This window comes from Momordica charantia (genome assembly GCF_013281855.1).
Source record: "Momordica charantia cultivar OHB3-1 chromosome 8 unlocalized genomic scaffold, Mcharantia_2.0 BLBB01000008.1, whole genome shotgun sequence".
Taxonomy (NCBI): Eukaryota; Viridiplantae; Streptophyta; class Magnoliopsida; order Cucurbitales; family Cucurbitaceae; genus Momordica; species Momordica charantia.
Genome location: NW_028275166.1, coordinates 27630191 through 27740761, shown reverse-complemented (window position 1 = coordinate 27740761; position 110571 = coordinate 27630191). Strand labels below are relative to the sequence as shown.

Genomic DNA, 110571 nt, shown 5'->3' with positions numbered 1-110571 from the left:
ATTACTTTTTTACATGTGGAAGAAGAAAAGTTCCATTTAAAAAACAATAAAAAAAAAGTTACTTTACCCTTTTTACCGATATATTTATTACTTTTTCACACGTGGAAGAAGAAAAGTTCCATTTAAAAAACAATAAAAAAAAAGTTACTTTACCCTTTTTACCCTTGGTGAGAAATTGGCTAAACTAAGAAAGAAGAAAAAAAAAAGAAATAGCATTGAAATATATTTTTATTGACCGATTAGAATTTTTCCGAATTAATTCTTTACAAGGACCAAATATTAAAAGAGGTATGGTATATTAATTTGAAAATAACAGTTCTAATTTTATGAGTTTTTCCTTGGTTAGTATACCAACCTTTTAACATATCAATTTTTTATATAACAAATAAGCAATTTTAGATCTTGTTTGATTATAAAATTGACCAAATCAGCAAACCTCGGCTTGAGTGGAATATGACCTGGAGGATGAGCTGAAAGTGTGTCGAACAGGTGACTTGCAAAATAAAAGATACTCCGACGTTCAAGTCAGTAGATGACCGAGCTATATTCAAGAGAAAATATAGTATTTGCGTACCTAGGAATGAAGTTGGAGGTTCCTATTTATCGGCAGAGTCTTTGAAAAAGTGTCCGACAGAGTCCTAACGACCCTTTAAGGTAACCAAGAAATGTGACGTTGTTACCGATTCAGAGTCTCATGTCATCTTATTTCCAATTGTTTCAAAACATAAATGAAATGATTCTTTTTTTACCCCATACCCATGTACATATATAAGGGGTTATTGCTGGGCAGAGTTACGTTCCTTGTAGTTTGGATCCAATACCTCAAGAATATTCCTTGAAGTCCTAAGCCACCCAAACTATCTCTCGGAGATAACAAGAAACAAGAAACTTGTTTTGGTTGTTTTCAAAATTTCTATAATTGTGAGAATGTTTCTAAATAATAATAAACAATAAACAAAGTTAGTTGCAAAATGCTTAAATTTCTATAAAAAATTCAAGATGTTTAAATGTACTCCACCTCTTGTTTGAATTTAAAAATAAAAAATCGAAAAAGGTTCTATAAAAAATTTACTTTTATTAAATATCAAATTTTGCTCTCTAAACTTTAATAATGGTGACTATAGTCATTAGAATTTAAGAGTTTTCAATTATGTCTCGCCATGTTGAATTGGGACTCTACGATGATGTCATTAATATTGTTAGATAATAATATGACAGACATATTGATTGAACAAAATGTTAATTGATTTAACATAACGATAAATGAAACAGAAAGTAAATAGGGAGATGAAATAGGGTAACATTGTCTATAAAATAAATTTGGTACCATGTTTCAAAAAAAATAATAAACGAAGTCATTATAATCAATAAACATTGTCAATCCTAATTAAGACATATATCCTAGATCTATGGTTGAAATTTTGAATCTGAACCCGCACATGTTGTTGAACTAAAAAACAATGAATATTAAAAAATTTGATATATTTATTTAAAAGTATCAAATCTTATAAGGTCGTCAATTGTTAGTATATCATTGTTTTAATAGATCAATTTTATATAATGACGAATAATTTAAGACTAAATAAATGATCACGAGCTAAGTTATATTAGATGAATAAATTTTTAAATTTTATGGGTGAGTGATATGGTTATTTGAATTAAAAACTTTTAACATACTTCAATTTAATTAATGTAATGTATTTTAACATTACGTCATAATTTTGCTGGTTAACTTTGATATTTTGTGTAAACAAATTATCATTATTGGACCAGAGTTGCTTCATCTCAAATATGCTTCATTTTGAAATTCGTATAAATAGAAAAGGAGAGTGTGCCTAAAATTTTAAATTTCGATATCGATATAAATGTTGAGATTTTTAAGACGGAAGTATTGATAAAATGTCAATCTCATATAATATTTCTGAAAAATATTATAAAAAAAAATTTGGTAACAAATATTTAATTAACAAATAAACATTCCACAATTTCTAATGAGATAAAAATGATTAATTAATATTACGGTAATATTATGTTGATATTTTTTTTTATTTTGTCGATTTTTTATATATTATGAAAATATCGATTCACTCCTTTGATTTTTTTTAATACTAACATATTAGATGGAAATTACAACTCACAGCGTATTTAAAAATATACCACTTTGCTTTGGCCCTCTTATTATTTGATATCGACAACCTATTGACAAAAAATTAATACTCTGGCTGTACCTCCATATGCAGAAGCAGCCTTACTTGAGCATAAATCCAGTTTTGAAGAATGAAAGTTGCATCCGATTCTGGGTTTCAGTTTTCATTCATCCCAAACTTTCCCGCTCGAATCTGTTCACTGAAATCCAAGGTTTGATGTTCTTCCTCCTATGTTTTGTTTCGATGAACGTCAAATTTGTCGCATCATTTGAAATTTTTTTCACTTCAATGAGCTGCCCTGTTTGGCGTTTCTGAGAATCTGGAGGGAAAATCGAGAATGTTTACTCTAAATAGCATGATTTTGTCTTTCCTCTGTTTTCTGTTTTCAAAATTCTAGGCACTTGAGGAATCTAGTCGGTTTAGTGGTTTTCATTGAAACTTAGTTCTCTATGATCCTCGTGGGAAATATGGAAGTCCCATAAATCTTCGTACGTTCGATTTTGTTCTTCGGGGCAATGTACTTCCAATTTGAATCTTCCGAATCCGATTGTGGTTGTCGCTCAGATCCCACGAATGCATGTTAAACCAAGTATATGCATGTTATGACGATAAATTTAGTAAGAATTTAGCCACCATTGTTGGGAACTTCGCAACAAGCTATAAATTGTGTAGGTTGCCATTATTACATTAGGCCCTTCACATCAAAGATCTATACATTTTGTCCAAAGATCATCATCTACTGTTTTTGGCTCCGATGGTGCATGTTACGCAAATATATGTCGTGGAGGTGCCACTTCACTATGAAAATTTCGATTAGTTTTCTTGAAATGTTTAGTGTCAGCTTGCCTCCTACCTGAAGTTGTCAAGACATGACGGACAACGTGCTTATTAAACTTTTTTTCTATAACAGCGATCAGATAATCCCAAAAGCATCAATCGTGATCCAATGGTTAAATAAAGATGTTTTCGTTTGCCGAAGTTTGCTCCATTCCTCCTTCATTTCTAATGAAATAGTGCTTTGAGTTCTTATTAGTTGGATTTGTCGGTTTTTAGGGTGTTGCAAGAAAACCAAACTTCCAATATTCCTCAAGAATTTTGAGTCAAGATTTTAAGGTGGCGAAGTTGGCAAAATTTGGCAATTCGATCCATTGGGAAATCTGGTCAAGAAATCTCAAAGATGTTATCCATCGAGATAATGGTAGAATATAAAATTTGGGTGGAATCTGAAACCTTCAATATATTAGTCAATTCTGTCGAGATGTTCAACCCTCTAAACAAGAGAGTCCTAATTTCTCTAAGGGTGCCCTTTATGTAAGTGTCTCGTGGTCCTCATTGAAGTTTCCAAGTTGATATTTCACCCAAGCTCGAGGTTATCTTGTCAGTAAAGAAGAGTTCTTTCGACCCTAATGGAATTAAAAATGCCAAAGACCGATCCAAAGTATAAAATGTTGGAGATGAAGTTAGTATGCTTGATTTTTGATTTTTTTCCTTTTCTTTCACTCCCTCTGGGATTAACCCCTTGAATATTTGTATTATCTTTTCGTTTGTATCTTGTTAAAAAAGAAAAAAATGATGATCAGATTCTTTAGTAGGTAGCTTTCTTTATGATTATTTACAATATGCGGTTAGAAAGAAATGAGAGAATGTTCATGTACAAGGACATTGAGGAGTCTTAGAAGGAGCCTTGGTGTGTGATACACTCCAATGCTCCCATTTGGGTGTTATTTATGAATTTTTTTGTAATTATTATTTATTTTCTATTCCATTTTTTATAATGTTGCTTTACTGTTTTTTGGGCTCCTACACGTCTTTTATTTTTTGGTAGAAAATTGGTTTCTTAGGAAAAAAGGGGTCAAAATAGTTCCAGTTTGCTGATGACAATGACGCATTTGAAAATTTCAGCCAGTTGAATGTGTTAGTTTAGTGGATTGTTTATTCCCATCTAGTTTCTATTGCATTCTTCATCTGGAATCCAATAGAAAGAAATAAAAGAAAATCATGGTTTTGAGAAGTATGAAATTATGGATGTACAATGAAGCCAATCTCTAACTTCAAGTTTGCTAGCCCTAATATTAGGATACATATTTCAGATACAATTTACTAAGAAAAATTCCACATCAAAAATCGTGATATGGCTACTTGGCAAAGCATAGTATCTAAAAATTTACGTTGTTACTTGAGCATTTTTGTCGAAGTGTTGACTCTTTGCAAGTGTTGAGGTCTTTCAAGTCCAGACAGCTATGTATTGTAAATGAAGAACCTTCTTAAAAAGAGGTCAAGAGGATGGAAAAAGCATGGTAAGAACATGAGAGATAAAAGAAAATATAAAATTTGTAGATAACCAAAAAGGCTTATCAATATACATTTGTGCAATATTCAAGGTTATAGCAACTATATTGTCAGCAATAGGCGTATAGTGTCATCTATCATCACTCTTTAGCTACTTGTTATTGTTTCCTGACCACTCACTGTTAATCAGATTGAATATTTAGATGTTTAATTGCAATTTTTGCTCATTATTTTGTCTTCAGGTTTCTATAGCAAGGGATGTTGAAAAGTAGTTTGAGCTTGGAGAGGTTTAAAGTACAACACATTACATCCAACGCTAAATGGACATGCACCCTTTAAGTCAGCAACCTTCTGAAAGTAAAGAAAAATCTCTTCACTGCTTGGTGGAAGTCATGCACCTCGTGGTACTCGATTTCCTTTATTTATCATGTTGCAGTATATATAATAATACAAGATGAATCAATAATTTTAAATTAACCTGATATATGCAGCACCATTGGAGGGATGTAAAATTATTGTTTTGAGTTGAATAATAGCACTGCGGCAAGAATAGTTTCATATGCTACTAACTTATTATGTAAGAATTCTAATGAATAGAAACACCAGTTGCTTATGACTAAACAAATTTAATGTGGTCAAAATATTTGGTCCTCTTTCATCTTAAAGAAAACAAGAAATTAGTAAGAAAGTACGTCCGAAATTAAGGAAGTAAGGACTCTTTTCTTCTTAACACAAGTCTTCCATGTTCTCAAGCCTGCCAAAATATACGCTGAGTATGAATGGAAAATTGCAGTAGATGACTTGTCACTACCAGTTGTTTAAAGAACAGTTCTAATGGAGAGGCTCTAGCAATAGGAAAGCTGCTTTCATACCTTGGAAATCCTTTAATCAGAGCTTTTATTAGTTTCGATGAAAGAGGACTAGATGATATATGGGAAGAGTTGACATTGAGAGGTCAAGTCCAAGCTACACATGTTCTAGAAAATATTTGGGTTTAATTTTAGGTGTGGACAAGAGGCATCACTAGTAGACAGTTAACGGCAATCGTTGGTTATCTCTTTCTTAGAATTTAGTGGGTGATTTACAACGGGGAATTGTACAGTCAAATTTTCACTCTCAGAATTTCAAGAAGAAGATTCAATTTCAATGTTACGTAGTTGTTGGGTAATGGAAGAGAGAAATTTATCTTGCCCTTTCACAAGGAAGAGAAGGGAAGGGATTCCTTTCAAGTTTGGACTTGGATTGGCCTGCTAAGATGCTATTTTCTATCATGGTGAATGGTAAATCCATAGAGTCAAGAAAGAAAAAAGATTCAATCGTAGGTCTTGAGTAAGCATGGCAGCTTTATGTGGTTTTCATAACTCATGATTTACGTATGAAAGAGTGAAATTATGACTTATAGCTTAGTCAGCGAGGCATTCTTCCGAATATACGTTACGTCCAAGGGAAATAGATGAGAAAAATACAGGTTACATGTGGACTTCTCTGCACATTTTCGGACGGTTTCTTGTACTTGAACTGAATTTGAGATGAAACTACCACATGCTAATCTGCTAGTGAGCGTCAGTCTGTTGAGCTAATATTGCTTTTATAACTGTCATCTGTTTACAGTTTCTGTTTTGAGTTCCTAAAAGTTTCAATATAAAAAGTCATGCATTGCATGATAGAAATGGGTGACCTTTTGGCTCATCGAGCCAAAGAGATCGAGCTTAAATGATGAATATAAAGTTGTGTACAGTTTTAAAGTACTAATAACCAGGCTTGATTGTTGCATCTACCAGATTTTCTCTATATTCTTGTACCTTGAATCTTTTAGAAATCTTTGATCTGTCTTGTTCTTTGTTACTTCTTCATATTGTTATGAACATTTATGGCTGTATATCATGTTGGTGCCACATTAATAAGGTTTCATCTAAACATCATATGCTATTACTTCAGTGTAAGCTGGAAAAAGTGAAGTGAAACAAGTCCAAAATGGTACAATTGATGATGACTTCTTTTCTCAGAGTCTTTTTTCTCGTTCAGCATTCTTGTTCTTGTTGAGATTATTATGACCATAAGGCCCTTGATTGATAAAAAAACCTGTCTATTGAAAATTCATTTCAGAGATTTTGACGATTACACAGATTAATTTGATTGGTCAAATGATGGGAATGACTACAGTTACAAGATATAGTAAAAGATCTACCAAAGAACAACGACATTACAATTAAACATTAAGGCTAAAACTGAAGAATAAAATCTTGACAGCTGCTATGTTGCAGAAACTTTTGGGTCTTATACAAGCTAGTTTAAAAGAATAAACTTTACTAAACCAATTTCAAATCTACTTAGGTCATGACAACTCTCAAAAACTGTGAAAAGTATTTTGAAATTAAGTGAATCTCTTTTCAAAATGCTTTCTTTTTTATGGCAGTTTTTTTTTTCATGAACCAATATCCACCCCACCCCTTATTTCAATGCCCATCCAACTATCAGCCACCAATGCCACTCATGGATGATGGATTAGTACTTTTTCCATTGAGTTATATGGCACTGACTTATTTTCCCCAGCAACTATCAGCCTCACAGCGGGTGTATATTTTGTTATGTCCTGTTCAGGAGACAATTCTTTTCTGCTATTGATAATTTTATCTGGTGTTGGACAATTGTGGAATATTTTATAAATGTTTAAAAGGTGGTTGAACCAACTTCATAAATCCTAACTGTGCCCAAGGAGATGGCAAAGAAATAAGAATAACTATACATGTTAACTGACCAATGGAACAAATGAAAATCTAAAATTGGCTTCAGAAAAATTTTATGATCACAAATGAAGTAGTTCAAAGGGAAGGCTAAAATACCTTTTATTTTTCTAAAGTTTCGTACAACTTCAGAGGTAGGTAAAGATTTCCTGGCATCTACATAAAGATTAAAGAGGACCATTATTGGCAAAGAATAAATCAAAAACTTTGCCTCTAGCTCAGCCTGGCAGGATTGAAAACTAATACAAAGTTAATCTAAGATTCATGCTTCAGACAGCTTTTTCTGCAGGTAACTTCTTGGAGAAGATCTCTCAAGTCAAGGTTGGTAAGGATTATGGAGTTGGAAGTCTGTGATCATTTGGCGAAGTTCAGATGCTTCCTCCTTAAGCTGAGCATTCTCCTGCAGAGCTCGATCGTGAGACTCTGAAACTTGGTTCAACTTATCTATTAGCTGGTGGTTCTCATTTCGGAGCCAAATGACCTGAGACCACAGCTCATCCAAATGCTTTTGCTTGCGCATTCGCGATCGGCGTGCAGACTCTCTATTGGATATCATCCTCCTCTGTTTCCTCTCATTGATGAGGCTTAGTTGTTGGTCTTCTGCTTCGTCAGAAGTCGAGTTACTGCTGAAGGATGGTAGGTTCATATCTTGCACCTGAGAAGGATATTGAAATTTTGATAATGGATTAGAAAACTGATTAAGATGCATCATGTTTGTGTTGTCCTGGGACATGTTAAATTGAGAAGAATATAGGGATGGGGTGGATGAAAAAAGATAGTGGAGACTTGTAATTTCATCAGGCTGCATGGCCAATGTTTTTTGGAAACTTGCAGGCAGGCTCTTGGAAGGAAAAAGGATGCTTCAAGTGGAACTTGGGGAGCTTGTTGATGGAGGGCTTTGTTTTATAGGATTTAAAAAGCTTCAGGTGTCCCCACCACCATCAATTCAGAGGAACAGCAAGTTTCTTAAAAACTTGGACCATGCAGATTATGTCTATGTTCTGCAATGTTCATGTATGCATAGATAAATTCCGAAAGTATTCGTTTACATGGTTATGCCATGGTTCTATGCATGTGTAATATATGCATGTTGTACATAGTCTCTTAATGGATAATCCTTTTATGATCAGATTTTTGCTTACATCAGGTGAAGAAAGTGCAGTTTGTGGGAAATATAATAATTGCGATGGTAGAATGTTTTGCAGGGAGAAAGCACAGGAGAAGATTGGAGTTCAAGAAGTCAATTTTAAAGGAAGAAAAAATGTGTAAGGTGGCTTCTGATTTTTCAGCCAATAGGACATTGTGGGGAAAGATATGAAAGGAGGAATCAGGTTGAGGAAGGTAAGCCTTTCTATATCCACAAGAAAATATTTTTTATCAACTTATTTTAATAGATGACTCAAATGGCACTCTAATAAGAGCCTGATTAAAATATTAAATTACAAAAGTTAGATTTGTTTGCAAGTATGCCTTCTTATTTTAGCATAATTAGGAGGATTCTACAGCCTGGTATGTTATATGTTGGAAATAAAAAAAATAAAAAAAAATCTCTCTCTCTCTTTCTCATGGGGTTGGGGGAGATAAAAGAAGAGTAAGTGCATATGGGAAAGCCATTACAGGAAAGTACAGTAATCAATACTTTATGTTCTTATAAAGGGGCCATTCATTGCCATCTTTTTCACCACTCAAATAGACATAACTTTATTTTATGAATTTTATTGCTTGAACTGGAATATAAATTGAGAAAGCTACTTGCTACTGAAGGGAAAAAAAAAAAAAAAGAAAAGAAAAGAAAAAGAAGCTTAAATAACTGTTGGCTCTGCGTCTCTAGTTATTCCTCATGATATCAGAGAGGCAAATTGTTTCTACCTCTACTTTATTTCCCATTCAAATCTTTCATCTGTTTAGCACAACAGAGACGAGTACTTACATATTAGGTTTCGGCATATGGTAAACTTTTGATTCCTTGTACAGGGAGTTCCATTTGGGTCGGATAAAAAAAAAGGTTCAAATACTATTTTAATCATGGTACTTTTGACTTTAGTTTATTTTGGTCTAACTTTAAAGTGTTCCTTTTGGCCCTTATACTTTCAACTTTTGTTCATTTTAGTTCTTGTACTTTCGGAATGTATGTTCTAGTCTATGTTTTTTTTTTTTAAAGTGACTAATTTGGTTCTATTTACAAAATTTAGCACAAATTTATACACAATGGCAACTCTTTAATACAAATTTATGGCTAAATTTTAAGAAAAATTTAGTAAGTAAACTATCATGCTAAAATTATGATCAAAAGAAATGAGATTAAAAAAATATTGAATAGACTAAAATGATCACTTTTTAAAAGTACGAGGACCAAAATGGATGTTTTAAAAGTACATGACTAAAATGAAAAAAATTTGAAAGTACAAGAGACAAAGTAGACGCTCTAAAAGAACAAGGACCGAACTAGTATTTAAACCTAAAAAGAATAGTTATTGGTTTTCTTTTAACCATATCTTGGGTATGTCTCTTGTGTTGCAACTGCAGGGTATGTTTTGAATTCAGATGCCATGAAGTCTTCTCTTCATAGAGAGAGATTGCAAAAATTTCAATGGTTTAGAGAATGGAAAACACTGGGATGTTTGAAGGAAGCAAAATAGGGCCATTGTGGTCAAAATTTAAGCTTGGTGGTGCATCAAAGTCACATTGTGCTAACCCCATCAGAAGCAAGGAGAAAAATTGGAGCTCTTAACCACTCAACTGAGTGGAGATGTCTTGTTTTAGTGGTAGAATGGATTCCAAGGAGTAGTTTCCTTTTCTTTTCTTTTTTTTTTTCTTTTCTTTTCTTTTTGAAGAGCAAGAAACCAAAACCCTTGCTTGGGAAAATGCCCCCTCCCCACACACTTGAGGAGTGGGCTTTAATAGTCAACAATTTCATCAGACAAATTCAGACCTCCCTTTCTTTTCTTGTCTTCTGTTTGTTCATACCCTCTCTCTCTCTCTCCCTTTTTTTGTTGTTTGGGATAGGAATGTATCCTTTAGCAGAAAAAAAAGGTATATTTGTAGCTGAAGAAACCCAGTAGGCTCTTTTGTTGAATTGTACATACATTGTAGACAGCATTGGCTGAGCTTGTAGCTATTTTCTTGTTCTAGTCCCAATTTTGACTTCCAATTTTTCAGTAATCATTGGATTGAGTTTGAGATAAGTTTTGAGAGAACTGTTTTTAGGTGGAGTACTTTTCTGATAGCGCTTTTTGAAGGCTGTTTTAAGATGCTCTTTAGCGGCGTTGGGGTCGTGAGATTAGCTTAAGATATCGAATCTATGTTTGTTTGTAGGTTTCAACACTAAACTCGCACTCTCTCATAGTTTTCTTTAATCTAGACCTCCTAAACCTGTATTTCAAACACATGTTTCCTAAACTCGGGCGTTCTAAACACTTAAAATACCCGACTTTACATGTTAGATTCATGCCTCAAATACTTGCCAGTGTTTTTAGAATTTTCAATCAAATGCTAAAGAACTGCAAAAGTACTTTTGATAGGTTAGAAGACACTTTTTGCTTTCTCAAAGGTTATATTAAACTTTTTTTTTTTTTTGAGTTAAAAAATCACACATGATGCATGAATAACTAGAAAATAAAAGAGAGCAAAATTCCTTTAAAAAAAGAAAATATATTATTCATAGTTTGTGTTCAAGTTGTATTGTAACTCCATGGTGCCCATAAAAGTATTATTTCTGAAAAGCAAATTTCATCCTTTTTATTTATTTTATTTTATTTTATATAATTATTGTTATTTGCTTTTAAGGTGAGACAATGATGAACTTGATGTTTGCTCACCTAACAGAACATATCTTATCCCATACGCTTGTTGGTTTCCAAAAATACCCTTGGGCAAGAAGTTAAATCCAGAAATAAAGAAGGGGCATTTTGGAAAAGAAGTAGTTGAGACAGTGCCCTAGAATAACGGTCGGAGTCCCCCATGGAAAGGGTACTTGATTTAACCACTGACCCTTTTCGTACCAGACACTCTCCCACAAGGGAGAAGAAAAAAAAAAAAAAAGTACGTTAAATTTACGGAATATAATTTAACTGGTTAAGACATTTTCTAGATAAAAAATTTTTGAGTTTAAATCTTCGCCGACCTATATTGTTGTTACTAAAAAAATTATTGCCTAAAATTTTTAGTTTGGTTTCTTTTGTTTTAATATTTTTCAATTAGTCGTCAAAATGATCATAATTCAGTAGTAATTAACATCGACTCGTTCATTTGAGGTTGTAAGTTCGAACTCTATATACCTCAAATTTGCTGTAGTAAAAAAAATGGTGAAAATTTCAAGGAGAAAAAAGATCATTAAGAGGAGAAAACTTGAGTTTTTTTTTCCTATTTTTTTAAAATTTGAAGTTAGAGGAAAAATTAGAAACTTTTTTTTAATGGATTGACAAATAAAGGTGAAGTATTTTACGGTCTAATCTTATACAAACTTATTGCATATGATGTCTTCATATGACTAACAATTAGGATCAAAATTATTCGTAATTTTTACAAAGTGAATCGTATGAACAGTGCTATCAAGATACGGTACGACATCCAAGTCCTATCTATATAAATATTGCATATTGAGAAACATGAATGGTTATTTTTTATAATAAATAATAAAATATTTGCTCATTAGGATCTTTTGTGACATAAATCCTACGCAATTGTCTCTTTTGGGTTATATTAGAAGTCATGTTTTAAAATGTCTAATGTTATAAATATTTACAAATATAGATTTTGACGTTTTGAAGTTAGACTTTTTTTGTCTCCAAATTACCATCTTATTACATTTATTTTTTTAAAAAAATATAATATTCCATAATAAATTAATGGTCATTTAATGTAAATATATGTTTATTATTTAAATAATTGTATTTTAATAAACAATTTAACAGTAAACAATGCAATTATTCTCATTATTTGGGACGTTAATTAGTGAAATTCTCACAAAAATTCGCCAGATTTGTGTTTCCGCTAAAAGAAATAAAAAAAAAACCAGCTGAAACAAATAATGGAGGAATTTCTATATTTAATTTGGTATCCAAACCTATAATGAAAAATTCAAATGAAAACTTCCTTTATTGGTTAAATATTTCATATATAATAATTCATTAATAAAGGAAAATATATACTTTAATGGCCATTCATTTATTAGGAAATAATAAATTAAAAAACATATTAAATTTAATAAGGAAATTTAATTTTTTTTTAAAAGAATAGGGAAATTTAATTAAGGCTATTTTGGGAAAAAAATCATATTTTAATGTTGAAATCTCCCTGTGTAAATATTAATAAATATTAATAAAGATAGATATTTATGAAATTTGGGATCTCAAAATAGGTTATTTATGTACTTTTAACTCTAAATCTTAACAATCTCCCACTTGCATTAAAACTTGTATGTTTTGTAGGACATTCTATGCCATGTTATCTCACTTGCTCTAGAAAAAGATAAAACATGTCCGGTAATTTTAGACATTTACTTACTATTTAACAATTACGAGATTTTAGGACATAAATCTCAATATAAATAATATGCTATATAAGTATATCGTCCACTAATTTTAATATTTACTGACGGTAAGGATTATATTTTAAAATGTTATAACATAAGAGACTAAATTGAAACTTTTAAATAAAATGGACTAAACTAAACAAGATACGACTATATATATATACCTTACCATTTAATTACAATTTTAAGATGGATATTTTTCCCTAGAGGTTTTTTCTTCTTCTTCTTTTTTTTTTAAATTTTTTAATTAAGGAATTATGTGTTTTACAAGATAATGATTTTATATTTTAAAAAACACGTATAGCTTCCTTACCATTTCTTTGGTATAAGTTTCACATTTTTTGTAAAACAATTTCTTTTTTCTTTTTTAAAGTTTTTAGAAACTAGTTCATAGCTTTAAAAAATGGCTTAGATTTTGAAAATGGACAGACAAAACAAAGCAAGACATGTGAAAATAAAGTTTTCAAACTTGAAAATAAAGTTTTCGAATTGAGGTCTTAAAATTTTGATAAAATATTGACGTTGATGGATATTTCTAAAAATATTATAAAAACTAAGAAATTCATAAAAACTATTTTAAATAAGGAATAAGTATTTTACTAATTTTAAATAAGTTTAAAACAATTAATATTAATATTGTTTCCATATCAATGATATTTTTAAAAATCGTATATAATGGAAATATCAACGTAGCTCATTCCTTACGTCGATGTCTAACCCATAGGTGAATAAAAATGTAAATGAAAATATTTGCATGTTGATAGAAGTTTAATACCTTTTCTGGAAATGTGTTTATTATCTATAAGCTTAATTTTAAAAAACGAAATGGTTAATAAATATGTTTAACTTTAGTTTTTTTTTTCTTTCTCCGCTTTGGAAATTGTATATATGATATGAATTACATGAAATACCATCGATGAGTTTCTTCTTTGGAATGAAACTTTTAAATTTTGTTTATTTTTTTAAATTTTCTAAAAAAAATTAGAAAACTTTACGTGAATCAATAAATAGATTATACAAAATTCAACCAACAAAATATTAAAACAGTTAAAAAAATATCCAAAAACCAACAATGAAAATACTTATTGTCAAAAAAAAAACAATCAAAAAGCCTCACACTTTGATCATCTTTAAAGCCTCAAAGGTCATATATTTTAGCTAGAAAATTTTGACCAATTGAGTAGATGAATTTTCTCATATTTTTTATTTTATAAAAAAACTATATATTTTTATATGGAATGACCAATATTATTTATTAACCGTATGATATACCCTGAATTATTAAAAATTGAATTTAAAAAATTTGAATGAAACGTCCTTATCCAACAATTACCTTTCCCAATTATTCTCTGAAGAAAAAAACTCAATTTCTTGCAAATGCTTTGAATAACTTTTTTAAAAAGTTTGAATGAAAATCCCAAAGGTTTTCGATTTGACTGTTCAGTGTTCACTTTTAAAGATGATCATCAGAATGATTTATTGATAAAGAAATTAATTGAAAAAAAAGAAGAAGAAAGAACTATATTTTCATGCAAGTTTTTTTTTTAAAATGTATTTTTATCAAATGTGTGATTAAATTTTATTAAATAAATAAAACTAATTAAGTTATACTCGAGTTGACTGAGCAAATGTAAGGGTGGGGATTGAACCTACCACCTCCAGAAAATAAACAAATGTTTTAACCACGGCTCACGTTGCGCGAAAAAAAAAAATCAACCAAACAAAAACTCTAATATGCAATATGAAAGTGAAAGCATCTATTGTGTCGTGTACATCTAACAAAAGCTAGCCTTTATATATTTGATATGATGAATTAAAAAAGCTAATATATACACAAATAATGTATATTAAAATGAGCACAGGGCACCACAAAAAAAAAAAAACAAAACAAAAATTAAATAAAAACAAAACAAAACAAAAGGAGAAAGAAAAAAGGGAGTTGATCTCACCATTCCACCACAATAATTTGACTATATAAAATCATATAAAACTAATTGTTACAATAATTAATAACATTGTGTAAAGAAACTATATATTTAGAATTTCATCTCTATTTACAATTCTACCACCTATCCTAGACCAAAAAGGTTAAACTATTAGACTACATATTTTATATTGTATGTATATTCTTAATAATTCTTCGTGTTAGGCAACAATATAGAGTGAACGAGATAGGACACGTATCTTAAAAAAAAAAAAGACAAGACAAGTATGTCCTCTTGTTTCGTCTAAGATTAAAATATTTTACCTCTAATTTGTCTCTCCTCATATTCAAATTTATGACTGTACCTGACGTACAGGTTAGAAAAGTTAATTTAATTCATGAAATCTGTTGGAAGTCATTTTCACCGTACACGTGGCATACGTCAATTGGATGATGATAGGACATCCATAACCTTGAAGTTTCATTACCTCGGTTTCGTCTATACGATCGAGCCGACCAAGTTTCCTTGAAGACCTATTCCCATATATATAACACCGAATCGCTTAGGTTCTACCTCGGCTCAGCTCCAAACTTCGACAGACTCCACGACAATGCGTCGTGATTCACGACAACCTTAAAAGACCGTTGAGGCACTGTCGGGAAAATTGTCGAGAAAGTCGCCTATCAATAGACCAATTCACTCCATTTTTAAGGTACGCGAATACTAAATTCTTTATCGAGTTTAGTTCGGCCAACTACTAACTTAGGCATCAAAGTGTCTTCTGTTTTGCAGGTCACCCTTCCGGCTCATCCTTCAAATAGTCCTCAGTCCAAACCGAGCTACTCAGACTTGATCATTTTCTTGATTAAACAAAATCCAACGCGCAGACTATTAATATCAATTGGAAGAGATCATGACAAACATTGCAAGGGCTCTAATATTGGTTATAGTTGGAGAGTGCTTTCAGATAAGTATTTTTAGTACAAGTACATACTTTAATAGTTGACACTTTAAATAAAGTGTTTAATAACGAATTACTCTAACGTTTCGTATTGTATTTTTAAGAAGTACTTCTTGTTCAAGCATTTGTGCCAAAAATACACTACAAACACTTTCTTATTAAACACTTAAGTACTTCGCACCTAAATCCGATGATTTCGAGGGGAAAGTACTTTTAACCCAAACACTTCTTTATTAACACAACTAAGCTTGATAAGTTAGGAATTGGATCAAACAACTTAATCTTTAATAAAAATACTTAACAAGACAAAAGTTGATAGATTGAAAGAAAAATTAATAATTAAAAACTAAAGAAGAGATCTCAGTATTTGGGCAAATTATTTGGCATTTGGCAATAAGATTTGGTGCAAAGGATCCACAAAGAAACAAGTTTGATATGTTTACAATAATATATTAATAATAATATAATGTAATGGGTGGGAGTGTGTGGGTTTTGTGGCTGAAATGTGCTTACATACTTTGCAGAGATATTGTATTTTGTTCCACTAACTCCTCCTTGATGGCAAAACTTTTGATTAATCGGTTCAGCATATTTTATTTCATGAGGTCGAAGATTTAATTCTCATCATCCACATTTATTATATTAAAAAAGAGTGATTTTTTTGGTTTAATTTACATTGTGCAAATTAATTTTATATTTGGACAAATTTCATCATGCACCATAAGTTTAATATTTATTTGAAATGTCGCATTTTTTTTTTCAAATATAGAATAAGTTTGACTTTTATAGTAATGTTTTTAAATTGACGTTTACTTTGATGGGAATCATACGATTTTTGTAAAATTTTTAACCTGTGTGTTATTTCTGGAAATGCATGTTTGTTATTTTATAGGTTAAATTACAAAAATTTAGTCATTGAATATTTTAGAATTGTGTCCTAAAATGTTCTTGAATTAATTAGTGTCTAATATGTTCATAAATTTTCAATTATGTATATAATAGGTATCTGAATTTTCAATTTTTGTGTCTAATAAATCTATCACCTACATTTTTAAAAATCCATGTACCTAATAAAGGTACAAGATTATATTTTATATCAAATAAGACCAAAACTATTTATTTTGTGTCTGATAATTTTATGAATTAAGAAAAATGTTGAATAAATAAAAAAGGTTAGACACAGAATTAAAATTCAAAACTTTCCTATGAGATTAAAAATTAAGTAACATTTTAAGAATCTATTAAATAACTTTTAAATTGTAAGACCTATTAGTTGAGAGCCTAAAATTGTGATTTAAGCTATTTTATAAATGTGTCGTTTAATTGCCCATCTTGCTTCTTCTTTTTCCTTTTTCACCTCTTATTTAATTGTTTTGTTTTTTTATTATTTTAATTTTCGTCATCTATGTTGTCGTTTCTGTTCCCATTATCCCCTTCTTTTTTTTTTTAATCTCAAGATTATCCACATTCTTTTGTTTTTTCTTTCCTTTTTTAATTGTGTTGATTTTTAATAGATTTAATTAAGTTTTGTCTGAACTTCTATATTGAGTTTCTTCATCTGGAAATACTAAGAAACTATAGACCAGGACAAAAGTTTAGTCTTCGTTGAATTACATTTTTAATACGAGCTATAAATGATAAATTTTAGTCTTCCCACCTTCATAATTATATGTTTAATAAATTTTTGAATTTTAAATTTTTTGTCTAATAAATCCGTTAACTTTTAATTTTATATCTAATATATTTTCGATATAACTTTCCAGTTTAACTCTAATACATCTTTTACTTGTTACATACATTTTTTTTTAATTAGAGAATTCAACGACTCTAATTAGACACAAGTACTATACTTGTAATTTAACATTTAATATAACAATATTATTTAACCTTAGTTTTAATATAGTTTATGTATTTCAAACTGTTTTAATAATTTCTCTATTATTTTATTAAAACTGACTAGATATATTACTCTGATTACCAAAGAAGAATAATAGGATATTCCAAAAAAAATATCATCAATTACACTCTAAAAATGATTAAAAGCGCATACACAAATTCATATTTTCGAGTAATTATATGATGTGCATCAAAGTCCCACGTCATTCAAATAAAAGGTCATAAATAAGTATTCTTTAGTTACATCCACAAATATAAATTTGTGTATATGTATCCTTGCAACACAAAAAACATCGATATAATAAATTTTAATTACATATGATATGGATCATTTTTGGATATTCCTCAATGTCCCGACTATTCATAGAACATGAGAAACAGATGAATAATCATCCGCTTCTGGAAGAAATCGAAGAATTTCTCGAGAATCCTACAAGATTCATTCGTTCTGTTCTTTTCTCTCTAACAGATGATCAGAACTTCATCTGGATTCGAATCCTCTTGAGAGTTCCACTAGAAATCAGAAATTGTTGAAGAAAGAAGAACATGTCACAAATTTTTTTTTTTTAAGACTAATTTGTTAAAAGTATATGGTCTGACCCTAAAAATAAAAACAACTATCAAAATGGTCTGACCCTTTTGGAAATTTCCTTGTAATAAAAATCCAGCAAAATTGCAAACAAACCCATCTCATCACAATCATGATGTATAATGGCTGGCTGTGATTTATATGCACCCTTTTGGATAGACATTCCTTTTCTACTTGTTCCTTGTCCTACTCTTTTAATTTAAACCCCTCCTTTTTGCAATATTTACTTCTGTTTTTGCCCTAATTTGCCCCTCTTGGTTCTTCTCTTCAGAGAAAACACACAAAAATGGGAGAATCAAGTGCCTAAATTTCCCCTTTGGCTCTTTTTAGTTTTAAGTTTGAGCTTCGGTTAATTTTGTTTTGTCGTATGGAGTCGAAACGGAGATGTTACGAAGAAAAAATTAAAATCATATTTCATGTTTTGAAATTGCCTTTAAAAATTTAACTTTTGAATGAAAAAAAAAAAAAAAAAAAAGTTAGGGTTATTGAAAAATTGCATATTTGAAATCACTATTATCTTGGTCGACTTACAAAGTAAGAGAGGCTGTGTTTTCCAAAGAAAAAATAAATGGAGAAAAAATTATAATTAAAAAAAAAAGCCCCCTTCTAGAACAAAAATTCTTAAAAAACATCTCTTCACTTGTAAATTGTTCAAACAAATTAAAATTCGTGTTCTTGAAAAGATCAGGCTATCTGTCCAATTAAAATAAATTAAAAGAAAATAATCACTTTTTAGACAAATTATTATCAAAACTATTATTCATAGCACTCTTTAAAAAAATAATAAACAAATAAACTTAGAGAAAAAGGACATAACGCTAGAATCTTGAGAGCTTCAAGAAATATTAATCTTTACTAGTGTTTACCAATATTTTACAATTTGTTTTCGAATAAAATTAATACTCGTGCATAATATAATAAATTTAATTTGACTACTTGAACTATATTTAGGTCAATAGATAAAAACAATACATCTAAAAAATGACCAAGTTTGGAATCCAAATAGATCAGAACAGTCGGGACGATCTCTCACTCTTCCGAGGAATCTGCCAGACAATGTTAACACTCCGACGAGCAAGTCCGTCACAATCTGATCTAAGCCTTAAGTATAAAAAAATTCGCGCACATTGTATAAGGGGCAGGGCATCCCTATTTATAGAGTAACAGGACTTCCGACAGTGACATAACGATCATCCAACCGTCCGTGAAACGTGGTATTAGAAATAGGTTGGCTCATACATTAGTTAGGTGGGCTATGTAAGATGCACAATAGCTCGACTCGGAGACGCGACATCAAGCTGAAGGAAATTGTTGAAACAGGTAAAACGGCCTCCAATGGTATGCGTCCACATAAATTAAACAAATAAATATTATAAAATAAATGGGGAAGGTAAGAATGCTTAAGTGGTGTTTGGTTGGAATAATTTATTTATTTATTTATTAATTAGAGAAAGCCAAAAACAGCTAAGGCATGGAGAGCAATAAGAAATTATATATAAATATGTATTTATTTTATTTTATTTTTATTTTTTTGAAAAGCTTCCATGTTCATTTTCAAACCTTAAATAATTGGTGTAATAATTCTAAGCCCCACTCTACTAAATACAATATATTCTTAATAATAACAAAATAAAATAAAGACCCATTTGGATTAGATCTTTGTAGGTGAGCCAAAGTTGGTTTGAAGAGCCAAATATATATTTATATTTGTGTGGTCTCTAAAGACTTCAATTGATTGCTTTATTTGATTATTGGCTTTTGTGGACTCTATAAGGGCCATATAAATTATATACTTATATTATATGCAATTAATTTAAGCCTCCATCCAATGAGTTGATTGAAAATGACAACTTTGTTTTATGTAATTTTTTCCTTTCTCTCTTTTTTTTTAAGAAACTTGGTGGAGGGTTCGTTCTTGGTAATGATGGAACATCGCTTCATAGTTAAAAACAAATATCACTAAAGTGGATCATAATCTCGACCTAAGTAATAAACTGGACTCTTATTATATGATGATTATTATTATTGATGATATCACTAAAGTCAATTACAATATGATTAGTGAATGTCAATCACTTTTAAAAATAGAGATTTTATTCGTTTGAGTTTGGTCATTTCCATCATAATTTTTTAATCTCCAATGTGACGTATTGGAGTAAAATTAGTTAGTTACATATGTTCGTCTAACTTTGATGAAATTTAATAATTTAACTTTAGATATTACAATATCGTTTAAGGATTGATTTAAGGACTGCTATTTTGTCTTTTGTAAATAAAAAAATGAATAAATATATGAATTCTCAATTTATTTTATAGTAAATATATAGTTTTAGGAAATTAAAGAAATAGTTTTTTAATTAATTTGACTAGCTAGTTTTTCCTTTTTAAATTTTGTTTCTGGAAAGGTCATTAGAGATCAAAAGAAAATTCTAAAATATACTAAATCAAGACAAAAGAAAAGGTTAGACTTTTTGTTTGACAATGTTGTTTTTCTTTTTTCTTTTTTCTTTTTTCTTTTTTCTTTTTCTTTTTAATTGTATTTTACCAATAATTTCTTTACTTTATTTCTTACTTTTGAGAATACTTTTGAAACCTTGCCAAATTTTAAAAACAATAATTTCAAACATAAATGAATATAATTTAATTCGGAATATTATCCATCTTTTTCAAATTTAGTCAAGATTTCAAAAGCATCTATCTTTTTAATATGGCACAAATAAAAACAAGGAAATTGTTGGCAACCATGTTCATTTTCTAAAGCTGAATTAGTTATCTACCAAAAATAATTTGATCTATAGATCAACTACATGTCATTATTAAAAAAATAAAAAGAATAAAACTAAATTGAAATATATTATATTAATCTAGAAATTAAAAATGTAGTTCAATATGTAATTTTTTATGGGGTGGATGCAAAATATACAAATCTACATAAATACATGCAAGAGTTTATACATACATATAAGCATACATACATACACATATGATCAATAAAAGTTATACCAAATAAATAAATAATATATCTATTCTCATTTTAGGATGAATTATGGTATGTGGCTGCCACAATATAATTACTCTTTAATAACCTGGTTCAAACATTTATAAGTTTCCTATTAAATCATTTATTTTTTCTCTATCATATACATTAACAATATATTTTTCTTTTTTTTAGTATAATATGTGGGAGTAGGGATTCGAAATTTCAACCTCATGATTAGACACATGTGTCTTAACCCGCTGAACTATATTCCGTGGGTTATACATTAAGGATATAAAACTATGAACGGTACTTTTTAGAGCTTCTTCCATAATAATTTCTCCTACCAACGAAACAGTGGACAATTTTCCCCCCTTAATTTTTCTTAAATTAATATATATATATAATATTAGTTAATTAATTAAACTTTTAAGTAATTCTATAGTTATCTCCAAATGCCCTTATTACATGTTCTAATGAAATTTTCTTTCAATTTGTAGTTAGGCTCTCTCCTACAATATAATTATTTGCTAGTTTTATCCATAAAAATACTAATTTTTTAATATTATTTCATTAACAACAAAAAGTGTAAATTTTTGGGCAAAATATTTGTTTTATTTTCCTTTGCAAAAAAAAAAAAGTTTTAAATTATTTGATTTCCTAAAAAAATTTATTTAGTTGTAAAATTTTTAAGGCTAAACATATTTTATCTAACGAGTAATGATTTGAGGGGGTTTGGTATATTTCTAATCTTGACGGAATTGGAATAATAATCCTGATGGGTGAGAATATATGGCATCAAATCCACAAATATTTTTTTGGGATTAATTTTGGATTTTAATCCATTTGGTAAAAATGTAAAATCACCCAACTAGCTATGCATATTTATTTATTTTATTATTATTATTTTTTAGGGAACTAGCTATGCAACTTATGAACTTGTCGCAACTAAATCATGTCAATATAACACTAATAGTAAAAGTTTGAAAATTCACAAATTCCCTAAACAAAATAATTTTTATATTCAAACTCTCTCGTTATAGGAATTGTTAAAATTAAACGTTGAAAATTTTGCAATTTTAAATTGTTCCAATAAAAACCAATTCACCAACGGAGTTATAACAATTGGAGAGTTTAATTGTAACAATTTTTATGGTTTAAGATATTATTAATTCAATTAAAGTTCAAAAGTGTGATCATAAAAATTCTCGGATAATTAAGTTTCTTTGAATACTAATTTTAAGAAATGGTCCAAAAATGATTTATGACACTAATATTTAATGAGAATTATAAATTTTTGTTAGGTCTGAAGGTTCGTTTGAGCTTGTTGGATTCTAATACTATATCAATACTTATGAGGTTCAATTTAAAAATCAATTGACTATGAGTGGCGGAGTAGCCAATGTATATTATAAAAGTTTCTTATTTTTTTAATATGGGATCCTTGTTAGGCATCATTCTCAAAGTATATGGACTAAACTTGTAATTTAACCTTTTTTTTTAAGTTAAATAATACGTGAGGGTGTGAATTCGAACCTTCGACCTTTTTGGTGTATGATAGAGTTATGCTCATGTTAGCATTTTAATAATTTCTGGTTTGCTGAGAATTGTGACAAGGGACGACAAATTTATATCAATAGTTATGGTCCGAATTAATGTAAGAGATGACACCCTTTGTTTGAGCTAATGTTAAAACTATATTTAAAAAAAAAAAAAAAAAGTTATCTGTAGGAGAAAAATCTTTTCAAGAAGTGGACCTTTTTTGCAGAGGAATATAAGGAAGCTAAGACTGAGGAGCTTCATACAATTGATTGAATTCTAGCCTTCATTTTAGCTTCTTCCTATTTTAGATACTTTTTTCAAGTCTTCTTATAGACCCTACCAATTTGTGCTTTTTTTATTCTCAACCATTAGACTCTTTTTTTTTTAATAATAAAACAAGGGACGTTTAGTTATGCTGACTTTGGCCTGAACTATTAGAACTTAATTGACATGCATTTCATGGGATTAATTTAATATAACTCGTATGTAGATAACAAATCAAACAGTGATTATATTTGAGTTACTTAATGACAATATCAAGTGGTTTTAGTTTGATCCTAAGAGATTATCAAACCAATACCTTTACATCGCTCTATAGATTCATATACAAGTGCACTTTGTCAAACAGCCCATTATTATTAAAATAATGTGAATGAAATGTAGGGCGAAATGGGAAACATACCCACTCAATCCTTCCAACTTTTTTGTGTTTACATGCCATATATTGAAATTCAATTTTGTGAGTAATTGAGGACTATCATTCATCAATCCAACAACAAAAAGTTGTACAAAAATAAAATATAATTTAGTCATTATTTAATTACAAATTTAACCCCTAAATTATTAATCCTTAAATTTCAAAAAATTACAATTAGATCTTTGTTAGTAAATATTGGTACATCCCTATTAAAAGATAAAACTTATTTGACACTTTGATTGATGAAATTTAATAAATAGACAAAATAAAGTAGCAAAAACGAAACAATATGTTGTTTTCTAAAAATCATATGTGTCATTTTATTTTATCCAATTGGTCACTTCCTTCTATCATCAATCATGACAAGCAAAATTTTTTTTTTTTTGTAGATATTTACCTCGCCATTTAATTTGCAATGAAAAAATCTATAATAATCATAATGCAAAGTTCAAAAATGCAATTAAAAATTTCTAAAATTTAGGAATCTAAGTAGAAACTAAATTTATATTTTGATCATCATGAGTTTGTGTCATTAACATTTTCATGTCACAGTTAATGGATCCAACTGCAGTAGAAAGTCAAAAAGCTGTCATTGTAATGAACATAAGGTTGGTTTCCAAAGAAAAGTGGTGTAAAAGGAAATACAAATGGGTGGGATCAAAACTAGAATATCTATCAAACCTACAACAAATCTTTTCTCCCCTTTTTAGTCATCAACCCATAGAAGTAAACATATAGTTAGCCTAAGAGCACATTTCCTCATCCTCGTTTCGTTTTCGTCTTTGTATCAGCTGTGAACGAAAGAGAAAATTCTCGACTTGTTCATCTGAGGACGCTGCAAAGTTGTATATGGCCACCAGATTTTGGAGAATCTCCATGCTAATGATCTCTGTGGAGCTTCAGGATTCAGATTGTAATCACCCTATTCTTAGCCAATGAGGCTGTTTATGTGTTGTGTAAATTTTCTAGTCTTGAAGTTTAGACAAGTAAACTGCAGCAATTATGATTAGGGTAGACAGTAATATGAATACATGCTTCGAGCTCAAAACAGCTATATCGATTCTTCTCATGGTCTCTAAATCAGGGTCAGTAGCAGCAGGATTAGTCGTAGTCCCACCAACAGAGCCATCATCCTGAGTTTTTTCAGCCTGAAACCAAAAAAAGATGATCTCTTTCAATATAAAATAAATTTCCCAGTGCTTCGCCATTATTAAATTTCAGGTAACGCAGTAGAATGGTCAAAGCAAAAGCGAGAGGACGTGGAGAACATCAAGAAGTAAGCCTTGCCCTCGGATTTAACACAACCCTCGAGCTTTGATAGTTGTGTCTATTTAATTAGTCTTTAAATTAAATTAACTATATCCTTGAACAAGATAGTCTTTTAACACGGATAACTAAAAGATGACATGATATGCCTATCAAACAAAAGTTCGCTAGATGATAGAAAGATGTGGACAAAAGTAAAATGACATGTACAACCTATCCTCCTTCAAGGTATGAAATTCCTTTAATAGATTATGTCATTCTACTTTGTCGCTTGTCCACTCCCTTGTTTCATTCTTCTACCATATGTGCCAAATCAACTCCCTTATTTCATTCTTCTACTATATGTGCCAAATCAACCAATAATTGAGGAAAAGACATGTCACGTCATCATTTAGCTAAAAATACAAACAATAACTATGCGATCACAATTCAAAGTTAAGAAAAGTAACTGAAACCCTTTTAAAATTTAAGGACTAAATAGCATGATCATGAAATTTTAACAACTAATTAGAATCCTTACAAAATGTTGCACAAAAACACTAAGATCAAGATACAAATTGGGTGTGCATAAGCATAGGTGATATTTGATAGAAACCAGATAACCAAATTAATATTAAAATATAAAAAGATAGAATCGACGTATTTGGAAATTGGACGACCTTCGACCCTCTTACTCTTATGTATTCTTACTCAAAGCTTAAACCACTAAACAAGCTTGTCTCCATCTCCTCCCACCTCCTCTATTTTTAACCAATTCCTCGACTAATAACTAAGATACCATTGTACTCCAATAATATTCCCTAATACCCTAATAAAATTCCTGTCAGTAGGCTAGCATTTGCTTTATCCATGTCTATATTTTAAGCTAAATTTATTAAGAAGGAACCCGTGTGAACATTTATAATAAACAATAAATTTGCAGTGTGAATAAAATGGAACGATTCGTGCAACCGGTCGGCTCGTACAGGCTGGCTGGTTCTCTCTTCAAATATTCTTTTCTAGCTCATTAGTTCTTTGTTCTCTTTATTTATTTCCCTGTATTCGCATAGGAATGTTAGGGAGTAATTAGGGTTAATATAATAATAAAGACATGTTAGTAATTAGATGGGGAAGTTGTTGGAGGGAGTTGTTATAAATAGAGTGAGGAAGGAAGGATGAAAGTAAACAATTGTTGAGTGTGGTTTAAGCTTGAGTAATCAAAAGGAGGATCCAAGTACATGACTTGGGAATTATTGTAATCCTTCTATCATTTTTATCTTCAAATCTATTTTAGCCATTCAAATTTTATCATATTCATCACATTGGTATTTTACGTTGTACGCAGTTGGTTTTCCTCGTAAAATCACTCACTAGTTTGTATTCACTAGGATGTATCCTAGACCTATGAGTATATACATATGAGGAAGTTTCTCCTTTCTTCAATGATCGTCCATTTGTCACAAGAGAAAGGATGATTACATCACCATTATCGCTTCTTGACCCTCAAAAAGCGATCCAGAATTCAAAACCTAGAAGGACAAGAAGAATATGGTAATATCCTGGCTCAGAAATTTGACTAGTGAAATAGAAGGAAATTTTCTTCTCTACATTATAACTAAAGAAACCTTGGAGGCTGAAGAAAAGACTGTTGTATAGATCGATCATTTGAAATTGAAGGCTCACTTGCACAATTTATGTCAAGATCATAAGCTCGTAATGGTTGAATACTCTCCATGATCCACGTCAAGGTGTCTGGATTCAATACCTCAATCAATTAGTTGATACTGGAAACAATTAGATTTTCATGAAATCACTAAATGGGGAGGCACGATGATGCTGTCACTTATAAGACCTCTAAGAAAACGAGAATATCCAAGTTCATGCTTCGCCTAAACAAAAATCTAGACAAGGTAAGTAGTATTTTTGCTATTAAACTTTTACCTTCGCAATGTTTTTGTTAAAACTTTTACTGGAAAGAAAGTTGAAAAAGCTTATGTGGGGCAATCCACTCATCGTTCAGCTTCGACTTCAAGGTCATTTACAAAAGAAAACCAACCAAGTAAAGGATGGTTGTGGTGCGACTATTCATGGCAAACCAAATAATTGGAAACCTCACAATCCAATAGATTGTTGAAAAAAATAGGGGTATGTGTGTGACGGAGTGGGGAGGTAACTTCACATCCATGGATGAAAAATTCAGTTCATAAAACCAAACCATTCACTATGGACCAATTAGATATTTCGAAGAAATTGGAACAAAATATGGAATCAGGTAAAAAGTTCAGAGAGTGAGAAAAAGAAAGGACGATACTCTCCCTCGCTCTGTAAAATCAGCTGCTTTTTGGAGCCTCGAAGAAAAAATTCAAGTAGTCAGTAGGTTGAAGAAATGGAAGAACTTCACCTCCTCAAAATGTGGTGGAGTTACCTTGATAAACACTGTCCTCTCTAGCCTCCCTCTCTGCTACTATATTTTTTATTGCCCAAGAAAATTTATCAAGAGATGGGAGAGGATCATCAGGAATTTCTTATGGAGAGGTACTAAAAGACACCAATGGTTTTAATCCTTGTAAATTGGGGCGTGACTTCATTACCCGTCTGCAACAGTAGTCTAGGTGTTGGGAATCTATAGACAAAAAACATGGCTTTACTGTGGTCTAGTTTGCCATGCCTTCATTAAAGGAAGACAAATCAGTAGTGCAAACCTGGTCACTAATGAGGTGGAAAATGAATGGAGAATTTAAAAAAGAAGAAATGTCCGGTCATCAAATTACATTTGGAAAGCACAGATTATATGGTCAATTGCCGTCGATGACATAAGAGAGTTCAATGATTTTTTTTTCCTTATAAACTTATATTGCTGGGCCTTCTTGGTTGTAACTTGTCAGCTCCTGATGGTATATTATTTGTTTTTGAAAAATATATAAATGCATTATTGCTTGGTGGAAAAACTTTGAAATCTATTATGAAAAACATAAACGAACGGGAAGATCTCCATATCCAATAATTCATAAAAATTAGTAATAAATCATAGTGTTACCTCAGGGCCTGCAGCAGACAACTGGGTATCATCTACCTGAATTTCTCTTGCACAGGTAGTAGTAGTAGTAGCAGCAGCAGTAGAATCTTGCTCGGGTGCAATTTCTTTTGTTCTAACTGTGTTGCAGTGATCTGTAACTACAGAATCCTGATTTGCTTGCTTTAACTTTGCTGCCAATATTTTGTTTTCCATTGCCAAAGAAGAAATCTGCGAAAATGTTATGGTAATTATTAGAACATCAGACAGAATTGTCTTGAAGTTCGAAAGAAACCAGTTTATGCTAAGATGTAAAGTTGACACGCTGCTGTTTTGGTGTTGCAACCACATATATTTTCCCTTTAACCGAAACCGCGTGCACACACATATTTGTATTGAAAACATATTGAGTATCATTAGAAAACAATGTAAAGAAAACCACGAAGAGATAAAATTTAGCTAAGTCAAAAACTTCATCCAAGCTTCTAGATTTATCATTGAATAATCTGTGATTTATTTCTAGCCAGTCCCCCATAAAAATGCTTTACTGCATTTACCCATAACAATAGCTTTCTTCTTACACCTGAGGCCACAAGATAGTTGGACTATATTTTCCTTTACTGACTCACGCAATCAATACTTATAAGAACTATATTTTTTTTATCAGAAAACATGAGATGAAATGAAAGAATACATAAGGGCATAAAATAAACTAGCCCAACAAAAATAACCGCCCAAACCCAAGACTAACCATACGAGAAAGAGGTCCAATCCAAAAAGACAAAAGGGTAGTTCAAGAAGAAAAAAAAAACACCTTAATAACAGAAGCCCGAGGCGCATTGAATCTAACCAGAGACCACACCCCCTCAACTAAAAAAATTATCCCACTCCTCTCTAGCCAAATACCCAAAATAACAGCAAAAAAAAGCACACCACCATAAGGGGAATGGAAAAACACCTCCATCATCGACAAACACTCTGTTCCAAACCCAACTAACACCAACGGACTCCAGAAAACGAGTCGAAATTGAAGGGGAAATTCAAAAACAGGCGACTCTGATCTTATCTTACTAATCTTTGAACAATTAAAAAACACAGCAATGGTACTTGACCACCTAAGGAAACTAAATATGAAAGGTAAAGCATATCTGAAAGCTTTCTTTTATATGATTTTCTCTTCCTCGAAATAGTTTTTCAGGAATTTTTTCATCCAGTTCAAATAGACCTCAAGTTGGCATTTGCTGACACCTTCCATCACCTGTTAGTTCTACTTTTCTCACAAGAGTGCACTCGACAACAAAATAACATTTATTCAATTGTAACTTTTATTATGGGACTACATGCCCTAAAAAAAATTAATAAAAAAATAATATAGTTCTGCTCATAAAAACAGAAATAATCTATGAAGCATATTCTCAAGTCACTAGCATCAAGATGAAATCAAAGTCCAGGCATATATTTTATCAGGTTCCTCTAGCCTCTAGGATTGGAAAATACCTGCTTATGAAGACGATCTCTCTCAATAGCCACTTGCATAACCAAGTTTGTTATAACTTTAGTGCGCACGTCAATATTCTTTGCTGAAGCCTTCTTTCTAGACTCGGCCTGTTGCAAAGATGTCTCCAAGAAATCCAGTCTACCACGCACAAGCCTCAATTCCTCATTAACTTCTGCATAAGATTCAGTTAATAAGATGCAATTCTCCTCTGCACGGTCAGCTCTACTGTCTGCTTTCACAACCTTCAACTTCAGATCCCTGATCAAATTTTCCATGTCATTGATTGCAGCATAGAGCATGGTTTGCTTCTCTTGACTAGCTTCAGCAGAAGCCACAGCCCGCTGAAGTTTCATATCTGATTCCCTCAACCGTCTTTTAAGAGCTTCAATTTCCTCAGATTCCTTGAGTTGTTTCTCAAGTGAACTCACCTTCTCCTTCAAAGTGACAGTCTCAAGATTGGAAACCATCAACTTTTCTTCAGCTTCCTTCAATTTGGATTTTAATTCATCAGTTTGCAAATTTAGAGTCTTTTTCAGTTCCGCAATGTTGTTCTTACAATTAAGTAATTCGCTTTCTTTAGCTTTCAACTGTTTCATAGAACCATCAAATTTTAATCTCAACTCAGCCTCTCTCTGCGCTGAACCATTTATACTGAACTGAAGAAGCTGGAGCCGACCAAGTAATCCTTTCGAAACACCAGTGAGAACCTCTGATGCATTTTCTGCCTCAAAACACCTCCCACAAACATCTTCTACTTCTTCCTCCAAAGAATAAACATCTTGTTGTGAAGAATGCAGCCTCAGTTTCAGTTCATCATCAATTTGAATTGTTTCAGTCAGTCTCTTTTCAAGATCCATCTCTCTCGCCAAAGATTTCTCCAGCATCCTCAGAATGTGTATCTGATGTTCAACTGTTCGCATGTCTATTATGGGATTCCTGTCCAGCAATTGATTATTCTCTTGCAAGTCTGTACCCCTATCACCATTTCCTGTCAAAATCCATGTGTTGTGAGGTACAATCATTATTATGTTTTATTTTTTTTATGAGAAACAAATATTTCAGTCGTGTAATGAAATATTCAAACAGAAGATCATCATTAAATCCATGGTAAGCAAAGAATCCACCCATTAAATTCAATCAGATTAGACTGGATAATCATTAAATGGATGGGGGGGGGGGGGGGGGGGGGATGGGATTGGACATAAACTGCCTTAGATTTAGACAGGCAAAGCTGGCTCTCCATTGCAAAGTTGATTCATGGAACATCATAAAAAACTGTAGGACTAAATATATGTTTTTGGTCCTTAATGTCTTGAATGTTTATTCAATTTGGTCTCTAATCTTTCAAAAGTTTCAATTCATTGAAATTTTGTTTTCATTAAATCTTTGTTGCCAGAAAACATTAAAATTAATTGAAAAAAAATAATGATTTAATGTCATTTTTACTGATTGAGTTAAAAGTACTCTACATTTTAACTAGCTGTAATTTGACGAAATAGAAACAGCACTAGCCCATTAAATTAAAAGCTTACTCATTTCATATGATTTAGTACGTGGAAACTTACTTGACCCGCAGCCCGTTCATTGTCATAGAAAATCGATCTATTAAAATGTTTGTATACTACCGTCCACCGAACTTATAAAAATTACTATTTTTAAGTTCATTTATCGTCATTCTTTTAGTACTTAGTATTGTAAAGATTTAATGAATGAAAAATTCAAATCTTTTAAAAAATAAAGGGGCCAAATTTTAAAAAATTAAAAATTAAAAAAAGAAAAGAAAGGAAAGAAAGAAAAAACACCTAAAACATATATTTAGCCAACTTTTTTATAAGCACGGTGATAGTAATGGTTATGGTGATGTAATCAATCAGGTTGTGAACTTACTATTATAACAGCACAAGCTCTTCTGCAACTTTGCTGACTGCGTTCTAATTTCAGAGATCTGATCATGTGATTGCCTTAAATACTCTTCAGAATCTTTCAGCTTTTCTTCTAAATACATGGAAGTTTCTTCGGAGTGTTTGAAGAAAGGTATCAGCTCGTGAGCATGAAAAAGATCATTTTGTATCCTAGCCAAGAAACTGTCCACCCCATCCACCTCTGAATCTAAGAATCCAGCCAGGAGGTCAATTTCCAGAGCTTTTTCGACAGAACCGGCAAACATATGATCATTCTCTGAAGCAGAAGCTTCAAGCTCACTCTCCCGTGTAGCAATATGCATCATGAAAACACTCAAGTTAACCAACTTTTCCGAGACCCGTGCCAAATCCAATTCCAACCTGGTTATTACTTCACTGCCATTTGCCACATCACTACTAAAGGATGCCCGTGTGATACTGTCACTAACGTTATCACAAATGACAGATGTGCTTGCTTCAGATACAGCATCAGAATCCATTCAAGAGTCCTGTTGTTCTGTTGACTTTTACAACCTGGATGCAAGCAGTATTTAAAAAGAAGATTAGGTAGCGAGAAAAATGTGTTTGTGTCTGCATGTATCTGCTGGTGGGGCTGGAAAACAACTTTAACAAAAGATTCAAATGTAAAAATACGCTACTCTCTAGTCTCTGCATTATTGAACCAAATGAAAAGAAAAACTGAGATTCCAGTTTCAAAGCAGTGCATCTAAGGACAATGGAGGACTGAAAGATTTGTGTGGGAGCGTTTTTGGCATGGCCAAAAGCATTCTTTTAAAAGAAAGAAAAAAAAAATCTTACAAGGGATAGATAAATTTGATTAAATAAAAAATTACATAGAAGCTAAGAAGCACGGATACATACACAAGACACAGATATGACATACATTTTTTGAAAATTTAGGTCACCAACACAACAAGAACACTTTTTTTTTAGTGTTCGGGCCAACTTGCGCACACCTTGACTAATCTAAAGAGACAACCGTCTAACCCTACTACATTTGGTTGCCAAAGAAATACATAGAAAATTAATTCCTAGGTAGGTGGCCATCATTAGGTTTGAACTCATTCTCTCTAAATCTTTTTTTGATTTACCTTTGCCCCTTTGGACCAATGAACCAACTCATGATGGTTTTTGAATAAAGATACAACTTCTCATTGAAATAATGAAAAGATAATACAAGTGTTCAAGGATACAAACTCCCGAAAGAGTGAAAAAAGAAAAATAAAAAATGTAAATAACAGAATTACACAGAATTAATAAAAGCTCCCCAATTAGCATAAATCATAGAAGGAGAGTGATGTGAAAAAGAGTCGACAGAACCAACTCATGATGGTTAAGAACACATTTATTAAAAACAACAATTTTTTAAGTATATATCATTTTGATACAAGAAGGAAACTCAATGTCAATAAGCCTATTCATTTTTATGCTAAAAAAATGAGTTTGAAGAATTTTGCTCTCAAAATTTATTACTTTGTCCTATATTACTACTTATATTCATGTCTTATGCTTATCAACATTTGATTTGTGCTTAACAAGCACCGAGTCCATATTCACTTTGTACATCTAGTATGTGACACATTTATTGGATTAACAAATGTATGATACATATCTGATAAGTGTCAGAGTGTCCAACCCGAACACGTTACCCAAACTGAGGTGTCTGTGCTTCTTAGCAAAAAAGTAGCTAACAACTTACAAGGGAAAGACTAACAAAGCAAACTAAAAATTTAAATTAAAAAAAAAGAGAGAGAGAGAGAGAAAACTAGACAGCGACCCAACTAAATGGTCAAAGGAACTGAACAGCTCAACAAAATTCATGGGCACAATAAAGACCTTGCAATATAAACTAAAAAGCTATGGCCAAAAGCACTTTCCTTCCTATTTTTATGTTTGGAAGTAATATAAATTGCTTTGGGAAAAGTTAAGAGCAACCCAAAGTACTTTGTAAGAAAGCTCTTTTAATATACTTTTAATTGAAGTGCTTGATCAAAAAGTACTCAATCACTTGAAAGAATGTGGAACCAAACACCAAAATAATTCATTATCGAACACTATTTAGTGAAGTGCTTATAATTAAAGTATGTTTGCTAAATGTACTAATTCTAAAAGCATTCAGGCACTTAACCGATAGCATAGTCATTTTCGACTTTTGTTTTCTCTTTTTCTTTCACTCCTTGTATCCTGAACAATTTTCTTTTTCATATATCAGTAAAAGTTGTTTCTTCTTCAAAATAAAAACTTAATAGGTCAGAATAGTAATAAAGAAACCATCATTGACTCACCCATTTTGGTGCAGCAACATGCCAATAAGAGTACCTCATCAGTTGAACAAGAAAAAATAAGTGATTACTGAAACATAAAAAGCACTCCTAGTTCTTTTTTTTTTGTTGGATAGGAAACAAATTTCATCGATGGCATGAAATACAAAAAAAAAAAAAAAAAGAAAAGCCTATCCAAATGAAGTTACAAAAAACTTCTCCAATTGCATATAAAATAATTAAGACTGTCAAAGATTTTTCCTATATCGCAGCAAGATAATGTAAAAACATCCTTCCATCATAATATGGCATCTCCTGCTTGAGGTCAAATTCATTCCAAAAGTATCCTAAAATATATTCCAAACCATCATGGCAAAATGATGTCTCCAATCAATGTAACCCAACTCCACTCATTCATACATAAAACTATTTTTTTAAAATAATAAAAAAAAAGGGTAAAAACAGATATTAAATGAATAAAATGAAATATACAAGAGAAGAGAAGCTCTCAAACAACTGAGTTACAAAAAGACCTTCTTATTTTTCAGAAGACCGTTTAAGTTGTACCCTTTGAAAGCAAAGAAAAAAAATTTATACCAACCAAGCTCCATAACAAAAACATTATCGAAGGGTGTTGAAGCTCCCAAAGTCCTATAAAACTATGGAAAAAAACATTCGTACAGAAAAGTTATGAAGACCTGAACCATATATTAGGACCTTTGTACAAATCCAATGGTGCTGATGCTCCCATTAGCAACTGACCAAGAGAAAATTCTGATTCTAAAAAGAGAATCATCTCCTATGAAGCTGCCATTTCGCTTCTTCAGTTTGGAACTCTTTTTTTTAGAAGTTTGGTTTTTGCCTGGCTTGGCCCAGAGATTGTAGTTTGTTGTTGGAGGAGATTCTCGTCTTTTGCCCTTTGGTGATATGGTTTTCTTTGGCACGGTGTCTTTTGTGCTACTTCATAGCATCTTTGGATCAGCTTTTTAACAAAGAAAGGTTATAGAACAACGAAAATAATAACGAGAAGGGGGCAATTTTGTTAGATTGGAGCTCTTACAAGAGTCTTTGGATCGAAAGTGACTCTAACATTTTCGGAGGGGTTGACAGGTTTTTGGGAAGGTTTAGTCCCTCGCTAAGTTTCTTCGGAGGGGTTGAAAGGTTTTTGGGAAGGTTAAGTCCCTTGCTAAGTTTCATGTCCCTCTTTGGGCTTCGATGCTCAAGGATTTTTGTAATTAGTCTTATTTTGTTAGATTGGAGCTCCTACAAGCCCTCTCAAGATTATAACAAAACAGCTCCTTGAAGAAAGAATAGAAGAAAGGGATGCAACTTTTAACAAAGAAAGGTTAAGAGAGACAACGAAAATAATAACATAAAGGGGCAATTACTAATACAATGATCCTCGCAAAATTGAATGCAAGACCTCCCAATGGAAATTTTTATGAAACTGGAAAATCAAGGTGTGTGAGCATAATTGCTTTCAGTGGCGTCCAAGAAATGCCCTTAGTCACCATGATAGTACCACCGAGAGAGTGACATGACATCCATACTTAGCTCTACAGTCTTACGCCATAAATTATTAGGCTTTTGAAGTAAATGCACTAACCTCTTAGCCAAGAGACCAGAATTTTAAGGTGTTAGATACCAAATCTCCAACCCTCCTTCCCATAAATCATAGAAATAACTTCTCTATTCACCAAATGGAAACCACCCCTCCTCAACCCTTTTCCACAAAATTGCATTATGATTTCCCAAAACCTTTACTGATAGAGGAAGGAATCTTAAACAAAGAAAATAAAATGAATAGGATTCCATATAGCACATATAACAAACCAAAAAAAGATACAAAAATAAAGTTTCATTTCATGGCCAAAGATCTGAGCCCTTTCCCTTTTCCACCACATCATTCTAACAAAAACAAAAACAAAAACAACAACCCTGAACAATTCCTCCTCTTAGTTCAAAGATTGGGGTTGGATGCAAAGAGTAGAAAAACCTCTTCAGATTAACAAAATAGTTCTCCCTCCCAAAAGAAAAGAAAATAATGTCATCGAAAAAATTAGGTGTGAGTGAGGTGAACTTTGTCACTCCCTAACTAAAATCTTACATTAAGATTCTATCCACCCCTATAGACACTAGCCCAGTAAGAATGTCCACAACCACCAGTAAGAATGAAGACGAGGCATCATTTCCCAAATACCTTTTGAAGCAAAAAATTTGCCCATAAGACTTACCATTAACCAAAATGCAAAAATTCACCAACTGCAAACAATTCCCAACCCATGACATTTAAACCCCAAAGGCCAAAGCCCTTTTTCTACAAGACCTTAATAAATCCAATCAACAAGATTGTAAGCCATCTCAAAATTAATTTTAAAGACACTCCTTTATTACAAGCGCTCTAATATTCCATGGCCACCTCAAAAGGGGGTTTATCCACAGTTCTTTCCAACTTACTTGAAGATGGAAGACAATAATCCATTCTACCTAATCTTGTTCTTCTCAATGATTGTGTGCGTGTATGTGTTTGTGCACTTAAAGAATAAAATAAGTCTTCCCAAAACTACCTTAGAAACAAACAGTTTGAACACAATTCTAATTCCAACTCTTATTTTTCCTCTGTTAGTAAGGAAGTCTAATTTTTAACTATAGATAACGACCCACGACATTAATCTGCAAAGAATCACCAAAATCCCCAAGAGAACCCATTAAATGTTCATATATAATCTTTCAATGTACACAGACTGAACCCCAACCAGTATCAACCAAATTCAGATTTCTCATCTAATTTCTCGTCAAAACCCATCTACCACCGTCAAATCTCTAACGACCCAGATCATAATTTCTCGCAAAAGTTCCCTCTAATAAAGCCAATACCGTCGGGAAACATCACCCCATGAGCATTAAGAAAGCACAGGAAACATCAAAAGCATAACATATCATTTCAGTCACTTTCAAAAAAAAAAATATCAGAAGCATTAAAGATCAGATGCAAGAAACTGGAAATGAATGGGAAAAACAAAATAAAACGCAAATTAACAGACCAGTACCTCTGTGAAACCCGAGTTTTTTCAATGGTAAGAACTAAGAAGAAGAAAAAGAAAACAAAAAAAATTTGGGAAATGTTTGCAAAATGGAGAAGCCAGACTGGATTAACAGAAGGTAAAAAAAAGGAGATAACAAATTAGATTTACGAACTTTTAAATGGTGAAAATTAATTGATCATTTTTTTGGGGGACAGGTCATGTCCACGTGGCTTTGTGGGAATGACATTCTTCAGAGAGCCTATCATACGGTGACACGTGTAGTTTGTTCGGGCTCAGTTGCGGGGCTTGTAAATGAAATTATAAAATTAAAATAAATAATCAACCATAAAAAAAGTTGTCATGAATTACCAATTTTAACTATTGACGAGCATTTATATGTAATGATTGGTTGTGCTTGTGCAGTCATGTTTGGAAAAAAAAAAATTAAAAAAAAAACGATTGGTTGTGACGTGTGTAATTCTAAATTATAAATAACCACGTGAGTTCTTACGCTTTTAATTTTGGTAGTCACTATTCTAAAATATTATGTTGCAAATAAAGGAGATATTGAAATTTAGAGTGAGAATTTTTCTTTTTTTAGAAGATAGATCGAGAAACTATTGAATGCTCAGGTAATAGTTTCATAGAAAAACTCTTATATATATTTCGAAGTGTCGTTAGACAACATAAATATTTTCAAATTTGTATCTAGTTAATTGCGTTGAATGATTTTTTGTCAAGGTAGATTCTTCGTATTATAGTTTAAATTTCAAAATATATATGGTTCGGACATGGGGATGTGACACTAAATTTATTAAATCGTAAAACAGTTGATTATGAATCTTTTTAATACAGGGAAGAGAAAAGCTAAAAATTGTAAAGTAATTATTAAAACAAATGAGTGGGACTATGAAATAAGTAATTATAATTAAATTCATGAGGCTTGTCATTTGATTTCATTCTCACTAAACACCTCAAAACAAATTAAAATTATTCTTTGATTCCATTCCCTTGAATTAACGAGCCTAGTCAAAATACATGTGACTCCCAGAGTTTGAGCCTCTTTTATGATGGGAAAATTTATGATACTATAGGAGCTCCTTTCATTCACTGCATAACACGTCGACATTGTATTAGAAATAATGTGGGATCAATCAATATTAAAAAAAAATTATAAAAGCAAAATCATAACGTGAACAAATAAAGTATGATACTCTCATAAAATTCAAAATTTTCCTTACTCAATGGTATGGTTTTTCATTTCTCTTATTCGGGGGAGGAGAGAGGGGGGAGGAGAGAGGGAGAGGAGTGGAGAGATTTTTTTTTTTTTTTAATAAAATACGCTTTTGGACTCCCAAATTTAAAGATAGATTTCTATTTGATTCTTAAATTTAAAAAACTATAGTTTGGTTTTGCTCACCGCATTACTCTCATTTAATATTCACCAAAACATATTCAATGGATCTTTTGAGTTCATAACTCTTCATCATCTTATGTGTATAACATATATATGCAAATATCAATTCCTCATTTCTCTTCTTCTCATATATCTAATAATGTAAAGAAATTGTCTGACGAGGCTACCCGTAAAATAAGCATTCCTACACTATCATCACAGGAAAAATACCTTTGAAGATTTTACGAGGGTTGGGTTGGACAACGAGAAAAAAAGACATTTTTGTAGTTGATGCAAAGCCGATTACGAATGAAAGAAGAAAGATGAACAATGTGCGTACCTGGAAAAGATTGCAAAGGAAGAGCGTGAACGGACAAACTGCTTAGACGAAGAGTTGAAAGAACTGTAGGACAGAGTTATAGCATTGGAAGATCTTTTGTGCTCATTAGGAGTTTATGGCTGTAAGTGTGCTGAGTTTCCACTACTTTTATGTATATTTTTCTACTGCAGTTTAGTTTTTCCCCTTTAAAAATATTTCTTATAAATTTTGTTAAAGTTGTAATGTGGGTGGGGTGCTTCACCGAGATTCATTCTTGGGTATTTTACTGCGTCGGCTCTCTTACGGGTGAGAATCAAATCGATAGATCCTCCTTTTGTCCTAGGTTATAGAGAAACCCATAATCCTTTTTACTAGTTAGGATCCAACCAATTTTGTTGTCTCACAACTTAAGGTGTACCCACACCTTAATACAAAAACTCAAATGGTATGTAAATAAGCAATACAAGAAAATACTTCACTAAGGTGGATTTACAAATTTCGCACTAAAGCAATAGCTAAAAAGCTACACTATAATGTATCTCTAAAAAAGAATATGAACAACTTTTTGTGTGGAGAGTATGAAAATTTGAGAACAAAATAATTGTAGAGAGAAATGTAGCTTTTGCTTGGATAATTAGTGTGGAGAATGATGAATTTGGTGGCTTTAAATAGAGTTTTGAAGATGAATCTTGATCATTAGATTTAGAGCAACAAATAATGTGTGGTGTAGATTAAGGTGAATGATAAAGTAAAAGAATAAAGAAGATTAATGGAGAGTGGAGAAATTAGTGGAGATTGAGAGTGATCGAGGAAATTAAGAGATTTGTGGGAATTTGATTTGTGGAGATTGAAAGCACCACATTTGTTCGGCCTAGAGCCGGGCTCGACCCACGGCTCAGCCTGTGAATCTCCTACCTGTGATCAACGATTCCCCTCAGGCCCTGCAACTCTGAATTAGAGTTTAGCTACGAAAGGTTCTGGAATCATCTTCACGGCTATAAATAACAGTGAGGTCCAACCCTGAAGGGGCAAGTAAACATCTCTAGTTAGTTCACTGCTTTCTCAACTTTCCCTTACTAACTTAGGCATCGGAGCCCGTGTGACTAAGGTCACACCGGTTTAAATCGATTTGGTTTTGTAGGTATCAACCCTCGAATTATCGAGTTAGGTGTGTGCGAGGAAGAGAACGGGAGGACCGAAATCTACACATCATCAACCTTATTTTCTTCATTTTAAATGCCACATGATAGAATAAATAATATATATGACATATCAGCATTCAAAAATAATAATAATATATCCGAGCAACAATCGTGGTTTGTTAGTAGTGTTTAAACATTCTTCTCAAACAATAAATATGACAATATAATTTTGAATATTTTATTTTAAAATTATTTTTCATGTAAAAATTTAGAATTTGAGAGGGAAAAAAAACAATAGATAAAATAAATATTTATGTTTGTAACGAGAATCTTACCAAGCCCCTTGTTATTAAACCGACCAAATGTCCCACGTCTTCATTGTCAAAAATGTTATTGTTATAACATGGTATCTCTTCCTTATAAAATAAATAAAAAAATAGAACAAAAACAAAATAATAATAATAATAATAAGCCAAAAACAGAAAAAGATATATATTTCCTTGTCATCTATAATTACGTGAAAAAAAAAATGTGAATAAAACAAAATTTATTAACTAAAATATTGGCATATGGCATTTTCCTTCGAGTCAATCATAGCGATTGTTCCTCACTTTTTTTGTTTTAATAATAATAATAATAGGGATGGTTCTTCATGCAATAATTATATCAACATTTATCAATTTCTTTCTTAAAATAAAGTGATTTTAAAAAGAAAAATTGCATAACCCATCTGTTTAATTATAAAATTGCACCCACATGTGCAAATTTAACAGCAATCTTACTTCTTCTTTAGGTCAGAAGTTCAATCAATCTCACATCGGTTGTACTAAGAAAACTATAAAAGTTCACTATAAATCAATCATATGCCTATGAGCATTGATCAATCGTCAACATAATTACTTAAGCAAAATTTCACCCATAACCAATAGAGATGTTTTTTAGTTCAACAATTACAGAGTGAGATCAAATCATCGATTTTGGAATAATATGTGTCTCATCTACTAAGTTATCATCTTATAATTAAGCCGTTAACCCAAAATTTGTAATTCTCTAAAATTTAAAAACTATAATTCAACATTAATTCAATAACTACAATAATATTAATATAGAAGAAGAGAGTAGAGAGATAATATGATTCCATTATTCAATTTGTATCGGATATTATTGAATACAAATACTTTATTAGGATAACCCACTATTTATAAGAATATAAAATGATAGATTACAAGAGTTGGCATTAATCTAACATGAACATAGTTCAACAGTACTTAGTACCTACTTTTTTCTTTTAGGTTGGAGATTCAAACTCTCATACACCTCTCGTTGTTGTTATGTTCTAATCCTTTTTAGAACAACATGTGGGGATGAGAGATCGAACGCATAACCTCTTAATTGTAGATATATATCATTTATTTTTGAGCTATGTTAATGAATTTAAAATATTTTTCTTTAAGGTAAATATTATAGTTTTTAGATTTTATGCAATTAACGGATTAAATTGAAAATCTTAAAAGTTGGAAAGGGTGGAGCAAAGAAAAATTTGGCCTCTTAGTCATCTTAAATTAAAAGAACCATAAAAAAAAACAAACTGAAATTTTAAGGTTTATTCTTTAATTTATTGCTCCCTAATTGAAAATTTATGTGTAAAAATGGTTTAGAATGTAAAACTTTACCGTCATTAAGAAATTGTCTCGGTCCACTTATAATCGTTCATGGTTTGCTTTCATCGATCAAAGCTTACATGGTACAATAGCGTGAATTAAATTACATTTTTTTTTTAGTATAACAAATACAGTGTTTAAAAAATATATATATATAGAGATGATGAGTTGAACCTCTTAATGATATGTTGAACTTCTAACTTTCAAGAAACAACCTTCATCACTGGAATAAAAACATTGAATCAAATTATTTGGGATCAAGGGACAGCAACATGTCGACGTGTCGGGGTCGACATCGACAAACGGAAGAAAATCTTTGTCCCCCTCGTGTGACAGGTTAATTGTCAACGCAAGTCGACACGTCGATAAAATGTTGACAATTAACATTATGGAACACCTCAAAACATGTAACTTTTTATAAGATTATTTTATCCTTTATATATATCTATATTTCACATTCAATGTTCAATTATGTAACTAAAGACGAAATTGAATTAGAAATTATCAGTAATCAAACAATATTAAACTTTAATTTACTAATCAAAATATTTTTTTATGTATGTGTACATGATTTTGTTTCCATATTTTCATCGGGACAATATTTTCATAGGTATATTACTTATATTTTTAAATATGATGGTTAAAATTGATAATGATAGCATAATTAAACTACTTATTTACTGATTAAAAAGACCGACTTTTTCTAGAAATAGAGTGGCAAAAAAAAAAAAAAAAGAAGAGAGTACATGAACTATATACAAATTTTGAAAAACGACAACTTTTCTCGGATCATTATAGAAATTCGCAAACAGAGTTTTCTCATTTAATTTACCATTCAAGCTTGGATCATATGCATTATCAAGTGGTGTGGTGTGGGGATTTCTTTAGCATAGACGAGACGCTTGTGGTAGCCGATTTCCTCTTCCCAATCATCGCCATTCCTTATCCTTTTCTATATTATTTGGAGGGGAAATTCAACTGAATTTACGATCCCGTCTACCGCCCAAAAATTGCAGTAATCTTCCGACCCATCAAGATTCCCAGCTCTATGCTCTGCCTCTAAGTCAATTCGTATTCCTTCTTTTTCTTTTGCAAAGGAAATCAATTCGTATTTCGTATGCGTACAAAATTGTACCACAATTCTTGATATTGCGTGTGATTTTATCTCTCCCACAGGCCCAGAGACGTGACTTTTTGGTATTTTTCCTCATTTGCGTTCTTCAATCTTCATTTGCTGTTTCTCGGCCTGTCCGGTTTTTCGTTGGGGAATTGGGTTTCTCAGATTGGCTTGTCTGATAAAAGGGGTCTGGATCATCTCCTTTGTTCGATCTTAAGAACCCATATTTTGATTGTACATCTTTGAATTATTAGCTATCAATTCATTTTCTTGTTGCTAGCGAAATTGGAGATTCGTTTGTTCTTCCCCTTCTGTTTCTGAAGCCTATTTTCTTTCTGGGTTTTCTATTTCATTCCTCAGAAGTGTGGTTTCACGGTTATTTGGACCGTTTAGAGAACATATACTTCTTCAATTATTATTAGGAGCTGGGTATTTGGAATCTTGTGGTTTCAGTTAAAGGCAGCCATTGATTGCATACGATCCTCTACAGTTAAGTCTGGAAAATTTCAGGTCGGATTTGAGTTACTATCGGAAGCTTTAACTCTTGACAACGTATTTTAGATTTAAACCGAATTTTGTGTTTGTTTCTTGCAGTTATCTTTGGAATTATCGTGGAAAATCGTTTGAGATTTCTTTAAGCTTCCAGCCCTTTTGCGTTGAGATAATTTTGAGATTCTTGAAAGGATGACCATTGACACTCTTGCACCGAGGGAGGAGAGGAGGTCGATCAGGAAGAAGGCTGCAGTGGATGAGAAATCTCCATTGTTACCAAATAGGCAAGATGAAGGTTCTGGGTTTCATGAATTCAATGGAGCTTCCTTCAGTGGGGCAGTGTTCAATTTATCCACTACAATTATTGGGGCTGGGATCATGGCTTTGCCTGCAATGGTGAAAGAGTTGGGCCTATGTCTAGGAGTCGCCATGATCATCTTCATGGCATTCCTTACTGACGCTTCAATAGAGCTGTTGCTCAGGTTTAGTCGGCCACGGAAGTCGACTTCTTATGGAGGTTTAATGGGAGATGCTTTTGGGAGATATGGAAAAATGGCTTTGCAGATATGTGTTCTTGTCAATAACATTGGTGTTCTTACAGTGTACATGATTATTATAGGTGGGTTTCGATCAATTTATAAACTTGTCATCGAATCTATCTCTAGGATTTTGTTTCAGGTAGTATCTTTTAAAGCTCCAGGCATATACTAAAGCACAACGATCCCAAATGCAAAGATAATGAGAACTTTAAAGTATTAGAGCTTTTGTAAGAAATTGTTTAGAGAAATGAGGGCTTTTGGAGGATATTTCTTAATTTATTTGAAGGATTGAAATGCAAAGGTGTGGGGGAGGCTCCCCTCAAAACACCTAGTGTCCAAGGCGCGCTTTTTAAAACACCGATTTCAGGATACTCATAGTCTGTTATCTTGGCAATGAGTAGCTTTCTTGGCTAGAAATACTTGCATATGGAGTTTGGTGAGATGAATAATCTTGGTGTGATTTCTCCCAGGTGACGTGCTCTCTGGAACGTCTACGGGCGGTGCTCACCATGCCGGTATTCTGGAAGGATGGTTTGGACAATACTGGTGGAATGGTCGGTTCTTCGTACTTCTAGTCACGACGCTCGGTATTTTTGCACCATTGGGATGCTTTAAGCGAATAGGTTAGTGCTTTCATTTTCATTGGGAAGAATTACTGCCTCTGCTACCAATCTTCACCATGTTCAACTTGTGTCAGAGACTCAGAATACATCCAACTTTTTTTTATCTGTAAAAGATATCTGAAACTGGCATTCTAATATATTTGGTTAAAATTATTTTCCCTGCTTTATTAATCCACATATCCAACTACTGAAGATATCTGACAGCCATGTTTTGTATAATTTAGCAAAGGCTGTTCAGCTTTGGGACTTCGAGTGCTTTCAACAAGCAAAAGTGAAACTGCTTTTAAATGGTTAAAAGAACTTTAACCATCATGTGTTGGCCTAGTGATCGATAAGGATCAATGTAAATAGTAAAAGGTTTAGAGGGAATGAGTTCAAACCATGGTGGTCACCTTTCTAGGATTTAATATCTTACGAGTTATCTTGGCAACCAAATATAGTAGGATCAGGTAATTGTCTCATAAGATTAGTCGATATGCACACAAACTAGCCTGGACGGAAAAAAATAATGGTTAAAAGAACTTCCTTAACTCTTATATTTGGCAACAATGTAGAATTACTTTTCTGAAATGCTTAACTCACCATAACCATTCTTTCCTAATGTTCCTTAATCAATGTGTTCTGAATACCACCAATTCATGTTCCAAACTTTTGTTTAACCTTAGATATTTATGGTACTATGGAGTTCTAATTGGCCCTTCTTGGTTGCAGATTCATTGAGCTTTACATCTGCCTTATCAGTTGCACTGGCTGTAGTATTCCTTATCATTACCGTCGGAATTTCAATTTACAAGTTGATAGACGGAACCATTGAGATGCCCAGAATGCTCCCTGAGATTTTCGACGTGACGTCGTTCTTGAAGCTATTTACTGCCGTCCCCGTTGTGGTTACTGCATATGTCTGTCATTACAACGGTAATGCCAGCTGCTCTCTTCTCCTGTGTTAGGTTTTCCATTGTAAGCTTTGGATTTTGCAGAGTAGGAATTTTGTTTGATAATATGGCTAAATAAATCTCCACGAATGAAAATGATATAAAGATTATATAACATAATGCAGGTCATAATCTGTACTAATTGATTTTAACCTGGTTTTTCATTGGTTTACCTATGACTGGTTCCGACTTCTGTAAAAACTTGAGTATCTCATACCCGTTGCGAGAGTTTTATGGTTTTAGAGGCAATGAACAGCATTTTTATTGGTTTCCAAAAAGTGATGTGATTAGTTTTCACTGAGTTTTATGAAAGTAACATCTTTTCCCTCGAGCTTTAACATTGTTTGACGATATCCATTGACTTTGATGGACCCAAATCTTGTTAAACTATAGAAGTTAAGTTTCTGATACATGTAGCAGCCTGCATGTTTGTGGCATTTTATATTTTTTGGCATTTTTTCTGCAGTTCACAACATAAGCAATGAACTCGAGGATCCTTCACAGATAAAGGCGGTTGTACGAACCGCGCTTGGTCTATGCTCTTCTGTTTACGTTATGACCAGCATTTTTGGTTACCTCCTTTTTGGCGAGGGAACCCTCTCAGACGTACTTGCAAACTTTGATACTGACCTCGGCATTCCCTATGGTTCCGTGTTTAATGATGCTGTCCGTGTTAGCTATGCAGCACACCTGATGCTCGTATTCCCAATCGTCTTTTACCCTTTGAGGATTAACTTGGATGGCCTCCTCTTTCCGTCTGCTCGGCCCTTGGTTCAAGACAACTGGAGATTCTCGCTGATCACTTCTGGGCTTATCACTCTCATTTTCTTGGGAGCAAATTTCATTCCCAGCATCTGGGATGCCTTCCAATTCACTGGTGCAACTGCTGCTGTCTGCCTTGGATTCATATTCCCTGCTTCTGTAGCTTTGAGGTTAGTTAGTTACTTCTCTGCCTTACCCGAACTAACCGATTTGTTATCTCGTCGAAGTTACTCGGTCTTAGCTCGGGAGTTTCTTTATTTGTGCTAAGCCTAGATATATAGATTCTCTACTGAACTTAAGATTTTGGTCCATATCGTTGTTTTGAATTTTTGTTGGTATTTATAGGGATTCACACAATATAGCGACGAAGAAGGACAAGGTGTTTGGCGTTTTCATGGTGGTCCTTGCCGTATTCTCCAACATCATTGCCATATACAGCGATGCCTACGCTTTGTTCAAAAAGAACTCACCCCGAAACTGATTCATCGTGCTTGCTCGCTGATCATGACGCTTAGGAACAAGATCGTCACATCTTCAGCCGATAAACATCGGTTGTCGCAAGAACCAGATACATTTCCTTGATGGCAAATTGAAGGTTTGCCAAGGACTTGAGTTAAAAGTAATGAGATGAATGTGCAGTTGTGTTTAGTGTACTTGGCTTCTGTTCTCCAACTCCTTGTGTATTATATCATCCTCCTCTTCTGAACTTTTGGTACCTTTGTTTGGCATATATGTTTTAGTGTGGCTACTATTTTGTTTATTGTTAATGGTCACCTTCAATGTTGCAAATTGTTATTGATTAGTTTGTTTTGATCTTTGGAACTCTCTCAAGAATAAAATAATGTGAGTTTTTGTTCAATGGTCAATCTTATTTATTGATGCTATTTTTGTTTGTTAAGGTGTGAATGGAGGATTCACTGATTTGAAACTTAACACTTGTTTTCTTATTGCTTATAAGGAAGGAATGAAATAGTACTGATTCGATACGTCTCTTTTTACACTATTTTGACATTTTTTTTCTTCTGAAAATAAAACTTTGTTAAAGCAACACTAAGGGGTCACGAGGGTTATATCCATTCTTGACATTGTAGTTATTTTGCTAATTAGAGTTTAAATGCTGTTTTATTTTGGTAAGTTAAATTTAATTTAAAATTTGTTTTTTTCTATGTAGATTACTTTAAGATTTTGTTAGATATTTTAGTTAAATTTAATTTAAATTTTGTTTTTTTTAAATCGATTTTTTATAATATGTTTTTTTTAAGATTTTGTTAGATTTTTTTAATGGTTAAATTTTAATATAACTTTTTTTTGTTTGTATTTTTTTTAATAAAAAGGATAAGAATTTAACTTTAATTTCTTAAAAATTAAAATAGAAAACGTCCAATGTCGTTTAATTTTCGACTATTATTTTTTAATTTTTTTTTTTGCTATTCCACCGACAGAGAAAATAAAAAGACATGATCTACAATAGAAATCCTTCTTTTGTCGAGGTTGTATCCAAATTTTCTCTTGAAAGCAAGAGATCTCCCTCTCAGGCCACCATTTTGATCCAGATTTTCTCAATCGCCTCAGGCAAAAAAAAAAAAAAATCAATCCACATTTGGTTGAAATTTCGTCGACATTTGGTTGACATGTCAACATTTCCTCGATAAGGGAGAAAAATGACTTCCCCCCTCGTCTACTGGTAAAGCACCTCACACATTGACATGTCGACATATCACTCGATATTTAGAATCCTGCTCGATAGCATGCACCAGCAATTCAATAGGAATTTGAATAATTTCCCTTACTTCCCCTACACGGATTCTAATTCAGAGAGATGGGGGCGAAAATGGATTGTATTGGGATCCAACCATCCTTATAAAAGTCAATAGATGAATCATTGCACATCACCTTCTTCGACCTTGTTAACAGTCGCTCGCAGCATCAAACCATACTTTGCAAAAAAACATATGAGGAACAAGAGCTAATTTATATGTGAAGAAGATCCATTATGGGAGCATAAATCTCTTTAATACCTCTAGCCACAAGTAAAGACGGTCGTTAGTGAATATAACGTGAAGGACCTTGTTGAAAAGCTCTAAATCACGAAAAGTTAAGACCCTCAATCTTTTTGGACCCATAGCCCAAGACATTTCCAAGCAAAAGCTTTGGAAGATGAAAGCAACTTGTGACATAAGTCGGACTAGCTTGTGCTATACTCTTAATTATCACATCCTTGCCGCCACAAGAGAAAAAACTTTATTCCCACCTTGGACTATACTCCACAACCTATCTTTAATCGCCTTAAAACCTTTACTCTTGTTTCTGGATTGAGCAGATGAGAGACCCAAATTTGAGACCAATTTTCGTTCCTAATCTATATAGCATATAATGACGGAAAAGCTGACTTGTCAAAATTGATTTTGTGACTAGATGCTTTCTCATAACTGTTCAAAATCAACCTGACAGTATGCAGTTGAATTATATTTGCTTTGCAAAAAAGCAAGACTATCATTGAAAAAAAAGAAAAAAGCCTTGGGCAAGGAGGAGTAAATTTAATACAAAAATCTGAAATTTTGTTTGTCATAAGCTCTTTGTAAACAAGCTGGTAAACCTTTCAAGCAAATTAGAAAGAGATAATGAGACAAAGGATTGGCTCGTCGAATTCCTCCTTTAAGCATAATGTGGCCTTTTGCCTTCCCATTTATTAGCATCGAGAGAGACGATGTCGAAATGTAGTCCGTGATACTGTCCACCCATTTAAAATCAAATTGAAATAAAAAACATGAAATATTTAAATTGAAATATTTTTAACCTAGTCTAAATTAAGAGAACAAATCATATTAAAATATATTTCTATTGAACTAACAAAAATCAATAATAATAAATCGAGAAAACAAAGTCATAGACAAAATTGCCCATTATATTTAGCCTAAAGTAATTAATTTTGATTTTCACCAACGGTTTCCCCTTGGTTTTTCTTGTTCACTGTTATCTATCATTTAGCCGCTCGGGATTTTCAGTATCAGCTCTCCTTGAATCACCATACGAACGAATCGAGTTCCGTGTTCCGGCGAGGCGACGGCGCGTGATCATAATTCCAGGAAGCTTTCGTGGCTTCAGGTTCCATCCTTTGTAAGTGTCGCCGTTTGTGATCTTATTCCATGGCCGGGAAAGAGGAACAATTGCCCAACAGGGACGAGCTCGCCGTCTCGCTCAACGAATTCTTCACCAGCGTATCCCAAATGATCAAATCGGACCTTCTTGTAATCTTCCAACCCTAATTCTCCATGTTTCATCTTGCTTTTTCGCTGAATTTGTCGCTTCGGTCGCTGTGTCTTGAAATTATTTGGTTCAGTTTTTTCATTAATATTATTGAGGTTTGGAAGATTTATCGCCCATGTTTTTCACGTTCGTTTTGATTATAGTTGGATTTGGAGTTTGGAGCAAGTTGGAAGTGCCAAATTTCGCTCCTTCATTATTATCTTCTTCTACTTCCTTTTTCGAATTTCCAAGACCCGTTTAGTACTCATGCAGTATTGTTTCCGAAACCCGAATTGTTTTATTAATTTCTTATCATCTTTTACAATGATGAAAGCTGAGGTTTGCTTTAGTTGATGAATCTAAGCAGATGTGAATCAGCTTTCAATTGCTTGAATAATGGTGAGTTTGTTATTTGCTCATATAGGGATCAAGTAATCAGCTGGCACTTTTGGAGAAAATGAATCTCAGGGTGGCAGAAGAGTATAAAGGTTTTGGGGACGTGGCTTCTGGAATGAGGGTTTTCGTGGAGCAACTGAAGTCGAAGAGTGGTGGCTTTGATGCTTATATTAGCCAGATTGAGAATATAGAACATCAGGTGACTGAATTTGAAGCTGTAATTTCAATGCTTGATAAGCATGTTTCCTCGCTGGAGTCTAAAGTGTTGTCCGTTTATCAAAACACACCTTCATGAATAAATTTCTATTTTCATCTATTTCATGTTCAAAATTCAGAACCGTTCTTTTCAGAATATTTTTGCTTTTATATTGCCCATATTGGCGAGTCTTTTATGATCATTGGCAGTTGATGGCGCAAAAGAGTTGGCATCTTCTTTTTCTGTTCCTGCTACTTTGTATATTTTTGAACGTTTGATGCTAACTATATGTCATAATTTTTTTTTTGTTTGAATAGTTTGATTGGTATGGGGAGATAGACTCTTAGAAACTGTTCTTGGTGTTTGTTTCTGGTTGAACTGAAGTATGTAGGATTTTTATTTCTTTCCTATTTTTGAGGATTAATTATGTAGGATTAGGAAGATTACTCGATAATCGATGTATAGGCGACCTTTACTAGCAGATGCTGTCATGATGCATCATTTAATAGGGAACCATACAAGTTCATCTATTTAGACATAACATGCTGGAAGCGACAGAGAGTGCGAACAAGCTCATGTGATCATTAAACATCGAAACGAGTTAGTCGACATGGGAAGTTAGGGGATTAGGGAAAAGCAATTATGAAGAGAAAAAAGGATCATTTAAATCTTTGTTGGGCAGGCCTATTTTCAAGAACGAAATTCGATTGTGTAATCCAAAACAACCAAATTTTTGGAAGCACAACTAGTATGGTTTCAAACTTTTTAAAAATTAGTTCCGGAAAGGTTGAAAACACAGGAGTCAATTGAATGAAAATGAAATTTCGTCTAGTGATACTATACTGTGCATTTGAGGGAAGAACTTCTTCTGATACCAGGGAGAGTCGAGGCCCGACTGCGCATTCACGATGGAGCAAATCTCAAAGGATAAAGGTACATTTCTTCTCATAGGAATCCAACACTGCCCTGGGAGCTTATACTCAATAATGGGCATGTTTTCTGATCTTAGCTTTCCCCTTTTTCTTCCTTTATATGTGTAGATATTGTAATTCTCAATCATGTTGGGACAGCCGATACCACCATATTTTCATGATGGTATGTGTTTTTTGTTTCACTCAAAAAGGGTCTCGTACCAATGGAAATATTGTCCCTCACTTATATATTAATGATTTTCCCCTTATCTAGCCAATGTAGGATTTTGATCACATTTTTAACGATCCTCCCTTTGAACAAAGTACCACCAAGCCTCCCTTTAAATAGTCATCTATCTATCCAACTCTAACCTAGGCCAACTCTACTTCTCTACAGCACGCTGTTTATCCGATAGAGCTCAAGTATGGATCACACAATGACTACATTTTTCGAGGCTCACCACTTCTTTATTCGGCACCTAAAGATTCTTCCAACTTGACTAAGTTAGGGGCATGACTCTAATACAACTTAGAGACAACAAAATCTTCCATGTTTCTACAATTGTATGATATTGTCCACTTTATGTATAATCTCTCATGACTTTGTTTTTGGTTTCATCGAAAATGTCTCGTACCAATGAAGATGTTGTTCCTCACTCATATAGGCCTATGATCTTCTCCTTGTCTGGCCAACGTGGACTTTGATCGCCCCCCAACAAATCATTGTTTCAATTTTTTAGAATAGAGGAGGTGGATTACAAGTTCTAATTGCTTTCATCTTTTAAATTGAACAGTATGGGTTATCAGGATTTTCATTTGCAAGTTGCTCTTAGTTATTTGCGGTGATTCCTTCATTTTTTGGCCAATTTTTAGTCCGATTGAACCCAGTAAATCAGTCCTTCGTAGACAAACAGATTAAGCATTTGGATTCAATCATCCATCCTCCAAATTGCCAGTTTCCAGTTGATGGTTCTTAAATAGAAGTTGTAATCCAAAATCTGACTATAATGCAGAAATATGTTTTTTTACTGTGTTGGCTCTTTAGATGGTTAGATCCTCACCCCACGTGTTGTAATAAAAAAACAATTAAAAAAAAATAGTAAGGCTTGTGAAGTTTGCAATGAACTGATACTGCCAAATAGAACTTCCATTTGGTTGATTTGGAATATTTTTTGTTCGGACGTTTCTTTAGTTAATGAAAGAAACCAATGGATCTTCACAGAGAACGGAACTTCCATTTGATTGGGTTTTTTATACCATTATTTATATGATTATGTCGTGGTGTAAATGTTCCTCCATCTGCCATCACTATAACTTTAACTCTCTTTTTTTTCGATTGAGAAACTTTTTGTGTTTCCCTTGTATAGGACTCTTTTTTGGGACTTTGATTTCGTAATTTAGCATATTAAACTTTAAAAAAATTTTGAATCGAATATTTTGATTTTGAGTCCAAAGAAAAAAGAGGAAAAGAAATCAACCAATAATTTTGATTTTTTTTTTACCATGAAAATTTTGATTTTCAACTTTCAGAGAAAAAAAAGTATGTATATATATACATATTGAATGTAGGAGGGTGAAACATAAATAATAAATATGAAGTGACTAAGATGAATAAAAAGGCAAAAAGAGAGAGGCTGTAAAAAAAATGCTGTAAATGATGAGTCAATGAATAGGTAATGTTCAACAAAATGTTAAAATAACAAGTTTTTTAAAAAGCAAGCATATCTCATTTTATGCTATCAAATTAAACTTATTTAGTGTACCAAAATCATCATAAAAAGTTCACAGATCAAAATTAAATTGGAATCTATATATATTTTTTCAACCATGTTAAACAAAAGGAAAAATATATACGAGGAAAAATACCCTTTACTTTGATAAAAAAAATTTCGACAGGCACAAATTTTAAAAAACTAAATTATGATATATTAGAGTTTAAGTAGTTAAATTGTTGTCAATATCATAGTTCTAAATATCGATACGAAAAATATCAAACAAAATGTCACTAATATATACATAATATTAATATTAATTATTTTTAACTAATTTAAAAATAGGAAAATATTTATTTGTTAATTTAAATATTTTTTTACGATTTTTTAATTTTTCTAACTTTTACATAAATATTCATCGATATTGATATTTTATCGATATTTTAATGAAATTGAGAACTTAACATTTCTATCAACATTTATAACTTTGGTCAATATTTACAAAATAGAGCTTAGGACTAAAGTTCCGTTTACTTACCCGCAATCGTAATCAATGAATCGTAATGAAAACTTTAATTCTCTTCCATGGTGAATGTAATCAAATGGTGGGATCCACCTCAAACTTTGTAATCTCATTACATGAAAAGGTGTAATCTCATTATACTCCTACAACCTCAGCAATCTCATTCCCATTCTTTATTTCGTGGACCCTACATATATATTATAATTAATGTGCCACTTTTATCATTTCTCGTTCATCTCTGGATTAGATCTATTATGAATTAATATTAGATAAATGATTATAATAAGAAATATTTAGTATCAATAATATAGTATTAAATTATATTATTATTGTAATTTAAAAAAGATTAGCACGATAAAGGGGTATATTAGTAATTCTTCATATATCTGATTTCGATTCCGATTTAAAGAATATATTACGATTCTAGAAAATTTCAACATTATGATTGCGATCGAGTAAACTGGCCTAAATTGTGGGGAAATTGGGATTTTTGACCCCTTTCAATAACCACTTTGGACTTTTGACCCCCTTTTGATTTTTACCTATTTCTGACCCCTCCACCTCAGATTTCTGACCCCTCCCCTTATTTTGCTTTGTAAAATTACCAAGTTACCCTCAATTTAAAAAAAGAAATCAAATCCAGCCTTCCCCTCCTTTCCCTCCCTGTCTCGGTCCTTCCCCTCCCTCATTCACTATCTCGTTGTCCATCCCAGTCTTCATCCCGGTCTCTCCCTCACAACCAGAAAGTTCATCTCCGTCGTTTCTTCTTCGTCTCCCTCACTTTGTCTCTATCAGAGCTTTCCCCCTTCCCTAATTTAGGTAATTTTTCTTTCAAACTCGCGATCTTATTGTGAATGATTTTCTACCTTTTTTTTCTTCGTTCTTTGCGTGGGTGTGAATGATTTCAACCTTCGGCTCTATCTGAAGTAGCCAAGGTTATTATGAAGTTTGATTTATTGTTGCTTCCATTGTTTTGTTTTAATTTTTGACTTTCAGGGTTCCATCTCGGCTTTAAGCCCGGTGGATTTAAGACCGGGATGAAACCCTGAAAGTCCATTCCAGAAGGATGGACTTTCTGGATTCCATCTCGGGCCTCATCCCGGTTCGAAATAGACCGGGATGAAGACCGAGATGGTATCCAGAAAGACCATCCTTCTGGAATCCATCTTGGGACTCATCCCGGTTTGAAATGGACCGGAACGAGGCATAACATATACATACATGGAGAAGAACGAAAAAAAGAAGGATAGCGAATGAGATCGAGAGCATAACATCGAGAGCGAGACATTAAGAGCGAGATATCGAGAGCGAGACAACGAGAGCGAGACATCGAGAGCGAAGCATTGAGAGCGAGACACCGAGATCGAGTCAGTGAGAACGAGTCAAGGAGAGCGATACAGCGAGATCGAGACAACGAGAGCGAGACAATCCCTATCCCGGTCTACCCCAGTTTATCCCCATCTCGGTCCCGGTCCCGGTCGTATCTGGACATGAAGGACCGGGCTTGAGTTTACCTTCTATCTCGATCTCAAACCCGGTTCTAAATTTCATCCCGGTCCAAGATAAATTCTAGACTTCATTTCTGTTTTCCGTAAAATAACGTTTTTTCTAGAAAAATGATAAAATTTCGTATCATTACAAGTTTGAAGAAGTACAATATTCTAAAATGATGAAATGAACATACCTATATTGTGAAAACAATGGATTCGAGATAACGGATTATGTGGGGACCGATCGATTGGATAATGTGGGCCAACAATCACGTGAAGAAAATTTTGAGTATTGGAAAAAAAACGTGACTTGCGTGTGTGTGGTGATTTGGAGTTGAAAAAACAAAGTGAGAATTGTTAAGTTGGTGGTTGGTTGGAAATTTATTATATCATAAATGCATTTATTATGAAATGAGGACAATTTCGTCAATTTACATGATAAAATAAGGGGAAGGGTTTAGAAATCTGAGGTGAAGGATCATAAATAAATAAAAAACAAAAGGGGGTCAAAAATTGAGAGTGGTTATTGAAAGAGGTAAAAAATCTCAATTTCCCCTAAATTGTAATATTCTTTTCTTCAAAATTTTCTATCAAGCGTGGGAATCTTATGTTCAAGTTACATATCATCGACTTGGATATTTCTGTAATTCGCTATTTTCACAGGCATGGCAGCTCCGGCGACGGCGAGTGGCAAGTGAAGCGCCGACCGGCCACCGCCATATATATCATCGAACCACCCGTCCGTTGTCACTTTTAGCTCGCTGAAATGACGACTGCCATGGGACCTCCACCGCCAAGAAACCCTTCCTCCTCTTCTCCAATGGATTCCGATGCCGGAACCCTGGATGGAGATTCAACCTCTTCTTCCACGGCAACAATGGCCTCCATGGGTCCTCCTCCTCCGAAAATTCCCACTCCTCCTGACTCTGAACCCCCAGCCCAGACCACAACTCAAGACGACGGCGACGAATCACTAGTGAATTCGATCAATTTCGATGCTTCAGAGCCCGTTGAGAAGGTTTCAAATGTCTCCGTGTCTGAGAAAGCCGTGGAACTACTGGCTTCTAAGCAATCACAGAGCTTAGCGGTGCCATACACCATTCCTTCTTGGAGTGGAGCTCCCTCCCATCGTTTCTTTTTGGAGGTTCTGAAGGATGGATGCATTATTGATCAATTTGATGTGTAAGTACAAGTTTGAAAGAAATTTTTGGAACTTTACTTAATTTCTCAAGATAAACGAAATTCTGGAACTTAGAGAGTGGCCCAGTCCTATTATAGTTTTGATTGTTGACATATTAGTTACTGAGTTGTGTATATGGTTTTAGGTATGAGAAGGGGGCTTATATGTTTGGACGCGTGGATCTATGCGATTTTGTTCTGGAGCATCCAACCATTTCTCGCTTTCACGCTGGTAACCAACTTTTCCCTTGTCATTTTGAAAGGTTGTTTATCTGATGACTTGAATTAGTGGACATGACCATATGCAGAGTTAGTATAACAGCGATTTCAAGCTTATAAATTTTAAATGCAGAATTTAAGTACAGGGTTTTCTAGCTATTATCATTGACTATTACATGTACAGGATTTAATCCTTGTTTCTATGTTACCATTAAGGTTCCATACATTGTAAATGGATTTCTATGTGTCAATTCAAAGGGCTCTCAACTCTCCATTAGATCTAAATTGCCTAAGTTTAACTAATAATATTAATCAGAAGAAGTTGGTGCTTTGAGCTAAGATTTAAATATCTATTACGTTCATTTACTGAGTGAAGTTGAAAATTGAGCTTGCTGGCTGTTGCTCCTGCCTTTGCCCTTCTTTCTTAAAATGGTCTGCGCTCTCTATGTAGATAGAAGCTCAGTGTTACTATTTCAGTGGTAGAGAGAATAACATTGTGCCTTTCCATATGAGACCTTCGGATCATTTTAAACTACTGTTAGACATTTGACACCTTTAAAGGTCATTTATTTTGCAAAAACTTGAATGCTCACAGGGTGAGCATTAAAATTCCTATGTTTCTTAATAATGTAGGATACTAGGCGTTGTAGGATGTGTGGATCTTTTGAAGAGATCATCATTCCTTCCTCAACCCATGGGCTTTAAGATTTCTTTGGTGGGGCATCTTTTTAGGAGACGATGCAAGGAAACAGGGGTTTTGGAGTGGAAGAAACAAGGAAACAAGGAAGAGTAGAAGCCTCACTAATGATAGTGACATCATTGATGATAAGAATCACTCCCAATGCTGTAGGAACTTCTCATATCGTACATTGTCAAGTGTAGGAAGTTAGAGATAAGAGGTTGGATCATAGTTCGGTTAAGGTAAAATTGCTCAAATCAAAATAAAAAGAGAAAGATTGGACAGACAATGTACGAACAACTCCTTACAACGTTAGGACTTAGCGGTTGAATTTTAGAAACAACATTCAACTCGTCATCCTTGAAGGTCTTATTAACAAGGAACATTGCACTGGAGACTAGACATTTTTGGCCTTTACTTTTCTTCTTTATATATCTTTTTCATCAATTTTCCTTATTTATCATATTAAAATTTAAAATTTTAAAATAATTAGAGACAAACTAATATATTAGTTCAGTAATAAATGATTATATGCAATTAACTTATATTTATATATAAAATACATTTTACATACATTGTATAATATCTCAATTTACATTTCTTGACATATTAAGTTCATGTAGAACTCTTCTAAAATTAAACTTAGATTATATAAAAAACTTATTTCTGTTGAATTAAAATATGAATCAAAATTACACCAAATGAATATATTGTTTACTTTAGATTAAAATTAATACAATTAAATGTAATTGACCATAAAATACTAAATTTATATGAATTAATTTAGTATAAGTATAATATGGTATCTAAATAGTATTATTTTTGTCATAAAAGAAAAAAAAAGGGAATTACCTATTTATGTGCGCAAGTTCTGAAAAACAAAACAAACATATTGCCAAAATATTTCAACGTATACTCATTATATTTTTCTGGAAAAGAAACATAACTATTCAAGCATGCTGGTTATTATATAACTTTATGTTTCTTCAAAAGAATAATTTAAGTGGTCAGAACTCAGAAGATACTATTCTTTTACTACATTGTCTTCCTTTTGTAGTTCTCCAATTTAGAAGTGATGGATATGCATACCTTTATGATCTTGGAAGTACTCATGGAACTTTTATTAATAAGAATCAGGTATGGAACTTTCTTATTTAATTTCAATTCTTATTATTTTTATCAATTTTTGTTCTTTTTCACAGTTACAACTTTCCTATTAGAAAACCCAGAAAAGTTTATGGTTATTGACTGCCGAAGGCTTTTCCTGCCTACTAATGAACATCTCCGTTCTTTTATTTAGGTGAAGAAAAGGATTTTTGTGGACTTGCATGTTGGTGATGTCATTCGATTTGGCCAGTGAGCAACTCTTCATTCTTCATTTTTTGAAATGAAATTTTTGTTTACTTGGATGGTCATTTAATTATTTTCTTCTCTTATGCTATAATTGATATCTTTAAAATATAGTAAATGCTCATAATGATTGTATCTGTCTGTCCCTAAAACAAGGTGTTTTTTCTCTTGGGCGTGGGGGATAAGAAACAGATAAGGACAGGGGTGAGAGGACCACCCCCTCCCAAAAGAAAAGCTATTAAAGAAAGACCTTCCAGTTGCTAATAATTATGGAAAGGCTGTAATTACAAATGAATTATTTTTTTGTTTTTGATGACCACCATATTCTTGCCTGCCTAGATCACCGGTTTGTTAGATAAATTGGCTAAGTTGCAAGTAATGTGAGTGAGATAGCCTATTTATGCTGAGCAAAGGTGTCTATTCTGTCAGATAGAGATTTCTTTTCACCTCCAAATTTGGTCTTTTTTGAAGTGAGCTAGGTGACTTGTCTCACATGTACGAGAGTGACCTGAGGAAGGTCATGTTAGTTTAAGCTGCATGAAAAAATACTTCTGATCATTTAATCTAGTTTAACTTGGTGGTTTTTATTTGTCTTGATATATTAAACGTGGTCTTCATTTTTTTTTTTGGATAAGAAAAAGAGACTTCCATTAAAAGGGTGAAAAAAAAAAAGAATTCCATTAAAAGGAAGAATAAAGACAAGGAGACGAGGAACCCCCTTGCCTAAAAGAAGGTTCAAACAAAACAGCCCAAAACTAAAAACTTTACAAAGACAATAGTTACAAAACATATTATGTAGGACACTTCAAAAAGAGGTTGTAAACCTTACAATCTCACAGGAAGACTTTTCAATTGGAAACGGTTAAAGAAGGTGAGTAATTACAGAATTCCTTAGAGCTTGCATTCCAAGAGAAGTAACAGAAACTAAAGAATCCCCAACCTCCCCCAATCCTTTTGCTACTCACAAAATAAAGACCTTGCTGTCTTGCTTTGTTAGGTTGTAGGCTGCAGTTTTTAAAATTTATTATCTTTTGCTTCAGTTTGCGCTTCTAAAACTCTGATGTTATTGTTTTTATTTTGCAGTTCATCTCGCTTGTACATTTTTCAAGGGCCAAATCATTTGATGCTACCTGTAAGCTTTGCTTAGCATTTTATGTTTAACTCATTGATCACTAAAAGGGTTACTAGAATTTTGCTCTTTTGTTTCCTAATCTACTCGTATTCATTCAGAGACTACTGCTTGCGTGTTTGAGAACTCTTGTAGTTAGACTACTTTAAAATTCATGGATGTAGATATGGAGAGACAGTGATTGGCAAATGATGAATATAAGCTCAGAAGGATCAGCATAGTATAAAACACAAAAATGACATGGTCACAATAACATGCCATAGAAAATTAAGGCATGAATACTATGGAAATAAATATGTCTAAATATACATATTTTTAACATATTTAACATAGTTAGAGTTTCATGCTCAAAGTTTTATTTTATTTTTAATTTAAAGTTATAATGTATGTGATTAGATTACAAAATGGAGAAGAGATAAGGTACCCTCACTATAAAAAGTTGAAGAAGTCAATTATATAGTTTCATTATTCTAATATTGTATTATAGAGATTTATTGAGAAAGTCCTAAACGAATTTAGGAATATCTTTACTCAAAAAGATACCGAGCTGCAAAACATAGTCATAGTGGAATCTTAGAGGAAAAGCATGGTCTTTACAATGACAATTTAATGGCCGAAAGAAATTGAAGATTGGATTTCCTGATATCATTGTGATAAAGAAAACTGCCTTTTGAAATCAGAGTTCAGAGATGCTAAAAACAATGGTTAAAGGATGAGAATGAAAACTCGAGCTTGTTCCACAGATGGTTTGATCGGCAGCAGAAATCATTTATCAATTAGGTTTGGGTGCGATAACGATCGTGTTAACCTAATAATTGACCTGATAAAGAAGGAGGTCCTTAATTTTTTTTTCTTGATAGGAAACAATTTCATTGATGATATGAAATTGTACAAAATATCAACCCTATCCAATGAAGTTACAAAAAATTTCTCCAGTTCAATATAAGAAAACTCAAGCTGAGGTCCTTAATCTATTCAGAACTATCCATTCCAAGGACGGGGTCTTGATTCTTTTATGATGACCTTAACTGGTTGCAGTTTCATAGGAGGTTAAGGCATTTCTGTAGGGATATTTTATGGAATAAGAGGTCTCTAAAGATATCTCCAGCCTCAAGAATAGTAGGTCCCTAAGGCTGGATGGGTTTGCCTCCAAATTCTTTAAAAAGTCGTGGACGTCATCAAATTTGAAATTACGTTACGTTGATGTTCCACAAGTTTTTTCTTGATAACTGTCAATGCCAACTTAAATAAAACCTCTGTCCCTTTAGTACATAAAAAAGTTGATGTAAGGTAGGTTAATGATTTTTGGCTGATTAGTTTAACAATAGGCCTTATAAAATTCTTGCCAAGGACTTCTCTTATTTCTCCTATTTTTTAATATTGGAGAGAGTTATTTGATTTTATCTTTCTCGTTAAAATGCCATATTCTTCTATTATTTTATTTGTGTGAGTAATGTCTGAAACTAGAAGTATTAATAATTTAATACTCTAGTTTAAGGGTGTATTTGGGAGTGATTTTGGCCATGCCAAAATCAATTTTGCTCATTGTCAAAATCACCTCCCTTCCATGGATCATGTTTGACAATTTAAAAAATTGATTTTAAGAAAGCTTAAAATCACTTTAAATTGATTTTTAAGGTATCACTTGGATAGTCATTTTGTAAAATCAATCATACTTAAATCTCTTTTTTCAAAATCACTAATTCTATCATCACTCCCAAACACACCCTAAGTATTCTAGGGGCATTGAAGTGTGGTATTTGTTGAATACATGTACAAACATGTTAACCAAATTAGTATGTCCTTCATAGGATGTACGTTAGTCAAATGCTACAAATTTTTACTCGAGCGTCTTGCCTACTGCAACATTGTTTTAGCCTTTGTTATGCAGTTAGCTTTCACTTTCAGTTAAAATCTATGCTTATTTACTATTTGATCTTGATTTGAATAAACGTGTTAGTTGAGTTATTTTTTGGACCGACCAGGAAGCAGACTTGACAATGGTAAAAAAGGCTAAGATTCGGGAAGATTCTCTGGATCGAGAAGCTTCACTTCGACGAGCTCGACAGGAAGCATCTCTTGCTGATGGTATATCTTGGGGTATGGGAGAAGATGCTGTTGAAGAGGCTGAGGTTTGTGCAATGCTTCAACAAAAAACTCATTTAGATGCTTGTTGGATTTTCTTAGGCTACAAGTTATACTTCAATTGGACCATGTTTCTTTTATGGGGATTTAAGTAAATGTAGATTTTTGCAGCTGAGTACTTACTCTGTTATGAATATCTAGGATGAAGTTGAGGAAGTCACGTGGCAAACGTACAAAGGACAACTTACAGAAAAGCAGCAAAAAACTCGTGAAAAGGTTTTAAAAAGAACCGAAAAGGTTAGTCAATGTTATCCTTTTCGATCTTAGAATGATGTGAGACGATCAATATTTTCTCTACCACATGTTGCAACACAGATTATAACATCCCAAGGTGTTTTCTTTTGGCCTTTTGATGTTGTCTGGTTAAAAGAATCCCTTCTAAGTTGCACTTGTTTCTTTGGCCCTTAATTTTTGAAAGGTTGAATACTCGTAATAACTTGGAATACTGGACGGCTTGGTATGTTATTTATTATTTTGATTTTGGGCCGGTTGATTGTTTGTCTCTATTTGGTAGATACGTTTTGAAACTTGGAACTACGGTTTAAGCTTCTCTCTAGAAACGCATTTTTTATGATATAAAGCATTGTTATGATGTTCTTCCCCATCTGGGCATTCTTTTGCATGGCACATATTGTTCGATACAGATTGCTCATATGAGGAAAGAAATTGATGCAATTCGTGCTAAAGACATTGCTCAAGGTGGATTGACACAAGGGCAGCAAACTCAGATTGCTAGGAATGAACAAAGAATTACTCAGGTGAAAACTTAGCCCGGAATTAGTACTGCAATTTATTTTCTTTTTGCTTTACACAATGCCTAATGATTTTGGTACTACGATTTGATTTTTCTTATCTTTTGTCACAACATCATTTTAATTGTTTCTTCGCCTTCTAACAATAAATTTGGCAGATCTTGGAAGAACTCGAAAACTTGGAAGAGACACTGAATGATAGCATTAGGGAAAGTCTTGGTGCTCGTTCTGGGATCCGATCACGCGGTAAGAAGCAAGGAGTGGAAGACGATGAAGAACTTTTAAGGTACGTTCTATAAGGTGAATGTGAAGTCATATGTTTCTTTAGTATAAATCAAGATATGATATATATTTATTGAGGTAAATAGGATACAACTGACCCAATATGCTAGAATTATGGAGGCATTTTATAGAATAAAAGAATGCATAGCGACTTTGATAAAATTTTATGTTCTGTTTGATGTCATTTTTTCAGTGATGATGATGACTTCTATGACCGCACAAAGAAGGCTTCAAACAAAAAGGCTGGTGAAAACCAATCAGTTGAAACTGCTGATTCTCTACTTGATAAGAGAGATGCCATCATGAAAGAAATGGAAGAAAAAAGAGGATTGCTTTTGATTGAGGAGAAAAAAATGGAATCACCTACAGATTTGGAAACTGGCAATGATGCTCTTGATGCTTACATGTCAGGGCTTTCATCTCAACTAGGTTTGGTTCTCATGCGTTTAGTATACATACCTTGGTTCTGTTCCAATAGTCTTAGTTGTTCCTTTGCTTGAGTGTGGTTTTTACTTTCTTATGTTGTTATTTTTGTGCATATATTACACATATATATGAAACTACCAACACATTTTTTGTATCTAATAATCAATTAGCTGTAATAAACATTAAAAATTATGCCAATACTTTCCCTTTAAATGTGAGGGATGAGACCTTAACTATTTTGAGCAATAATTTTCGAAAGATATTATCTGCAGATTTATGTGGTTACGTTCTTGCAAAATGTTAGAGAACATTTCTTGTGACTGCTGATGTCGATTTGATTTTTGTTGGCAGTGCTTGACAAAACCACCAAACTACAGAATGAATTGTCGTCTCTTCAGCCAGAACTAGATAGAATTTTGTACCTGTTGAAAATTGCTGACCCGTCAGGAGAAGCTGCCAAGAAAAGGGATTCAGCTACGGCCAAGAAAAGTGATACAAAACTAGAAGAAGCAAAGCCTGAAAAATTAAAAGCCCCCCCATCTGTTAATGGGAAACCAAGGAAGGAGCCAATAAAAGACAGTGGTTCGGAAGAACGACTGGTAGATGCCAAACAAGAAGTGAAAACCACACAAGAAAGTGTTGAAACTGACCAGGCAGTTACCGAAAAGATTGTGGATGATACTAAAGATAAAAAAACTACCAGTTATACTGTTGTAAAGCCCCAGTGGCTTGGGGCAATTGAAGAAATGAAGTCAGAGGACGTTCAGAAGGATGCTGCACCATTGGATATACAAAACGAATCTGACGATTTTGTTGACTACAAAAACAGGAAAGAGGTTCTGGGAAGTTCTGTTGACCAGCCTGCAAGGGTGGATTCTGTGATTGAGAATGCTGCCCCAGGTTTGATTTTGAGAAAACGGAAGCAAGAAGAGAAATCTGACGGTCACTTGGATGCCTTGCAACAGTCAACATCATCTTCCGAGGCAGAGAGAGCAGAACTCAAGGCAGAAGATGCTGTGGCTTTGCTGTTAAAGCATAAAAGAGGGTATCATGGATCAGATGAGGAGGAACGACATGAAAGCAAACGCTCGACAGGCCGGAACAGATCAAAAAAGGATGAGAAGAAGTCCAAGAGGGTACTTGGTCCTGAAAAACCGTCATTTCTCGATACAAAAGCTGATTATGAATCATGGATTCCCCCTGAGGGTAAGTGTTTCAGTGACTTTATTGGTCCTACGTTAAATTTAGAACTTCTGCATTCTCTCTAATATTATGCTGAGTTATCTTTAACATATGCAGGACAATCAGGTGATGGAAGAACAGCATTAAATGAACGATATGGCTATTAATGTTCCCTTATTTCTCAAAACATTGATCTTAAATTGGGATTTCCCTCCCACTCTTGCTGGAAAGATGCAAATTACATCATCGATCCAGCTAACGAAGGAAGCGAGCTGATTATTCAACGCTACTGAGGCACATAGCTTTCGTTGGAATGTGTTGCATCAAATCCAAAAATCCAAGGAAGTTGAAATTCAGGCAAAGATGTTGATGAACTTTGGGATTGGCAAGCTTGGAAAAGTTGCTTAATCCGAGGGCAAGAGAAGATATAATTGGAGGACTTGTAAAAGTATATGCTCTCTTATTGTGGAAGGAGTAGTGTTGTAACATACAAGGGCAGTTCTTTTGTTCAAATAGGTAATGGTTCTTTAAGTCTCGATGCATAAATACCAGCTAACGGTACGGATCAGCTGTTACGTTCTTGGGGGTTATTATAGTTTTTTCCCCCAACTCCTTTGTATGAAGATCTGAGTGGGGATGAAGACTCTATATAGGAAAGAAGTAATTTTCTATTACCATTTATATCTATGGATTTGATAGAATCAATAGTATGACAAAAAAATTTGACAAAATATAAAAAGATGGTTATAATGTTAATATTAATAGATTTTTTTAATTTATTTAGAAAGTGTGAAATCCTTATTTGTTAATTTAAATATTCGTTATGAATTCATTATTATTTATAACTTTTTTGAAATACCTATTGATATAGATATTCTATCGATATTTTTATCGACATTTTTATAAAATTGAGATCTTGATATTTTTATTGATATTAACATTTAAAATTTTAATTATGATGTATTTTAAAAAGTCTCTAATAGATTTGAACTCATGTTGTGTTTATTCATGTTAAAAGGGTAAGATAGGTGTGAATGAGTTTAGCAAGCTTTGTGACTTTTCTTTTTCCTTGTATATTGATGAGTTTAACTTTATGATGTATTATGAACTTTATAGGTTAAATCATGCATTTTCATTCTTAAATTTTAAGAATTACATTTATTTAATCCTTATATTTTAAAATTTTTTGACAGGTCATCAAATTTATGGTATTATATTTACTTAATTTTTTTTTTTTGAGTTCAACAACATACGAGGTAGAGGTCCAAACTTCAATCGATATATATGTCTTAACCAATGTTTAATAAATTTTTAAACTTTCAACATCATCAAACAGATTCTTGCTATTAACTTTATTAATTTAATGTTTATGCCATTAAATGGTTGAACTTTTGAGCGTTTTTTAACAATAGATATTTGTTAGACAAAAAAAAAAGAGGTTAAAAATTTCATAGTTTATAAAGTATGGTGATAATATAGATTGTTTTATAGACCTATGCTCAACCAAAACTGCTAGACTTTTCTAAAGAACTTTATACCAATTACCCATCTTATGGTTAAATCATAATATGGTCTTAAAATTTTAGATTTGTGCCTATTTAGTTTCAATACTTCTAGAATAATCTTTAAAGTTTGGTTTATTCTTTATATTTTAGACGTTTATAATAATCTCAATTGTTGTCTCCATCATTTTAATGCTTAGGTCATTAAAGTTAGAACTTGTTTGAAATTAGACTGCCACGTAATTCTTAAATAATATAGTCAATGTGTTAGTAAGCATTAATTAATATAGTTAACTACATGAATTTAGACATAAAATTTAAAGTTCAAAGACTTGTTATAAATACAGCACCTTGCAAGTTCATAAACTAAACTTACCATTCAGTTTTTTTAGTACAACTACATGTAGGGGTGAAGATTCGAACTCACAACATTTTAGAGGGACATATATATGCTTTAACTAGTTGAGCTACGGTCAGACGTCAATTCAATCTTATCTTATAATTTTATGTTTGTTTGTGCACTACAAACTATACTATAAATTTCAATCTGAACATAACTTAATGAATAAGATACTTATTATCATATCGAAGATTCACGTCAATCCAAACATAACTTAACATATAAGATATTCATTACCGTCTTAAACATCAACGTCAATCCAAATATAGTATAACAAATAAGATACCCTATTACGACCATCTTATAGATTCATGTTAATTCGACCATAGTTCACTAGATAAAATATCTATTACCATCTGAAAAGCTACCGAATTTTTAGAGTTAGAATGCATATCAAAAATCCATGATGGGTAATAGTGATCCCAAGTCCCTAGACACCATGGAAAGCTGTAAAAGACACAAAGGTTTTAAGTTATTAGACCCAAATCCACTCCTCCCTGCTTCCAACTATTGAGTTATTTTTTATCAGTCGAGTGATAAAAAATATTGTGAAAAGAAATAATAAAATTATCAAATCTTGATTGTATAAACATCACATGGAAGTTCATCTGATATAGGTACAAAATTTAGTTCTATGTAGTAATCAACGAACAACTTAAACAACATTAAAAAGCTAGAAATTTATAAATCATGAAACTGAGTTTAGAAGATAAAAAGTGTAAAAGAACAATCTTATTCTGGAAAAATTAGGATTTGAACATCACACCAACATGTATATATTTAAGTAAAGAAAAATTTATTTTTATTGATTTATAATAAGTTTTTTTTGTATATTTATTTTATAAAAAAATTGACATATTTAGTAAAGAAAAAATTTATTCATGTATTTTTTTAATTAAATGAGTGTATATATAGAGTAAAATATTAAAAAAAGAATGCTGTGGGAATCAAACGCCAGCCGCCCAGGGGGGCTAGGGCCCCAACGCCGCTGCCCCAAATATTTTTCATTTCTAACGTATATGAATTTATTTTTGGATCCAAAAAGAAGAAAAAAAAAACTATTTTCTTTTTAAGATAAAGGAAAAAAAAAACTCATACATTAAGATATCATAACCTACTTTCATATCAAAAATATTTTTCGCTTCTAAATAATATGAAGGACTATATTTGCATCTTTTGAGTTTTTCATTAACTATTCTTATAGTTGTCGGCAAAACTCAACTACTTAATAAATTATTTATTTATTATTAAAAGATCATGAGTTCGAATCTCTATTCCCACGATTTAAAGTTCAAAATTCCCAATTTCTAAGTTCTATTGTTTTTATTTCTTTTGATCAAGCTTTTATTCATCTTGCAATACTTTTTTTCTTCTTCTTTTTAAAAATTAAGTTTAGAAACATTACTTTCACCCATGTGTTCATTTATTTTGTTATATAGTTTTTATAAACATTTTCAAAATCTAGATCAAGTCTTGAAAAAAAAATGTAGTTTTCAAAAAGTAGTTTGTGCTTTTTAAAATTTATCTAGAATTCAAATGTGTTTTCAAGTTAGGTAAAAATTTTACTAATGAAAGGGTAAAAGAAAATATAATTTTTAAAAATAGAAAACTAAAAATATATGTGATTATCAACCGCATGTTAGTATTTTACTATTTTTGAATCATTGTTTAAACAATATAATTTTTGGACATTTGACAACTCAAGCCGAAGAAACTTATATAGTAAATCACTTTTGGTCCCACCTCAACTAAAAAGTAATTTACTCCTCCACTCATTTAAACGAGCGGATAAAAAGGAAGAGCTCAATGAAACAGAAGTAGTTGTCGAGATATACATAAGATACTATTAGTTGCTCGACCAGAGCCGTACCCTAACTTTATTGCAACCTAAAAACTTCAGCAGATTGTAATTTGTATGAAATTCATGATGCATTTATTTGTGTCAAAAGTCCTAAATGCTTAACTATCAAGATTTCATTGTAAACATTTTCTTTCACAAGTTTTATTGTCTTTCCTCATTTTACAGTAATTAAGTTTAGTTTAGATGAGTAATGTTTTGCTTTTTTCCATTTTAGTTACCCTAAGTAGTTCAATTGATTATCATTGTTATATGAATCCTACGTTTAATTATTTATTTTAATATTTTGTAGAATATGTCAAAGCGAATATAGTTCGGTAATTGATATATATCTTCAATCAAAAGGTCGTGGATTCGATGTCCCACCCCACTTGTACTAAAAAAATATTTTTTAGAATATTATAATTAAAATAAAATGATACATTTTAGAATTTTTAATGTATAAAAGAGATTATTAATGTCTTTTTTTTTTGAAAGGATGTTAGTGTCTTGCCAAAACGAGAATAGCTCAGCGGTAATTGGCATATACCTCAAATCAAGAGGTTATGAAATTTCACTTTTTAATTTTGACTTTTTATACTAAATCATCAATAACAGCATTTCTATCAACTACAAAAGTTTGACAACTATTTATTTGTTTGGAAAAAAAAAAATCTATTTTCTCTCTTCTTTTATTCATTTCTCTATCTTACTGGTAAAAAATTTGACGAAGATAGTCAAAAGACTTTCTACGAACCTGTCAGTATCTAAATATATTTCTTTGAGGAGAATTAAATGAGACGTATACAAAAACGTAAAAGATGTCAAAGCGAATACAACTCAACTATAATAATTAGTATATATCTGAACCAAGAAGTGGTGAGTTTGATCTCCAAACATTGTACTAAAAAAATATAAAAAATGTACTACAAAACAAAAACTCGTTAGTTATTCAATTAAAGAGGGGGTTGTCGGTTGATTATTAATAATCCCTCCTTTCTTTTTCGTATTTCAATGAAATCAAAATTCAAAACAAACCTATGGTAAAAAAAAAAAAAAAAAAGTTAAAAGAAATTAATGACACTTTAGGAAAAGGAAAATAAAAGAAAACAAGAACTTGGGAGGCCACGCCCTCGTGTTCTTCAAACCAAAAACATTAATGTATTAATCAAAGACATGTATTTAATTTAATTTTTTACGAAACATTATAATTAATTTGAATTAAATATAATTAAGAAAGAAATAGGGTTTTAGTAATTCGATAAAAACTCACTTGCAATGTTTCCCAAAGGCTCTTAATTTGATGCTTTTTAATTTTGGTATCCTCATTCTTCCCTCCTAACGATGCCTCTCTCTCTCTTGCTCTTCCTCTTTTCAGTATCCAATGCTTTCTCTCATTAATTTATTACCCCTTTACCACCTTCTAAATAATCAAAATACTATTCTTTTATCTATTCTTGTAATGTTTCCATTTTTCTATTTCTGTTTGGTAAAAAAAAAAATAATTTTGTCACATCGCTAAACTTTAGTATGTAATAATTTTGGTCTATTGTAAATTTTTTTGTTAAGTTTATCTTATATATGTACGACCAAAATAAACTGATGAGGGACCATAATGTATTTATAAATTACCAAGACTGGCTAAATCGTTGTGTGATAAGAATAGACACTTTAAACTTCATTGTTAAAAATTTTAAATTAGAAGGACTAAATCATTATAAATTAACTAAATTTTAGAGACTAAATCGTTACTTTAGTAAAAATGTGTTTTTTTATATTACCAATATCATTTTGAGTGCTTTTCATAAATAATTTTTCCAGTTTAGTTTGGATAAAAATGAAAATTTCCCAAATATAATGATTGAGAAATTAATTGTTTCCACTTTTTTACGGTAAATATTTTGTAAAAATGTATTTGGAAAGGTTGATTTTGTAAAATGGGGTTCAATGTAATAAAAGTGAAAGTTAAAGATTTAAAGAATTTAGTTAAGTGCATCAATAGAAAGAGAGCTAACCTACTTCACTGGTAATTGATATATATCGAAAGGTTGTGACTTTTTTACTGAAAAAATAAATAAATAAAAAGAATTTTAAAAAAAAAATATAACCATTTAGACCTTGTTTTCAATTTTATGTTTTTAAAAATTGTGCTCCCGATCATCATTGTTTTCTTCTGAACTGATTTGACTTCTTAACCAAATAATTTTAAAAATAAAACCAAGTTTCTAAACACTACTTTTTTTCAATTTTCAAAATTTGGAAACGAAATTACAAAGAAACACATGGAAGTAGTGGTTTTAAACTTAATTTATATATATATAAAAAACATAAAACTAAAATCGAAATGGTTAGCAAACGAACTCTCGATTTTTGATTTTCTGATTAGATCAAATAAATAAAGTACTTTAACAGACCTCCTAATATCTAAACTCAAATATAGTCTAATCGTAAATCTTGTATAGCCATATTTTACAAACAAATTTTTATAATGTTAATTTTGTATAATTAAAATTCCTAAAGTATGACTACCATAAATAGCTAAAGTACGTGCTCTAATGCTAAGAACTATTATATTGTATTTTATTATGTTATATTATAATATTATACATATTATATATGTAGAGCCATGAATCCGAATCATGATGTTACATTGATTACATTTACCGAACAGCTTGCTAAAATGGACCAAAAAGGAGTATTAAATAAAGTTTTTTTTTTTTTTGAAAGAAGTACTAAATAAAGTTGAGAAATAGAATGTTTACTTCTATGGGCAGTAAAATTAAGATTCAAACTTTTCGGCTAAAGTTAATGTTGTTTATAAATATCGTGGTAGAATTAAAATGTAATTGTAAGTTTGTGAATATATATATTTTTAAAGAATATTATATCACAAATTAGAGAGAAAAATATTTATATATATATATATATATATATATATATATATATAAAAAGAAAACCAAAATTTTAAAACAAAAGTAGGTTTTTATAAATATATGTTTTTTATTTTCAAAATTTGATAACAAGATAGGAATGCGCAGGTGGAAGCTAGTAGTGAGGGATGATATCAATGTTCATGGAGTTCGATCTCAAAATCAATTAACAACGAGCGAGAAGTAATCTATGTCTATCATAAACTTTCGTAAGGCCCTTTTTATTTTCAATGTGGGACGATCTTTAACATACATCTTCAAGATCGTAGCTCTTTTAGCTCATCGATTTTGGCCAATCTCCTTTTTGGACCGAACGCTCGCTTGAACTTTTTGACTTTGATGTCATGTTAACATATTAAACTACCAATTAATGAACCGAAAAGCTAAAGTTGATTAAGTTAGGGTAAATTTAATAATTTACATTGGATATCTAATTATTGTAAGCTTAATTTTAAAAAAACATAAAAAGTAAAAATAAAATGGTCAATTACCAGACCGGGTTTAAGTAAACTCCGTCTTGAAAAGTAGAAACATGAACAGCTGTGTGTTAACCTAACGATTTGAAAATCACCCAAAAAGATTCTGATGCCCCAAACATGAGAACAGGAAAAAGAAAAGTTTGACCACAAAAACCCTAACAGCCATGAAATTAAAGGACATGTTAATTAAATAAAATAATAAACAGACCATAATAAGAGATTTTATTTAAACAACATTCCTATTTATGTAAATGTGCTCTTTAATTATGACCAAATCTCTGACTTAGACCTCTCCCAAAACATTGACCTAGCTAGCTAGTTTGTGTCTTGGCTATGGCTACCCACTTGAGATTATAGTAATATTTGTGATCATGGATCAGCCACATCTCTTGATAATATATAAAAACTTGGCTTTATTAATTTTAAACATGTGATTCTGTAAAAGGGGGAAAAGAAAACCCAAATCCTACTTATGTTCAAATAATAACAATAAATAAATAAAGGATTTGTTTGATTGTGATTAGTTCGTTTTTAGTTTCGGTTAATATACTATTTTGGTTCCTGTGTTTTGCTTTTACTTCATTTTGGTCATTGTATTTTCAAAACGTCTATTTTAATATCTTTGTATTTTTAACTTTTGTTCATTCGAGTCCTTGTACGTTTGAAATGTTTTTGTTTTAGTCCTGTACGTTTAAAAGATGATGATTTTGGTTCTTGTTTGTAAAATATTAACAAAATTTTTATACACAATATAGAAACCTTTTAATACAAATTTATAATTATATTTCTAGAAATTTAAAGAGTGAAGAGTCGTGCTAAAATTTTGATTGGATCGAAACAATGATCAGAAAAAATGAAACTGAACAATGGATAGAAGTGGTCAATTTTTAAAAATACCAAAACAAAAATGTGGATATTTTGAAAGTATATGGACTAATTTAAACATATTTACAAATTTTAAGAACTACAAAACTTATACCAAGTAATTAGAAGAGATGAAGTGGTCACAAATGGCATACTCTTGGTTTTTCCTTGGATCAAAATTATAGAAAGGCTATTATTATATAATGAAGACTTCTCCAAAGTAGAGTTCATATATTCAACTAAGCAACCAAACTAAATTGTTCTAATCACTTTGCTTAACAAAAATTGATGAATTCTAAAGGCTGTTTTAGGTAACTTGTTTTGCTTTATAGTTTTCCAAAATCTATTTTTAGAAATGGTAATGCAAGTCATTTGTAAATATTAAGGTTATTATTGGACAGCTACTTACCAAAAATAGCAAGAAAAATTGTCATACCTTACATCTCTCTAAATAAGTAGAGACAAATAAAGAAATATAAGAGTATATGAAAAACCATCCATACAGTAACTTGATTCTAGTTTTTCCTTCTAGTATTTTGTTAATCTTGCATTTAAAGAAGTCTACACGTGTAAGAAGTAGAGTACACCAGAATGGAGAGTGTAAAGTAGCTATGCATTAACGATTTTCAAACGAAACCCGACTAGAGAGTGCAAAGTGATTCATTTTTTCCCACAAAACTGAAACAAAATCAACAAATTAAAGTAATTACAAACCAAAACCTACAAACCTAAGGATATTTTGTTTGATTACCATATACTAGGTGTGTTTGATTTTGCATGCGTATTTAAATAAACACAATTCCTTAATTTCTTAGCTATTGAGAGAGAGAGAGAGAGACATCCCTAAGCATGCATGTCAATTGAAGAGGGCTATGGAATCACAAAGACATCTTTTTTCCCCTTTAATTAATTCCTCTTCTCATGATTTGTTTTTATAAATTAAAACTTGGGTTTTGTTTTGTTTTGTTTCTTTGTTTAGATTTTCTAAGCTTTTGAAGGTACCAAGGAAAAAAAAACTATTTTTTTAGGGTAGGTGATTGGAAACCCTAGAAAAGCTTTGACTCTTTTTGCCTTTATCACACTCACAATACTCTTTATAAAAAACCATCCAAGGATCTCACTCTTTTCCCCTCTCTCTCTTTCTTTCTATCAAAATCCCAAAAACCCAACCAAAGGAATTAGAAAGAATAATCAAAGTGACACCATGAAGAAGAAGATGATGATAATGATCAAAATACCACTCATGAGCTTAGCCATTTGGCTTCTCTTCCTAATCTCTGTCTCCCATGCTCTCCCAGGTATCAATTTTACGATTAGTTTATTCTCGATCTCGAGTTACATTATTCCTCACACCTATCTTATTTTTCGGAAATCTTTGCTTTGTGTAGATAACTCAGACAAACAGTACTTGTCGCCTGCTGCAGTGAAATTTTCTGAATCGTCTTTAGAAGAGGTGATTTGTTAAGCTTTATTTTGCTAATCTTACAATTGCACAATCATTATTGATCCAAATAGCATCTAATTTTGTTTGGTTTTTTTGGGTTTTAGGAGGAAACCCTTGTGGGGTTGGATGCCATTGGCTTGAGGAAAATGGGGAATGGAAGAAAGAGAGTGGCAGTGAAGAGAATGATGAGGAAATTAGAGATTGCTACCGATGATGATCAGAGAGAAGAAGAACAAGATCAAGAAAGTTCAAGAATTATTTCAGGTGCAAACCACTCTGATAGATCAACATGCAACTTTGAAGATCAAAAGGGAGATCATTTTGGAGTTAGTAGAAAAATGGGTGACAAAAATTGTAAAAAAAGCCTCAATGTTGGTGGGTTTGCAACATTTGGTGCAGATTATAAAGGCCCTTTTCACCATCCTCCTAAACATAACTGATCAGTTGGCTAGCTAGGGCAAAAAAGAAAAAAAAAACCATATTTTGGACCCCTTTTTATAGGATCTTCTTTTTGGTTTTGTGTTAATTAGTCTAGCAAAATGGGTCCAATGATATATATATTGATATAACATATATATATGTGTGTGTTGAATGAAATTATTTTGTAATACCATCAATTATTCTTCTTCTCTAAAGTTTCCAGACATTGCAAGAAGAGCTTCAAAATGTTCATTATCAATCTTCATATGTATGTAACCAAAATTTTATCAAGTACTCAAAAGCAATATATATATATACTTGTAAATAATTAGCAATTCATTGTCTGATGCAGGACTAAAGAAAAAGAGTTCTCTTCAAACATCTCAAGTTAAAGATCAGGTCTCTCTCACCCTCTCCGTCTATCATTTCTCTTATTTTCGAGTTCGAACAAAGGGGCGTGGGAGTGAAAGTTCGAACTTTTGAACTTTAGAGTTGAATTTAGGTTCATGATATATAGCTTCATGATATGATCGTTGATATAACAGACAATAACTTATGCTGTTTCTTTGACGCACAGGAGCCGAGTACTATCAACGCAAAGAGATCAAGAAATTCTAACCATCTTAAAGCAAAATCGTCCGGTTCGTCGAAGGCGAGAGACGAGGAAACTCGAAGGCTTCTCAAGGCAGCCAAAGAGATAGCCAATTTGATGCACAAAGATTATAAAGATTGGGCTCACCGCAAGCCCCCAATCAACAACCAAGAACCTTTGCATTAAGAAAAACAAAAGCCCCCCTTTATAGTTTATAGTTTAGGTTCTTAGCTAGGCTCGCAAATTTTGCCCCCCCATATATAGAAAGTGTAGCCCTTCTTCATTTACATAGCCTTTTTTTAGCCTATAATATATATCATATAGTTATATAAGCACGAGAACTCTTAGGATATGCTGTTGATTTAGTTTTCCTTTTTTTTTCCTTATTCTATATCATATTATATATAGGTTGTGACATATACAATGGAACTAAGCAATACCTATATGTTATGTGTAAATTAGTGTAGCAATTTTTTCTGTTTTGTTTGTGGCTTAAGATAAGTTGTTGTATCAGCTCCACTCTTGCAACTTCTTTGTTTTACCAATCAAGATAAGCAATTTTGTGAATCAAAGAGAGAGATCATGAGTACTCCAAATTATTACAAAGTTTTTCCGAGCTCTGCACTGGCAAATGTTGAGTGTTTTTTGGTATCATATTATATTTAAATCATCCTCAAAAGATGGAGCACAGCCCCCTAGAAGCAAGCAAGCAATCTCTACATATGATTTGAGTGTGTGTCCACAAAAAACAAGATTAGAAGAAACGTATATAGATAGTTGTTTGATTACTACAAATTAAAAGAAAACAAAACAAATTAATAAAATCCTTAAGCAAAAGACACACTCCAAATCAATGCCCCGTCACGAAAAGTGGAATTCGTGATGGTTAATAAACATCATGAATAACAAAAGTTCTCGTGACGATTATAAAACATCATGAAAAAGTAACCATCATGAGAAAAAATGAATTCCGTACGTGATGTTTAAAAAATATCACGGCAAAAGAGATGTCGTGATGGATTTAGATCGTCTTATGACGGTTATGTAGTGTGCTTTTTCATTGCTACAGTGTTGGGAGTCCATGACGACAAATTTAAATAAAGATATAAGTGAACAAAATAAAAAGAATGTCACACATTGTTATATTGGTGTGTTTTTTGTGAGAAAAAAAATGATGAGTTGCATAACAATGCATAGATTCGAACAGTAGACCTCTCACTCTGATACCATATTAAGGATGAATAAATCACCACTCAACTCAAAAGCTTAAGTTAATGGGTTAGGTAAATTTAATTCATTTATGGATATCTAATAAAAATAATACATGAAAGAGAGAAATAAAAATGTCTGTGCTTTCAAAGTACAGGACGACCATTGACTAATTAAATGGACCTAGGAGGACAAGAAAGGAAGGGGATCCCTATTCCTGTCTGTCCAATTTCTTACAATAAAGATTCTATTTTTATAGCCAAAGATGTTCTTAAAACAACCGAAACTTTCACTTTCTTCCAATGCAATAAGTTGTCCCCATTTCCCCAATAATTCATACTAATTTCAGCTATTGATATTTATCACTGTTGATGAAACATAATATTCAACATAGATATCGGGATCGAGATTGTCACGAGCTAGTGACATGCTCGCCTTTTGATATGCTTCATCTTTAAAATATCTCAAGTAAGATCTTACTAATTTTAGTGGGATTGAGATTTTTTTTTAAGAAAATTAATTCATAAATAATGAGGTAGAAGTTCAAAACTATGATTTTATAAGAATTGAGACGATAAAAAAAAAATATTTTATTACGTTCGAGTTGTAACCCTGAAATTAAGAGTGAAAAACTTTAGAATAGTATACTCATATATTAAATATGAGTCACCCTCGGGAGATATATCTAGTAACCTACTTCAAATTGTTTCTCATGGATTATATCTATTTTTATTTTGATAATAATTCAATTTTCTAAAATTTTGGTCTTGTCTCTATGGAACACAAGCACGGCTGAATTTCCTCATGTAAGCTTGGGGAAGGGATAAATTTTTGTGGGCTCACTCAACCGACGGACAGTACACTGTGAAAATCCTCCAAGGCTTTCTAGTGTCCCCTTCTGCAGAAATTAACTCAGTTTTATACAAGAATTTGTGGGATTCTATCTATCCAAAGAAGTGTAAATTCTTCATATGGTGTGTGAGTAGGTGTGTTGTTACTCACAGAAGCATCAACATGGCCAATCGGATTCAATCACGCATGAAATCCCTCTACCTCAACCAAAATTGATGTGTCTTACGTAGAAAGAGCAACGAAACTTTAGATCATTTGTTCCTACATTTGGAAGCCCCTTTAGCTTACTCAATGAATTGATGGTATCTTTGTTTTAAAAAAAAATGGAATTATTTATATAGTAAATAATGGCCATGTAATAATAGAATTCCAAATTGGTGCAGTGGTGCAAGGATTGTAGCTCCCTTAGATATTGACCATTCACCCAACATTAAATTTTGACAAATAAAATAAAGGAATATAGAAAGAGATAACTCTTTTATTTTTTTCTGCCAAAACAAACATAGTTCAGCGGTAATTGGCAGATGAGTTCAAATTCCCTCCCCAATATGTTGTACTAAAAAAAACTATTTTATCTTTTATTTTTTTAAATACCATTAAATTTTTAGTGATGGTCACTGAAGTGAGAGGGTAGCCATGGAAACTATCAAATTTGGTATGTATCAAAATAGAGGAAATTAAATTAAAGTTGAGAGCTTTCCCTTGAAAACAAGATTGGACATTTTTCAAAAGTAAAGCCCAATTGGAAAATTCAATAGTTGGGTTTGAGGGACCCAGCTGAGAAGTCTTCGAAATCATACTTGTACAAGAAATAACTCCATTTCACATTTTTATATTTAATTATATTAAATACTTAAGTTACGATTTTATTTATTCTTTAATCCCACATTTTCTAATTAAATATTAATAATTTATTTTAGTATAATATATGAAGATGAAGATTCGAATTCACGACTTTTTGATTCGAAATAAATATCTTTAACCAGTTGAGCTATATACAAGTGAACAATTAAAATATTAATGATTTAAGCAAGGGAAGTATCAAAATTTTCATGCTAATATCATATGTCATTGCAATATGCTAAAAGGGCACCAACAGATTAAAATATGTTGATATAGAATTTGGAATTTTTAATAATTAATTACCAAACTATAGCAAATTATTGTGTCAGATAAGAGTTGAAGAAGCTCGAAATATTCAAAATTAATTTTTTTACCTTTAACATTTCAAGAAATTTTAGATGATTTCTTACCGATGAAAACGGATCAAGCTAATCTCTCTATTTATAGGGTTTTAGGTGCATCTTACATGGTTTTGGACTTGATTGACTTTGAGTCTAATTGCCACGTGACATAATCTGACTAGACTAGTTTATGACAGATGGTTATATAATAAACATGTGATATTGTCCATAATTCAGCGGTAATTGACGTATATTTCCAATCAATAGGTTGTGAGTTCAATTCCCCACCCACACACGTTGTACTAAGAAAAAAATTAAAACATTTTAAACAATTACAACTAAATTGAAAAAACACTAAGGGACTTAAAACACACATTTATTTGACCCTGTCAGTATTGTATGTCAGATTTTAAATTTCCTAGTGTTATGCCTTGCACGTTGTATCTCAATTTTATTTTATATATTAATGTTAATTTTACTTTAAATAGTTCTAATTACATCCTTGTACAATATTATAATTTTAACTAGCCTATGTCATTAAAATCATAGAGTAATTAAGTGACATGCCCATTAATCTGTATAGTTGTCATAACATCTCATTCTTGCAGGAAGTTAAATATGTTTGAAGATAACCAAGTTATAATTATAGTAACATATCAACCCGAGTATAGCTAAATGGATAAAGATAACACTAATGTGAGCTTAATTCTAACAATAAATGACATCTATTATTTATTTTGAGGTCGGAAGTTCAAACTTCCATACACCCAATTTGTTGAAAAAAAATGGATAAGAAGAACCTGTAGCCTCCCATAATAATGAAAAGTTCATCTTCCACCCATAATTTTTTTTTTTAATACAACATGTTGGAGAGGGGATTCAAACTCACAACTTTTTGGTTAGACGTATATGTCAATTACCGCTGAACTATGCTCGCTTTGACCCACAATTGTTGAAAGTAATTTAAAGATGAAAAAACACATGAAAATTTTCAATGAAATCTATAATGAAGTCAAACATATTCCTAATTTAAATAAAGAAACAAATACTTGTCATATTTGAATTATATGGCATGATATAAAAAGCTAGTCTAAAATTAAAACAACCAATAGCATATACTTATAGGTATGGAAATTGTCCCATGTCTAATGGTTAGTGTTTGGTCCCATCCTCATTTACTCAATTTAATGAACAAAATAAAAAGACAACAACCCACCATTAAATTATCATAAAGACACTACTTAGGAAAATCTTGAATTTTAAAGCAACAATATGATCATCTCCTCTTTTTTGCACACACATGTCTTTTAATGGAATTGACTACTTTCTAAAAATTAGTAGATATTAATTAATTACATAGTTGTTGATGTGAAACTACCTTTTTCTCCTTCCCTTTTTGTGGATTTAGAATATGGAAAAAAAAAAAAAGTAAGCAAAAGCATTGCCTCTCCAAGAGTGGCAAAAGGGGCAATTTGACAAAGTGGAAAATCCTTTCTTCTTTTCTTTTGGATATATAAAATTTGGAAGTTTTTGAACTGAGATTTTGTTTTCTAATTTTTGAATATCAAATTTTATCTTGAATATGTTTTGATGGCAAAAATTTTTCTCCTCCCTAATCTTTTAGAAAATGTTTAGTTTTATTTCTCTCATGGTTGGATATATCAAGTTTTTATCATAAAAGATTTATTGATAAAATAATGATGTGACATTCATATATATTTTGTTAATTAAGTTGGAAATAGTATATATATTTAAATTTAAATTAAATAAATATGTCTAGCTGTCCATGAAGTTGATAATCTATCAACTTCGTAAAATTTATTAAAAATGTTACTAAATTAATAATTGATATAGCCTCGTTAAAAATGCAATTATTTTTTTTTTAAAATTCATGTCTTCTTTCTTTTAATGTTTGGGACCGTAATGGCTTTGAAAAAAAAAAGCAATACATAAATTATGAAAATGGAAATTTAAAAGAATGGAGATGAAAATTGAAATATATGATAAAATTATATGTTTAACCCATCATTTTTAGACTGAAAAGATTTTGTTATTTTCATGATTTTTTTAGTTATTATATAAATAATTAATCATAAACATATACATCAAATACTTTTTTAAGTAATTGAGACTTGAATGCATTATATTGTTAATACCATAATAAAAATAAATAAATATCTTTCCAAACAATTCTTTACATTAAAACAAAGGCACATGTAAAAATAGGTCTAGAAATTAATTGTTTAAAACAATTTTCTTGAAATACTTTCTAATAGTTAAATAGTAGCATTAGATAATTTGGAATAATTTGAACACTTGTTGGAATTTTTAGGATTATATAAAGTTTAAACTAAAAGACAAAGGACATGGAATGTTTTTTGTCTTACCATGGAAAATAATTATGAGATATTGATTAGTCAACCAAAAGGCTAATCAGTTTTTGCCCTTTAATTTTCTCTATTATAAAGTGTGTGTTAATAGGCCTCTTCTTGTAAAGGTTAAAAGGATAATATATTTGCTTGTTTTCTTTACTTAGCTGCAAATATGTGCACTTATTGCTATAATATATCACACTAATCTACTTTCTTTTGCATAGTCCTTATTAGTGGACAAAGTCTTTTATTTTGGGAGTTATATTCTTTTGAAATGTCAACAAAGTATACTCTATATCAAAAAATGTGTTGAATTAATAAACTGGAGTTGATATTTAACATTCAAAAGATGTTTAATTGGTAAAAAATAATAATTTCTAAGTTCCATTGAAAAACAGTGAGATATCCATAAAATTAGGAGATTGGTTGATCAGAATGTTTCGGATTAAGGCATTTCATAAAGTTCTTCTCGACCCTTCTGCACTGGTCCTCTCTGATCCCAATTTTTGATCAACAGGTAGGGTTCGATCTAAGGTTGCTTATTCATGTTGTAAAGTAGAATTTTAGTCCATGAACTTTCAAGTATGTGACTAATAGGTCTTTGAATTTTAAAAAGCGTGTAATATGTTTTAAAATTTTAAATTTATGTCTAATATATTTTTGAACTTTTAATTTTAGGTGTAATATGCTCTAGACTTATTCGACATTTGTAGAAATTGACCAATTTATTCAACATAAAATTGAATTTGTTTCTAATTGGATCTTTAACTTTCAATTTGTGCCTAATAAGTCTTGAATTTTAGAAAATGTCGATTAGGTCAATGACAAATTAGATTAAAAAAAATGAAAGTAGAACGTCATGTTGAACACAAAATTGAAAGTTTAAAAACTTAGTAATTATAAATTTAAAAGTTCATGTACTGAGTACAATTAATCTGCTGTCATTTGATTATTCAAATTTAGTATGACTTAGATTGTTTTTTTAAGAAGTAAAATTTTAAAATATTGTAATGAAATTGAAACATAATGTAAATTTGAGCTATTACTTAATTACAAACCTGCTCATTTTCCCCTATTTTTTACCGAATCCTAAACTTGTATAAAATCAACTAGTACATTCAACTAACCAAAAATAATAATAATATTATTAGGTTATTGTCATATAAATAAATAAACAATTGTGTTCACATATTCCATAATCTATGACATTCAAATTTGACCAAATAAGAGAGATCAAATTGATACTTTTATAAAACCACAAAGATTCAGTCGAAATTGTTCTCAAACCATATCGACAAAATCAAAACTTTAAAAAGTAAAAACACCAAATGTCATCATTTGAGCCTCAAACTGGAATGTTGTTCTACTAAATCAGTCAATGCTACCTAGCTAATAAGTTTCATTAAATTAAGAATCCTAAAGTTTGAGACATTCTTGAATCCAATGTGACAAAGAAAGAAATCTATGAAGCTATAAAGTCATAAAAGAAAAAAGTTCCCTAAGGTCACATGAGAGGAAAAAAGGCTATGGTATCATGTGATCACACTGCTTTCAAGTTTAAAGGCAAAAAAAAGGACCCTCCTTTATTACTTGGTCTTGTCCATAATCAAGTGTCCTAAAACAATCCACCAAGATTTTGCTTAATTACCCACAAAAATGAAAAAAGACTCTTTTTTGCTTGATCTCTCTCGCTCAATTGTTGCTCCCACGTGCTATTTTGGTCTCCCCCGGCCCCCTCTCCCTCTGTCGCGGTTCACTCAACAAATTCTCTACTAAGTTTCTTCTTCCACTGCTCCTCCGTCGTCTTCCTCCTCTGCCCTGAAGCTCTGTAGGGAGAGAAAATTGCTTTAGGAGAGAGAGAGATGCAATGAAAGGGAAGGGGGAAATGGTGTTGAAATCGAGGATGAAATGGGTGGGTTTGGTGGGTCTTGTTCTTTCAGCTTTCTCCCTCTTCACCCACTTCTTTCTGACTAGATTCACGCAAGAGGGCATTTCTGAGTTCCAATCCTCTGTTACAATCTTCTCATGGAGGCCTGTGTTTGAACATGCAGACTTTTCCCCAACTGTAAGATCTCATCTCTCGTATTGTTTCTGGAGGATCTTGCTTTTCGTTTTTCTTTAGAATAAGAAATGGGTTTCTGCTGTGAACTTGAAATAGCCTCAAATCTGGATTCTCTGTTGCTCTGTTTTGGAGATTTGCTTAGAAATTTTGTCTTCCTTTGAAATTGGTATCTTGTTTCGTGTTTTTCAGTCGGTTTTTGGGTGCATTTTACATGGTTCTGCGATTGCAGTATCTTATTGTTTGATGCTGTTTTTGTTCTTTGTCCTAATTGGGGTTCAGAGTCCTTTGTTTAGACGCCTTTGGGGCCCAGTTAGGCGGCTGGAGTCCTTGCATCCTGATGCAAATCCTAGACAACACTATTCTGGTATGGCCTCTTCTGCACCTTCAATTGCCTGTTTGCCACTTATTGTTACTGCAGATTTTCATCTTATAGAGAGATCGAATCAGGTTTAAATCCTATGTTGCTTCCTCAACTTTCACGCTTATTCCTTTTTGGTGACTTTTAAGTTAAATTAGAACTTTCTGGTTCAGCCTAGACTTTTAAAAGTGTCTAATAGACTCCTTAACTTTTTTAATTCTGTGTCTATGTTAAGGACTATTGGCTATTAGACATGAAATTGAAAAGTCAATGACTCATTGGACACTTTTAAAGTTCAAGGATCTATTAGTGTCTAATAGGACCCTGAGCTCTCAGTTTTGAGTCTAATAATTTTGTGAATTTTAAAAAATGTCGAATAGGTCAATGATCAAACATACAATGATACAAAATTGGAAGTTCAAGACACAAAATACAGAGTTTAAGGACCTATTAGACACTTAAAGTTCATGTACTTATTAGATACAAAATTATAAGTTCAAGGACCTATTAAGCATTTTTATAAGTTCAAGGACTTGTTAGAACCTACCTAAACGTCTAGGGACTAAACTTGTAATTTGACCAACTTTTAAATGTTTTGTTTATGTAAAAAGTCATTTTAGTCTTTAGCAAAAACTTGACATGAGATATCTTTTTGTTTACAGAAAGGACTAAAATATTATTTTGTGCAAAGGTTAGGGACTAGTCATACTATTTGAAAGTTTAAGCAGCAAAATGAATAAGCATAGAAGGTTTAGGAACCGATTTAGAGTTTTATGCCTTCAGAGAGTGCTTGTATAGGTCCTGTCCTGTCTTCCTATAGCTCTAAAACTGTACGTCGAGAAAGAAACAACAAAGTCTTAGAGAGATCATGCTTGGGATTTAATCTTCTGATTATTCAAGGCATTAAAAAGGTACTAGTAACGGTTCAGTCTGACCAAAAGGATTCTTTCCCCTGTCTAAAGCATGTAAAGTTTAGAATTAGCTTAGACCCTTTCTACTGAGAACCGGTACCCTTTGGTAGTGATATTGTTGGGAAAATAGTATAAATTATTAGTTTTTTAAGTAGGAGCTTCTTCTTCTTCAATGACCATCTGTGATTACCGTGTCTAATAGTTATACTCATATTGCTTCACCCAAATCAGAATCTTGATTTTGTTTTGTGCTCACACTAAGCGAAAATATATTTACCTGTTATTCTCCATGATGTATATATTTGTTGCCTTTCAATTCCGAAGAGCTGTATTTAAAAGAATGCATTCCTGAACTAATCATGTCAGCAGATCCCTCATTACAATCAAATGGATTTATCTTTGTCCGGATACAGGGTGGATTCCATGATATCAGGAATTCGGTAAGCATGTAATGGTTTATTCTCTTTTATGATATTAATATCAGGTTATGGTAGCAAACTGAAGGAATTGCAAATGCTTGGTCTTCTAGATATGTGATGTTGTTGTTGTTGCCCGGCTACTTAATGCTACCTTAGTAATTCCCGAGATTCAATCAACCACAAGCAGCAAAGGAATCAGGTTTGAACTGTTCCAATCCTTATTATATTGCCTCTCTTCACGGCTTGAAAAAGTACTCTTTAAATAGAAGTTGTCTAATTATTTTCATGCAGCTCCCAGTTCAAGAGTTTTGCTTACCTCTATAATGAGGATCAGTTCATTGCAGCCTTGACTCGAGATGTTAAAATCGTGAAGACACTTCCAAGAAATCTGAATGGTGCTCGGAGGAAAAAGGAGATTCCGCGATTTAAAGCCCCTTACTTAGCATCTCCATATTTTTATCGGCACCATGTTCTTCCTGTTCTAAAGAAGCACTCGGTGGTCGAGCTAGTCATCCCTGATGGTGGATGCTTGCAGGCAATGACTACTCTTTGCACTCATTCAAAATATTTGCAACTTTCTCTTCAATAAGATATGCTGCATGCAAATTTTAACTTATATAACGACATTGTGGGTTTGATGTTATTGGACTCATAATATAGTTCATGTTCTATTTTCCGAAATGTTTTATGTAATCTTGGATTCTTGTTGAAGATATTAAATTTAGTTGTTGGTTAGAGGGTTAGAAGTAAAGGTTTGCAAACTAGGGGCTACTTGGATGACTATTTTGAAAATTTTAATATCTTTCTTTTTTTTGGATGATGGTTCTGCCATTTTTCTGCCGTATGATTTGATCAATCGCGTTGAAAATTTTAATATCTTAAAATATCTTTTGAGGACTTTTCTGCGAATATTATTTCTTTTGTCTTGATGAAAGCTCGATTTTCCACTAAACTAAGTGCTTCGAATCTCATAGATTGTACTCTTTTCTGGTCCAGGCTATCCTTCCTCCTGATCTTGAAGAGTATCAAAGATTGAGATGTAGAGTTGCTTTTCATGCTCTTAGATTCAGAGTGGAAGTTCAGGATCTTGCCACCAAAATTCTGCATAGGTAAATATTTGAAATGCTTCCAACGGTTCTCGAAACTGTCTCCTTATGCCAAATTCTTCATGTAGATTACGAGCTCCAGGCAGGCCTTTTATAGCCTACTATCCGGGAATGACCCGAGAGGCCTTAGCATATTATGGTTGTGCCGAACTGTTTCAGGTAACATTATTTGAATCTCAAATACACAAGTTATACCTTTTGGGGATCTATCCTGACGTCTGGTGTGTGTGTTTGTTTTGGACTGAAAACCAGGATGTACATAATGAGCTCATTCAGCACAAAAGATTATGGATGCGAAGGCGTGGGATCGTCAAGGGGAAGCTTTCGGTGAATTCTGAGGAACAACGACTTAATGGTTCTTGTCCACTAATGCCAGAAGAGGTAAGCAATCAAGGTCAAGTTGATATTGTTTGGAGCAAATGGTTAGATAAAAATGTAGAATTTGGTGCCTTTCAATCTTCAGTGCTCATCAATACTCATCTTTTATAGGTTGGAATTCTTCTCCGTGCTCATGGATATTCGTGGGACACCATTATATACGTCTCAGGCGGAGAAGTTTTTGGTGGACAAAGAACCTTGACTCCTCTCCATGCTATTTTTGAGAATGTTGTTGATAGGACTTCCCTCAGCACCCCATGGGAACTTAATCGGCTTTATGGTCGTGAGATTAATGTCAATAGCAACTATCCAAGGTCTCCACCTTCCATTTTGAAGGATTCAAAGCCCAATGCATGGAAGACCGATGGTCCACGTCCTCGCCCGTTGCCACCACCGCCAGCAAGGCCAAAGTATCCACATAACATCGAAGGTTGGTGGGGTTGGGTGGCTGAGAGTGACAATGAGCCTGAAAGTACCGTGATGGAGTTGAGAACCAATGCCCATAAATTGCTTTGGGAAGCAATAGACTATCTGGTATCTGTTGAAGCTGATGTTTTTATCCCTGGGTTCGATCGCGATGGCAAGGGGCATCCAAATTTTGCGAGCTTGGTGATGGGCCACAGGCTTTATCAGTCAGCTTCCCTCAAAACATACCGGCCTGACAGGTATCGGTCTTTCTATATTGACGTATTGACCAAACGTGGATTGCTTTCTTCTTCTATATCCCCTCCACCCCAAGTTAATTCTACAATGCTTTTGTCAATGCAGAAGAGAAGTGGCAGCTCTCTTAGCAGAAACCAGAGACCACCTATATCACGCAAACTATACGTGGCTGAGATCAATTCGTCGACATCTGAGAAAGTCCGTACTCAACAGCCTGATGGAAGCATCGACAAGATCAAGGTCATTATCTTTTCTATCTCATCCAGTCCCTGAATGTTCTTGCTCAAGACAGGACTCAGACCGTGCTTCAAGTCCTTCGACGATGACAACGACAACTCAATTGCAAGCTCAGGCTGGTGGTCTAGGAGTTGTGCACCGTTGTCCTGCTTGGATGCGAAGTGAGTTGCGATCGAAAGATAAGCAAAGTGAAGACGATAGCGACGAAGATGAGCCAACATCGGAATCGTTTTTTGGGTACAGTAGTGAAAACCGGGTAGAGGGAAGTGGAGAGTTGAACAGTAAGGAAGCTATTTTGCTGAATGATCAAGAGGAACTTGATGGAGGAGAGAGATAACAAGAAACTGAATTACTTGAAATTGGTAGCAACAATTTTGTAATGCTCATAGTGATCAAATTGCCTGCAAAAATGGTTGACAAGTTTAATGATTATGCAACAGCTAGGCCATTCTTTGGATAAGTAGCAGGTTCTTTAACTGGTTACTAGGCTACTAGGATTCTAGAGCACTGGGTTCAGCTTCCTTTTTTTGAATGTTCTGATCCATTAGCTCTGGTTTTAAGGTTTTTTTTTTTCTTTTCCTTTTGAGTTCATGAATGTCGGGGTGGGGATTCGTAACTTCGGTCTTAAGGGGAGGTATAGATGTCTTAACTTTCGACCTCTGGTTTGAAGCTTCGTTTCGTACATTTCATGTAAATTTTCTGGTGCTTGTTTTGAAAGAAAATCTTAGGCTTGTAAAATGATTCTGGTTAAATTTAATCTTTTAATTATATTCTTAAGTATCTTTTTCTTTTGTCAATTTTCAGCTTTTGTATCTAAATAGGTTCTTGATCTAAACGACATTTTTAAAAACTCGTATACTAATTAGACAAAATTTGAAAGTTGAAGGTTCTATTCGGCGTAAAATTCAATTTTATAATCAATTTTATGTTTATTAGATCTTGACATTAGAAATCTATCAGACATAAAATTAAAAATTTAGGAATCTATTAAATACTTTTAAAGTTCAATGACTTACCCTAAAATTGAAGGTTTAAGAGTCTATTATACACAGACTCGAAAATTTAAAAGGTGAATTACATCCTAATTAAATAAATAAATTTTCTACCTCCTCTACATTTAAAAAAAAATGGTATAATTTTTTACTTTTCTTTTTTTAGACGGTTGAATTCCTGCAAATTTCTCCTAAATTATGAAGTACCATGTCACATAAGTTTATAACCAATCGAATTTAACATCCAGCAGTTGAAATAGTATAATTGAAAAATGTCATAATCTAAATGACTATATTAAAACTTTCTAAACAATAGTCTAAATTGAAAAACATTCATGACTGATGAGGGACTAAATTAAAACTTTTTAAATAGTAGACTAAATTGAAAAATACCCTTAACATTAATTAGGAGCTAATATATATGGGTGCAAAAAGTAAACTTTTTAAAACTTTATGTGATATATGTCTTATTTTTTGTTAGTGGAGAAAAAAAGGACAACTAGTGGAGTTGTTCAACTAAAACATAATGAACAATACAATAGAGGGATATTTGGAAACAGCTATAGAAAAGAAAAATTAATAATTTATGCTTGAGAAGATTAAGGTGGGAGGAATAGTGTTGAAAAAAAATGTTAACTTTTTAAACATTTTTAATAAAAAAAAAGTATGCTTAAGTTTATTTTAAAAAATTAAAATAATTCCCTAAACTTGAAAAAGTATTCAAATATTTTTAAGAACAAATAATAAACCTATAAACAATGTGGGTTTTTGGTTTTAAAATAAGTTAGGTAGTAACTTTTCTATTTTTGTTTTTTATTTTTAATTTTTTAATAAATAAAAAAATTGTGTTTAGTAACTATTTTTGGCTTTTAATTCTTTCTTCTTTTATTGAAAGATAAGTATAAATAATATTGGTAACTATTTCGTGATTAGTAAAATTTTAAATTAAAAAATTAATTTTTATATGAAAATCAATTTTTTAAATTAAATATTCAATTCTTTATATTATTTTTTTAATATCTATTATGCATTTTGTAATTCAATAATGATAAAATAAACTCTTATTTGTGATTTGAAAAAAAAATGAAAATTAGAACGAGAAACAAGAAATTGTTTTGTTGCTTTCATAACTTTTTTACATAAGGTTAAAAATGATATCTTAAAAATAGAAAATGATAAACAAGAATAGCCATCAAATGCTTACATTTATCAAAAATTGAAAATCATAAACAACAAGAAACGTAAAGGTCAACAAATTTACCCTTAACTAATTGCAAGCCACTTGCTTGATTTATTATCTTTGAAATACCTATAAATAGTGAAGTAATAAAATTTTGGTCTCTATACTTCCCATTTTGGTTCATTTTGGTCCTTACACCTTTAAAATGTTTATTTTGATCAATGTATTTTTAAATTTGATTCATTTTAGTCAATGTAATTTTAAACTAGTGATTATTATAGTCCTTTAATTTTATTTTTAATCTCATTTTTTCTATCACAATTCCGACATAACACTACAATCAATATATTTCTTGAAATATAACCATGACTTTATATGGAAGGTTTCCAGTTATGTGTAATACTCTGTGTTAAAATTTTACAAATAAAGGCTATAATGATCATAAATGTTTAAAAACTCTAATATTTATACATTTGTCAACATAAAGACCGGTTTACGATGGATCCCATGTGAGAATTGCCAAGCTGTACCTATATTTATATATTTTTAATAAATAAATAAAAGCTTAAACCTTAAATCCTAACGACATTTTATCTTTTTAATCGCTAAATTCTATACTCGAAAAAATCAAGGAAGAGCCGTTGAAAAATTAAGTAGGAGTATATGCATGGATTAGTTACTATATTTTAAAATATTATAATTCAATAATTAATATAATATTTGTATTAAATCATTCTCCATTCTCACTGAGAAAGAATACATTTTAAAATATATAATGTAATGACATTTATTGAGAGCAATTAGGAAAAAAAGACTTATTTGAATTCTAAAAATCTAGATTCGTGGATATTTAAAATGATGAACATTTCTGAAAAGAAAAGAAAAGAAATTCTCCAAAATCAAGGAAAAGCCCAAGCCCAAGCCCAAGCCCAAGCCCAGGCCCAGGCCCAATGTGAGGGTCTTCTACCTCGGGTAACTGTAAGGTGTACGGCACTATTCCGGCGCAAATTAGCACCCGCCACTACCAACAGAAAAAAACTTTCAATAATTTTTAAATTTTAATTAAAAATATTACAAACAAAAAATTTCAATTGCTCGACCACCTCCTTCTCTTCTAGGGCTTCCATTGCCGTCCAATTCTACTCCCAATTTTCTTCTTCTTCTTCTGTAACTGGCCCGCCGGAATTATTCCCACCCCCCTCCGCCGAAGCCCGCCGTTTCCCTTTTCTTCTCCTCTTCGGGTTCAGCTTCAGGTTCTTTCTTGCTGAACCAACAAATTCTTCAATTCGAGGCACTGTTTCCGCAGTGGATTCGGATTATTCATTTGTACTTTCCCCCCTCTTCGAAATGGTGAAGACTTCTAAGTCCGTACAGGAACGCTTCGAAGACGACGGCAACGGTACCTCTCTCTCTCTCTCTTTGATTTCTAGGTTTGAATTGATTGCTGTATTTCTAAGAAATGACTCTTGGGTTGAATTTTGTTTGGTCGTTTGGTAGGGGAATTGGGAGTGAAGATAGAGGGGAAGAGCGGGGAGAGCAAGGCAAGTGGTCATCGGTCTAAACATTCGGAGACTGAGCAGCGGAGGAGGAGTAAAATTAATGAAAGGTATGCTGCTGCTTGTGACTTTAATTTCTACTGAAAAATTGTGAATCTTATCTTAATTGAATCCTTTTTTAAGGGAAATAAATTGTTTTTGCCTCTTGCTTCAGCTTTTTCGGCTAATATGGACGGCTTTTCCTTTTCCCCCTTGTTTGTTTGTCATCTTGTGTGATTGCTGTAAAGGAAGCAAATTTCTTTCAACTACAAGTGAAACATTGATTAAAGAGTTAATCATTCTTGTTCAGTTTTGATTTTGTAACTTGTAAAAATGGCGGCAAGTTCAGAGTTCTATGACGGCTTCTTTATACCTTTTGTTTTTTTTTTCCCCTTTTTGTTTCCTATAGTTATGTTCGGTAAAAGTAAAGTGAAGCGGTTTTTTACGGGTTCAGTTAAATATTTTGGACCATGGGTATTCAGATGTTAGAGCAATTCGCAAATGTTTTTGCCTCGTTTGAATATTTACTGGAAGTCTCTACAAATTTCACTTAGTTCAGGATCGTTGTTTGAACAATAACATGTTGACTTGTCACATCCCTACTTTCAGTGATTTTTATTTTTACGAAAGTTCATTCTCTGTCCTTGTTTAAATTCTGCTTAAACCTAATGCTTTAATTCTTTTACAAGTTAATGGTTTAGTTTTCAGGATAGTTTCTCCTTTATGTTTTAAATGCCCTTTTGTCCTTGGGGGGTTTTTTTTTTTTGGGCGTAATTTTGGTGATATATTCTCATGTTTGTGTGAAATATTATCATATTGTAACCGGGCAGATTTCAGATTTTGAGAGATATCATACCACAGAATGATCAGAAAAGAGACAAGGCTTCATTCTTGTTAGAGGTATATAACATATTATTATTTGTAGATTGATTGCTAATTATTCTAGTTTTCGAGATTCCTTGTTATTTAATTAAATTGATATTTGATCTATGTGTACTTTAGGTAATAGAGTACATTCAATTTCTACAAGAGAAGTTAAATATGTATGAAGGATCGTGCCAAGGTTGGAGTTCGGAGCCTACAAAGTTGATGCCATGGGTATAATCTTCTTGATTGACATTTGTTTTCAGTTTGTCATCCACCAGCTTGGGTGGCTTTCTTGCTTTATTTTTCTGGAAATTGAGTTAGAAAGGTCCTTCAATAGTTCTAAATAACTGTTCTAGATTATCATTCTTTCTCTTGAGAGTATGGAAGTCGTGTATTCACTTTATTAATGTATGAAACTGTGAACAAACACTTCATTCCCTGGCATGTTCGTCATCCTAACTGTGTGGAAAAATCTTGTAATTTGTGTAATTCCAATTGTTGACAGAAGAATTATAGAGCTGCTGAAAGTTATGTTGATCATTCTCAAGTGGTAAAGAGGGGTTCCAGTCATGAGAATGCTGTTGTTTTCTCCCAAGCAATGCTAACAAATGCACCAAATGTCATGGACGCGGACTTGGGTCCTGCTGCAGTATTAAATGCAGTGGATCATACTCTCGTCTCTGCTACTCAAGGTCTCCCCATGAGCATGCATGCACAACCAATTGTGTTCAACTCAGCTGGAAGAGGTAGTTTATCAACCGAATCTTTGGACGAACCTGCATCATGTTCCGAGAACATTTCTTCCAAGATCCAGACTGAATTGTTGCAGAGTAGAACCTGTACCACCACAGGTTTTCCAAACCATGCTGCTAGTGATCAGGAGGATCTGACTGTGGAAAGTGAACTGGAGAGTATCTCAGGTGCCTATTCCCATGGGTGAGCATCTGCCACGAGTTTTATGTTATCCGCATCTGATCGTATCTTCTTAATGTAAAATCTAGCAGAAACTGTTCTTTTCCCTCTTTGTTTAGCTAAATTCACATATGTTTTCTCTTCATATCGTCAGAGAATCATAAAAACATGTAGTTGCCTTGCCTGCTGGAGGCAGTTTATTGGTTTGATTATAGATAATTGGTTTAAAAAGATGGAAAGATACTAATTTCATGTAATTACTAACTCCATGATATTTTCATTTTTGTTTCCATAGGGGGCTAGAATTGTTCTGAAAGGTATTTCAAGCCACCCCCAGTTATCTTTTGTTTCTGTCATTGACTTAGTTTTCATATTGAACAGGTTACTGAGTACCTTGACCCAGGCCCTGCAGGCTTCAGGCGTTGATTTGTCGCAGACCAACATCTCAGTGAAAGTCAATGTCGGAAAACGAGCAAACAGAACGACATCCCTTTCAGAGGTTCATCATTAACCTTCACCTTGGCCATTTCAAGTCCTTTCTTCTGCTAGCTAGTTTAATTGTTTCTGTTATATGATCCACTACTTATAATTCCCATCAGGATGATAAAAAACAATCTTTGAACAATCAAGCGATGGCACAGAGCTTACATGGCTGCTTCAGTGAGGACTCAGAACAAGCTCACAAGAAGCTTAGAACAACAGGGGTGTAGCCACAGCTAGTGTGTTTACTCTGATCTTCTTTATCTTATTCCCTCTTCCTGTTCCTCCCTTGTTCTCTTCCCATCCCTGAGTGTGATATTATTTAATTTTTTTTCTTCTTTTTTTGTTCCTAAATTGGGGGTGGGGGTGGTGTTTTTGGGATTAATCTTGGCCTTTTTTTTTACGAGGTCATGTGGTCTGTCTGTTAGCAACTGGGATTTTCTTTGATTGTACAGTAAAAAGTCTTTCTCCTTGGTCCCAGTTGCATCATATGGATATAAAGGTTGAGATAGAAAAAGAAAATGCATGTAATGTCTTGTACTTTGTAATTTTCCCAGATTAATGAGAGCCCTAAGAATATTATTAGATGCATGGTTATGATGTTATAATATTGATTTCTAGATCTCTGATGCTACTTATTAGTATATTTGTGTTCTATTTTTTTTTTTTTTAGTTTAACATTTCTGGAGTGGATATGGAACCTTCGACCTTTCAAATGGTAATAGATATCTCGTTGAGCTATGATCTGGATTCAACGTTTATTCGTGATACCTTAGTGGCCATTTATTTTTCATGTTAAAGACGATGAAGTAATAGTAACTTATTTAGATGATGTTATTGAGATGTTTTGAAAATGTATAGATGTTATTATATTTAGTTCATGTTTGTCTAGTTAATGATTCTATCTCAAAAAAAGAAAAAATAAAAAAGAAAGAACTAATTTTAGAAGTACTACTGTTTATGTTTGGTTTATATGTATATGAAATGAGGTAGATTTTATTTTATTATTTTTTTTGTGTGTATATATTTATATAAATGCTTTTTTCTTTCTGAAAACTTTAACACGTATGTCATTCTAAGACAATTTGATTGAGAAATACAAATACAGTAAAAGTGAATAATATTTTGTTGATTTACAATTTTAATCTTTGGACTTTAGGTGGGTGTCTCGAGGGTAAGTTATGTTTTCTGTTTTTTGTTTCTTGTTTTATAATAAATAAAAAAATAAAAATATTTTTTAATTGTTTTTAATTTTTTGTTCTTCTTTGTTATTATTAAAAAAAATAGAAATATGTTTTAGTAATTAATTTTTGTTTCTTGTTTTTTAAAAATTTTAAATTTAAAAAAAAATTCTATGAAAATTAAAATTTTAAATTAAATATTCAAATTTTGTATGTTATATTTATCTTTTAATATATAAGTCAATAATGATAAAAATAATGTTTTTATTTCTGTTTGGGAAAAAACTGGAAATGGAAATCAGAAACAAAAATTTATTTTTGTTCTTTTCAAAAGTTCTACATAATTTTGGAAGCGTTTCTTCTTATGTTTCTAGAAAACTTGAAACAATAAGCAAGAAACACAAATTCAAAAAATTATTAGGCAAAATATTAAAATTTTAGGGATCTATCAAATTCTTTAAAAAATTTAAAGATTTAGACACAAATTTAAGAATTAAGCGACTAAACTTGTAATTTAACTAGAAATGCACCTTAACACAAAACCAAGTTTTTTTTTTGTTTTGGTTTCGTATTTTTTAGTTAATTGAAATGACACAAATAGATGATAAAGTTACCATTTAATCATTTCCTATAAGAGTCATCATTTTTAGCCTTAAAAAATCCTCTTTGATCTTTAACAGAAAAGAGTTGGCATTCGTTGGGTCAAAACTTAAGTGGTTATTGCCAAACTCATGATAGAATTAAAGTAAAATTCGGTGTATTAAAAAAATGAAATAATTTTAAATGAAATAGTTCGTGAATTTTTTTAGAAAAATGACTCAGTTTTGAGTTTTTCTCTCTTTCTTCCTTAAAAAAAATATAGGATGATGATTCAAACATTGATCTTTTTTGGCTAAAATATATGTCTTTAACTATTGAATTATACTTAGATTGGCAAGTTTGGAATAATTTATGTAATCAATTCACTAACTTTTATTGTTTACCATTTTAATTTAGAATGTGAAAAAAGTAAATAAATAAATGTTCAAATTTGAAATATCATTGTTTTTAGCAGCAATGAATAGGAATATATATGTGGTTTGATTTCATAATTTTTTTTTTAATGATATGCGTTGAACAACTTAAAATAAAAATAAATAAATTTGTTGTAAAATTTTGCAAAATTGAAAGAAAAAAATATCACCTCCTCTATATTTCTAGATTTTAGCTAAATTTAGGTATTTTAAAATTTGTAAAAACACTTGAAAGTACATAAAAAATATTTATTTTGATATTTTTTTCTAGAAAAATTATATAAAAAATATTTCATTTTAAAATACTATACATAATTATAAGATTAAATATACAAAAGTATTATAAAACAAAGTGAATGTAAAAAATTGTTGACCTCAACATAACTTTAATTGATTATGATTTTAATATCACTTATAGATCATAAACTAAATATGTTTTCCTAAAGTTTGATTGTTTTTCTATTTTAGTCTGTCAGTATAGTTTCAATTTAATCTCTCGTGTTATAACATTTTTCAATTATATCAATTTTTTTTTTAATGTTAAAATTAGTTAGCGATAAACCTACTTGTCATGATAACTAAATAGTTGCGGAAATCTAAATGAAAGAGAAAATTTTCTATTTTTCTCCTCTAAAATTTTGAAATTTTTAAAAATTATTAAAATTTCAATTTTTCTTCTCTCAAATAGTTTAATTATATTCTCCAAATCTCTACCAACTCATCAAGGATGAGTTTAAAATACATTTTAGTTTAAACATTTTTTTTTTAATAATTATCTCTAATGCCAAAACTACAAAAGTGTCATCACTTATATTTTTTTGGATAATCATCTCTCAACTATTTCTTATAAAAAGGCTTAAACCAATATGATTCTTTTAAAATTGATTTGAAATATATATGCATACATATAATCATCTAAAATTAAAAGTTGTCCTAAACGTACTCTAAATGAATGATTTTTCCAAATGCTTATAAGAAAAATATTTTTACTGACAAAAGTTTGTTTTTCAAAAGTTTCCAAACAAAGATTTGTTTCAGGTAAATCTATTATAAATTACTTTTAATATACATCAACTGGTATAGTATAATTGAAATTTTTTGTATAAACTTTTAAACGATAGGGGCTAAATTAAAAAACATTAGAGACTAAAAACATATATTTAATTTGAGTAAGAAGTTTGATTCCCAAAAATTTCGAGTGTCAAATTCTCCCAATTTATGACTTATCAACTTACAACAATTGAGAGAAAACATAGTATGTCATGATGATCAGCCACTGCCACTAGATCATTATCAAATCGACTGCATAATCTTTTTCTATTCGTGAGGATCCATCACAACATATCGTCTACTACTTCTAATATATATCAATATACACAATAACAAGAAATGCACTTTTACTTATTCCACCCTCCTTTTGATATTTCATTCTTATTTAGTTAAATTTCATTATCATAATTAATCGTTCTTTTTGTAAGCATGAACATAGTTATGTTTAAATAGTTTATCTAGTTAAGACATTTATGTTTGACTAAAAAGTCGTGTGTTCCAATCTCCGTCCGAACTCTTCTACTTAAAAAAGGGAAAAAAAATTAATCACTCTCCTCTCTCTCCTCTCTCTCTAGAAACTTAATTGCAATGAGTGAGTGGTTGAGTAATGCAAAAGTTATGGTGTTTTTGGCCAAATCAGCCCACCATTCATTGCTAGTGGAGAGCATTTTACACTTGGACTTGCCTTGTGAAAAGTGCTTCCTTGGATCACCCATCACTTCTCTCTCTCCTCTGGATCACCATTTATGCTCTCTCTTGGATCACTCAAGCTTTTTGAAATTGAAAATCTCTCTCTAGAAATTGAATGCATGGACTTTTTTGAAAGATGGGTTAAATTGGGAATTGAAGTTGAAGTTGTAGTTTGTGGGGTATTGAGTGCAAAGTGGGCAATGTTGACAATAATGTCATCTATTGGGTGATGCCCCAATGAGCATTTTACATAAAGTCAACACCCTTTTTTTTCTAAGTCCTTTGAAGTGAAAATTTTAGGGATTTTTGGTTAAGTTCTCATCTTTACCAAAACTATTGGAAAGCTACCCACTTCATATCTCACAACTCCCCACTTACCCAAGAAAAATAAAATCAAGTTGAAAGTGAGAGAAAACAACTCCCTTTATATCTCACAACTCCCCACTTACCCAAGAAAAATAAAATCAAGTTGAAAGTGAGAGAAAACAACTCCCTTTAGTAGTGCTGTTCAACTTAAGTGCATTTTCATTTGTCTCATAGAATATTCGTCTAATCCTACGATATTTAGTTGCTAGACAACTCGTAGGACTTTGATACTTCAAGTAAAGTAATTTTTTATTTGATGATAGTCAAATAGCATGAATATAGCTTAGCGATTAAGATATATGTTTCTTTCCTTGAGATCTGAAATTTCAAATCTCTACTCCTATATTTCCATTCATAGTTGAGATTTTTGTTAAAATACAAATGAGAATGAGAAGAATTGAGTCTGAGTCTCAAAAATTATGGATGATCCAATTTATTACCCTCTTACAATTTTTGCTAATCTAAAGTTAGATCTAGAGGAGAGGCTTAGTGTTGTTAATACATCTCATAGTCATATTTATTCATAATTCAAGTACTCGATAATCAGCCAAAAGCCTCTCCTTCCCTCTCTATACCAAAACTACAATGGAACACTTCCCTTCTCACTTGTCCTTCAACAAATGTACAAAGTTTGAAAAACCTCCTTGATGATATCAAGAGTTTCTCAATGGCTCTTCCAAACACTCGTTCGGATTTGAGTAGAAATAATCTTCTTCCTTCGGTCTATCTTGAATGACTACTCGTTTCTTCGAGCTCCCGTTACGGTCGGAGTGAGCTTCCTTCAAAGCAAAAGAGAACTCGTCCCACCCCAACGATCCGTTGTTGTACTGATCTATTAAGCTAACCACCAACTTTCTGTCTAGAAGAATGGTCTTTTTGAACCCCAAGAATCTGAAAAAGATTTTAGGCCAAACATGAATGATCCTTGTGATCGTTCGAGAAAAAACACTCCATCTGATTGTTGTTTGTTTATCCTTCTTGTTTATGAGAATAGCTTTCAAATAAATTTACCAGATATGTCAATAACAATGGGAGTTGGGGCTTACCGACGATGTCCTTCGACAACTTTTGCCATGTTCCCGTCATAGGTAGGAACGAAAATGTCACTCTCTAATGAGACGAGATAATCCAGTGCAGCCATCTGCGACGAATGATTCTGGAAGAACCGCAAGTCAGACGGTTTCAGAAGCGTCTCTTTTCTGACCTGTGGGCAGAAGATAGCATAAACTTTCATGGCATATCCAATTCAAGCATAGTTTACACAATTCAACTCCCAGTTTCATCAACTGACCAGATTAGGGAAAGCAGCTGCCAAACTTTCCATCCTTCTTTCTCCCCCATATATTTCTCCGGAAGCAATGTATATTTGAACTTTACGATCAATCCCAAGAGCGCTTAGAACTAGCGAAGTTTCCTCGGGAGTCAATGGGCAGAAACCTTCCTTCCTTTTCAGTTCAGAATCAATAACTTTCTCCTTCCACCATGGATAAGCATATCTAAACAACGATCACACAGAAGTTAAGCAAAAGTAATCTAGAGTACACAAGACAAATGTCGATTTAGAGTGACAAAAAATGGCAATACCTCATTCTAGTGAGTTCGTCGACTTCGTCGTTATTGCAACCATGGGTGCAACCAGAGAAGGCTAGCATATCCATTTCATATCTAAGATGAAGAACCAAGAAGGGACCTTTATCTCTCAGCATTTGAACAACCTTTCTTCCCAGCTCCTCAATTGAGGAAGTAAATCTCAGGGCATTAAAATTTACCCGGCATCGCAACTTCTGAACCTCCAGCGGGAGTCCATTATTGGCAAGTCGAGCATCGGTTTTATTAAAATGTACAACTTTATACTTTTGGACCAATGGAAGAATCTGCAGATAGACAGAACAAGATATCAATCGGTCATGTAAAAGAAGTCTAAACTCAGACAGGCAGACAGAAAAAGCTCCAAGAATCTCTCTTGTCAAGAACCCAAACCTGATTAAGGTAATATGATACATTCGACCAACTAACAGGCGACAATGAGTAGACCACTCTCGACTCAAATCTTCGTTCAAGCCTCGGGGGAAGTTTTCTCAATATCCGAACCTCATCTCTCAACGACAATATGAAATGATCAACATCGAAAATGTCTTCAAAATCGCTGACAAGAAACAAGATGCAAACTTAGAAGCTGCTAAAACTAATTAAAGGGTGATTTGAATGAACTAAGAGATAGAATGAATTTCCCACAAACACACCTGGGATCAGCCCAAAAGGATGTTTTATCCAAATTCGGAACAATGAGAGTAAGATTCAAGTGTCTGGCAATGGCTACCATATCACAGATCTACAACAATCTCAGTGTTCACACTAATCAGGAAACAGAGAAAACATAGAAGCAGCAATTCTTAGTGTTTATGATTTGCAACAAGAAAGAAAGTAACTCACCGCTGCTCTCATTTGGTTGAGTCCTCCATTACAAGAGACCATAAGGTAGCCATTGTTCTTGTAAACCCCTGAGAAGAACAGCCACCAAATTTGTAAGGAACAGAGTTAATAATCTTTACATTGAGAAGTAAAGAAACTTGGAGCTTACTTTTTGGTGGGAGAAAAACTTTGTAGGGAGGAGGAGAAGAAGAAGAAAAAGAAGAAGATTGAAGAGCCATGGGAGAACAGGGTTTGAAGAGCTCTGGCCGCCATAGCTCCCCCAAAGCCATGAGCTGAACAAAACAAGTCCACAGAAGAATTGTTGTAATGGCCCTCGTCATCCACAGCTTCACTCTCGACCTCGAAACTGGAATCGAGTTCTTCAATTTTTCAACCTTCTCTTCATCGCCAAATCTGAACCCTAATTCCCAATCATGACCGTAATTGCTCCTTTGGTCAGATTCCTTCATTTTGCACATTGTGTATCGAAAACCCCCAAAATTTATCTCCCCTTCTCAAATGGCTTGAAATTACAGAATTGAAAACTCGAAAAAGAAGAAGACAATCGCTATTTTAACCGCAGAAACTTCACTGAAAAATCGACTTCATCCCGAAAATGGGGAGGAACCCAGAAGCTAATTAACACAATCGACTGCATTTCCTCGCTCAAAACTCTCCAAGATTGTGGAATGAAGCCAAATTCAGCAGAAGTTTCATAGTGTGAAAGAAGTTGTGGGTTTCAGAGTGGCCGGAGAAAGCTCCGGCGAGTGGAAATGGCGGAGGAAGAGTATAAATAGGAGAAGGAGAGATAAAAAGCCATAAATCAAGTCGGAGCCGTTGCTTTTGGAATGGGTGAGAGAGGAGCTGTGGAAATTCTGATGCTTTGAAATGTTTTTGATGCCATTGACAAAGTGACAACCTTTTTCTCCCTTTTTGTTTTTGTTGGGTGGAATAATTTTTGTTGTTGTAATTTTTCAAATTTGTTCATGTATTAACAAGTTAAAAAAAAAAAAATTTACTATTATTTTACTATTATTATTTTTTTGAGTTTATGAAAACCTGAATTCAAATTTCTGGATGTCAATAATTTCACGATATGGATTTCTCCAGTGAATTATGACATTTTTATTATACTCCAATAATTTCACGATATAGATTTCCCCAATGAATTATGATATTTTTATTATACTCCAAAACAATCGACAAAACTTTATAAAATATCACCGATCATTACAATAATTTTGATAATAAAATTTTTTAACTTATTTAAATGATGTGAAACAGTGAAAGGCTTATTTATTAATTTAAATATTTATCATGACTTTTTTTTTTCAAGTTTATGTATTTTTCTAGGAATATCTATCAACTGACATCTTATCAATATTTTCAACGAAATTGAAACCTCACCATTTCGCCAAACTTGATATTTAAAATCTTGGGCGTAAGAAATAACTTTGATTAGCAATTTTTGTTATAATTGAAAATTTTAAAATATTATAGAAAGATTTGAAATTGAGTATATAGATTAGGGGTAAAATTAAAAGTTTGATACTTTTAACATGTAAAATAAAATCCAATTAAATGATATAAAACTCCTTTATTTGATTTGCAGATTATCGTAAAAATTGATATTAATTTTACATCTAGATAAAATTCATAGAAACCAATATCGTTCTCTAAAAAGAATAATAATAATTTGATCATGTAAAAATATAATCAAATAAAAATGTCATCCATTATTTTAATCTTTTTTTGGTAAAAAGACCATGTTAAAATTAGAATTAAAATTGAATATACAAAACATACCTAAGAACTATTTTGGAATTTTAAGACATTCTCAAGATACTAAGTCCTACAAAATAGACCAAACAAATATGACTATAAAAAATAAAAGAAGCTATATTAATAGATATTTAAAATTTCAGACATGTAAGATGCAGGAACAAATGATCTTTTAAAAGAGGTTATAATTAAATTTTAAAACTTCAGAATTGTTACAATTTAACCCAATTTTCTTTTTCAATTTCATAGAATTTAAAACTATTATGTTAGTCATAAAAGAAGATTTAGTTTTCTAAAAAAAAATGAAGTTTGATGTAAAATTTTGCCACCGATTATAACAAATTTTTATAGGCGAAGGATCTATAATCACAATATTTATACTTTTAAAAGTGGTGTACGACACTTTATAAATTTAAGGAGAGATCCATTCGAGAGTATGATTATAATAATTCAATAGTTTAGGTGGTTTTTTTTGTAATTTTCCAATTATTTTTTTAAAATTGGAATAAAAAAAATATAATATAATTTGAAATCAGAAGACTAATTTCTTATGCCATTAGATCCTTCAAAATCTTTTGTTCCCATTCTCAATAGATCTTTAGAGAGAGATGTTTTGTCAAATGTCATTAAGAGGAGGAGAGAGAAACTAATAGAAAAATGAGTGACGTGGATGGTTATTGGTTGACCACAGTCTAAGAATAATTATTTTAAAAATTGATGTTAATGAAAATGACAAGATTTTAATTTTATGGACATATGATGAAAAACAAAAGTCATAAAAATTATTTTAATTACTATATAAATATTTTATATTTATTGAATAAGTTATTATTAGTTCTTATGTTTTGATTTTTTCTTTTAATGTATTGAGAACATGAAAAGAATATCACTTTGTTTAGAATAATAATGAAGGTTAGAAATTCACTTTTAACTCACAAAAGGAGATATCTCCGAATTGATAATTTAACCTAATTTATTAAGAAAAACAAACACAAAAAGGTATTTATTCATTGACTTAAGGCGTAATATTTTTGTTAATTATATTTATTTATTTTTTCAAAAGGTTTATTAATTAGATTTAAAATCACCTGTAATAAAATCAAAGTTTGATCTCATCACGGATTCATATTTATATTAAAAAATTACTTTAAAAAATATTTTAATGCAAAATTTAGGAATTAAGTAAAATTTTGATTAAATTACAAAGTAGGATCCTTTAGCGTCGAATAGATTTCTAAACTTTGAATTAATTTGTCAAATACGTCCATTAATTTTAAAAAGTATTTAATAAATTTGACCTATTAGTCACCTTTTAAAAATATGTATATTTATTAGTCACATAATTGAATGACCTATAAGACAATTTTTTGTTTTTTCAAGTTCATGGATCTATTAGACACAATTAATAATTTAGGGTCTGTTTGGTAACGTTATTTATTGCTTCTCGTTTTCTTTTTTCTTTTCAATCCAAAACTGCATTTTGGTCACTCGTTTGATAACGTTTCCATTTCTTGTTTATTGATTATCATTTCTAGTTATATTATAAATATAAGCTTTCGGTAAACTATTCATTTTTTCGTTTCTCGTTGGTAAGAAACATTTCCAAAATTTGTAGACATTTGAGAAACAACACAATAAAAATGTCTGGATAAAAGTATTGTTTATTCTTCATAACTTATAAAATGCATAATAAATATAACATAAAAATTTTGAATATTTAACTTAAAAATAAAATTTACTTAAAAGTTAACTTTTTAAATTTAAAATTTTAGAGAAACAGTCACATAGCAAAAGAACAAACAGTTAGTTATCAAATGTAACTCTATTTCTATTTATTAAAAAAGAAGAAATGACAAATATATATACACACATGTATAAACATTACCGAAGGAGTCCTCCCGTGGGAGATAATCAAATAAACAATATGTATATTTATTTTATTGAGAAGTGATTGGACTTTGGAAGCATGCGAAGAAGACAAGAGTACAGGGGAGTTGAATGGCAGCCACCCGTGATTCATTTTTATTTTTATTTTTATTTTTGCTATCTCTCTGACTCTCACTAAAACCATGTGAAAATTGTGACATCTCCAAAATCTTAATCAAAAACAACTTTCTCCCTCAAATTACTCCATTCCATTTAATTTTAGTTTGATCTCTATGATTTTAAATATTTTTCATTGTCCTTATTGGTCTATTTATTTTTTTATTTTGATTACGTATTTTGGAAATGTCATTTTTGTCATTACACTCTCAAAATTTTTTTATTATATTTTTCACAACTTAGAATTGAAGCTATTTAGTTTCTTTTCCTGAGGTGATACCAATTAGACTTCATGTTTTTGTCTATGGGACTGCTCTAAGAACCTCTAAGCATTTATTTTGATCCGTGTACATTTAAAAAGTGATAAATTTTGTCCCAATTTACAAAATTTTATACACAATAGAAACACTTTAATACAAATTTATGACTACATTTCAAAAAATTTAGTAATTGAAGTGTAATGCTAAAATTGTGAAAATGGAAAAATATGAGAACTAAAATAGTATTTTAAATCAATAATTCTTTTTTTTTTCTTTAATACAACATGTGGGGTAGGGGTTCGAACTCACCACCTATCGATTGAAGATATATGTCAATTACTCTTGAATTATGCTCGTTTTAGCAATAAATAATAATTCATTATTAAGTTATGAAATTAATTGCTAGAAAGGAATCTCAAACACAATTTTATAGTTAATAATGCCATCCCATGGAAGATACAATGAAATCCCCAATCTCCATGTAGATTCTACAATATGTTGATGCCCATCATTTTTCCATTATTATTCTCAATTATGTGCACAACTACGAAGCTCAATCATATTCTCTTCTTTTTCCATATGGTGGTCAAAACTCTTCCTTAAAAAATAAATTAGGTTAAATTAATAGTTTCATAAATTAACTTCTAATAAACTTTTAAACCTTTAAACTGTAAAATAAACCTCATAAATTTATGAGCTTTAATTGCTGTGACGGATAAGTCCCTATATTTATAATTTGAGATCGAATAAGTTTTCAAATTTTCAATTTTAACAGAAGGACTATTGAAAGTTTAGAAACTCAATAGATGCTTATTAAAGTTCAAGATACTTATTAGATATAATTATCAAAACTTTAATACCAAACTTGTAAATAAAAAAAAAAGCAAATTATGTTTATTTGGACTAAATTGAAATTTATATTAAATACATTAAGAAAGGGCTAATTAAACTTTATATATGGGTTGTTTTCTTAGCATGGGGGATAATTAAAGGGGAAGATGCAAATTTAGAACAACTAGTTAGCACTCACCTGCCTTCTAGTATTTTTTAATTTTTGAAAATAATTGTAAACCAATTATTCAATCAAACTTAAAACGGTTAAATCTCATTTAGGTGTCTAAATTTTTAAGGTTTTTTTTTTTTTTTTTTTTTTTCTATTTTGGTCTCTAGATGATGTCGATGTTGTTTCTTGAACTTTTAAGTTTATTCTTTTTGATCCCTAAAATGTCTGTGTCCTCGAACTTTCAAATAATAACAGTTCAGTTCTCTCAAACAGCGTTTTAAAATTGAAAAATTAAATACTTTTCAATTTTTAAATGATTATCAACCACTTTGCATGTTTTTTGAGATGTAGACGTGGGATAAAATAATATTTTTTACATGTAAAAAATATGATTTTTTAAAATAAAAACTAGGAAAAGGAACAATACAAAACGTACAAGGAAAATTTCTCCTCTATAACACTAATTTAATTTATTTTAAAGGATAGAAATTTGTTTATACAAGGAATCTCAACATAATAAATAAATAAAAACTAAAAAAGATTAAGTTTAAATTTAAATGAATTTAAAAAGGGACAAAATAGAAAGAGAAAAATTCTTTCTGGTAGTCTAAAATATCACCAAAATAAAACCAAATTGAGATAATATATTCGCAGACAACCAAAGCAGAGCTTAACAGGTTAAGAGACCTGTTTGCAATAAAAAGAAGTCACGAGTTTTAATTTTCATCCCCACATATTATACTCTAAAAATTAAAATATTTATAAATATAGCAAATATTGGAACACATGTATATAAGCAAGAAGGCAAGATATATAAATGGTTCGTAACTACAATTAATCAATCAATAAATATATCAATGTTTTAACATGTATATAAGTAAGAATGCAAGATATATAAATGGTTGGTAATTACAATTAGTCAATCAATAAACATATCAATGTTTTAATATATTTATATATATAAATAACATTCAGCGATTTATTTTTTTAATATGTTTGAACTTTGAACACAAAAGTTCCTGGGTTAATAACGAACTCGAATCCAGTAAAACCTACAAAAGTAGGAATAAGAATTTCGACGCTCAAGTTAATTGTGACCCAGTTAATCTTCTCCCAAATATACCTTCTCTATCCGGAACAGTGGTGAGTGGAAAGTTAAGTGGTTGTTTGAGATTCTTCTTCCATGGGCAACCTTTGTTTGGCATGGAAGTGGATCTCCCGAACACTTCCCAATTTCTGTTCAGACCTTTTTCGAACTACTGGGGCACGAGAGCTTGGACTATATACTTAGCCCTTGGAGTGACACGTGGAATATCATTTTTCATCCCATGATAAATAAGTTTGAGCCTTAAACCTCTTAAATGGTTATAGTTAATCAATGTATATTATATTGTTTAAAAAAATGTATATTATAGGTATATAATTAATTGCTATTCTATCTACATGATATATGCTTTAACTAGTTGAATTATATTTAGGTTTTTTTTTTCTTTGAAGGAAGAGTTATATTTCAGTTGACAAATATATTTACAATGTAATATAATTTTAAAAGATAAATACTATAATATTTATTAGAAAAGTTATAAAAATAAAAATTTTTGAAAAAGATTTAAATTAACAAATAATAATTTCACCATTTCTAATAAGTTAAAAAATGATAACATTAATATTATATCTATATTATTGAAAATTTGTCGATATTTTTCATATTTCATCGACTTTTTCTGGTAATATTATGAAAATGTCAATTTATCCCTCATGTCGATATTGAACTCCATGGATACATGGACGTGTTGACGGATATTTAATACCATACTTATAATTACCTTTTATTTAAAATATTTTTCAAAGTTATAGAAAATTTGTGGAGTGAAAATTAGAATGTTCGACCTTAGAATCGGAGACCGTAAAGCCCAGTAGGTGGCTCGGCCCACACATTAGAGGTGTTAAAAAACCGGTGAAAACCTTGAACCGGTCAGACCGATTATTTTGTAGGAAAACCGAATTTTTTTCGTTTCGATTCGATTTTATAAAAAGAGATTAAAATTAAAAGCAAATCGAACCGAACCGACCAAAACTATATATGGACAAGCAAAAAACCCTAGCTCCTCCTTTTCTTCTCTTCGATTCGATTCTTCGACTCACGCCGGTGCGTGCTCGGCAGCAGCAAATCGGCTTAATCGCTCCATCTCCGGCGTGCCTCTGAGGATAATCTCTCAATTTCCGACTCTTTCTATCCCTCTGAGGAACAATTTCTCGCTGCTGGATATTTGTTCGGGTTCCTTAATCTTCAAATCCGAGGCTCTGAGTTCGCTTTCTGATTCAGTGTGGCAGTGGCTGGACTTGGGTCTTCATTAGCCCAACGCTCTACTCAGTCCTCCTGCAGCTGCCGAAGTGTTTTTGAGGTGAAACAGAAGAATGAGGCAGCTAAAATTTCACGAGCAGAAGCTGTTGAAGAAGGTTAACTTCTTGGAATGGAAGAGAGAAGGAGGTCACAGAGAAGCCCAGGTCATGCAGCGGTATCACGTCACTGGACGGGACGATTACAAAAAGTAACTTTCCATTTCTTGTAATTCCTTTCTTTTTTACCATTTTCTTCCTTTTGGTGCTTTGAGAAACAAATTTGATTTGAGTTGATTTAGGTATTCGAGCTTGTGCCGGAGGGTTCAGAAGCTGGTTAGCATGTTGAAGAAGATGAACGAGAAGGACCCTTTTCGATTGGAGTTGACTGAGAAGCTTCTTGAAAAGCTGTGAGTTTTTCCTTCTTCTCCAGAGAAATTTTTCTATATTACATTATGTTAATTTCATATCTATATATGCAATATAGGATTTTTTTTTTTCCTTGTGTGCTTTTGGCCAGTTGTTTTATTTTCTTGTTAATTTCAAAGATGCAATGAAATCTTCTACTGCTGGTTCAAATTATCTAGTTTTGTGTTTCCATGAATATTGTCAAGAAAGTTATGTTGTGAGCATAATGTGAAGACTGCTTATTTTGATCACTGCTAACATCTCTTCTATTTATGGTATGTGTTTTTGTCTAATTTGAAATGAGAAGCTTATTTTCTCCTAGCCTAGAGGCTCTAACAATTCAAGAGCCAGTTATGAGATCGAGATGTTGCATTTGAGATAAAAAAGTATATATCCAATAAAAAGGATATTAAAAAGGGTAAAATAACTGTGAGTCAATTCCAAAATTGTGTCCCATTTGATTGGCAGAACCTAATTGGTTTAAAGTTTCTGTTTCGGAGCTGGAGGATGCTAGTTAGTTTAACGTACCTATCTTGGATTTGAATTTCCCAGCTCCAATTTACGCTGTAAAAACAGGTCCACATTTTTTTTGCATTTATGCTAAATTCCTGAGAAAGAGCTTGAACCAATTTCCGAAGATCATGTTTCTCTTATTGCTTGATATTCTCAGGGTCTCTAGATTGAAAAGGTCTACTTTCTGAATACTTATAGGCAGTGACTTAGTGTTCTCCATTTTACTCCTACACATTCCATTTTCAAGGAACTACCAACGTCCTTCCATGAATTATCTATGTACCAGTACTGTATATTTTTCTAATGATTAAGCCATTTTAAATTTAGTATCTTTTGGCTCAGTTGGCTCAGTTTTTTAAGAGCCTCAATATTTTTTCAAATTGTCCAAGATTCTGAATCACCAATGGCACAAGAAACTATCAACATTCCTCATGAGTTATCAGTTATCTACACTATATTTTTTTAATGCTGAAGCTATTTCAAACTTGTTTATATTTCCTTTGCTCAATGTTTCAAGAACCAAACTTTTTTTTTGAAATTTTCTGAGACCTGAATGGATGATAGCACATCAATCTGGCTATACTGAAGTCAATTATATATGCAGATTATATGTAATCATTTCAACAATAATTTGCTACTTGATGTATTTTATTGCTTACATTTGCTCCCCTGCTTTCCTCCTGAAAAAAAATATGACAGGTACAATATTGGTGTGATACCGACCCGACAAAGCTTGAATTTATGTGACCGCTTGTCAGTGTCATCCTTTTGCAGGTAAAATGAACAGCCTGCAGCAAAGAGTTCATTTCTGGTTCGCAATGTTACGTATTTTCTTTTGCTAATAAACAATGCCAGTGGCAGACAGTTGTTAACACTGTTATTGCTTTTGCTGCATATCATTTTCATTTCAAGCCTGTTTTCCCCTTTCTATTTGCAGACGGAGGCTATCGACGGTGTTGGTACGTTTGAAGTTTGCGGAGCACCTGAGGGAAGCTGTTACATACATCGAGCAAGGGCACATCAGAGTAGGTCCAGAGACAGTTACTGACCCAGCATTCCTAGTTACAAGAAATATGGAGGACTTCATAACATGGGTTGATTCATCAAAGATAAAGAGAAAGGTTCTACAATACAATGATAAGCTTGATGATTATGATGCCATGAACTGCTGAGATGAGTATTGTCCAGTTTTTGTTCCTTTTTACCTCAACCTCTTGTACGGATGTTTTCTCATCTCAGCCTCGTTCATACCTTCTGGTTCGGCATACAGGTTAAATTGCTATTCTAGATTATCTTAGCCCTTTTGGTTAAATTACGCTTTTAGTTCCTATGTTTGTTAGTAACTTAGCATAAGATATATGATGTAACCAATGGTTTTATGATATGATATGATAGGGTATTGTTTTTAAGGTTAAAGAACATTACTTTCAATGAAGTAATGATTGTGTTCCTGAACTTTAGTTTATAATGATTTAGTTTATGTACTTTCAAATTGATACAATAATTTAGTCTCTAAATTTTAGTATATAATAATTTAATCCATGTAGTTTAAAGTTTGTAAAGAACTAAAAGATTTAGCCTCTATCGGGAAAATTTTGATGAGTTTCTTATATATGTAGTTTAAGACAAAAAAACTATATATATTCTCATCATTCTTTTATCGTTAATTGTTTAATAAATGAAGTTCGTTACTTTGATGTGCTAACGTGAAACCTACAAGAGTTGGTTGAGACGATTATTGATTGAGCTAACAGTGGGTGATAAAATAGGGTTTAGGTCTCATAGGTAAACCTCTCTGGCGCTTTTGAGAAAACTAGCGATATTGGTATCAGTAGTTTTACGTGTGTGCTAGGTATATGTATGTAGATAAATATATATTTGTATAATTGATTTGGCTTCAATTTTTCTCTTAGCATATATGGTATTAAACTTCAATTTTACCTATAAGGTTAAAAGGTATAACTTGTAAAGAAAATTATAACTTGTAAAGAAAATTGCTAATGGAAGGTCAATTTTGTAGTAAGTTAAAATATTTAGGGTAAAATTGACACTACTAAAACAAAATAATAAATAAAGAAAATTTATTGAACTAGCTACATTGTTCCAAACTCGAATAAGTTTTGGAAATTTGGTATAATTTAGGGTTTAAAATAACATATTTTTAGAAAAGAGTACCATCTAGATAATTTAGTTTAAGATGGAGATCTAATCTTATCTGTCACCCTCCATTTCATATACATATTTTTATTGCTATTATAATACTAAAATGAAAACACTTGTTTGCAAAAAAATTGAAAATACATCTTTTCAAATAATGAAAGAAAAAGAAAATAAAAAAAAAACATCGAATAAGCTCTTGAAATTTAAAAAGTGTCCAATGATGTTCAAATTTTCAAATTTGTATTCTAATAAGTTTCTTCCCTTTCAATTTTATGTTTAATAGATTCCTAACCTCATTGAAAACAAAATTTTAAGTTAAAAAATTTGTTAGATATTTTTGAAAGTTTAAAGATCCAGTAGACATAAAATTTAAAATTTAGCTACTTATTAACGAATTTAAAAATATATTAGACATAACTTTAAAAGTTTAAGGTGGACCTGTTTGATAAAGTGAAAAAATATGTCTAGATAAATATTTCACATATTAATCAAAATAGGTCTCTCTTTCACATTCAATTCATGGACTTCAGAAAACATCTTGGGAAATGAAGTATTGTATTTTAGAAAGGAATTCATCGACATCGGATTTTGTGTAAGGTGTTGTGAGCATAGCAAATAGTAGGGATTTGTAGCATGCCTTCATTGAATATTTACCTTCTATTTATAGACGGAAGATCCTAAGGCCATTAGGATAGTTATAGGATATATACTCTTGAAGGGGAAGATATCCTCTCCTTAAATATCGAGCGACACATTGACACGTAGATAAGTTTGTTTTTTTACTACTATCGATCACACGTCGATCATGAATTGCATTTTTTTATAATAATTTTTATTTTTACTTTATTTTTACCTACTCATTTTCAAATTTAAATTCACACCATTTTCAAATTTAATTCTAAAACACTCGTCAATTTAATTTCTTTTACCAATCAAATTTACAAAATTTTCAAAATTATTTTTCATGTTTGGCAAAAATCATATTTGTCATTGTTAAAATCACTTCCCCTCACTTGATCATGTTTAAAAAATAAAAAAATTGAATTTAAGAAAGTATAAATCACTTTAAATATTTTTAAGGTATCACTTCAACAGTAATTTAAGAAATCTTTTTTTTTTAAATCACTCATTCTATCATCTTTCTTAAACACGCCCTTGAGCTACACATCTTTAAGCTACAATTAAAGTCTATTTAGTAATTCAAACAATTTTCATCAATTTCTACCACTTCTATGATTTTTTTTTCGAAATTTTCATTAATATTTTCGTAAAATCGGAATCTCAACATTTTTATCAACATCAACATTTTGAACCTTGCGCTCTGATTACTTTAAGATTTATCTTGAAACTCGTAACAACTATCACAAAACTATTTCAATGATTAAATAATTATCTTTTGGAACATAATTAAGTCATATATAACTATGTTAATGATAGAGGTTTGAGAGGTAATAATTCTCCTATGGTTTTGATTTTGTGATCAATATTTGGTTAACTCTGAAAGTATATGTGTCATTTTTATTAGTTATTTTGTACCTAAAAAGATATAAAAGGGCATGCTCTATTTAGTGTCATATTTAATTTGTGTCATGTTGATTCGAACACGAAACTAAATTCATCTCTTTATCTTGTTCCAGCTCTTTTAGTTGGTATCACATGTAATATATAGCTATGCATAGTTATACGTCAATATGAACATAGTTCAATAATTTAACACATCTTGTACTTAAAAAAACGGTTTAACATATCTTGCACCTTCTTTAGAGGTCGAATATTTAATCTTTTATCTCTACATTTCTTGTGGCGGATAACTACCTAACTACTTTCTTATGTGGTTTATTCCTAATACTCACACACTCGCCGCCAAATTCTATTTATGGCTGGTCAACCCATCTTAATATCATTCCCCATATAATATGATATTGGACATAATATACTATCTTATATGAAAGATAAATGTTATAATGTATAGATGAATATAAAAAATTTTATAATTGATTGTTAGTTTTTTTTGCTAAGCTAAAAGAGTAAACTTTTAATTAACCAAAAAATGCATGTGAGCTATACTGGAAAGTCTATCTCCCAACAATCTTTTCTATC

At 31.9% G+C, this 110571-nt stretch overlaps 10 protein-coding genes and 1 long non-coding RNA gene across 21 annotated transcripts; 8 read left to right on the top strand and 3 right to left on the bottom strand.

The window, feature by feature from the left end:
* Nucleotides 1-2191: 2191 nt before the first annotated feature.
* Nucleotides 2192-10298, top strand: LOC148209883 (uncharacterized). Its single transcript, XR_015792931.1, has 4 exons — nt 2192-2358; nt 4679-4840; nt 8386-8521; nt 9707-10298. It is a non-coding gene; the product is annotated as an uncharacterized LOC148209883 (long non-coding RNA).
* On the bottom strand, nt 7255-8247 carry LOC111022194 (basic leucine zipper 43-like). 2 transcript variants are annotated; one of them, XM_088127855.1, is made up of 2 exons: nt 7967-8247; nt 7255-7835 (listed from the first exon to the last, which is right to left on the bottom strand). In XM_088127855.1, exons 1-2 carry the CDS (start codon nt 7976-7978, stop codon nt 7497-7499), a joined length of 351 nt encoding a protein of 116 aa, XP_087983981.1. In that variant the 5' UTR covers nt 7979-8247; the 3' UTR covers nt 7255-7496. The 2 variants fall into 2 exon arrangements, with proteins under 2 accessions (XP_087983981.1, XP_022155056.2); XM_022299364.2 differs by having other exon boundaries at nt 7255-8246.
* A 13568-nt stretch (nt 10299-23866) lies between the features above and the next one.
* Nucleotides 23867-36415, bottom strand: LOC111022176 (WPP domain-interacting tail-anchored protein 1). Of its 3 annotated transcripts, none has more exons than XM_022299341.2 (5): nt 36290-36415; nt 30944-31491; nt 29056-30044; nt 27583-27789; nt 23867-24448 (listed from the first exon to the last, which is right to left on the bottom strand). In XM_022299341.2, the coding sequence occupies exons 2-5, from the start codon at nt 31455-31457 to the stop codon at nt 24266-24268; spliced, it is 1893 nt and encodes a 630-aa protein (XP_022155033.1). In that variant the 5' UTR covers nt 31458-31491; nt 36290-36415; the 3' UTR covers nt 23867-24265. The 3 variants fall into 3 exon arrangements, with proteins under 3 accessions (XP_022155033.1, XP_087983703.1, XP_022155034.1); XM_088127577.1 differs by lacking the exon at nt 36290-36415 and adding an exon at nt 33264-36262; XM_022299342.2 differs by lacking the exon at nt 36290-36415 and adding an exon at nt 33107-33252.
* A 5243-nt stretch (nt 36416-41658) lies between these two features.
* Nucleotides 41659-46107, top strand: LOC111022182 (amino acid transporter AVT6A). 2 transcript variants are annotated; one of them, XM_022299348.2, is made up of 6 exons: nt 41659-42389; nt 42495-43011; nt 43402-43554; nt 44266-44469; nt 44953-45418; nt 45594-46107. In XM_022299348.2, exons 2-6 carry the CDS (start codon nt 42585-42587, stop codon nt 45727-45729), a joined length of 1386 nt encoding a protein of 461 aa, XP_022155040.1. In that variant the 5' UTR covers nt 41659-42389; nt 42495-42584; the 3' UTR covers nt 45730-46107. The 2 variants fall into 2 exon arrangements, with proteins under 2 accessions (XP_022155040.1, XP_022155039.1); XM_022299347.2 differs by having other exon boundaries at nt 41659-42410.
* A 2067-nt stretch (nt 46108-48174) lies between these two features.
* BLOS2 (biogenesis of lysosome organelles complex 1 subunit-like protein) lies at nt 48175-50806 on the top strand. Of its 5 annotated transcripts, XM_022299336.2 has the most exons (5): nt 48177-48496; nt 48919-49089; nt 49965-50019; nt 50127-50181; nt 50395-50657. In XM_022299336.2, exons 1-4 carry the CDS (start codon nt 48395-48397, stop codon nt 50177-50179), a joined length of 381 nt encoding a protein of 126 aa, XP_022155028.1. In that variant the 5' UTR covers nt 48177-48394; the 3' UTR covers nt 50180-50181; nt 50395-50657. The 5 variants fall into 5 exon arrangements, 4 of the variants coding, with proteins under 4 accessions (XP_087983187.1, XP_022155028.1, XP_022155029.1 ...); XR_015792619.1 differs by having other exon boundaries at nt 48175-48496; nt 49965-50181; XM_022299337.2 differs by lacking the exon at nt 50127-50181.
* Nucleotides 50807-54312: 3506 nt separating this feature from the next.
* On the top strand, nt 54313-63746 carry LOC111022181 (SMAD/FHA domain-containing protein). Its single transcript, XM_022299345.1, has 12 exons — nt 54313-54904; nt 55048-55133; nt 56857-56936; nt 57100-57155; nt 58233-58281; nt 60264-60410; nt 60565-60660; nt 61068-61181; nt 61334-61461; nt 61651-61886; nt 62235-63089; nt 63183-63746. Exons 1-12 carry the CDS (start codon nt 54489-54491, stop codon nt 63230-63232), a joined length of 2313 nt encoding a protein of 770 aa, XP_022155037.1. The 5' UTR covers nt 54313-54488; the 3' UTR covers nt 63233-63746.
* An 8457-nt stretch (nt 63747-72203) lies between these two features.
* LOC111022203 (uncharacterized) lies at nt 72204-73885 on the top strand. Its single transcript, XM_022299377.2, has 5 exons — nt 72204-72375; nt 72466-72530; nt 72626-72785; nt 73294-73340; nt 73519-73885. The coding sequence occupies exons 1-5, from the start codon at nt 72282-72284 to the stop codon at nt 73717-73719; spliced, it is 567 nt and encodes a 188-aa protein (XP_022155069.1). The 5' UTR covers nt 72204-72281; the 3' UTR covers nt 73720-73885.
* A 6942-nt stretch (nt 73886-80827) lies between these two features.
* Nucleotides 80828-86061, top strand: LOC111022196 (O-fucosyltransferase family protein). 2 transcript variants are annotated; one of them, XM_022299367.2, is made up of 10 exons: nt 80828-81215; nt 81492-81576; nt 82848-82921; nt 83011-83099; nt 83192-83435; nt 83897-84009; nt 84075-84165; nt 84259-84387; nt 84496-85049; nt 85153-86061. In XM_022299367.2, exons 1-10 carry the CDS (start codon nt 81018-81020, stop codon nt 85619-85621), a joined length of 2046 nt encoding a protein of 681 aa, XP_022155059.1. In that variant the 5' UTR covers nt 80828-81017; the 3' UTR covers nt 85622-86061. The 2 variants fall into 2 exon arrangements, with proteins under 2 accessions (XP_022155059.1, XP_022155060.1); XM_022299368.2 differs by having other exon boundaries at nt 80830-81215; nt 82851-82921.
* A 2465-nt stretch (nt 86062-88526) lies between these two features.
* On the top strand, nt 88527-91841 carry BIM3 (BES1-interacting Myc-like protein 3). Of its 2 annotated transcripts, none has more exons than XM_022299390.2 (7): nt 88527-88855; nt 88954-89062; nt 89822-89891; nt 89994-90089; nt 90367-90794; nt 91152-91269; nt 91370-91841. In XM_022299390.2, the coding sequence occupies exons 1-7, from the start codon at nt 88804-88806 to the stop codon at nt 91478-91480; spliced, it is 984 nt and encodes a 327-aa protein (XP_022155082.1). In that variant the 5' UTR covers nt 88527-88803; the 3' UTR covers nt 91481-91841. The 2 variants fall into 2 exon arrangements, with proteins under 2 accessions (XP_022155082.1, XP_022155081.1); XM_022299389.2 differs by having other exon boundaries at nt 88528-88855; nt 90364-90794.
* Nucleotides 91842-95938: 4097 nt separating this feature from the next.
* On the bottom strand, nt 95939-98877 carry LOC111022211 (O-fucosyltransferase family protein). Its single transcript, XM_022299387.2, has 8 exons — nt 98132-98877; nt 97984-98051; nt 97794-97882; nt 97531-97696; nt 97135-97424; nt 96842-97046; nt 96597-96754; nt 95939-96441 (listed from the first exon to the last, which is right to left on the bottom strand). The coding sequence occupies exons 1-8, from the start codon at nt 98439-98441 to the stop codon at nt 96204-96206; spliced, it is 1524 nt and encodes a 507-aa protein (XP_022155079.1). The 5' UTR covers nt 98442-98877; the 3' UTR covers nt 95939-96203.
* A 6276-nt stretch (nt 98878-105153) lies between these two features.
* Nucleotides 105154-107795, top strand: LOC111022212 (Alpha-L RNA-binding motif/Ribosomal protein S4 family protein). The gene is made up of 4 exons (XM_022299388.2): nt 105154-105602; nt 105693-105800; nt 107011-107085; nt 107249-107795. The coding sequence occupies exons 1-4, from the start codon at nt 105469-105471 to the stop codon at nt 107481-107483; spliced, it is 552 nt and encodes a 183-aa protein (XP_022155080.1). The 5' UTR covers nt 105154-105468; the 3' UTR covers nt 107484-107795.
* The last annotated feature ends 2776 nt before the right edge of the window (nt 107796-110571 follow it).

Coding starts and splice junctions, on each gene's coding strand:
- LOC111022194 (XM_022299364.2), bottom strand. CDS start 7,988: ATGCAGCCTGATGAAATTACAAGTCTCCACTATCTTTTTTCATCCACC.
- LOC111022176 (XM_022299341.2), bottom strand. CDS start 31,457: ATGGATTCTGATGCTGTATCTGAAGCAAGCACATCTGTCATTTGTGAT. Junction 30,045..30,943: donor GAGCTTGTGCTGTTATAATA/GTAAGTTCACAA, acceptor GGATTTTGACAG/GAAATGGTGATAGGGGTACA. Junction 24,449..27,582: donor TGTCTGCTGCAGGCCCTGAG/GTAACACTATGA, acceptor TTTTGGTTTCAG/GCTGAAAAAACTCAGGATGA.
- LOC111022182 (XM_022299348.2), top strand. CDS start 42,585: ATGACCATTGACACTCTTGCACCGAGGGAGGAGAGGAGGTCGATCAGG. Junction 44,470..44,952: donor ATATGTCTGTCATTACAACG/GTAATGCCAGCT, acceptor TTTTTTCTGCAG/TTCACAACATAAGCAATGAA. Junction 45,419..45,593: donor CCTGCTTCTGTAGCTTTGAG/GTTAGTTAGTTA, acceptor TGGTATTTATAG/GGATTCACACAATATAGCGA.
- BLOS2 (XM_088127061.1), top strand. CDS start 48,395: ATGGCCGGGAAAGAGGAACAATTGCCCAACAGGGACGAGCTCGCCGTC. Junction 48,497..48,918: donor TGATCAAATCGGACCTTCTT/GTAATCTTCCAA, acceptor TTGCTCATATAG/GGATCAAGTAATCAGCTGGC. Junction 49,090..49,964: donor TTGAGAATATAGAACATCAG/GTGACTGAATTT, acceptor TTCTGATACCAG/GGAGAGTCGAGGCCCGACTG.
- LOC111022181 (XM_022299345.1), top strand. CDS start 54,489: ATGACGACTGCCATGGGACCTCCACCGCCAAGAAACCCTTCCTCCTCT. Junction 56,937..57,099: donor CTTTTATTAATAAGAATCAG/GTATGGAACTTT, acceptor TCTTTTATTTAG/GTGAAGAAAAGGATTTTTGT. Junction 61,182..61,333: donor ATGAACAAAGAATTACTCAG/GTGAAAACTTAG, acceptor TAAATTTGGCAG/ATCTTGGAAGAACTCGAAAA.
- LOC111022203 (XM_022299377.2), top strand. CDS start 72,282: ATGAAGAAGAAGATGATGATAATGATCAAAATACCACTCATGAGCTTA. Junction 72,376..72,465: donor TGTCTCCCATGCTCTCCCAG/GTATCAATTTTA, acceptor TGCTTTGTGTAG/ATAACTCAGACAAACAGTAC. Junction 72,531..72,625: donor CTGAATCGTCTTTAGAAGAG/GTGATTTGTTAA, acceptor TTTGGGTTTTAG/GAGGAAACCCTTGTGGGGTT.
- LOC111022196 (XM_022299367.2), top strand. CDS start 81,018: ATGAAAGGGAAGGGGGAAATGGTGTTGAAATCGAGGATGAAATGGGTG. Junction 81,216..81,491: donor ATGCAGACTTTTCCCCAACT/GTAAGATCTCAT, acceptor ATTGGGGTTCAG/AGTCCTTTGTTTAGACGCCT. Junction 84,166..84,258: donor GTTGTGCCGAACTGTTTCAG/GTAACATTATTT, acceptor ACTGAAAACCAG/GATGTACATAATGAGCTCAT.
- BIM3 (XM_022299389.2), top strand. CDS start 88,804: ATGGTGAAGACTTCTAAGTCCGTACAGGAACGCTTCGAAGACGACGGC. Junction 89,892..89,993: donor AGGCTTCATTCTTGTTAGAG/GTATATAACATA, acceptor TGTGTACTTTAG/GTAATAGAGTACATTCAATT. Junction 90,090..90,363: donor CTACAAAGTTGATGCCATGG/GTATAATCTTCT, acceptor AATTGTTGACAG/AAGAATTATAGAGCTGCTGA.
- LOC111022211 (XM_022299387.2), bottom strand. CDS start 98,441: ATGTGCAAAATGAAGGAATCTGACCAAAGGAGCAATTACGGTCATGAT. Junction 97,425..97,530: donor TATCATATTACCTTAATCAG/GTTTGGGTTCTT, acceptor GTCTATCTGCAG/ATTCTTCCATTGGTCCAAAA. Junction 97,047..97,134: donor GACGAACTCACTAGAATGAG/GTATTGCCATTT, acceptor ATCGTTGTTTAG/ATATGCTTATCCATGGTGGA.
- LOC111022212 (XM_022299388.2), top strand. CDS start 105,469: ATGAGGCAGCTAAAATTTCACGAGCAGAAGCTGTTGAAGAAGGTTAAC. Junction 105,603..105,692: donor GGACGGGACGATTACAAAAA/GTAACTTTCCAT, acceptor GAGTTGATTTAG/GTATTCGAGCTTGTGCCGGA. Junction 107,086..107,248: donor TCAGTGTCATCCTTTTGCAG/GTAAAATGAACA, acceptor TTCTATTTGCAG/ACGGAGGCTATCGACGGTGT.